Source organism: Phoenix dactylifera, chromosome 15, assembly GCF_051530095.1.
Source record: "Phoenix dactylifera cultivar Ajwa chromosome 15, Ajwa_hap1_PhDact_Kaust_v1.1, whole genome shotgun sequence".
Lineage (NCBI taxonomy): Eukaryota > Viridiplantae > Streptophyta > Magnoliopsida > Arecales > Arecaceae > Phoenix > Phoenix dactylifera.
The window spans coordinates 23,949,641-24,059,046 of NC_143204.1; the positions used below are offsets into that span (position 1 = coordinate 23,949,641).

General features: G+C 37.8%; 5 protein-coding genes, 1 long non-coding RNA gene and 1 pseudogene across 15 annotated transcripts in view; 4 read left to right on the plus strand and 3 right to left on the minus strand.

The window, feature by feature from the left end:
* Window positions 1–17,632: 17,632 nt before the first annotated feature.
* Window positions 17,633–30,615, minus strand: LOC103705837 (paired amphipathic helix protein Sin3-like 4). 4 transcript variants are annotated; one of them, XM_088711715.1, is made up of 24 exons: window positions 30,257–30,394; window positions 30,057–30,150; window positions 29,603–29,767; window positions 29,321–29,489; window positions 29,006–29,104; window positions 28,759–28,926; window positions 28,151–28,472; window positions 26,821–26,954; window positions 24,660–24,735; window positions 24,512–24,541; window positions 24,065–24,333; window positions 23,827–23,981; window positions 23,418–23,545; window positions 23,049–23,303; window positions 22,117–22,797; window positions 21,935–22,026; window positions 19,879–20,553; window positions 19,695–19,795; window positions 19,466–19,604; window positions 19,234–19,386; window positions 18,786–18,949; window positions 18,574–18,706; window positions 18,281–18,456; window positions 17,633–17,972 (listed from the first exon to the last, which is right to left on the minus strand). In XM_088711715.1, exons 3-23 carry the CDS (start codon window positions 29,749–29,751, stop codon window positions 18,304–18,306), a joined length of 4,245 nt encoding a protein of 1,414 aa, XP_088567841.1. In that variant the 5' UTR covers window positions 29,752–29,767; window positions 30,057–30,150; window positions 30,257–30,394; the 3' UTR covers window positions 17,633–17,972; window positions 18,281–18,303. The 4 variants fall into 4 exon arrangements, with proteins under 4 accessions (XP_088567841.1, XP_008787939.3, XP_008787938.3 ...); XM_008789717.6 differs by lacking the exon at window positions 30,057–30,150 and having other exon boundaries at window positions 18,595–18,706; window positions 30,257–30,615; XM_008789716.6 differs by lacking the exon at window positions 30,057–30,150 and having other exon boundaries at window positions 30,257–30,615.
* Window positions 30,616–35,220: 4,605 nt separating this feature from the next.
* LOC103705836 (uncharacterized) lies at window positions 35,221–41,389 on the plus strand. Of its 5 annotated transcripts, none has more exons than XR_015973552.1 (5): window positions 35,221–35,466; window positions 35,554–35,668; window positions 35,803–37,138; window positions 39,873–40,056; window positions 41,017–41,389. It is a non-coding gene; the product is annotated as an uncharacterized LOC103705836 (long non-coding RNA). The 5 variants fall into 5 exon arrangements; XR_015973553.1 differs by having other exon boundaries at window positions 35,244–35,466; window positions 39,856–40,056; XR_015973554.1 differs by lacking the exon at window positions 39,873–40,056 and having other exon boundaries at window positions 35,244–35,466.
* Window positions 41,390–51,971: 10,582 nt separating this feature from the next.
* On the minus strand, window positions 51,972–60,597 carry LOC103705839 (putative apyrase 7). The gene is made up of 4 exons (XM_008789719.5): window positions 60,370–60,597; window positions 55,178–57,219; window positions 52,494–52,813; window positions 51,972–52,234 (listed from the first exon to the last, which is right to left on the minus strand). Exons 2-3 carry the CDS (start codon window positions 57,021–57,023, stop codon window positions 52,518–52,520), a joined length of 2,142 nt encoding a protein of 713 aa, XP_008787941.3. The 5' UTR covers window positions 57,024–57,219; window positions 60,370–60,597; the 3' UTR covers window positions 51,972–52,234; window positions 52,494–52,517.
* A 3,113-nt stretch (window positions 60,598–63,710) lies between these two features.
* On the plus strand, window positions 63,711–67,849 carry LOC103705840 (ribosomal RNA small subunit methyltransferase NEP1-like; annotated as a pseudogene). Its single transcript, XR_015973612.1, has 5 exons — window positions 63,711–64,011; window positions 65,725–65,869; window positions 65,985–66,095; window positions 66,175–66,397; window positions 66,968–67,849. The product of XR_015973612.1 is annotated as a ribosomal RNA small subunit methyltransferase NEP1-like (transcript).
* Window positions 67,850–81,525: 13,676 nt separating this feature from the next.
* On the plus strand, window positions 81,526–89,571 carry LOC103705841 (putative phospholipid-transporting ATPase 9). The gene is made up of 11 exons (XM_008789721.6): window positions 81,526–82,849; window positions 83,707–85,055; window positions 85,159–85,269; window positions 85,425–85,701; window positions 85,793–85,881; window positions 85,990–86,098; window positions 87,582–87,785; window positions 87,888–88,013; window positions 88,197–88,295; window positions 88,381–88,572; window positions 88,777–89,571. Exons 1-11 carry the CDS (start codon window positions 82,457–82,459, stop codon window positions 89,416–89,418), a joined length of 3,591 nt encoding a protein of 1,196 aa, XP_008787943.2. The 5' UTR covers window positions 81,526–82,456; the 3' UTR covers window positions 89,419–89,571.
* Window positions 89,572–94,400: 4,829 nt separating this feature from the next.
* Window positions 94,401–103,446, plus strand: ATP5 (delta subunit of Mt ATP synthase). Its single transcript, XM_008789722.6, has 6 exons — window positions 94,401–94,621; window positions 95,007–95,057; window positions 96,410–96,653; window positions 97,930–98,042; window positions 102,228–102,314; window positions 102,976–103,446. Exons 1-6 carry the CDS (start codon window positions 94,493–94,495, stop codon window positions 103,105–103,107), a joined length of 756 nt encoding a protein of 251 aa, XP_008787944.4. The 5' UTR covers window positions 94,401–94,492; the 3' UTR covers window positions 103,108–103,446.
* Window positions 103,447–103,993: 547 nt separating this feature from the next.
* Window positions 103,994–109,406, minus strand: part of LOC103705843 (uncharacterized) — a 5,773-nt gene continuing 360 nt past the window's right edge. The window contains exons 2-4 of one of the 2 annotated variants that reach the window (XM_008789724.5): window positions 105,560–105,712; window positions 105,035–105,099; window positions 103,994–104,368 (exon numbers count right to left, since the gene is read on the minus strand). In XM_008789724.5, coding sequence (XP_008787946.4) covers window positions 104,279–104,368; window positions 105,035–105,099; window positions 105,560–105,704 — 300 coding nt within the window. In that variant the 5' untranslated portion in view covers window positions 105,705–105,712 and the 3' untranslated portion in view covers window positions 103,994–104,278. The remainder of the gene's footprint in view (window positions 104,369–105,034; window positions 105,100–105,559; window positions 105,713–109,406) is intronic. The other variant, XM_017842441.5, reaches the window with a different exon arrangement.

Below are 109,406 nucleotides of genomic sequence, written 5' to 3' on the forward strand. Positions count from 1 at the left end.
AGGACCTGTTTGCAGTCTAAAGTTGGCAATCAACGCCCAACCTCTCCTCCATGTGTGCTATGATTTAATATAAAAGTATCAAGAATCTGAATCCACCTTAAAGATTCCACAAATCCATGGCATTCCATTCCCACAATTTTACAATGACAAACAAATAAAATTTGTTCTTTGGATCTGATTCCATGTTACATGTAGCACGACTTAAGTACTGCACCCTGGGCTACCAAGCCAACACAACTACAGCTTATTTTAGTCTCTATATGCAGCTTGAGAGTAGAGAAAAAGGAGTGATGAAGACATTCTTTGTTGTGAAGGCTGAGAGATAAGTTGGCGCTCAGATACTGCAGGAACAGACCATGAAGGAGCCCGCCAAAGCCAGCAATAACACCACCAATTCTCAAGCCTGAAGCCAACCATGGGAAAGGCCGAGCTGATTGTATCAAACAGTCTCAAGCATGTGTTTTTTATATCTGCATCAGTCCATCTTCCTCGAGACTCTGGTTGAGCATTACGGGCTCGTTTGGTTCGCGGGAAAAGAAGGAAGGAAAGTGTGGTCAACGGAAAAGTAATGAGATGCCTCTTATTTTGTTGGAGTTTTCAAAGAAGAAAGATAGGAAAGTTGTATTTCCATGGGAATATGATTCCCACATTTCATGGAAAAAAATTTTCCATGAGAAAAATGGAAAAGTTACTTTCCCATGAGGTGAGAATCACTCAATTTTTATTTTTTCCCAAAGAGGTCCTTCAGCATTAAAGAAGCATTAAAGAGGCATTAAAGATCTAATTTTTATTAAGGGCATAATAGGAATTATACATAACTTTCCCAAGAAAGTGGATGGCCAACCAAACATAAGCACTTTGAAAATTTGTCACTTTCCCATGCTCAACCAAACATGCTAAAAGTACTTTCCTAGGCATCCTCTTCCTAGAAATTTGTTTCCCAGGAATCATATTCCTAAGAGGGAAAACGCTTCCCGCGAACCAAACGAGCCCTATGAGTCTACAAAGCTTTCGAAAGTACTCAATTCCAGTGCATTTACAGCCAATGGTGCTCTTGACCTGTCTTAGATGACACGATCATCATGCCTCCTATATAAATAATTTAATGGAATCCTCATGGAAACATCAAACATATGAGCTTCAATTTAGGAGACCAGTGCCTTCCTAAATTAAATCAGGACCTGTTTGCAGTCTAAAGTTGGCAATCAACGCCCAACCTCTCCTCCATGTGTGCTATGATTTAATATAAAAGTATCAAGAATCTGAATCCACCTTAAAGATTCCACAAATCCATGGCATTCCATTCCCACAATTTTACAATGACAAACAAATAAAATTTGTTCTTTGGATCTGATTCCATGTTACATGTAGCACGACTTAAGTACTGCACCATGGGCTACCAAGCCAACACAACTACAGCTTATTTTAGTCTCTATATGCAGCTTGAGAGTAGAGAAAAAGGAGTGATGAAGACATTCTTTGTTGTGAAGGCTGAGAGATAAGTTGGCGCTCAGATACTGCAGGAACAGACCATGAAGGAGCCCGCCAAAGCCAGCAATAACACCACCAATTCTCAAGCCTGAAGCCAACCATGGGAAAGGCCGAGCTGATTGTATCAAACAATCTCAAGCATGTGTTTTTTATATCTGCATCAGTCCATCTTCCTCGAGACTCTGGTTGAGCATTACGGGCTCGTTTGGTTCGCGGGAAAAGAAGGAAGGAAAGTGTGGTCAACGGAAAAGTAATGAGATACCTCTTATTTTGTTAGAGTTTTCAAAGAAGAAAGATAGGAAAGTTGTATTTCCATGGGAATATGATTCCCACATTTCATGGAAAAAAATTTTCCAAGAGAAAAATGGAAAAGTTACTTTCCCATGAGGTGAGAATCACTCAATTTTTATTTTTTCCCAAAGAGGTCCTTCAGCATTAAAGAAGCATTAAAGAGGCATTAAAGATCTAATTTTTATTAAGGGCATAATAGGAATTATACATAACTTTCCCAAGAAAGTGGATGGCCAACCAAACATAAGCACTTTGAAAATTTGTCACTTTCCCATGATCAACCAAACATGCTAAAAGTACTTTCCTAGGCATCCTCTTCCTAGAAATTTGTTTCCCAGGAATCATATTCCTAAGAGGGAAAACGCTTCCCGCGAACCAAACGAGCCCTATGAGTCTACAAAGCTTTCGAAAGTACTCAATTCCAGTGCATTTACAGCCAATGGTGCTCTTGACCTGTCTTAGATGACACGATCATCATGCCTCCTATATAAATAATTTCATGGAATCCTCATGGAAACATCAAACATATGAGCTTCAATTTAGGAGACCAGTGCCTTCCTAAATTAAATCAGGACCTGTTTGCAGTCTAAAGTTGGCAATCAACGCCCAACCTCTCCTCCATGTGTGCTATGATTTAATATAAAAGTATCAAGAATCTGAATCCACCTTAAAGATTCCACAAATCCATGGCATTCCATTCCCACAATTTTACAATGACAAACAAATAAAATTTGTTCTTTGGATCTGATTCCATGTTACATGTAGCACGACTTAAGTACTGCACCCTGGGCTACCAAGCCAACACAACTACAGCTTATTTTAGTCTCTATATGCAGCTTGAGAGTAGAGAAAAAGGAGTGATGAAGACATTCTTTGTTGTGAAGGCTGAGAGATAAGTTGGCGCTCAGATACTGCAGGAACAGACCATGAAGGAGCCCGCCAAAGCCAGCAATAACACCACCAATTCTCAAGCCTGAAGCCAACCATGGGAAAGGCCGAGCTGATTGTATCAAACAGTCTCAAGCATGTGTTTTTTATATCTGCATCAGTCCATCTTCCTCGAGACTCTGGTTGAGCATTACGGGCTCGTTTGGTTCGCGGGAAAAGAAGGAAGGAAAGTGTGGTCAACGGAAAAGTAATGAGATGCCTCTTATTTTGTTGGAGTTTTCAAAGAAGAAAGATAGGAAAGTTGTATTTCCATGGGAATATGATTCCCACATTTCATGGAAAAAAATTTTCCATGAGAAAAATGGAAAAGTTACTTTCCCATGAGGTGAGAATCACTCAATTTTTATTTTTTCCCAAAGAGGTCCTTCAGCATTAAAGAAGCATTAAAGAGGCATTAAAGATCTAATTTTTATTAAGGGCATAATAGGAATTATACATAACTTTCCCAAGAAAGTGGATGGCCAACCAAACATAAGCACTTTGAAAATTTGTCACTTTCCCATGCTCAACCAAACATGCTAAAAGTACTTTCCTAGGCATCCTCTTCCTAGAAATTTGTTTCCCAGGAATCATATTCCTAAGAGGGAAAACGCTTCCCGCGAACCAAACGAGCCCTATGAGTCTACAAAGCTTTCGAAAGTACTCAATTCCAGTGCATTTACAGCCAATGGTGCTCTTGACCTGTCTTAGATGACACGATCATCATGCCTCCTATATAAATAATTTCATGGAATCCTCATGGAAACATCAAACATATGAGCTTCAATTTAGGAGACCAGTGGCTTCCTAAATTAAATCAGGACCTGTTTGCAGTCTAAAGTTGGCAATCAACGCCCAACCTCTCCTCCATGTGTGCTATGATTTAATATAAAAGTATCAAGAATCTGAATCCACCTTAAAGATTCCACAAATCCATGGCATTCCATTCCCACAATTTTACAATGACAAACAAATAAAATTTGTTCTTTGGATCTGATTCCATGTTACATGTAGCACGACTTAAGTACTGCACCCTGGGCTACCAAGCCAACACAACTACAGCTTATTTTAGTCTCTATATGCAGCTTGAGAGTAGAGAAAAAGGAGTGATGAAGACATTCTTTGTTGTGAAGGCTGAGAGATAAGTTGGCGCTCAGATACTGCAGGAACAGACCATGAAGGAGCCCGCCAAAGCCAGCAATAACACCACCAATTCTCAAGCCTGAAGCCAACCATGGGAAAGGCCGAGCTGATTGTATCAAACAGTCTCAAGCATGTGTTTTTTATATCTGCATCAGTCCATCTTCCTCGAGACTCTGGTTGAGCATTACGGGCTCGTTTGGTTCGCGGGAAAAGAAGGAAGGAAAGTGTGGTCAACGGAAAAGTAATGAGATGCCTCTTATTTTGTTGGAGTTTTCAAAGAAGAAAGATAGGAAAGTTGTATTTCCATGGAAATATGATTCCCACATTTCATGGAAAAAAATTTTTCATGAGAAAAATGGAAAAGTTACTTTCCCATGAGGTGAGAATCACTCAATTTTTATTTTTTCCCAAAGAGGTCCTTCAGCATTAAAGAAGCATTAAAGAGGCATTAAAGATCTAATTTTTATTAAGGGCATAATAGGAATTATACATAACTTTCCCAAGAAAGTGGATGGCCAACCAAACATAAGCACTTTGAAAATTTGTCACTTTCCCATGATCAACCAAACATGCTAAAAGTACTTTCCTAGGCATCCTCTTCCTAGAAATTTGTTTCCCAGGAATTATATTCCTAAGAGGGAAAACGCTTCCCGCGAACCAAACGAGCCCTATGAGTCTACAAAGCTTTCGAAAGTACTCAATTCCAGTGCATTTACAGCCAATGGTGCTCTTGACCTGTCTTAGATGACACGATCATCATGCCTCCTATATAAATAATTTCATGGAATCCTCATGGAAACATCAAACATATGAGCTTCAATTTAGGAGACCAGTGCCTTCCTAAATTAAATCAGGACCTGTTTGCAGTCTAAAGTTGGCAATCAACGCCCAACCTCTCCTCCATGTGTGCTATGATTTAATATAAAAGTATCAAGAATCTGAATCCACCTTAAAGATTCCACAAATCCATGGCATTCCATTCCCACAATTTTACAATGACAAACAAATAAAATTTGTTCTTTGGATCTGATTCCATGTTACATGTAGCACGACTTAAGTACTGCACCCTGGGCTACCAAGCCAACACAACTACAGCTTATTTTAGTCTCTATATGCAGCTTGAGAGTAGAGAAAAAGGAGTGATGAAGACATTCTTTGTTGTGAAGGCTGAGAGATAAGTTGGCGCTCAGATACTGCAGGAACAGACCATGAAGGAGCCCGCCAAAGCCAGCAATAACACCACCAATTCTCAAGCCTGAAGCCAACCATGGGAAAGGCCGAGCTGAAACCTTTGGAAGTCTAAGAAGGTGAGCACCTATCCTCTTTGCATTCTTGAATGAGCACTAGGAATCCTAGGACAAACGTAATAGATTTGCAACATCAACCATTACAATATTTCCCTTGCAAGACTCATTTAGGGGTACTGAGCATCCAATAGCCATTTCACAATATCCCATATTTTTGCCTGAGTCTTGTCACTAGCTAATGTTTCAAAACCATAGCAACACAGTAGTTATTGGATTTCTATAAAACAGATAAAGATTAACAATGATTTAAATATTAATTAACTATAAGAATTGCAAAAATTATAAAATAGAGTGAAGAGAGTATGTGAACAATATTACATATAACGTCAACATCATCCTTAAAATACATATGATTAATAATACAACTACTAAACCATGAAAACTATGTATCATAACCAAGACAGTATCATATAATTCTGGGAAAAACAGAGGTTGCATAATATTGGGACAGGTTTGATATATACAAGCAATTCATCTTGAATACCTCTCATCCATTTTTTATGTTCGTAAGGATCAGGGATTTGTGGAAGAAAACTAATAAATTGCCACTAAAAATATAAGCACGAGGTTCTGCAATCCGAAGACGACAATCCTGCAGAAAAAGGTCAGTGCAGACAAAGAGAAGCAGCAGAACAGCTAGCATCAAATTATGTGAAGGCTTGCATCTTTTTTTTTTTCTCAGATAAATATACTCATCTCTTCCGTCTCATTCTTTCCATTCTCCCCTCTTTTCTTTTCTTTCCAATCTTTCATGCGGAAAAAAAAATCCGCGACGCTCTTTAGATATTTCTTTTTTTGTATACATTGATACCCATCTTTTGCTATTGCCAAAGCTCTCGTTTGTCAAGATCCTCTGCTTGAATTCTTTTACAATTTCATTTTTTCTGTCATCGATTGAATCTTTTTGTTTCTCTTTGGCTTTATTACCGGTTTTCAGCTTTCTTTGCATATCTCGTGGTTTTCTTCCCCTTTCCTTCATTCCAATTTTAGCCTTTCTTCTTGTTGAATCTTGTTACAAGGAATGCTTTTTTCTTGCTTTGCGTATCTTGGTTTCTCGATGTATTTTTCTTTAGACTTTCTGGTTCCTTTGTCTTTTGTCTTCATCTTTTTCTTTTTCTTTCGCTCTTGCTTCTACTAAAGGTTTCATTTTTCTTGATGCCCCATTTTGTTTTGCGGTGCTATTTAGACAAACCGCTTTTTTTGTTTCTTGATATATCTATCAAGTGGTACGCTATTTCATCTTCTATACTGTTCATTAGCTTCTTTTGCATAGTTTGTTTTTTGTAAAATCTTGATGCCTGTTGCATTACAATCATGGTCTACTGTACCGATCAATATGGGTCAGTATGGGTCGATACGGGCCGGTACAGACCGGTACCGGACAGAATCGGTACGGTACAGCTACATTTTTCGGTTCCGACCATTCGCGACCGGTATCAGCCTGTACCGACCCGTACCGAACCGGCCCGTACCGGTTCCAAATTTTTTTGGCTTTTGGCCCGAACCAGCCAAACTAGTACGGTACCGGTACCGACACCCACCAATACGTCGGTACGGTCGGTACGACGGACCTTGATTTACAATGTTCTTTGGCTAACCAGGTTCATATTTTTCCGATTTTGGGCTTTTTTTCTATATTCTTGATATTTGTCCTCCCGGGGTGCTCGTTTTTTTCTTTACTGTTATATTTCACCTTTTGTCATGCTTTTTTTTTCCCCTTCTTGATTCCTATTTTCTATCACAAGATTCTTTTGGTAAACTCTGTTACCATTTTCCGTATACATTGATACCCATTTTTTGTTATTGCCAAAGCTCTCGTTTCTCAAGATCCTCTAATTGAATTCTTTTACAATTTCAATTTTTGTCATGCTTTTTTTCCCCTTCTTGATTCCTATTTTCTATCACAGGATTCTTTTGCTAAACTCTATTACCATTTTCCGTATACATTGATACCCATTTTTTGTTATTGCTAAAGCTCCCGTTTCTCAAGATCCTCTATTTGAATTCTTTTACAATTTCATTTTTTCTGTTGTTAATTGAATCTTTTTGTTTCTCTTTTGCTTTATTACCGGTTTTCAGCTTTCTCTTTTAATCTTACCTCTCGTGTTGATGGTGTTTTTTCTTTGCATATCTCGTGGTTTTCTTCCCTCTTCCTTCATTCCAATTTTGGCCTTTTTTTCTGTTGGATCTTGTTACGAGGAAAGAGCTTTGCGTATCTTGGTTTCTCAATGTATTTTTCTCTATCTTTCCAGCTTCTTTGTCTTTTGTCTTCATCTTTTTCTTTTTCTTTCGCTCTTGCTTATGCTAAAGGTTTCATTTGTCTTGATGCCCCATTTTGTTCTATGGTGCTATTTAGACAAATTGCTTTTTTTTTTTGTTTCTTGATATATCTATCAAGTGGTACGTTGTTTTATCGTCTATATTGTTCATTGGCTTTTCTTTATAGTTTGTTTTGGTGAAATCTCCATGCATGTTGCATTTTCATATTTTTCCGATTTGGGGCCTGACCTTTTCTATATTCTTGATATTTGTCCTTTCGGGGTGCTCATTTTTTCTTTACTGCAAATATTTCATCTTTTGTCGCGCTTTTTTTTTCCTTCTTGCTTCCTATTTTCTATCATGGGATTCTTTTGCTAAACTCTATTACCATTTCCCGTATCTGGTCTTTTTAGTTTCTTGATATTTCTCACTCTTTTTTTATCTTCTTAAAGCTTTTTTGCACCTTCTCTTTTACGGCAGAAGATTTCATTTTTCTCAATGCCTATCTCAGGTGGTATAACTTACTTTTTGTTCCTTTGATAAGATTTCCTTTTCGTCTTTGGTTTCTTCATATATCCGACTCGAGGGATCAACTTTTCTTCTTTTTAATTTGCTGCCTTTTAACTTTTCTTTACTTGTTTCTGTAAATGCTTTCATTCCTCTCAGTGCATGTTCTGTATTTGGTGTTATTCAGAGATTTTTTATTCAAATTTCTTTGGTTTCAATGTTTTTAACTTCTTGTTTTTACATATTTCTATATTGGCCACTCATTTATTGGCACTGCTTGAGAAGTTACAGTTTGTCTAAAAGAAGAAAGTAGAAGTAAGCATCCAAAATCCTCACAAGACAATTAATAAGCAGCAAACCAAAGAGGATGAAAAAAAACTCTGCTCCTTAGACCTGCGAGACAACATTCAGGCCTCAATCTCCAAGCAGCATGATACTTTCTATAAGCCACAAACAAAGAATATCCCATTTCCATGTACAAGCTTTGGTTTAATATGGAAAACACTCAACTGTCTACAGAATAAGATAACTTAGCAATTTGAACCAAATAAAATCAAAACATAGGAACAAATGTTTTTCTAACCTCCAGAAATCAACAACCTTAGTCAACTCTATTTTTTTCTCTTAGCTATTCATCCCCAAAATTTTTAACCTGATAGTCACTTCTAATAAAGGCTTGGCTTTTGTCTGGTAATGAGATTCTCCTTTCTCCTTTTACATGATATCCTTCCAAAATTGAGCGATCTAACATAATGGTTAACATGGTGGTAAGCATGCTTAAAATTATGTTTTCCTATTTATTTCCTCATTATGGAATTTCCTCCACTATAAAGGATGGCAAGCTCTCTTCCTTTCATTATGCACATACCAGAAATCAGGTGAGTGGGCCGGCCACCATCCAAAAAATTGCATCTTACTTGTAGCTGCAGAACCATAAACAAATTGCTTGCTGGATCCTACAGGATATTCTCATGCAATCACGTGGCAAATTAGTACCCATTACCAAGCATGTTGCGTTTCTGACTAAGCTTGAACTCATGAAAGATTTGCCGCATCATCTTCTTCTTCATGTTTATTTTCCTAACATTTATTTCTTTGCTTTTTTCTGGTGAGAGCTTTGTTTGAGGTCTTGGTTGTATATTGTGGTTTTCTTGTTACAATTGTCTTCTCGTTCCGTGGTTTTGAATACTTGTTTCCACATGACCTTTAATTTGAGTTCTTCTGGCAACACTTCATTCTAAGGCAATCGCTCAAAGCTACTTAGTTCACCAGTTCTCATGGTTCAGGCTTGAGTTATGCTTAGTATTTGGTGTAATGAGTAGCACATGGAATTTGCTGAAGTTAGATTAAGGATTTTCTTTTCTGGTAGATTAAAATTATAAGATAGTTTCATTCTGAGCTTATGTCAGTTCCACCATTCGCACAATTTATGTTCATGAACAAAAGCATAGATAAATGAAAGGGGATGTGGATTAGGACTTAAGGAGAAATCAATGACCAAATTTTGAGCATTTGTAAGAGCGAAGGTATTTTGGATGGCAAATAAGCCACATTAGACCAATACTCGATCTTAGCATGTGTGTTGCATGTGATTTGCTCAAGAAGAAAAGCATTTGATGCGTGGCTATGATCCCTTCATCAAGACTGCATATAGAAAAATTGATGATAATACTTCTATTCTAGAAACATTCTGTCTACATGGTACTCTTGGAGAAGTTCGACCCACACATGGGCCTCTAGTGGAAGAAGATTAACTCTAACTGAAAGGAGTTTGGACTGGCCAAAATTCTAATTAAAGAAGGAAAGCCAGAAATTGTATTCTGACAAAAGTCTTTGATGGACAACTCAGGCAAGAGGCTGTGATTAAGATCTACTTTTTTTTGGTTAAATGCACGGAAAGACATTAAAGGAAATAAATACGAAGCTAGATATGCATGGAGATAAACTGAACGAAATAAATATGTCCCTTCTTCCCTCAATGCAGATACTATGTTTTTTTTCTAAAAAACAAATAAAAAATGGAGGTTGCCCTCCCCAAAAAAAACAAACACACGCACACAAAAAAGGATATAGGTTATGGGTCATTTTAGGACTATTTTATAGATTAACAAATGGTTTAGCAAAGTGGGCAAATAATGACCTATCAGAACTTGTTTCTGCTATAAGTTCACATCTTCTTAAAGTTGGGTGTATTTTCCACACTATTGTGCTGGCTTGCTAGAATGTTTTTAACTTTGCACCTTACCTTACCTCTAACCAAATCATCCACGTAGTGCTTTTAATTATGTTTAAAAATGACTTGGATGGATGCTTGGAACAAATATCTAATCTGGTTGTAAGTTTTAATTTTTGGTCTCTGAGGTCCAATGTATTTTTTATGTTTTTTTTTGTACCAATAAATGCTCTCTCCTTCTCCAGATTCTCCAATTGACTGACTGATCAAGAGAGCACAAGCAGCAATATGTGCACCTGTTGACTGTTGACTGTTGAATTAGATAGTCCTATAAAAACATATATGAAAAGACAGGAAATATTTTAGGAGTAAATTCTTGCTACCAAGAGGGCTAAATTCTTTATCTTTCGGTTCTTTTGCCTTTTGTCTTCACTTTTTTTCTTTTTCTTTCGCTCTTGCTTCTGCTAAAGGTTTCATTTTTCTTGATTTCCCATTTTGTTCTGCGGGGCTATTTAGACAAACCGCTTTTTTTTGTTTCTTGATATATCTATGAACTGGTACACTGTTTTATCTTCTATACTGTTCACTGGCTTCTTCTTTATAGTTTGTTTTGGTAAAATCTTGATGCCTGTTGCATTACAATGTTCATATTTTTCTGATTTGGGGCTTGTCCTTTTCTATATTCTTGATATTTGTCCTCCCAAGGTGCTCGTTTTTTCTTTACTATTATATTTCAACTTTTGTCGTGCTTTTTCCCCCTTCTTGATTCATGTTTTCTATCACAGGATTCTTTTGCTAAACTATATTACCATTTTCCGTATATGGTCCTTTTAGTTTCTTGATATTTCTAAATTTTTTTTTTCTTTTCTTAAAGCTTTTTTTGCACCTTTTATTTTATGGTAGAAGATTTCATTTTTCTCAATGCCTATCCCAGGTGGTATTTTGTAAGATAACTTACTTTTTGTTCCTTTGATAAGGTTTTCTTTTCGTCTTTGGTTTCTTCATATATCTGACTCAAGGGATCAACTTTTCTGCTTTTTTGCTGCTTTTTAACTTTTCTTTACTTGTTTCTGTAAATGTTTTCATTCTTCTCAATGCCTGTTCTATATTTTGGTGTTATTCAGAGATTTTGATTCAAATTTCTTTGGTTTCACTGCGTTTCACTTCTAGTTTTTACATATTTCTATATTGGCCACTCATTTATTGGCATTGCTTGAGAAGTTACAATTTGTCTAAAAGAAGAAAGTAGAAGTAAGCATCCAAATCCCTCACAAGACAATTAATAAGCAGTAAACCGAGGATGAAAAATTAAAAATGAGCACCCTCTTGGAGATAGCTTCCAATTTTTGGTCTTCCAAGATAGCCTTTATTTTTTAGAACACAACTAGCATGATGAATTGTTAAGGGTTTGTCAACAAATTTAGCCCTCTTGGTAGCAAGGATTTACTCTTAAAATATTTCCTGTCTTTTCATATATGTTTTTATGGGATCTATCTAATTCAACAGTCAACAGGTGCACATATTGCTGCTTGTGCTCTCTTGATCAGTCCGTCAATTGGAGAATCTGGAGGAGAAAGCATTTATTGGAACAAAAAAAAACATAAAAAATACATTGGACCTCAGAGACCAAAAATTAAAACTTACAACCAGATTAGATATTTGTTCCAAGCAACCATCCAAGTCATTTATAAACATAACCAAAAACACCATGTGGATGATTTGGTTAGAGGTAAGGTAAGGTGCAAAGTTAAAAACATTCTAGCAAGCTAGCACAATAGTGTGGAAAATACACCCAACTTTAAGAAGATGTGAACTTATAGCGGAAACCAGTTCTGATAGGTCATTATTTGCCCACTTTGCTAAACCATTTGTTAATCGGTAAAATGGTCCTAAAATGACCCATAACCTATATCCTTTTTTGTGTGCGCGTGTTTGTTTTTTTTTGGGGAGGGCAGCCTCCATTTTTTATTTGTTTTTTAGAGAAAAAAACACAGTATCTGCATTGAGGGAAACAGGGAACATATTTATTTTGTTCAGTATATCGCCATGCATATCTAGCTTCGTATTTATTTCCTTTAATGTCTTCCGTGCATTTAACAAAACAAAATTTAGATCTTAAGCCCAGCCTCTTGCCTGAGTTGTCCACCGAAGACTTTTGTCTAAATACAATTTCCAGCTTTCCTTCTTTAATTATAATTTTAGCCAGTCCAAACTCCTTTCAGTTAGAGTTAATATTCTTCCATTAGAGGCCCATGGGTGGGTCGAATTTCTCCAAGAATACCATGTAAACACAATGTTTCTAAAATAGAAGTATTGTCATCGATTTTTCTATGTGCAATCTTGATGAAGGGATCATAGCCACCCATCAAATGCTTTTCTTCTTGAGCAAATCACATGCAACACATGTGCTAAGATCGAGTATTGGTCTAATGTGCCTTATTTTCCATCCAAAATACCCTCGCCCTTACATATGCTCAAAATTTGATCATTGATTTCTCCTTAAGTCCTAATCCACATCCCCTTCATATATCTCTGCTTTTGTTCATGAACATAAATTGTGCCAACAGCGGAACAAGACCTAAAACAAAGCTCTCAATAGAAAAAGCAAATAAATAAATGTTAGGAAAATAAACATGAAGAAGAAGATGATGTGACAAATCTTTCATGAGTTCAAGCTTAGTCAGAAATGCAACATGCATGGTAATGGGTACTAATTTGCCACCTGATTGTAAGAGAATATCCTGCAGGATTCAGCAAGCAATTTGTTTATGTTTCTGCAGCTACAAGTAAGATGCAATTATATGGATGGTGGCCCACTCACTCACCCGATTTCTGGTATGTGCATAATGAAAGGAAGAGAGCTTGCCATCCTCTATAGTGGAGGAAATTCCATAATGAGGAAATAAACAGGAAAACATAATTTTAAGCATGCTTACCACCATGTTAACCATTATATTAGATCGCTCAATTTTGGAAGGATAACATGTGAAAGGAGAAAGGAGAATCTCAGTACCAGACAAAAGCCAAGCCTTTATTTGAAGTGACTATCAGGTTAAAATTTTTGGCAATGTATAGCTAAGAAAAAAAAAGAGTTGACAAAGGTTGTTGATTTCTGGAGGTTAGAAAAACATTTGTTCCTATGTTTTGATTTTATTTGGTTCAAATTGGTAAGTTATCTTATTTTGTAGATAGTTAAGTGTTTTCCATATTCAACAAAAGCTTGTACATGCAAATGGGATATTCCTTGTTTGTGGCTTATGGAAAGCATCATGCTGCTTGGAGATTGAGGCCTGAATATTGTCTCGCAGGTCTAAGGAGCAGAGTTTTTAGTTTTTCATCCTGCTTATTAATTGTCTTGTGAGGGTTTTTGATGCTTACTTCTACTTTCTTCTTTTAGACAAATTGTAACTTCTCAAGCAGTGCCAATAAATGAGTGGCCAATATAGAAATATGTAAAAACAAAAAGTTAAAAACATTGAAACCAAAGAAATTTGAATCAAAATCTCTGAATAACACCAAAATACAACAGAACAGGCACTGAGAGGAATGAAACCATTTACAGAAACAAGTAAAGAAAAGTTAAAAAGCAGCAAATTAAAAAGAAGAAAAGTTGATCCCTTGGTTCAGATATATGAAGAAACCAAAGATGAAAAGGAAACCTTATCAAAAGAACAAAAAGTAAGTTATACCACCTGAGATAGGCATTGAGAAAAATAAAATCTTCCGCCATAAAAGAAAAGGTGCAAAAAAGCTTTAAGAAAAGAAAAAAAGAGTGAAAAATATCAAGAAACTAAAAAGACCAGATACGGGAAATGAAAACAGAGTTTAGCAAAAGAATCCCGTGATAGAAAACAGGAATCAAGAAGGGGGGAAAAAAAAGCACGACAAAAGGTGAAATATTGCAGTAAAGAAAAATCGAGTACCCCAGGAGGACAAATATCAAGAATATAGAAAAGGACAACAATATGAACATTGTAATGCAACAGGCATCAAGATTTCACCAAAACAAACTATAAAGAAGAAGCCAATGAACAGTGTAGAAGATAAACCAGCGCACCACTTGATAGGTAATATCAAGAAACAAAAAAAGTGGGTTGTCTACATAGCACCACAGAACAAAATGGGGGATCAAGAAAAATGAAACCTTTAGCAGAAGCAAGAGCGAAAGAAATAGAAAAACAAAAGACAGAGGAATCGGAAAGATAAAGAAAAATCCATTGAGAAACCAAGATAAGCAAAGCGCTTTCCTCGTAACAAGATCCAACAACAAAGAAAAGGCTAAAATTGGAATGAAGGAAGAGGGAAGAAAACCACGAGATATGCAAAGAAAGAACACCATCAACACGAAAGGTAAGAGTAAAAGAGAAACCTGAAAACCGGTAATAAAGCAAAAGAGAAACAAAAAGATTCAGTCAACGGCAGAAAAATGAAATTGTACAAGAATTCAAACAGAGGATCTCGAGAAAGGAGAGCTTTGTCAATAGCAAAAAATGGGGATCAAGAAATATCTCAAGAGCATCACGGGCATCGAGATTTTTTTCCACATGAAAGATTTGATATAAAGATAAGGGGAAGAACGGAAAGAATGAGACGGAAGAGATGAGTACCCTAGGTATCGGAGGAGGGTGAGGGCGAGGCGGGAGATGAACGGCTGCCGCGTGTTCGACTTCCCGGCGGAAGGAGGGGCTGCGCGAGAGGGATCTCTCGCCGCCCTCCGCCTCCTGCCGCCGCCGCCGCAGCTGTGGTAAGAGTAAGAGAGAAACCTGAAAACCGGTAATAAAGCAAAAGAGAAACAAAAAGATTCAATCAACGGCAGAAAAATGAAATTGTACAAGAATTCAAACAGAGGATCTCGAGAAAGGAGAGCTTTGTCAATAGCAAAAAATGGGTATCAAGAAATATCTCAAGAGCACCACGGGCATCGAGATTTTTTTCCCACATGAAAGATTTGATATAAAGATAAGGGGAAGAATGGAAAGAATGAGACGGAAGAGATGAATACCCTAGGTACCGGAGGAGGGTGAGGGCGAGGCGGGTGATGAACGGCCGCCGCGTGTTCGACTTCCCGGCGGAAGGAGGGGCTGCGCGAGGCGGGGGAGGGATCTCACGCCGCCCTCCGCCTCCTGCCGCCGCCGCCGCAGCTGTCTCGCCGTCCTCCCACGCCCCTCTCGGCGGCGGCGAGGGAGAAACGGGGAGCCTGGCTGGACTCCGTCACCGAAGAGAAAGGAGAGAGACGAGGGAGGGGAAGTGGGTTGGGCTCCCACGTAGACCTGGTGGAATTGGCCTGGGGGAAGGGTTCGGTTTATATATCTTTCGCGCGACGGAATAACCGATCTTCCTTCGCGATGTGACCGTTGGATCGCGCTCCGTACAGATCTGAAAGCAATCTGAATCCTTTTGTTGATCTGGTTGCACTCATCCTATGGCGAATTAACGCGAACGATCCACGTGTTGTGGAGAGACACGTGTCCTCCAATGGCGAATCCTTTGTCCCTTGGCGAGTTTTGGTGGAGAGACACGTGTTGTGCGAGTGGGTAGGCGCAAAACAGTGGTGATGCCGGTCGTGATCACGGCCGTGGGGCGTCAACAGATGAGCCATGAATCCAGGGAATAACGGCCATGGAATAACCGGAGAGTCAGAAAGCTAGTTGTTTGTGAATAAAAATAGTATAAGTGCTTGTAATAAAATAATTATGTTGCTCGACGAGATCATTGTTTATGAATTGCCTCATTCTTCTTACAAACGTTCAACGGCCCAAAACCAGCAATCTGAATCAGTGGGTAAGAAGCTTGACAGATGAATTGCTGTCTTTTTCTATTAGTTTAGCTGAGAACAAACATTTACATGAGATTAGTTGAGTAGGCTTGAATTAGTTGTTTGACGTAAGATAGCTAAGTATGCAGCTTTCGAGAGAAAAGGCTGTAGGTTTCGTTTGAATTGATCAAACTCTATATGGCACTTTTTGGGCAAGCATATGGAGTCTCGTAGATTTTTTTTAAAAAAAACTCTGTGATATTAACTTGACCCATAATTAATAAACCCATCCAAATTTACTTATCATGTATGATATTCTTATCGATCTGTCTCATTTTTCTTAAAAAAATAACCTAGGTGATGGATTGTGATATCATAGTAATCTTTTGACTTGGTAATTCTTGACACCTGGGACGGTGAGTCCTTGCCTGCAGCTCTGCTCCTAGTTATTTATGAAGTCCCCAATAGAGTTGATCACAAATAGAGCTTGAACAAAAAAAATATCAAATTCCAAAGTCTGATTAAAAATAAATATAGTTTAGATCCGAGTCTCCGCATATAGTCAACTGTAGTCCCGAGTCTAAAGATCGGTCAAGTGGTGATAGTCTCATAAATAATGATTTTCTTTGTGGGTACAAGTCTCACAAATAAACTTTCAACCTCAACCCTATATGTTCTCTATTAACTTACCATATTGTATCAATTTTCTTAATTCATTTGAGTATTTAAATCTAACAAAATCAAAAACTTAGACCACGTTTGGCATTATTACCATTTTTCTTTCTAAAAAATAAAAACAAAAATTTATTTCTTTCAGATTTCTGATAACAGTAAAGCTGATCATGAACTAGGCCTCAAGCCTAAACTATATTTTTACTCAGACTTTGGGCCGAACTTAATTGAAATTTAACATTTTCTATACCCAAGCCTAACCCATAATCGGCTCTAAATCACACCATTTGGTTCCCTTGAGCCGATAGAAAAATGGAGGATCAGACTAGCGATATGGTCAAAAACAAAAAAGAGCTCATCATTGTGAAAGCAGTAGAAAAAAAAAATATGACAAAAAATTAACTTGACAAGGCCCGAAAAACCGGTGTGGATAGGTAGAGATTGAGGGTGAGATGGAAGAGGTTAAAACTTATTTTTTTCAAAAATTAAAAATAATATTTTATTTAAAAAAATAAAAGTTGTTAAAAAATAAAAATAAAATAAACAAACATATTTTCTACATTGGCTTCATATTTCTATTTCAAAAAATATATACATGCTAAAAAAAAGACAATACCAAACATGCCCTTAAATAACAGTTTTATTGCAGTACTAGAAAAAAGCGCCCGTTTTGAATTTCAACATGACAGCAACACAAATTAGTAAAAAAGTAATTCTCAAGTTCCAGCCCTACTATAGCCAAATAATGTCATTATATAAAGCTATAGCAGTTGTGCCATAACCATCAAGGATTCTCCATAGCTTCTACAAATTACACAGCCACATCACACATGATCCTACTCATCCAGCATGCTACGCACGGAGATTGGTCGCTTTGAGCAAATCCATATGCCGCAAGAAAGTGTTAATTTAATGCCTATTAAAATCTAGACTCAGAAACTCTTCACAGGACCTAGACCAGCCAATACATTTTGAATGTAGCCCACTGGGAGCTGTTCCCTCTTTTGGAGCTATCTTAGAATGACTTACACGAGCCTCACATTTACAAATGAACACCAGATGACCTACAAGACTACCCAAAACCACTTTTCTCCAGAACAGTGCTCAGATTACAAAAAACATTTCATTTAATCGGCCATGGCAGAAGGATGGCTGCCACCCTGAAAAGCAAGTGCCTCAGAGATACAAAGGGCGACTAGCAGTATCTGAATCTAACAAACAAATTCGCAGGTCATAGATATATACACATTTGTGGCTCCAGGAACCAAATAGAACCAGGTTACAAGCTTTGTTGGCATGTGGACTAGAAATTTTCCCAGCTGTTATTTCAAAGAGAGCAAAACAGGGAGTGAGAGGAAGCCAGCTGCACTCCGACATCCATTGCTTAGCTGCAGCCAAGCGCCCTGCTATATTAGTGCCCGCTCTCTCAGCCAGTGACATAAAGGTACTGCAGAAGGAAGAACTTGAGGTGAGCTAGAATATCTCAATTTAGGGTAATGAGCAGGAAGTGAGGGGAAGTCACCAAGAATGAGAAAGAAAATCGTCAAAATTTACTCCATTTCCTTAGCAGTTCTCTTTGTAATAAAAAAAAAGGGCCTTTTTGAAAGGCTTCTCATCAAAAACTAACCCCAAACAAATTTAAAGAGGCTCTTATGAGATGCTTGATATAAGATCAGGTAAATGAATACAGGAATGATTTCATCACTCACTTCAACAGAAAATGCAAAGATACATATAATTTACAGGGATCATTACCACTTTCTTATGAGAATGTCATGTTAAGATTTGGACAGGAACTGTTGAAATCGCTGTCTTTTTACATCATACGCTCTAGTGAATAGGTCTTGGATAGATGCAGTGCCTCCCTTGGAACATCTCCTCTTCTTTCTCACACGAAATAAGAAATCTTCTGTATCTAGAACATAAGAAACCTGTGGCATACACAGATTAGCCAAATGCTTAGATGACCAGGAAAAAATGCATAATATGAAACACAAAAAAGCATATTGATATAATTGGCAGGTCTCAGGAACAGACTAGAAGTTCACATGAATATATAGACTGAACACCTTAGAGGAATTGCATGATATCTTGCATTCCAAGCCATTGACAACTTGAATCCCATCCATCACCTTGCAAGTGGTAGGATACTCATCATCGCTTCCAAATTTGCGTTTATTCCTGAATAATATTTATCCATTGTCAAAGGTAATTAAAGTTACAAGAGTTTAAACTTTTATAGTCAGCAAATTGTTCATGCCTTTTCAGGAAGACATCATGTGTACCCTTTCGATCTGAAGCATTTGACAAAAAATCATTATACAGATAAGCTGAAAAATTAGGATCTATAGAAACAGCGGTCACTTCAGGCTTTTCATGTCCGTATTCCATTAGTTGGATAGATAATTGAGTCGGATTTGAAGTCTGCAAAATATGACAGCAATGTCAAAATTAAGAAACTGGTGCAATTAGTCATATTCATATTCAACAATTAAAAATAGGACACTTGTATTTCCGCCAACCTTTTTAGGCTAAACTATCTTCAGTTGTTAAAGCAAGAAATCTATTCAAATGTTCAACAGTGGTTTTAGATGCGGTACTTTCACAACCAGGGTTCAGAAGGGAGAACTTGTAGTAGGTCAAAGAAACTATTATGAAATCAAGAAGTCAAAGTCTCAATATAAAAGGAAAGAAGGCATGAAACTTACACGCTCAAAACGATATATACTTTCATCATGAAGGAGGACACGAGCATTTTCATGATAAACTAGATCCGAAAAATTTCCGGGTTTCCTTGACTTTTCATATAAATAGAGGTGAAGAAGCTTGTTGTCCATTTCATCTGAGGCAATTGCTTGAAGCTGAAAGAGAACTGCAGGTTAGCTCATTTAAAGAGTATCTCAATCCTTGCTTTAAGTTAAATACATCTGGAAAATATACCTGCTTAACAACTTTATATATCAACTTATCCAATGTGAAAAGTACATATGATTGTGTCCCAATGATAGAACGGCAATCATCTTCAAACTTGGTATTGTCAGCAGAACCATCGAGTAGGTTGTAAAGTGCACTCATAAATCTGCAAACTCAGAATAAACAAATGTTATTTTTTGTTTTCAGTTGTCACATAATCTACATAGATAAAGGCATAGATATGAACAGAAATTACTTGGCGTATAAGTCTGGAGGGCTTGTATCCTTCGAAGTCCTCCATTTCTTTTCAGCAGCTGATGAATTTGTCTTTGCTGAGAGTATTCTCTCATACAAAGTCTGCAAGACAAGAGTATTATCACAACAAACCTCAAATTCACAAGTGGTTTCCAAAAACGAATGTAATTTAAAAAAAATCTGACCTGATGAAGCCTAAACAGCACATAAACTGAATCATTTCCATAAAAGATCCGCGAGCATTTATCTTCCTTATCACGTAAGGCAGCAGGTACATGTTTTGCAAGAGGCTTAACTGTATGTAGAAAACGTTCTGAAAATGGCATTGACGTTATTTCTCCCTCAGCATCGTTTGCATCAGCCATTCCTTCAGCTTCACCCTCGCTTTCAGCCTTAGCATCCTGATCATCACGATCTGCATCTTCCTCTTCTTCCTCATGATCTTCACGAGAACACTCCTCCCCATCACCAGATTCACTGCCTGAAACATCCTCACCAGCCTCTGACGCATTTTCACTGTCCTCTGTAGACCTTTGAGCACTTTCCTCGCCCTCATCATCAGCATCTGCATCATTTTCTCCCGCTGCCTCGCCGCAACAGGCCTCCACTTCTCCAGGTCTGACTTGGTACTGTCTGCTAGCAGAACTGTCCTTTGGTTTCGGTGATGCACCCATAGCAGCATCTTCAAAAGCTACAAAATTATCCTCTTCAAAATCTCCATTAGGTGATAATTCACCCTCTTCCCTCTCAACTTTAAAGTTATTATGGACAGCAGAACCTTCACCAAGTCCATGCAATTTGTTACTTTCAGCGGGGCAACCACCATTTGCAGGTCTATTTGGCCTCCCACCGTCCCCTCCCTAACACAAGAACAAGCATACCAAGAATTAAAAGGAAAATGTAATAAATTTTAAAACAGAAGAACCACAAATTTGTTTCATTAAGAATACACATACAGAACACTAACATTTAAATATCTGTGATAACAAGAACAATAACAGGAGTCAGGACTAATAATAAAAGCCAGTATTTGCAAATAAGGCAGCTTTGTTCATGATTGTATGATCACAGCTTTTCCATATATGAACACAGCAGAATAAACAGAAGGTAAAATCCTATATCACACTAGCAAGTTTGTGATAGGCAAGTAGTGATTAAATAAGGAAGCTTTTCCCTGATCGTATGATTACAGTAATTTCAAGACATGAATGAAATGCCTAAAATTTCACAACCAAATAAAGATTGGGTCCGCACACTAAATACGAAGATTTACAAATCAAAAATCCAGGAGTCATAATGTATATCTGTTTCCGCACAATAACAGGTAATAGAGAGTAAACATACAGATGCAGGCAACTAGAAGATGCTCTTGCCAGTTATGCACTAGATTCTTCATCTTCCGTCACTTCATAGAGCAATAAAGATCAAGCCCTTGATGAGCCTGGAATGTTTTCATAAAGAACACATCAATGTTGGACCCAATATTTTTCGTTTTAGAGCATGTACAATGATGTTAAATTACTTTTTGAGATTTAATTTATTTTTAAGTTAAATAAAATTTCATTTTCTATGCCTAAGAACTAAAAGAACTCCCTTGAATTATGATCCAAATTTAACTGATTATATCCTTAACACCAATGAACTTTATTATACAATCTGAAAACTTCATATTTCTTTTTTTGAGAGGGCAATCAAACCTTCATAATTCTACAATTTTCTCAGCTGTCAGTTTTCTTAAATCGACCAGACAAACGCTGCATTAAGAAACAGTTGACTACATTTCGTGTTCTCATAGTAGTTGATTATTATAAACGTCATTATAATGCATAAATACCTAAATATCATCCTCCAGTGTATTGTATGAATATGTTCTATATTTCAATGCTAATCCTTTTAGACCTTTCAGCCTTCAAACAAACAGCTTACTGTATCCAACAGCCTCAGAAACAACATCAGGGAAGGAAGTGATTTTTTGGACATTCAACTACAAGCTATCTGAATTGCGAAGGAGAACCAACTCATGGATTCGATTATTTAAAAATGGATATTTTTCCGCAAACAACCAAATGATAACCTCCTGAAGCCAAATATTCAGATAAAACTATGGATAAGACCAAACATTGGAAGTATTCAAAAGTAAAAACCAAGCAGGTTAATAACTATAAGGATATGCTAGATAGTAAGCCAAATGTAATAAACCAGAAAAACAGCTCCACAATGACCTAAATTGTAAATTCATACCTTTGAAGAAGGTAAAACTTCATTACTAGATCGGAGCTCAACTGCCGTCTCATTTCCAGACTGAGCAGCTTTTGAAGTTGGAGCACTAACACCTTACAAGGAGAACCATAAGAATCTTTATTTTAAAATCTAAAAGCAGAAAAGAAAAAAATTAAAAGGAAAAAAAGTTCCGCCCCTCGAACCTGAGGTAATTTCTAGGTTGCTTCTAGTATGACCTGGTTCAGCTCTACCAGCAGGAGAAACATTATCTGTCAACTTCTCAGTAGAAGCAGTTTGCACAGTTGCCCCAGACACTTCATCAGCTGTGTGAGCATTGCCCTGCACCCTTCCATGAAGTGGAGCACCAGAGAGATTATCACCTCGGCGAGCAGTGCGATCAACATCATGAAAACCATTATCAGTAACTGCTGCATCCCCATTTGCCAACCTCACCCTGCATGAAACTGCTTGTTCTGGTGGAACGCTTTCATCACCATTACTTTGCTTGGCAGCGGCAGCACCATCGGTGCCAGGGCTGCTATTGCTTTCCCCAACATTCGCCATACTATTTTTGACAGCACGAGTCTTAGGTTTCACCACATCCCCAGTATCCTCTGCACCTTGAGGCCGAGGTTGAACACCCAACATTGGCTCCAAAAAGCTTGTCCATATTCTCATTACTTTGTCCAATTGGTCTGAGGATGCACAAACTTCTCCACATGAATACTTAATGATCTGATACAGGTCTTCATGAATATCTGAATCCACATACTCAAATTCCATATTGGGGACTATAGGCCGCCGATTTCCAGCGGCAATAGCAAGAAGCACATCATCCTCTTTCCGTTTCTTCTCATTAATTTCTTTGATCTCAGACAACAAAGCTGTGCAATGAATAACATTGCAGATACATTACCAAAATATACAGCAGATAAAATGTAATATTAGCCTATGCACATAAATCTATATTTCTAAACTTATCAATGTTAACATTCTTCATTACAGACGCACTACATTTTATTTACAGAAGTTGATCTCATGGAGAATTCAATGAACAATTAAACATAAAGAACTTACTACTAGAACAGGAATTTGTGATACTTAAATGCGATACAATATTAAAAAATTTATATACCTTTCGTGCTCAAGCTCTTTGTGTCCTGTTGCTTGAAATAGAAACTACGATGATCAAGCGATTTGTGATAGTTCTTGGCATAAATTTCAGCCCAAACTTTATTGAAATCAGCCCGACATCTTGACCATTCCTCTTGCTTTTGCTTCAGACGAGTTAATATGACAGGCAATCCAAGACTCGCATTTTTGCGTAGAACATCCATCACATCCAAGCCATGATCACCATATAATCTTTCGATGCATCTCAAGTTTAGCGCTATTCAAGGAGGTGGGAAAGAATTAACAGACAAATAAATACACTACATTCAAGCAAAATGAAAAGAAAGGAAAAAAAAACAATTTGTTTCTGTTACTAGACATGAATACTGACAAGTAAAATGGTCTTCAATGCGAATTGGACTCTCCGGTTTGATTGTATTGTCCTGAATCTTTTCTAGCAATTCCTCAACATGCTTAGTAGTCACATTCACTGACTCCAATAACATATCCAGCTCAAATCTGAAAGCATCTCACAATGAAAAAGGGCACATAAACAAACACTTTATAGCAAAGAGTTCTGCACCTTTATATGCAACGGTTATCAAAACATGAATACAAGACATAAAGAAAAAAAATGTCCAATGGTTAATAGAAAAATATGCAGAAAAACACCTGACAAAGGAAAACAATTCTTTGATTTATTAAGATGAAATGGATGTTAAATTAAAGAATATGTATTTCAGCTACAGATTAAGATCTCTCAATATGATATTTTCAACTGAAGGGAACTGAGTGAGCACCTATCATCTTCACATCTAAATAAGCTTTCTTCATATTGGTTTTTGCGCATGTGCTTAAAAGAATAATCCTCACTTCCAGATGTCACCGATACCCAGACATCATTCAGTATTGATGCACCAAGGTCAGTCCTGTGGCTCGAAGGAGGAATTGGATGCTACAAGCAACAGAGCAAAAAATAAGACAGGCGAAGAGAGCTGTTTTGACAAGAAAAGGCATAAGGGTGGAAATAACATTTACATTTTTTGGCAGAAGACGGTAACTGGGGGTACATCGCTGACAGTTTGAGAGGTCAAGCTCTGAAATTGGCTTGCATAAATTATATTTTTCCTTGTTTGAGTAGAAAGGAGTCTTCTGAGATGCCATGTCTTTAGAATTATAGGCAGCACCTTTGTCAACTCTTTCCCTTTCATGGTCTCTCTCCCTCTCATCCCTTTCATGCTCCCTGTCTCTGTCTGTATCCTCTAGCTTAACTGGTCTAGCCACATGTCCTTCATTCCGCAATGATGCTGTTAGTATAAAACAAAACAATTATGTTATAAATTTAAAGTACAAAAATATCAGATAAAACACCCTAGCATCATCAATCATCTACAGTCGCAGACAAATTATGGTCAAGGAAGAAAAGTAACTGCTTTCATCCAAAGGTACAAGAAATTGAAAAATAAGAATAAGATTTTCACATACTTTTATTGAACACGCCTGCAAGAAATCCATCTGCAGAAAAGGTCACTCTTAGAAACTACATCCACAGACTTAAAACTTCTCTGCAGATATATATATATATATAAACACAATTTATGGATCCCAAAACTGTGAAAAAATATAACCTTACCTATGTTCTCACAATGGGCCAAAAATTCATTGAAACCATCCATAAGATCTGGATACTTTTCAAGGATATCACTCACCTAAAAATGACAGCAGATACAGGCTTTTAGAATGCATTAAGTAGCAATGAGAAAGTGTAAAAGAAAAAGCATATTCTTATGAGCAAAACTCATGGTGTGTTGGTATTCATGATGATATGATAAGCTAGAAGAAAATGAGACAATAACTAGATATAGGTCAAGCAGCCAAACAAAACAGACATATACAGTTTCTTGAAGGCACAAGTTGATGACTAAATGACAAATTACAATACATGAATAGATTGATTTTTAATCAAAAAGTTACAGTTTCATGGGTAAAAGCTTCCTTGAAGCCTTCTAAACTCACGATTTTGCTCCACAGCCAACTTCATTTAAAGAAGAAAAGCTTGGATGATGATGATTTTAAAATCTTCCAATTTCTGACTCCTGTTAATATGTTCTCATTCTATTCTTTAAAAGTGCTAGTACTTACCATGCACGTTGCCAAACCAAGTGGGAGAGTTGAAAGCTGTAATTCCATCAACTGAGAGGTACATGTGATTGAATCAAGACATGGACATGCTTCAATATTTTATAAATGGCAACCAAGTGCAAATGCATGTAATATCCAAAGGGATGGAGTAACTGATGACTGGTTGTGGTTCCACTGTAACTGCAACTTTACCTAGAGTGCGATCCATTTATCAGACAGCAATTACAGACCTTTCCTCTTTTAAAACTCCAAAGGTTAATTACAAGCAGTCCAGTTTGGGTTAAAGTCAGTCACCTTCAATTAAATAGACTTCTATACAAACTTCACCATTTATCAAGATGTCAATCCAGCTGATTCAAAAGTTTGCTTGGCTATCCACACTATCAAGGGTAACATCATATGTTAGACTTCGATAGCAAAAACTTTGATACATTCATTTTCATCATCACATGGAACCTTTATATCTATGATTCATAAACATACACTGCACAACTCTTGGTATTTTCTTAGGCAGCTAAACCAAGACAGCACCAATGATACAAGTGAAGTAATTCCTAATAGTATAAGGCTTCCAGTGCTTATAAATAATGATGTTGATGATGACAGAAAGGTGGAGTTGAAAGTAGTAATTGCTAGAAATGACAAAGAATATAAACATCAGGATCATGCAATATCAGCAAATTAGAAAGGTGAACATGATGATGAGTCTGTCAATAGCCATAAGTTGGGGTAAGGGTGGCCCAGTTTTGCAATGACTAATGGAATTAGAAATAGCCTGATGAGAATAGCAAAGGTAAGGATCCTAGTGGAAAAACATTGCAGAGGATTGTAAGAATGAAATAATGAGAAAGTGATAGAAGCAAAATTGGTGATACAATCATAGACGCGTAAATCAGATTTAAGCAACAGATCAGACACTCAATCAAATTATTTATTCAGTATAATACCAAATCGAGGCAAACAGACCAAATATAGGGAACGAGTCTTTTTAGACACGGAGAATGTCAAGCTGGTGCATTGCCTGTTTGACTGTAGAAAGATCTTTGACCATTCACATCAAGTGAAGCAAGTATTATTGACCACAAATCCAGCACACAAACTCTAAAAATAAGAAGAACAGTCTTTTAGTCTAATGGAATATATCATTTGGGCGTGGCAATCATGTGGACTTCTTATGTTGTCACATTACCTTTTAAGCAGTAGTGTTACCACCTGAACTAATCATTTAAGCGGGTCAGGTGAAACCTGTGGTTTGCGAGATATTATGAATCAGCATCAATCGTCTATAAGGGTCATAGATTGACAACATTTAATATTAGGTATAGTTAAATTCCACTAAATTGGATTTCAAGAGTTGGTTTTAAGCTTTTTCCCCTAAACAACTAATAATCCTCTTAATAAGCCAACATAACTAATCTGTCTTACTTTAGAAGCCTTAAACATACTGTTTTCTGGAAATTACCCAAAAGCACCAACTAAAGAAATATAGGATATTAAAGCTTTAAAAAATAAAAAAAATAGAATAATAAAACTTTAAAAAATAGGCTGCAAGTAATGCAAGAGAATTAGCATGGTAAAATTCCACCAGTTTATTAATAGTTGTTCTTAAAAAAACCACTGTTTATATAGAAATTTAATAATCAGAACTTTACCAAATTCTTCAGTTCAGTTCTGGTAATAATTTCCTTGCTGTATATGTGAAGGCATTTCAAGAACTCCTGGTATGTTTCAGGATGCAACTTCTCCTTTACTCTTTCACAGAAATTAAATTCTTGAGTGTACATACCTGCCAAAATATTATAGATTCAATATATGCACCATTTTCACTCGAAAAAAGGAAGAAAAGAATAATTCTTTTAGTAAACAAAACAAGGAAATCAGATGCAGACATGTTCTGATATACCTACACAACCAGAATACCAATCTAGACTCGCACTACAGAACTTTTGTACAAGAACCGAATCATATTTTCAACAATCAACACTAATTTCTCAAAAAGGTGTAGCAGAGGCACATCCACAAAACACACAAGACTAATGCCAAAAAACTAATGATTACAATCATATTTAACAATATAAATGCATGTCGAATATGTCAGAAGTTGAGCAATTCATGGATGTCTCCAGTGCTGACTGTTTGGTCAGAAGAAAATAAAGCCTCCCAGGGACAATCACAAAGTAGAATCCACTAGAAAGGGCCAACATAAATGGAACAAGGCTTCTTATGTACACCTAACATAGCTATAACAACAAGCAACCAAGTAGATAAGATAAACCATAATAGGAATATGTCATCCTTCCACTAAAAGTGCTTTCAGCATTCAAAATGACAACGCATCAGGCTCTGCAGGGATTTGAATGATACCATTTTGGAGATTAACACATTCTGAGATGATCAATATTTTTAAAATGCATGACGCATGCACAACATCATTGACAACAGCGACGATCACTATCCTTAACAACCTTTTAGGTATTTTGACCAGCTAGAATGCATACAGAAAAAATAGAATTATGCTCCCAATACAAACATAACCTCAAAGCATTTTTAGAATATAATGATTCAGAAGATTTCATGAAAATCAACAGCTTGTGTCTGGGGTCAGCTCTTCTAGAGATTCATCTCATATCAGAGATAGGAAAGCTATTAAAAATGAAAACAGTCGTGATCTCAGTTGTATCTACTAGTCACAAGGATCCCAGACACCTAGAAAGCAGGGCTCCTAAAGCTGCAGTGCACTGCCAAGTCTAACCAATGAAGATATTAAACAATGGATTAGCCAGGAGTTAGAATCTCAAAATGTTGGAAGATGTAAGAACATAAACAAGCAGAAGAAAATGGTGGGACCAGATACCAAGGAACAAGGGCAGATAGGACACAGGAAAAGCATATTAAATAATAATTCTACATCTACCAGAGATACAGTTTATTCAAAAACAAAGATATCTCTGAGTACCAGAAAACAAATGCTGCTGGACTTACTCTTCAAAGCATTCTTATCATCAAAAGATGAAGCTGAAATGCTATATGTTCCAAAGTTTTCAGCAGGTTCCCCACCATGATGCAAGTGCTCGCCAACAGAGTCATCTACCCTTCTACTAGAAAGTTTACGTCTGCGCTGTGTGTTGTCCAAATCTCTGCTATCATGTTCTAAATCCTTCTCATCCCGCTCACGATCTCTTTTGTCTCTATCTTCTTTCCTATCTTTTTCCTTTTCAGAACGTCTCCTTTGCCTGTCGTGCTCTGGATCAGGACAGTCGACACTAAGGTCGCGATCAGCATGTGAGTTATAAGTTCTTTCCCTCTGCAAACTCATTATATGGGAACAAGTTAGCTACCTAAAGGTTGATCGAGACAGGTTTTTAACCACATATACAGAGCAGCTCATATATCAAAAATTTTAGCTTGGAGAGGCTTCATAAATGCAGGATATATTATCTTCCTTGAATGATTTACTATTCACAGAGACGATTTGGCAGTTCAAAAGTATGAGATTTTTTCATATTAAAAGCAATTTATTCCTAATTATAATTAACTGGAACAATTTATTGTAAACATAGAACTCTAAAAATAAAATTGCTAAGTTATACCTTATCCCCATGAGCATGCCTCATTGTAGGCATCACAGAGCTCCTTTCAGGACGAATAAAGGGTCTAGCAGGTGCTCCATGTTGTGAAGCCACTGTTGCTGAGGCATCAGGCAGAAAGTGTGTGAATTCCTCCAATAGATCATGATGATTCTGAAAGAGAGCCGCTACCTACAAAAAACAAAAGAATCTAGGCCGTTCACAGAGCTTCGTCACTGTAAAGAGTAGCATGGGAGGAAAAGGAAAATACCTCCTGATAGACTTCCTGGATAGATTTGTTCTCCCTCCTATACATATTCAGAATATCCAAGAATGACTTGTAAACATGTTCATCGTTCTGGAAACGATTCTGCAGGGAGAAGTGATGTATTAAGAGAAAACCATAGAAATAAATATTGGCAAGAAATTATATATACACACACACACACACATAAATATAAATATATAGAAATATACATGCACACACATATATATATATATACACGTGTGTGTGTGTGTGTGTGTCTATATATGCATATATACATACAAACATACACACACATGTATATATATGTCAGATTTATACCTTTATTTTGTTTACAAAATTAATGGCCTCTTCGAATTCGACAGGCCTCTTTTCCTCGGGAAGCTTGATCTCATACCCCTTGGGCAAGAAGGTGTTAAAGCCTAGGATCAGATCTCGATGCCCCTTAAACAGTTCCTTCACCCTCACAATAACCCCGTTCGTATCAATTCTGCCACGATTGCATCAGGAGGAGAGCACAGGCCAAAAAACATTAAACGTAAAGAACCGTCAACTGACAAAACGACAAATTAAAAAAGTAACAGAAGGCTACAGAAGTTGAACCTTTGGCTCTTGAAGTCCTTCATGACTTCAAGAAATTCATCGTATTTTTCCCTTTTGTCCTGAAATATATCCTTCACAGCTTTCAAATAGGCAAGGGCATCGCTTGTCGTCAGCTTCGGAGCACTACCGGCCGCCGGTGCCGGCGCCATGTGGGTTTGCCCAGAGCTTCAACAAGACCACCAAAATTAATTGAATCACGGCAGATCGAAACCCATATTGTAAAACTTCCATGTAATGAACAAAAATCAACCCCAAGAAAAAAAAAACATTATTTCAGAAAGACATGAATCCTTTCCCCGCATCTAATTCTGGTTACCAAAAACGATACCCTAACAAAATTTAAATTTTCAAAAATCATTCATCAGGAAAAAGAACCTAACTCGACTGTATATTATTCGACGCTCAGAATATCACATATATATGCGAACAAAATTGAATCTTTCTCCATGCCTACCTCTTGTTCAAGGCAAAGAATGATTTAGAGCCGAAAACTCTCACAAAATCGAATAAACCGGGGAAAATTCGGATTTACAGACCATCTATCCCTCCTGGAAGCGATTAAAAAGCCCGTATAAAGCACAACTAAGACAGAGCTCGAAAATGAAGGAGAGTCCGGCCAGAAGAAGGAAAGCTCAAGGAGAAGAGAAAACTCACGGATCCGCTCGAGATATGTTGGGCCGCTTGAGCTGGGAACTCATGAACGCCTCCTCCCGGGCCGTTTTCACAAACGAAGCCGAGAAGAACACAAAGATTTACACCAAAGCCCCTCTCCCCGCCTTCCCCCTTCGATCGCCCGGCGGCAGACGGATCTGGCGGCAAGAATTCGCCTGAATCAAGCGCTCCGAGGTGGCGATAGCTTCCGAGCGAAGCCAACAACGCGAGAGAGAGAGAGAGAGAGAGAGAGAGAGAGAGAAATCGGCTCTTCCCTCTCCGCCTATATGTTACCTATCTGTAGAAGACGCGAGCGGGGGGGCAGCGAAGACAGAGAGCCAAAGGCTTCATTAAAAGGGACCGAAGGGACGGTGGGAGGTGCGCTATATAAACCAGGGAAGTTACTGAAACCACCCCGGGCATTCGTCCACCAATCACAGCCGTTGGATCGGTGGCCTCCGCCGCTCTGATCCGGTCAATGGTGATTTCCTCCCTTCTCCGCCAGACGGCTCCTGATGAACCCGATTGGGTGCCGGTATCTGAATCGAACGGCGGAGATTTTTTTTTTTTGTTTCCAAGGTGAGAAGGGATTCCGAATACGAACAGGATCAGGAGCGGTGACGTTACCGCCGACTTGCTCGTTTATGGCGTGACCCGGTTACCTCTCGTCGGCTCGACTAAGGTGGTCCATCTAGTTCAAATGGCATGGCCAGGGTTACGGCCCTATTCCGAGCTTTCATCCTAGGTTGCTACCAAGAGTAAGAAGTGAATTATTAGATTAGATTTTAAGGCATTTTTTTGCTTTGAATTCATTGGATTTTATTTTTCTTTATATTTAATATATTTCTATTTATAATTTTAGCGATGCATGGATGGTTGTGGAGTTCATGTGTACGTCGATGATTTAGAATCAGAGTTTGCTGAATCACCTAGTTCAGATAGTACCAAGCCGATCCGGTGCGAAACCGAGTCGATTCAGTATTTCAATTCGGTTCCGGCCCTATTGGCCATAATCCTTATTGGATCAGCTGTAACTGATCCTTTACCAGCAAGAATTGGTTGGAACCGGCTTATTCGATGTCGACTCGGTACAAACCGACCAATTGATTGTGGCTTCAGCGAGAGATCCCAGAGTGCTTATACCCCGATGTGCACTTTTTATATGATGAACATATAAGGCTACAGCGTCGTTTGGTTAGAGGAGTGAGTTGACGCGCCTTCTGATTATACTGATAATTCGGATAGCTATAAGAGCCATCACTACTCGACCTGATTTTAGATATGGGTATATATGGTGTACTTTAAATGTATTTAAGTGATTGTACTATTTTATAATTTTTATGTCATTATTTAATTTGAGGATATTTTATGTTGTTCCTTATAGCATACAATATCTCACTAATCATTATATAAATTATATCATTTTAAAATAAAAAAATGCATTATTTAGATTAAACCGGGATCATAAAAACATCAAAAAAAAATCAAAAAATATTAAATTAGACTTAAAATTATTGAAAAACTTCAAAAAAAATAATTATCAGTTAAATATTCTTAAAAAGTTAAAAAAAAAATTGGACAATCCGGTACAAAACTGGAACACCCTACACGTGCCGGTTTTGATTTGATACCAAATCAGTACCGAACCATACGGGCTTCCTACTAGTGCGAGTCCCAATACCATTTCAGCGGTCCTTGTTTGGAATGGTTCTAGAATTTTGCTGTGCGAGATTTATCAAAGATCCATTTTATCACCCGCATTTACTAAAGCTAACAATCCGATGGATGAACAAAAACAAAATGATTTTCATTGCTTGCCCCGTGTAATTCTGCCTTTAGTTGCATCGGTCTTTATTATGTACGCTAAAACGGCAAGTAATAATATGTGCCTATGGTTAAAAGCGCACCTGGTGTTATTCATTGAAAATGCATTATTTAGTAAAACAAGACTATATTTTAACTAAATTCTCAGTATACTTGTCTCTTTCGGTGAATCAGAGCAAAAAATTCTGATGGAGCTTTTATGTCGACGCCAGTGCTTAAAGCGCAGCATCGTGTGTTATTTATTTGAAAAATGCATCATTCAATAAATTGAGTAGAGTTTGACCGAATTTTGAATAATTTTATTTCTTTCAATAAATCAAAGTGAAAGATCATGATGGAACTCCTGGATACAGGCATCCTAAATGGCTCAATAGTTAATGGAACATGAAGTAGGAGAAGATGCTGTTGCATAAAATAACTAGCTTAACTAGTGATTGCATATATGTGTATAGGAAAAGAAATGTAATTAGATGAACACATTCTTATTTGGTAATTATCAGTATAAATCAATTAACTTATTAAAGAAATTTCTTTCATTATGCAAAATGGAGAAGAAACCTTCAAATCGAAGCATTTCCAAGATTTTCTCAATGACATCTAAAATTCATGCAAGACTTTATTCTTCTCCAACTATTTTGTACCAATATATATATCTAGCAAGATGACCAAAGATAACTAAAAAGATAGTCATCCATGATTGTCCATCCTTCATGAAGTTACCATTAATTAGATGACAATACAAATTCCATATAGCTAAAAATAGATCTTGATAGCAATTATTTATTTTTAGGACTTTATAGTAGTAGTTATTCGATAGATTGAAAGGTTAGGTTCTATATCTACTACTTAAAATACATGACTTCTATTTTCACATAAAATTTTATCTAACTAAAGAGGTTAGTACTAATAATTTTTAGGATTTTGCTATCGTATATGTGATTTTAATAAATAAGAGTATCTATCATAGTAATTGATTTATAGAGGGCATTCTAGGAATTTAATAGGTAATTGGTTGCAACCCTTTCTTCCATCGTCTTTCCCATGCTAGCATTTACTCCATGTTAGTGGCCTTGATGGTGCTAAAGACATTGACGATGACATCTTCAATAATGTTAGATTAGCGAGGGAGGTTATCATCATAGATGTTCAAGAAGGTGGTCAGGCTCCAAGTAGAGTTGATGGATATGATAGTTGTGAGCTTTTTGATCTCTAAGGTGCCAACGGTAACCTAGTCTATTCAATTCCACGGTGAGTCCAATGAGAATGAGGAGGCTCTCAAAAAGTTTTTGGAAAGAAGGATGAGGACTTCAAAATCATGGATACCGAGTGCATAAAGACAATGTTGTTGCGACAATGACAACGACCATAACGACGATGGTGACCATAGCTCTACCTTTAACGATAACAATGACTCTGACTCCTGCTTCTTGGCACCCCATTCTCGACTCTCCTCTCCTTCATCTATACCCATATGATCCTTGTAAGATCCTATATAACTCTTCAATGTCCGAGCCATTATTTCAGCTGCCTCCACGAGCAATCCTATCATCATAGACTCCACCGTCTTCCAAAATTGAGATTGATGCCTCTACCAACCATCTGCTCGACTAGTCTGCCCTTGCTTCGTCACCAATCTTATCAGAGTCGCCGAAGTCCTTCCTCCACCCCCACTTCCAAAGAGGAACTATCCAAGTTAGAGTAATATCGGACACATGGCAAATTAGGAGAGAAGAGACCCACAGACCTACCCCTTTTTTTTATTTCAATCACGACAGTTGCATTGTACTTTCCCTTTACACTAGCTATTGCTTGTTTTGACATCAATCATCTTGATGGTCCACTAATAAATAAATGGTTCAGTAAATGATATCAAGGATTTCGAGAAAACACCATGGCAAGAGCATAACTTCTTCCTGAATTTGAGCTAGCCCTCACATATTGTAGGCAGAGATTGGTTCCCACAATGTTTAAAATTCATTTGAAATATTTACTCATAGATAGGGTGGCTATTGTAATAATGCTCATGAAAGATTATCATCAAAGCTAACGAGAATTTAACGCAATGTTTATGTTAGACAAGGACACAAGGGCACATTTGTACTAGGAACTAGTTACAGCATGCCGCCGGGACTGACTTCAAATTGTAAACTTAAAATAAATATTTTTCATAGGACGCCTTACGCTAGTCTCGGCATCAATAGTGCCGATTCCAATTCAAATCTGATGCAAAGGAATTTCACACGGGTGGTTCTATATACACCCCCCCTATTGCTCAGGACACCCCCCAAAAATTAAAAAAAAATTAAATACTCTCTACACCCCCCCCCCCCCCCCCCCCCCCCCCCATTTGCTAAGGACACCCCTAAAAAATTAAAAATTCCTAAATTACCCCCCACCCTCCCCACCCCCTCACCTAAATTGCTCTCTACACCCCCAAAACCCCCCCACCCCACTCTTCCCCTCCAAAACACCTCGCCAACGCCCATAACCCCCCGTTCCCCCTTCTCCCTCTCGTCGCCGGCATTCTCCCGATCTCCGACCACCTCGCCGGCTTCTCCCGGAACCACCTCGCCGGCTTCTCCCGAAATTTTTTTTTTCACGGTTCGTGCTCCGTTCGGCACTGGATCGCCGAACAAAAGGCTTCTGTTCGGCTGAACAGTGCCGGACAGAAGCCTTCTGTTCGGCACTGTGCAGCCGAACAGATCTGTTCGGTTGAGGGTTGCCGAACAGAAGGCTTCTGTTTGGCACTGTTCAGCCGAACAGAAGCCTTTTGTTCGGCGATCCAGTGCCGAACGGAGCACGAACCGTGAAAAAAAAAAATTTCGGGAGAAGCCGGCGAGGTGGTTCCGGGAGAAGCCGGCGAGGTGGTCGGAGATCGAGAGAATGCCGGCGACGAGAGGGAGAAGGGGGAACGGGGGAGGAGGGGTTTAAGGGGGGTTTGAGGGGTGTTTTTTTTTTTTCTTTTCAAAATGAAACGGAGGAGGAGGAGGGGGGGGGGGGGGGGGTTGTATGAGAAAATTTCAAGGGCAATATGGTAATTACACTAAAGGTTAGTTTGGGTTTTTTTTTTTTGGTTTTTGGGGGGTGTCCTGAGCAATAGGGGGGGGTGTATATAGAACTACCCATTTCACACATAAGTCCCTAGCAAATACGATATCATCAAGAAATTAAATTACGAGTTTTTAACCTCTCCGCCCGCAAGGCCGAGCGCCCGACCGACCGCTTCCGAGAGGGTCATCCCTCGCTTTCCGATGCGAGGTCCCCCCATCGCCGGCAAGGCCCCTCCGGCGGCGTAGAAAGCCGGAGAATCACTCGTACCGGCGCCCTAAGAGGCAGCACTCCGTCTCTCACGCCTCCGTGTGTCCCCACCATCCTTCTCTTCGGCCATGGTTCGTCTCGATAAACGTCTTCTAATTTGCGTAATTTGAGTTTTATAGTAAATTCCGTGGTCTCAAAATCTCTCCTTTTTGTTTTAGTTAAACTTTGTCGAGTTTGAGACTGGCTTTGGCGATTCCGCGAGATGGATTCTGGATTAAAGAATTGACCTGGATTCGAGATTTTGGGCCAAATTTCGTTCTTGGGTCTTGAATGGTGAGTGGTGTTCGTGTGGTATTTTTTTGGTGCGAGTTTGGTGTTGGTTTAGTGCCTCATTGAAATGGTGAGGTTATCTTATGTCCACATCAGCCCTTTTGGTCCAAAAGTTTTCAGGTTGTGTTTGGTTTCAGGGAACAAACTCAGCAAAGAGATGGATTTCAACTGCAAACGCTTGCACAGAAGATTCTACGTGGGTCTTTGCAATTAATATTAATTATTATAAGAAACAATCTCGATTGACCATGTGCTGCAAAACACAGTGAAGAATTCCTATTAACAAACCTGACTACAAGCAAGCCATAGGCAGTGTTTGCATGTTTTTTCAAAGACTTATCTCACCTGAAATTTTCCCCTCAAAAGTGTCTTTCTTTTCTTGCAAGAGGACTGTTAATACAACATATATTTGTAGATGAAAGTATGTGCTATTCGCACCTACCATGCACCCCTTGTTGCGCGAGTCTGACCTTGTAGGCGATCTAAAAGGCTAGAACTTGACATGGTCCTCACACTAAGGCATGAACATGTGGGGTGCATGTCTGTAGATGTATTGCATTTACTAGCAAAGTTAACACTTGATGTCCCATTGATGCATTCTCTAAGAAATAGATATTTATATCTTTGAAACTCAAATCAATATGTACCCATTGATTCATTTTGAATCACTGTTTGAATGAGTTAAACTGTGATCTATTGGTATATTATTATAGATTACCAGTACATCATATATAGAGAAGTATGAATGGAAAATGATAATGAAAGCACCGATTTTCTTAGCTTTCGCTATGGCTACCGACAATCCATAGAAGGAGGGAGGGCGAACATCTCGTCACTTGCCGCTAGACCAAGTATGTAATTGAATGGGTTAAATCTTTAAAGTTTAAATCATCAAGACTAGAAATAAGGATACCTCTGGGAACTTGACTAAGTCGGATCCATAATTTTTGAGACTTTTGCTGAATTTTAAAAGTAACTTGGCAAGTTTCTATCATCAGAAAAAAAAAACTTGGGCAAGTTTCCAAGTTAGATCTTCAAGTGGAGGCAAGCGATTCACTCGTCTGCCTGACTTTGAATATGGCCAATTCATTCTTATTTTAAATCTCCTAGTCTGATCCATGCCTTTTAGACAGCAAAACATCAGAAGAAAGAAAAGTCTGAAATGGACTTAGAAACCCTAACAACAAAGAGAAGAAGAACCAAGATGGATCATCAATTAAGGGGAGCTAGTGGTAATTTAATTGAACTAGAAGATACAAATCCAGAAACAAGAAAAGATTGTAAAGGAGACCAAGGCAAAAGTGAGCATGGCTATTGGGAGCGTCAGCAAGCTGAAGCAGAGGCCAAATAGATAGAAAAGATTCTTAAGACTGTTGAGGAAGAAACTGATGCATTTACTGCCATGCAGTGACAAGAGCCACAGCCTTTAACAAACATTATCTTTCACTTTGAGCTTCCTCGATACTCTCCAAGGTCTTCTTAATTTTATATTTATGCATTTTGCCTTTTATTTTGTGACTGTGATGGTTGATGCTCTTTATTTTGGATATGAATGGCATCCATCTTTTGAGTCTATTATACAACACTTATTTTCATTACAACACTCAAGGCTTCAAATTAGATACCTTAATTTCTATTAAATTCTTAACATTTTTACCGTTGTTTCAGCAAATTAGATTTGGTAAATGAAAGTTTACGTGCACAGAACAAAGATCCATAACTTCAAATGAATAATAATGTGAAACCAACAAATGAAGTGGTGCAGTATGCCCAGAATGCTTCGTCCATGCTATACAATTCAGCAGCCGCAACCATCTCATGGCATTTTGTATTGATGTTATATTCATCTTAGAAAACTTTAAATAGGTTTATAATTGAGTAGATTAATTTCTTAATAGATCTGAGGATGTAACTCATGAGCCTTTAGTAAACTTTCCTGTTTTGGTAGGATTTTTGGTTAGCAAAATCTTTACCCTTCATATGTGACAGCTTAAAGCTGTATGCGAATATATATCGGCTTTTATTGTGAGAAGGCCGACCACCCCTCAGTCGTTTATCAGGGGATTTGATGCTATATAGTCCCTCTTCTTAAATTTTCGCCCCCAGAGTTATTTATAGATATGAAATTCCTTTATGTTATACTTCTAGCCATCATAGAAGGATAGTAGACAAAAGAAATTCTTGATGAACTTTTCAGCTAATGACATGAAACGTTGGCATCATTTTAGAATCTTTTAGTTGTTTTTATAAAGGTTGGTCAACAAGATTTTGGTATAGGACAATTTCATATTTACTCCCAAACTATGAATAAGTTGACCACATATCAAAATTTCCTCTATTGTCCTTCTATAACAGTAATTTTAGCAAAATCTGAAACTTGATTCTAGCACTTGACCTTTAATTAGGAAAATATTAATTTATGAGCAACGCTGGTTGCAATTCTATATGTGATGAAATGGGCTTCTGGCACTGAAAAAATGCAATAACATTTCTTCTCTTCGCATTTTAAGCTATAGATTCCCACTTTAACTTCATTTTTCATCACATTGAGATGAAATTGATGCCAGTAAGAGAGAGAGAGAGAGAGAGAGAGAGAGAGAGAGAGAGAGAGAGAGAGATGTATGTAGGAATTTCTCAATTAAGCAAAGAATCGACCTCTTAGAAATTTTGAGTGCAATTTTATGATTGAATTAGTCCACCAAGATTGTAAAATGGTTATTGATTTCCATAGAAGTTCTCCTTACATGAGTTATTACTTCCCTTTTCTAGACAATCAACTATACTTTTGATGCTACACTTATTGCAATACCTTTTCGTAAGATTACATAGAACTTCCTTAGTTCCCATAATATTTACTATTACTGTTACCAATTGAGATCTCCGTGGAACCTCAACTCACGAGACACCTAGGACACTCTAATATACAGCTTTAGAGGATCCAAGACTCCCTTACCCAAGGTAAAACTTAAACAAGACTGTGGCTGCAGTAGTCCTAATCCGAATAGGATCCTAATACATTATCAGAACATTCTTGTAAGTAAAGAAGCCCCAAGGTTTCTAAAGTAGGATTCTGGTGTCAGTAAAGTGCCTGTAAAAGCATTTATAAAAAATCAATATGAAGAAGGATTCCTATGTGTTGGAGTTCTGAAGGTGGTTGGCTATTCACGTGCTGTGATATCTGGCCCTATCAGATCTACTTCTGGATCAAGGTTCAACCATTGCGACAATGACTCTCATATCTGATCATGGAGTCCTTTAAATAGGAATAGGAGGATTGAGTTCCTATAGTTTGAGGGTGATGATCCAGCTAGTTGGATATATAAGGAAGCACCAATCCCTTCACACACAACATCAGCAGGCTATAATGTTTCATTCATATTAAATCAATCAGTGGATGTGCAGGCTGTAAATGTACAATAGCTTACAACTTTCATTATCATTGTGCTTGGGATCTACATCAGTTCAGGTCAAGGATTTCATAAAGAAAATACCAGTCCGAGTTGTTACGTTGCTATGTTCTTGAGACGAGACATCTCAGTATTGTTCAAAGTTCAAACCATACTGGTGACTGCTCTTACCTAATATGCTTGCTGGGTAAGATCACAAAAAGTGGCAGGGAAGGAATGAGCACTGTTGGCATCACGACTTCAATGAAGTGGGCTAATGTTTGTTGGAGTAAAACACGTGGACAATATCTTATGATGCTACTGTTATTCTTTGTTACAAATGCTTGGATGAAACTCAGCATGATAATACTTAATGCCCTCGACCAAACTTATGCCGAACACGAGAGAACAAGTTTACTTATTTAATCATTTGGATGGGAAATTGATGAATATTATTTTTTAAATGAAGATTTATTGGAAGATTTGTGTTGTCTCTGATATACTGGTTATGTTTGGGTTTAGTTTATCTGAATAAAGTTGTGGATTAACAAATAACTGATTTTGTAATTGATGAATTGTTACTCGTTCCTTGTTTAAATTGGTGTCTAATTTGTGTTTTTATTTTTTTGATTTTTTGAAAATTAATGATGTTGCTATTTCTTTCTGTACGGTAGTCATATTTTCTTTGAAGGTGGCTAATCATCTTCAGAGTGATAATGAAGAGGTCATTATCCCTTAGAGTGATTTAGCTTCTTTTGTTTCATATGATATTTTTACTGTTAATATGATTAAAGTGAAAACTAGGTTAATATCCATTCAAGGTATTCCATCACATCAAGAAATCAACTTCAGAAACATAATGCTCAAAAAGAAGTTTTTGCTGTTGTTGGTTCTCCTCCAAAGATGAGAAGAAAATGAAGCAGAAAAAACACATTTTTAAGAAGCAGAAGAGAAGCTTGCATTTGTTGAATTTTCCCATCCATTAGTTTACCTCATGGATTGAAGGTGTGGATGTTGCTCTCTCTCTCTCTCTCTCTCTCTCTCTCTCGTTTTACTCTCTCTCAGTCTATCAATAGAAAATCATACTATGTCTTTCTTCATGATAATGTCAACCTGAGATTACTGACATTGACAACCAGAACCAAGAAATAACCCACTCATTCCCAGCCAGTACCCTTAGCCAGTAGACCAATGCAATTCATCGATCTTTTCATTTCCCCTCCTTGTTGATGAAGGGCTTTGAGATGTCTTGCAGGTATCCTTTTCACATTTTTTCAAGGTAAACTGGAAGAGGATATTGAGACAGATGGCACTGCCTCGAACAGAGAGCCATAAGAAGGAAAGAAATGTGTTCGCATCTCTTTGTTCATTTGCCTCATTTTGATGAGTTGGTCGGTTAATATTGTATATAGATACATGTTTCCGTTTCCTCCTCATTTGTGAGGGAAGGAATTTTTTGTTAGGTTGGATGACAAGGTGGTGGTTGTTTATTTATCAGAAGTGGCCTATTGAACAAGTTTATCTTAAGCTCTTACTTCTAAAAAGAGGTATAGTTGGGTGTGTAAGGTAGGATGTCCTTCGTGACAGGGACTATTTATTGGTGGAAGATGTGTTTATTGGGGTAAATATATTTCATGCTTTTCTTGCTGGGCATTAGGTAAGCATGCTATTCTGCTGCAAATGAATGAAATTCGTGGTAGAACATACAAATGATGAAGTTCTTTATTAACTGAACACAAAACACATTAAGATAAATTAATTATTCACAAATCATCTTCATGCATGAATTTTTAGTTTACTCAATACACGTATGCTTTGTTATTCCCCTACAAATTTCTTATTTCTTAACAAAGAACTAGTGCAGGCCTGATACCTCTTGCTGATCTCTATACTTGCATTTATGGACAATCGGTAAGAATGCCTAATTCTCACCAGCTGATTGAGATACATTCACATGTACTGCAGGAAATGGACGAAAAGTCTCCTAATGCCCAACGTATGTAATCATTGACGCAAGAGACAATGCCATTACGATTAGTGCTATCGTGCGAGGGACATTACAGTGGTGCTTGAACCCCAGAAGCTAGATGATTGGCCTGGTACAGCTGCCTGTAAATGAAGTCAAATGCAGCAGGTAAAAGGCTTACTTGTTAAAGAAGTCAAACATTTGCCAATTGTTAGGTGAAATGAGCATACTCATGCTTACCTAAAGTTGGATGATCAAATGAGGTATTAGCTCCTTTGCTTTCTTTGCATTCCATTTGTGATAAATGTATCTATGGACATATGCTCTTGCAGTAATGAATGCGAAAAAGACTGTGTTCTGTTTGCTCTGACATTTGTATTTTGTGAAGGATGAGTGCATGAATTGATGTTGCTAATTTTATTCCATTGCATTAGTTGCCTCGCTACCATCGTCTTGAGAAAAGTCATCCCAGTTACGTTTATATTATCGAATCAGCTTAAAGTTAAACTATTGATAATACTATTATATGTGTGAGTAGCGATATGCAACTCTGGCGCTCCTCCATTATTTTTTTTACTTGGATATTGATGATTATCTGGAGATGCAAATGTTCTTCCAGTCCTTTGCCAATTGTGAGTTTTGAAACTGGTTTCGGGTGGTGCTACCCAAATTTTGTTAGAAAAATGAGAGATGTACTTAAAATCATTTGATCACTTGCAAACTTTGATCTTGCTAATTGCAAATTCAGCATGTTTTGCTATTAATATTTGATATTAGCGGAACTGCAATTTCGAGCTTAGCATTTGACTGGATCTGGCTTGATTAATTTGAATCTTTCTCGATAAACCTTGATTACAATTTCTAGCTCTGGACTTATATATTTGCGTCTGGAATTCGAATTGGAGAAAGATTCCAGCTTTTTTTAAGGACTCCTCAGTGTTTGCTTTTGTCGAAAGTTAACCGCTGACCGGTTCCCACCAAAACAAGGCGGAATAAAGGCCATCAAGGGGAGCATCCTTTTGGAATTCCAGAATAGCTGTGGATACTTGTTATTCCTCGAGCTTATTCGGGTTAATTATGCCCAAAGCAAGCATGGCCCAAGTTTGTTTAGTTTCATCCTGGAGGGAAACATCGATGATCATGATTGTACTGGTCTTAGGCATGCACACCTTGATGGCTCCACAATCTCAAGTGGCTTCCTTCCAAGAATATTTGTGTCATAAGCTTAGACCCTTGGTCGAGATCGGCATGCACGACGACAAGTTTAGACTCCTTTTCGATCAGTGCTTTGTTGCTGATGTTCTATTGGTCCTCCAACTTGAATAGCCATGAATTAGCCAACCTTGATGATGTTGTGCAATAATTTTATCTCCATATCTACTGTACATAACAAAAGCTTGTGGGCTATCCTAAGTGCTGGCCCCTTTCTGTGCCATCTGGTTAGGAACAGGGTCACTTGACGTCATCCTCACCTTCCTCTAGCTTATTATTGGTATTCAAGGTGCCAAACTCAACAGTGGCAGCTAACACTAGGATTGTACCCAGTCGGTCACGGGATTTAACCCAACACCTCACAAGCTGACGACAGCCATGCACCATCTGTGTCCGCGTTCCTGAAGGCATTCATCTCTTTCAAAAGGATTCACGGCAGGTCAAGCCCCGGTGAGAATCTTCGTTTTGCATCGAATTAAACCACATGTTCAACCGCTCATGCAGGCCTCCGTCAATTTTTCTGAGTTTCATTAGCTATAGCACTGCACGAGTTAATACGCATAACATCTAGTATCCATCAATCGTATTTGCTCTTCTAGCTTTCATCTCTTGGTGTCGGTGTCGGTCCAGCGGAGTTTGCGTGCAAAAGGAGGAAGCCAAAGAAGCATGGCTGGAGGATTCCATCCCACCAACCCGCATGCATCAAACGTGCAGGAATCTAGTATTTTTCGCTAACAAGCATTCACAAATAACATTTTTTTTATTTACAGTCCGCGTGTGCCAACGTGTTGGATCGTCTTTAGTTTACCTACAAGACTGGAAGTCATGAGGCTTCCTGAGCAATGGAGAACATAATACCAAGTGTGGAAGGAGGGAGAAGGTTAAAAGAAGGCTGATTGGTTCATATATTTATTGTGGTTGGAAAATCGTTTACTGGAGTTTAAAATTTATCGTAGAAATCATCCCCATAAGTTACTTGTAGAGCCTTGTACTAAAAATAATTCTCAATTCAGAGATTTGGAAAGGAGCCGCCTCCTTTTGTTTGATAAAACAAAAGGGAGAAAAAAAAGGAAAAAAACAAGTGCATGGAGCATGGCACTCCTGTCATATAATCTTGCCCTAATCTTAAACTAAATCCTAACACCATATAGGAGTGACCATGTTTCCCAACTTTTCATTCTCATAATAAAATCCTATTTAGAATTTCCTAAAAAATCTAAATCATGTTGAAATTTTATTTTAAAAAAGAGATTCCAATGTTGCTGGACAATTGGAAAGAAACTCTTCTAGAAGTTCGGATTTCTAGAATTTTGTGTATGATAAGGGTCTTACATCCTTCAAAGTTCAAGGTCAGAGTGATTTTTTAATTATAATAATTTGCTGGACATAACAAGAAATAAGAATGTAATATAACAAATAAGCTCTAAACAATTTTTTTGAAAAAGAAAACATCTGTTTTAGTATTCATGCGCATTATGTTATAATTAGTAGCTAAAAAATTGCCATAAGATTTAGTATATTTCGGATGAGAAACCAGTTCCAATGAAGAAAACCAACACACCAGCAAAGGGACTTCATCAAGCTGGATTTCCTGAGTTACCAAAGCAAAGAAGAAGCACCAGCTGAATTACTTCTCAGGTTGAGATTTCATAGTTCTGCCAGAATCGCTCCTCATGCTCATTTAAAAAATTATTTATAATTCTTACCAAAAGAATTACTTCATATGATAGGTTAAAAGGTGAGTAGAAACTATGAGTACAAGCGACTTGCTTCATTAGAAGTTCAAACCTCATCAGCACCAAGAACTTTGGAATTGAGTGTCTTAGCTCAGACAACTTCATCTGGGGTGACCCAAGGCCAAGTCTTTTTTTTTTTTTTTTTTTTTTGTGAGGGATAAATCAGATAGATTAAACCAAATCTGAGTATAAGTACATACACGAGTATTAGCAAACAAAATACCTAACAATTGAATGAAAGATGTATCGTGATTCTTACAATCTTGATTTTATATGATTGGCTATATAAGACGCACGCCACGCCATCCAATCAGCTGCATCGTTGGCTTCTGCACATAAGATGTCTCTTCTTCCTTCATACATGCACCAACAGATCATGGTCTGCATATTATACCTCCACAGACATTTTTTTCATTTGAAGTAACTTACCACACAAACAACTGGAGCAAAGTATGTCTAATGTATTAAAGAGTGCACACAATATTACACATTAATATCTAAATAAAGCAATGGTGAATAGATGATATGCAACCACACTTCTCTAGGCCATGCCTCCTTGTCCTGTACAGCGAGAGCGCTACAACTATGTCATTGCAAGTAAGACGGGAAGACAGCAACCAAAAAAATGCAGCAAATGAGAAGAAGATGCAATTCAAGAAAATATAGTTGAGGAAGAGTAGGAGCTCAGCCTTCTTTGCTGCATAATATGAACGTTCACTACCATCAATCATTGTGGTAATACAACTGCAAAGTATGAAAAATCTTTTTTTTTTTAATAGAAAAGATAAAAAGATATACAAAGTCATTGGCCCAAACTGTCAACATTAAAGCACATTACATTGGAGAACTAGAAAGCAGTCACATCATTCTCCAGCATCAGCTTTGCAGTATTAACGAAGTCCAACAAGCTCAATGAAGCATCATGAGGATTTCTCAACATTAGAATTAGACAGGTCACCATAAATTACAGTTAGATATCTCCCAAATTTACTCTGTCCACATAGTGCGCAGCTACTTCCTCAGCAGGGATAGTGATATGATGTTCTATGGGCAAGAAGAAGTTAAAACCCAGAATTAACTCCGGGTGGCCAGAAAACAAATTTTTGATCCTTGTTGTCACAGTGCTGGTGTCTATCCTGCAACGATAGGATCACAAGGGAATTCAAATGAGTTAGAGAAAATTAGAAAAGATCAGATAATTTGGCAATAATAGGAAACTAAGATGTAGACCTGTGGCTTTTAAAATCTTTCATTGTCTCAAGGAATATGTCATATTTTCTGGGTTCATTTTGGAAGGCAACCTTGACAAGCTTCAAATAATTCAGCGCATCGGCTGTGGTTGCGTGGATGTTGATATTATTAGCAGCTGAACTATTGCTTGCTGAACATGCATTTTCCAACCTTCATCCTCAAACAATGAATCATTAAAAAGAATTAAGGAGAACATAATTCCACATATTTTACGAAAAATACTTGAACCAGGAAAAATTATTCTACGACTTTACATTGATTTCCTAATGTATCTATTTTAACTAACGAAGAATTGCTTAAACTCCCAACGTCCTATTAAAAGATTCATACCAAATAAAATCCTCATTAGCATTTTGTAGCAGCCACATTTTTATGTATCTTGGAATCCAGCCACATCAGGCTGACCTAGGTCTTTCACAGGAGGATGATTTCTTTCAATAAGATAAGATTAGTGACCTTTGCTATCTTTAATTTTGGGAGGGAGGGGGCGAATAATGCGCCCTACCTTTCAGCGGTACGATATTTTTATAATATATATTTGAAGGCATTTGAAGGTTTTTGACTGTGCCAAATTCTAGCAGGAAGAATGCATTGCTTTACTAAGTTATCCATGCACTCTTGAGTAGGATCACACCAAAAGGGAAGTGACCTTTCCATGGATGGGCTTCTATAACAATTTTTAGGAGGCATCAATCGACATAGCATTGGAGCTCACTAGCATAAACTTTAAAGCAAGCTTGTGCATGATTTAATGGGCTTTCCCATCTTCTCAGGATCAAAAAAATTCCTTCCAAAGAAGCTTAGAACTTCAATTTTGTTATTATCATTGACCTTACCCTTTTTGTTTTCATCTTTGCACCAAATGTAAGGTGACAACTCGAGTTTGCCTACTCCAAACAAACTTGTAATTTGCATCCAATTATTCCAATATGTTTCTCTCTTTAGCTGTGCTAAGGCCGTTGCATTTTAAACCCTAAACCAAGTTGGTCAAGACTAGGCTGACAGCTTGGATGACCCAACCCAATGTATGTGAAACCTAATTTTTTTAAACAAAGTTGCTAGCTTGACCTAACTTGAACTAACACCTATTAGGTGCTCCTATTAAACCTAATCCAAATATCTACAAATAGAACCTTGTTCAGTTTGCATGATGCAGCAATTATCTCATGATGAAAAGTGAACCACTTCCTTCTTGAATAGAGCTTTCAGCCGATAGTAAATTGGATCTTGCTAAAATCAACCCAAACCAACCCCATCCACTAGAATCCAAGCAAGACTCTGATGTTGGCAAAGACATTGCACTCTGCAAGATATATAAATCTCGGCCTTCTTTTCTCTAAAGAATATAAATCGATACATATCGAGGTGTCAATCAATGTGATATGGAAGGTAGCAACCAAGTTTCCCTAATCTTTTTTCTCCTAAATCTTAACTGAGATTTTTAATTATCAAAAATTAAAATTATTGATTTGAAATAATCTATGGTGGTTTCTTAATTATTTGTCTATTATATGTATAAATCTTAAGTAATTAAGAATTGATATTTGATCCTCAGAAATCAAAATCATATTTGTTCTTTTTCCACAAGCATTTCCTAGCATCAACTTTTTAGATATTCTATCTTCTGTTTCCACGACCTTTGAGGTCTTTCACACCCCACACCTCTTTAATAAGAGCGACAGAATGAAGCCCTCGACCCCAGCAACATGAAATTTCTTTATGAAGGCTTCTACTAAATGCATTTCCGCAATTTACGATTACATCAAGGTTAATCGGCCTCCCGAGAATTTATACCCGACACCGCATGCGCCACGTGTCATTGTGCATCTTGCCATATGAGCTCATCTCGATAATTGATCCAGAGGAAGAAGACGAGCTGATTGGCATGGTGCACACGGCGTAGAGTATCATTTGTTGGGAAACTACAGCTATCTATACTTATTTCCATGTGCATTGCAGATCCCAAATTCTAGGAGGAGCAGTCCCTTTCTTTCGGTCTTTTTTCATCTTCTTCTTTTTAGATGCATGTTCTGATGTTCATATGCAAGCTGAAGATGCTGTTAGCATTGTTCTGCTAAATTTGTTGCTGGAAGGAAAAAAAAAAGTATCGTTCTACTAGATTCGCTCTATGCACGATTTGATGGCATCAGAACCGAGGGCGAATGATTGCTTTACTACATGGGCAGATTTGAGGACCATGCTAAGGCATCACAATGGAGGGACACCAATGATTGCCATGCATGGGGGCATCGATTGTTGGCATACTTGGACTTCTCATAGGAATGTTATGCCACTATGCCTGTCACCCAAAAGTGTCCTTTTAAAGCTCATATGTTATTACCGAGCTCTGCATCAATCATAGGAACGCAACCAGAGTCGACTTAACCAAACCTAGCTTTCGTTTTTAACTCCTTTTTATTCTTTGTTTTGAGAAGGAAGGGAGGCAGAAGCATCCAGAGAATGAAAACCAGTTATAATCAAAACAACCACAGCAACCTTCTAACTAGAGAAGGCCCAAACAAAATAATTGAGCTGAGCGAGGGGGAAAAAAAAAAGAAGAAAAAACAAGTTAAGCACAAGATGAAAACTTAAGAAAAAAAAGAAAAAAATCTAATTTGTAAACCCCCAAAAACCAATATAAATTTTTTGACTACGGTCAGGCTTGGGTTGTAAACCTAATGCAAGTAGGGTCATGTCTAGGCCGAGAATTCGAACATCCAATTTGAACCATCCTAAATTTCCATGACAGAGCTCCTAGAAGCAGCTCATGCCAAGCGTTTCTCCTGAACCCAGAGTATAATTCTATAATGGAGCCATGCAAACTAAACCCTTCTCTTGTCCTTTAGGGTTTTCGACCTAATACCAACTTTTAGATCTTGCTCAAATCAACCCAACCGGAGCTTTTCTGTGGAATCCAAGCAAGGTTTTGCTCTGCTGCCAGATGTATATAAAATCTCAAACGTAATATTCAATCTTAACGAGGATTTTTGACCTAAAAATAGTAAACAATCCAGGTTTTACTATGTCGGCTACTATTTCGGCATCTTGGTCCCTACACTTGGATCGCATAAAATCTAATAGAATTTTAAACAATCCAAAAGGACTTATCATCTTAACATCTCCGCCAAAAATCTAGTAGATCGAACGGCTAAGTTTAAAAGAAAATCTCAACGACAACAAAAAGATACCATAAAAAGGAGAACAACGACTCATAAGGAGAAAGCGGGGAAGAGAACGTACGTTTTGGCAGAGGGCATGGCTGCTCGATCAATGGATCACCAGCCGCTTGATGAAAATCGGAGGGTGGAGGAGCGATCTAGGATTTACGGAGGAGAAGGCTGCCTGTTTCTCTCTCTCTCTCTCTCTCTCTCGGATTTATATAGGGCTCGTTTGGTTCGCGGGAAAAGAAGGGGGGAAAGTGTGGTCAACGGGAAAGTAATGAGATGCCTCTTGTTTGGTTGGAGTTTTCAAAGGAGAGAGAAGGGAAAGTTGTATTCCCATGGGAATGTGATTCCCACATTTCATGGGAAAGTCTTTCCCATGAGAAACATGGGAAAGTTACTTTCCCATGAGGCGGGAATCACTCCATTTTTACTTTTTCCCAAAAAGTCCCTTCAGCATTAAAGAAGCATTAAAGAGGTATTAAAAACCTAATTTTTATTAAGGGCATAATAGGAATTATATATAACTTTCCTAGGAAAGTGGATGGCCAACCAAATATAAGCACCTTGGAAATTTGTCACTTTTCCATAGTCAACCAAACATGCCAAAAGTACTTTTCTAGGCATCCTCTTCCTAGGAATTTGTTTCCCAGAAATCATATTCCTAGGAAGGAAAATGCTTCCCGCGAACCAAACGAGCCCATAGAAGAAGAAGGAAGAAGGGAGTCCAGGCCTCAGAGTTCACCCAAATAAAAGCTTCGAAAGGTTTCCTTGCATGGGAAATTAACTTGCAATTACACTGGATGCTCGACACGTACGAGGCGATTCGTTGCCGGATTAATTTTGGAACAAAAATATCTCCTACTTCGCCGCCGCCGCTGGCTGAAAAATCTATTTTTGTTGGGCTCTGCGGGGCCCACAGGCTCGCTCTAATGATCTCGAATTTCTCGAACATTTATCATATGTTGTTACAAAGGAAACAGAAGTTACTTAGCAAAATAATCCAAGTTCTTGCATGAAGGTTTATTCAATTAATATCTAAATTTATCATGCATTCACTAACCTTCCTCTCAGAATTGTTTCAACCCCTCGACTAACAGAGCTGAAGAGAAGGGATTTTCTTATCCTAACTCATTATGATCTTACCTGGGAGAAACAACCAGCCATGGATGCTAGTACGTCACTAATACTCTATAAGTAATGTACCAACCTTAAGCCCTAATTGAATATTTCAAGATACAACCAGAAGCATTGTGCTTAGTATTACCACAAATGCTCGATCAGTAATATCCTAGAATATCATGAATCACATTCCGTATACATCCAGCAATCCAATAATGTTTAACCATGCATATAAACAGTATGATCTGTGAGCAAGCTATCCTTGGATACAGTGGAAATGTGGCATTCGAGCATTTTAGAAAAGATTGACTGCGTACATTCAGGAGTTTGAAAGGCATAATTACTTTGTTTAACGACAGAACTAAATATGCCATCATGAAGATGATGGGCTGATGGTCGGTTGACATGGGGTGGCTCAATCATGGGGACTGATTCAGATGTCGCAGTTGGGGTCCCAGAGGGTGATGGGTTAGGTAGGGGGTTCTCAGCTCAGGCGAATTTTGGACTTGGTAATGAAGATGATCTGAACCAATTGCCTCCCATACACAAACATCTGCCATTTGATGCATCTAGTATTCACATAATCTATATATAATTTTCATAATTTTAGAATTTATACGCATAAAACTACAAGATCATTGTTTTTTTTTTTTTGCTAGACAAAAAGAAAATGGGGAGGAAGGGACAAGCCCACCCTTGCTTCGCAGCCCCCAATTGGCCGGCCCCCACCCCGCCAGAAGAATGTTCGATGCGGGCAGAAATGACCGTATGTTGGGCACGCCAGCTGGTTTTACTTATACCTCCCCATCCGTGGGCCCGGTTCGGTTACCCCTCTGGGCTCCGGCACGAATACCATGTGTGAATACGTCACACCTGGCACCACTGAGACTACTAGCAGAGCAATACGCCCTTCCAGACTCCGTGTCCGAGCAGGGAGCATCCAGTGTTCACAATTTAATCGATGCCCGTGCGTTTCGAACTCGAAACTACTTATTTGGAAGTAAAGGCACGCTCTCACTAGGCTACCACCTCAGTGGCTCAAGATCATTGTTTCAGCCACCATATATGTTACTAAAATGTTAGCCAACAATTATCATTATAATGCTGCAATTACGAAAGATTAAAAAAAAAATTAACCAATCACGATCAATTATAACATCGTCGCAATAAAGCATCTGAGTTTGCTTCAGACAATTTGATACATGAAACTGCAACGGTTAACAATGCCTATACTGATGTTTGGTCGATGAATTAGGAAGGCCAAACAGAAATTTTAGACTAACAAAAATAACACAGAGCCAAACACATCTAGATGAGCTGAGAGATAATTTCTACTCCATTCTACTCGAAAAGGCAAAGGCAACCATACAATGCAAAAGAATCTAGCATAGCCCAATGACATGTTTCCTCTTGGGGCCAGTGAAACAGTATCAGCATAACCTTATTAAATAACATCTCTTCAAGCATATTGGCAATACGTATACCGGAAGTTCGATGGCATCAAAGAAAGAAGACAGATCCACAGCATCATCGAACTTACAATAGCCACACAAACATTCTTAAAGCCAAATAATTGCTGAAACTAGTTTTTTTTTTCAATTGCCTGGTTACACAGAGGACACACCGGTCAACAATAAAAAAATGATGATATAATTAGGATTCAATGTATCAACCATCCCTATACCTCCCTTGGAATATAACAATTTAGACTTTAAATGCTCTATCGATTGCTTCGCTTTCGCTATTGTTGCTACTACTGCTGTTATCCGAAAAGAACTCTCGCATCAAATAAGAATATAAGATTGGCTAGGGAGAGAAAACAAAGTAGATTCGAGCATAGCACGTTCATGATAAGATTAAAAAGTGATTAAATAAACAGATGATAGCCATCCAAAATTAAGGAAGAAGTAAAATCCTCCTTTTGAATTAAAAGCAAAAGATACATCAGCTCAGCATTTGATTCCTGTGGGAACTGTCATCTGTTGTAATGCTGTTCTTGGAAATTCAGTAGCAGCATTTATTACAGTAATAATTATAACAAGATTAAAAAGTGATGAAATAAACAAATAATAGCCTTCTGAGATTAAGGAAGAATTAAAATCCTCCTTTCAGATTAAAAGCAAAATATCAGCTCAGCATTTGATTTCACTGGGAACTGTCAGTCTGCTGGGATGCTGTTCTTGGAAATTTTATAGCATCATTCATTATAATAATAAATAAGCTGCTGTGCAATTTACCGTCCACACACAAAAGGGTAATTTGAACGGAAGGTACTATCTTCTTGAAGCTAGCTACCTAGCTCGCTTGCTTAGGTGTTTATGCAGCTGAAACACATTTTTTCTGGTCTAATGCGAAGGAAATGGATCCTTGCAATTTGTCAATAGAAATCAAAAAAGTACATAAACCCTTCATGCTTGGGATCAAATTGGCAGTGATGTGTGAAGGCATTCACCACTGTTAGTAAAATACTAATGAATGGATGATAAAGAATAACTACTAGTAATATTAAAAGAAAAAATAATAATTTTCAGTTAGCAATTATGATAAACAAGCAATTTACTGTGTTGTAAAAATAAAAAAGGAATACGAGGCATCCTGCTGAAGCTCCTTCACATCAGAAAACAAAATTGAAGGGGACCAAGAGCGCCTGGGGCTTAAGGTGAATCAAAGAACATGCTGCAGTGACGCAGGTGGGCACATTGTCTTGCAGATTCTGATTTGTCACAATCTCATACCTGCTTCAACAGAATTGCTTAAAAAATATATACAACCTATGAGGATCTTGAGTTCTGAAAACGAATCAAAACTTCTACTTGTCATGGTATTCTTAATGTACTATCAAAAGATAATGGCTGTAACTAATGTTATAGAAGCCTTGAATTCCAAGGAAGCTCTCATTCAGAAAGATACAGTACAAAATGATTTTTATCAGGTAAGACATCTCATACTTTTATGCTATTATATACATGGTTGTTAAAAATTAAGGGTTCATACCAGCTTGTCAACAGCACAGATATGCTAAACCTTCGCCATATGAGCTTCTGCCAATGAAGCATTGAGGTCTTCTCTAGATTGTGATCTGCGGCTTGAAAGAGTTGTCTGACCCCTGTGAGGTGGCCAGAAGGATCCCATTCCATTGCTAATCTGCATTTGGCCTAAGCTACCTGAGGAATAACTATGAGAAACACCTAATGGGTGCCAAGAAGATTCCATAAGCTGAATGCTGCTGCCTCCAAATCCATATCCCATGCCAAAAGGATGCTGCTCAGAGCCAGAAACAGTAGGACTAAGTGGTGTCTTTACCCTTCCATCACCTGAAAGGGAAAATTCAAAAAAATTTCATCAAAACATTGTTTTGGTCATAGCAATTGCAAGTACAAACTACATTACGTAACTCATGCTTATTGCAAAATGAAAATAAAAGGACATGTCAACGGGGCAGAGCATTTGGGAAGACAGAAAAATTGTTTGTAAAGAAAAGAAGAACATACCAACAGACGATTCACACAGACGCGGTCAGTATCTTTGCATGCACAAACTTGACAAATGAGCTAAATTTCTGATACTTCAAAGCAATTGTTACAGGCAGAAATGGATGCCTAGCTGGACTCGGTCTTGCCACCCTGGCAATCCACTGCCTACGTGTGCCACCTGCTTACAGGGATCCCAGGCTTGAAGGCCACCAAGGGGCCTAGATGGGTAGCTGGGAACCCGACAATCACCTAGCGCTCATATTGACAACTTTACATACATGCCGCTACTTATAGCTTAATTATAAATTGTCCTACAGCCCTAATTAGGTGGAGTCCAGACTGTTTTAGATCTGAATCTTCCAACCAGTGTAAAAGGAACAACCTAACAGAAACAGTATTCAGGACAGATTCATTAAAATAATTGAATTTATGTTTGAGGATCTAAGAAGGACAAAGAGAGAGGAACAATGATCAGGTTGCTCCTCTTCGAGGGAAGCTGCCGCCACAACAGAACTGATGTCCAAACACCCCTTCTTCCCTTCACGCTAGATTATGTCAATGCATAAGAAATGCCTAGAATGAATCTCAGCCACACATCACAGATCTGACTTGAAACACTCTCGACTTGACTTGAGACACCAGATTGACTCACAAGACTTCTATTGACTTGACTCCAGCATAATAACTTAACTGGACCTAACATGACTCCAGACTCCCACTTGACTCAAACGGACCCTCTCATAAATTAAGTTAATCTATGCCTTTATGTAAAAAAACATTATGATGTTCACTTGATAAACTAAGTCATGCTATAGATACACTGTTCTTCTTTGATAAATGCTACCACATAATGGGAGTTTTAGTGAAGGGGACGAATACATGTTTGTTGGTATATTAGATGCTTGTCTCACTGCCTCTTCAGCCGAGTAAAATGGGTGCAGATTTTATATTCTTTAACTGAAACTCAAGCAACCAACATAAAGATTCCACAAATATGGTTCACATAAATAATTAATATGGTAAATAATATACACTTATTTATAACCATATTTTAGCTCTACCATGTCCTGTACTTTTAATATTTGCCATATTGTATGTTCATGAGTACATTCTCACATGCATTCCATGCACCCATGTCCATGCTTTCCCTGCAGAGATGCTGATGAAGCTATGAAGCTTGTACAGTTATTTGCCGATCAGTAGAAGTCATGAAATCTGCTCTGAATTAATGATCTTTCCTTTTGATCTGAGAGCAAGGATAAAGTTTTTGGAACATAAATGCCTAACATATTCTAAACTTTATATAATCCTCTCACTTTCTAAATATACATTTTATCCCTCTAAAATTTTAAAACAGTATATAAACATCTGGCATTCAACATCTAATTTTGGAAATTATAAACACATTTTTTTAAAAGAAACCCAGTCATTTGTATAATAACCAGTTATCCTCATTAACATCATCATCATCATCCAAGCATTTCCACATTAAAATGAGGACTTCTTTAGCATAAATGTAAGTTAGGAAGATCCATACAAGGACAGAATGAAGTTCCATGACAAGTCATCCAAATGACGTCAACCATCAAGAATCAGAGCCTAATTGTTAGTTAAGGTAACCTTGGGCAAGGAAAGGCTTTGCCAGGAGATATGAAGACTGGACATATATGTTTCAATCATTATATGTGAACCAAAAATGGTGAATATATCGGGACAACTCACTTGGTGCATCAGAAAACAGTCCAGCAGTTTCAGAGAAGACTTACTCATAGATGGATAAATCAGACTTCCTTAATACAAGTGGACCTGATTTTAAAAAACCTTATTGCTGACTTTTATCCCATTCCTATGACAGAAAATATGATTTTGCTCATATAACAGAGCAGAAGAAAGCCCTTCAACATGAAAGGGTTAATGAATTTGTTTCATCTACCAACCCAGCTCCTACTTGACTCATACCACTGCTCATATTTAGATAGTGCAATCAACATTGGCCACGGCCACGGCTCTTAATTAGCATTTTTTTTAAAAAAAGATGGATAATAAAACTCAAAATTGATCACTTTTTTTCGGGGAAAAATTCTGTCATGACAGGAGATGCAAAGAAAACTTAGTGCTTCAATGCATGCAGCAAATTTAGATGATGTTGGAGGAACCGAGCAGTTATCACAAAATGGAAGGTGAAATGCCACAAGAAAAGCATACCTGAATTTATGGGACTCCATCGCTGGAAAAGGAAAGGAGATGATTTGTTGAGAACTGAGTTGGTTGCACTGTTATGCCTAAAAAGTGGGAGATATGATCTCCGGAGAAATCTTGGGGTCCATTTGCCAACACATGATAGTGCACAAAGCAAGAGTATGATTGACACCAAAAGTAGGAGAAGAAGATAAGTTGGATTTATATCTGTGTGCAATATTCTATAGCTCTGAAGATCAATTCTGCTAGACAATGCCTGTCCGGCCTCAGACAATGCAACTCCCAGAGTCCAAGTAATACTACCAGAACCAATGACCACTTGGTTATCTCTGACCTGCAATCCCTCTCTTAATAGCGAGGCAATGTATGGTGCCCTAAAGCAATATTGTTCTATGAAAGGTTGTGGAGCAACACTGTTCTTTGCAACTTCCCATGTTTTTCCACAAAATTTCTTACCCAATTTTAGTACATCACCAAGAGTGGCCTTAGAAGTCAAGTTAAAAAACCGAAAGACCACAAAGAAACCAGACATGGCATAGAATTGTCCACGTGGACGAGGCAAATTGTCACTGAGAGCACATGGTTTGAGTTTACAATCAACTCCAGAGCTTGTACTAGACCATTCAGATAGATTGACTGCTATTCTTGCAAGTGCACTACATTCTTCCCAATTAGGAGCACCAAGGAGTTGAATAACCATTCCAGGATGCCCCGAACTGGTTTTCCCTCCAATCAAAGGACTTCCTTCTTGGTTAATTGTCGCACAATGGGAACAGGTATACTCCTCTTTGTACCCAGTCTGCAAGCATGGATGCCTAAGCTCAATTTTTCCATTATTTAAGCCAGCAGCAGCAGTTCCTGAGAACCTTTTGAGAAGATAGCTTACAGATTTGTCAAATGCATCATTTAATCCATAGCCAGATAAAGAATATGCACTTAAATAATGGCTAACAGCTCCAATTCTCAAAATAATGCCAGTCTCGTCGTGCGTTGGCTTCTCAGTCTCGAAAGTAACTTGCAATGATGAACCACCTAAATCAAGTGCACCAAATGTCTCTTTAGTTGGTGAGGAACCTAGCATACCCATATGATGATTAAGAGCTATCCATCCATAATAAGCTTCCTCCATGCCAGTTATGATCTTAACCCAATCTCTCTTACAATAAAATGATGAATTTTTCAAAATATTCCATGCCTTGTCCAGAAGCCATGCTGAATCAGAACTTGGTAGCCTACGAACCCCAGCAGTAGCATAAAGAAAGAGAGAGGCATTTTTGTGAGCACGCTTGGGTATCTGTTTCTCAGCCCACTGAAGAAGTGGCATTACTGCATCCCTCAACCCGCTTTCATTGCGGACAAGTTTATGAAAACCAGGCTCTGTTTCCATACGCTGATAAGCACGGCCACTCCCTGCACTGAATTTTCTTTGAGAAGCTTCAGGTAATGATCTCAAGGCAATAGGTAAATTTGAGTGGCCTTTATTTCGATTAATAGACCACTCATAGACATAAACGCGAGTGCCAGTACTTCCACAGTCAAGTATGACATAATACTCCGACGTTTCACGCGATAAATAAGTACTAAAATATCTTGAACATATGTAAATGAATAAAAATAATAAGAGAATGGCAATAGCACCTAGAACTGCCCATATCCATTTCCTTCGTTTAGTTGGGGTTGCTGGAGAGGATTTCTCCTTTGAAAAGCTAGATCCAGCAGCACCCTCTCTTTGTAGAGCACGGAGAGGTTTTGCATGGGCATAACTTCTATCGGTTTCAAGGCCAAGGTCACCCTCTACGGGATTTAGTTTAGAGAATGTTGGCAATTCATGGAGAGATGAGGAAAGTCGCATGCTGGTTTTCTCTTGAGGCTGACTGAAGCCAAGCCTATGATATTAGCATGCTCGGACAAGAAATCACTTTGTTCGACCACGAAATGAGGCAAAATAGCAGACATAAAAGAATTGCTGCAGTCCTGTTAAATTGCACTTGTCTGCAGCTTATTTTCTTCGCTAAAATTTTGAAGTCCAGAACCTTGAATCTATATGTCTGAAAAATAATGAATCAGGAAACTTGCATGAGGGAAACTATCAACATCTCCTCTATCATAATCAGTAAATCCTACCAGCAATGACAAAAAAATGACAAATGGCAAGAATAAAATTCAAATTTCTACTAGCGTTCTAAACAGTAAATAAATGCCCTGTCAAACATTCAAAAGATTGTCGCTACTTTCCGTTGTGGTTCAATAGTACTGTACTAAAAAAGTTATTGCTCAGTACATAATAATGCAATCTGAACAGTTAAAATTATTATATTAAGAATGCACCTGCAACTACCAATTAACAAAACAAGCATGGAACAACAGAATGCATAAATCAAGTAACATCAATTTCACATGAAAATGTAATGCCCATATTAAGTATTCAAGCAATAATTTGAAAACTAACTGTACCAATAAAAGTTAGATGCCTCAAAGGTAATGCTATCTTACCGGAAATGGATGGGACACCAAGGAGCATCAGGTGGTAGCTGGCTAATCCATGAACTCAATAGAGATTTATTTTCAACACAGAACAGGATAGTGGAAATGAGTTTCCATTATCTTTGGGTGCAAAGGCTAATTAAAAACATTGTCAATACGCAAATTCATCAACATAGCATACAGAGCCTCCAATTTGCAATTCAAAACTCAACAAAAGGCTGCTGGAACAAATCCAAAAAAGTTCCTATGGGTAGCCTATGAACAAATATTATCAACTGCCTTCTGTCACCTTCATCGATCCTATCACCCTAACCTGCCCGCATCAGCACTGTCAACAACCTAAATTTATGTAGCCATCATAGTTTGAGGCATATATATTATCTCCCAGACAAAACAAAAGATTCTCATTGCTTATTGAAGGGGTTAAATTGCCTAACTTGACACTGCCCTTGCCTATTGGAGAATTGATGCCGCATTGGCAGTTGGGAATAAGAGAAGTCATGAAGTTGGTATTTCTAAAAGACAGCCAGATTAGTAGAGAACTTTACTTATGCACATCCTCTTCATCCAAAAACCCTAATCCTAGATCTCATAAGCCTTCTGGAGTCAGAAACCTGAAATCTACACCTTTTCTACTCCAGATAGAGCATGCCACTCTAAGTCCATCAAATATATGTATCTTGATCTACAGCATTTATGACCCCACAACCTGTTATCCCGTACCATGGCCAAATAGTGTCAACTCCAACCTTTGTCTTAGAAAAGGCAGCAAGCTATCAGTTATTAAGTATTCAGTCCCTTTCATCTATTTATTCTCTTTCTTTATTTCTTCAGTTTACTACTTTGTGGAAGACCCTGATTCAGCCCCTTTCATCTATTTATTCTCTTTCTAAATTATTTCTTCAGTTTACTACTTTGTGGAAGACCCTCTTAAGGGTATCTACCACCATTACCTCCCTTCAATATAATCAAGCCCCTCCTCATCAGCACATATATGTGGAATCACATAATTATGTAGAGTTAGCCCCATTCATTTATTTTATTCTCTTTCTAATTAATCTTCAGTATATTTCTTCATTCACAACCCTCTTAAGGGTTTCTACCACCACTACCTCCCTCCAACAAGCCCCTCTCTCATCAGCATACATATGTGGAATTGAACAACTAGGAGATTTAGGTGCCATGTACATGTATGTATGTCAAATTATGGCCAGTCTAAGAGTATGCCATTTCACTATCTTTGTTAATCACATCAATAAGCATCTATACTGCAGCAAGAGGGTTCGTTTGGTCCAAAAATCACCCACCACCCATGTGATATGGTGCATGTCATTCAAAAAGACATTCTTTAGTTCAACACAATATGATGTTATGACATGGACCAGCTGATAGCAACTGGCATAATAAGAGTCAAATGCTGTCATGGGATACAGCATCTTAAAGGTCTGCACTCCCACTCCTGAATGATCTAACACTAAGTGCAGCATAACCCATTTGCCACAAATTTCAACTCAACCATTTTTGTATCTCTCGACGCTCGCAAAACCATTCACTCGATCGATCCCTTAGAAAATATTCACTACAAAGCCTGGCCAGCTTTTGAATTATTAGTTTAACAGCTTTAGGCAGTATCTTTGCCATTGGATATCCACCAATACCACATAAGAAGCCAACGATGCTTGCTCGGTCTATCCACCCAATGATATACATGTACTCTTTGATCTCTTTTCTCATAGACCTTCAATTGATCCATCGTATCCCAGAACCGCTAAGGACACAGATCCTAGGGTAGTCTTTTTTCCCAAGCTAAGGATTACAGTCACAGAAATAAGCAAGAAGAAGAAGAAGAAAAATCCGATGATATACATATACTATTTAATCTCTTTTCTCATAGACCTTCAACTGATCTAATGTATCCCAGAACTGCTAATGACACAGATCCTAAGGTATTCCTTTTTTTGGTCTATCCATCCAACGAGTTACATGTACTCTTTGATCTCTTTTCTTATAAACCTTCAATTGATCCAATGTATCCCAGAAATGCTAATGACACAAATCCTAGCGTATTCCTTTTCCCAAGCTAAGGATTACACTCGCAAAGATCAGCATAAAGAATTACATCCGCAAAGATCAGCAACAAGAAATTTGGTCTATCCATCCAATGATATTCATGAACTCTTTGATCTCTTTTCTCATAGACCTTCAATTGATCCAATGTATCCCAGAATTGCTAATGACACAAATCCTATGGTATTCCTTTTCCCGAGTTATGGATTACAATTGCAAAGATCAGCAAGTGTGCCTTCTGACAGAAACCCAATTCACATCCAAAATTTGATACTTAAAAGGCTAGCTAATACTGTGTCCCAACCCACTGACCCCTAAATCCAAGAAACTTATTAAAAGACCTCATCTTTAGGTCTCTCAACCCTCCTATCAACGAAAAGGCTCATCTAAGTACCCTTATTATACTGAAAAAAACGAATAATCTCAGCATTACCCAAAGAAATAACAAGATCAAGCACCACCCTTCATTACCCATGACACATCTCAACCAAACAAAACGAGCGGCGCTTTCGATCAAATCTTGCATCCAAACAAAAAATTCAAGGGAAAACAAGAGGAAACAAACAGTTTTTTTTATATCAATTCTCGAAAAAATTTATCGATCTTTCACGAAAAGAACTCCAAGATAATCAAGATCGATGACTGACCTGTGGCTTTGGCTCAAACCGGCGGCAGTGGAGGAGATGACCGCCCGTGACGGTGGTTTAGGGGGCGGTGGCGGCGGAGGGACGGGCGGCGACCGACCGTGCCACTGGTCTAGAGAGAGGAAGAGAGAGAAAGGTTGGCCGGGGATTGATCTGGGGAGGGGGGGAGTAGGAGAACCACCTTCCGAGTTGATTTAGATCAAGAGTTGCTTTTATAGCCACCTGGAAGTAAACCTAAAAGAGAACCAACCTTCCGTTGCTGACTCCATATTGTAAGGTTTTTTTTTTCTTGTTATTTAATTCTATACTAATTATTTTAACTTTTCTATAATCATTATTGTATTTTTTTTAAGTATTTTCTAGAGTATGTATTACATGTCCTAGTTTACTAATAAATTTAAAAAAATATAGATCCCAAGTAATGATAAAAGGCCGAATCAAGCCTAGATGAAGATCGGCAGTGATGAATTAAAATTCAAATTTATATCTAACCTTTTATTTGATGGGTACTGAATTTAACTTCAATTTTTTTTGAGTTAATTTTTGTTGAATGAAATCAAGTATTTTTGCATTTGATCAACTAATTTTAATTTTTTATTAGAGATTAGCACTTGATTTCTAATCCACCTTCTTGAACCAAATGTTATGGTTGAAAAAAAAGATAAAAGTACCTTCTAAAAGTAGAAAGAGGAAGAGAAATATAGTTCTTACTTTTTAAAATATTTTTAACTTTATAGCATATCTAAAAGGCACATAGTTAACCATACTTTTTATCTCCATGAGGTGTACATTATACTTCATTTTCAATATATGTTAAGTAAGGCAAATAGAGGTAAAATAGATTCAAAAGAGCAAAAGTAATATAGGATTCTATTTTATAAAATCATTGATGTTGCAACTAGAAATAACCTTTTTTTTGGAATTATAATAAGAGAAAGTTCGGTTGAAACTTTTGTGAAGGTGGAATTAAATTTAGCCAGATATCTAGTGTCCAACAATTAGTGACTCTACCAAGTTGGCACCTTTAAAACACAGATACTTCAAATATTTAAATCATATTTTATGATACATTACTCCTCCTTATGTTGAATCATACTTGTTTAAGAATCCTTTTATTTATTCTTATAGTAAAATAATATAATTACAAAGCATACTACTCTCAGCAAGAAAAGTAGCATCCACAAAGTGGTTCCCTCTCATCTATATTATCTATACTTCGACATTAATTAAAATATGAACCTTCCCATATATCCATTGGAAGCTTCGCTCAAATGTTTAACCATGCTATCATGTGATGATACAAATTATACAGTAAATTAAAGCTTTCTGAAATAAGGGTCTAGAGGTGTACATCTTTATGCCGGAAAATACTTAAGAGAAACTCATTGCATTTTCCTTGTCTAGATAGAAACCCTATCTTTTCCATGTTCTTTTAGAGACCATGATATTTCTTTTGTCTTCCAAATATTGAGCAACTGCCACATTTTTCTTCTACCTTGATGGTAGGAGAATATGTCACAATACACATGTAAGGCTCCCAATAAGTTGCATCATATTATCTTTCCGAGCAAGATGATGCATCATACTATCACTTAAAATCCTATTGGAGTGGAATCCCTTGATTGAATTTACTTTGCGCATAAGCCTTTCTTTAAATTGAATAAGTGAATGAAAGATTAGGTGCCTTCCTTTTTCTTGTCTACTTTTGTCCCATCAAATTATTGGGTCATCTGCTTCTAGGTGAGAATGTGGGAACTGGAAAGGGATCTAAAGTATTTATATAACATATAATACTAATACAATGACAACATTTTTTATATTTTACATATATATATTTTGTGGAGTGAAGCAACGATTATCGCAATTGTGATTGAAAAATGATTAGCTGCTGCTTAAATCCTATATTGAATTTATTAGTAGACTTTGAGTTAAATATTTATTTATGGCATTATAAGCAGGACAGATGAAATCATATGCAGACAACAGTGACAAAGGCCATACCACTATCATGTATTTTTAGGATTATTACTTCTCCCTGTAGCAATGTCCCTATTCTCTTACTTTACAAGATATATTAGAAATTTAATGGGGGATTCCTTAGTTGTTGCATGACGAGGATATTTGAAATCTTAATGTCAGAAAAAGACTTGAAGTTTGTTCCCCACTTAGATCATTCTCATTTCAAGTGCAAATCTCAATCAACCCTGACGGCACAACTAATTATTCTTTATTAATATATTTTTCTTCTTCTTGAAATCCTCGTTTTGTCCTTAAAATTGGCAGTGACAAGAACAGTCATGGTCATTGACCATGGTTGAGACTTTGGAAAAGAATCACTCCACTGGAATGTTTAAATTTCAAGAATAAATTGATAATTTTTTCTTGACATGCGAACTAGAGAGAATATTTTGATTACCCCCTCTCTTGTCAGTTAATTTCACATGCAAACAGATGATTTTAGATGCCATCTCACAGTTCATAGTATTCCACATTAAAATGTACAAGGGGGAATGGTATGACTGCTAGCTTAATTAGCATACAACAGAGAGTCCATTCTTTAGGTTTATGTTCATACCATCAGATTAATATAGGCTAATTCATGCTTGCTCATGATCAAGTAGCATTAGCTACTTGATCGACAACATACTAATGAGTCTCCAACATGTATTCTAGACAACAACGCAAATCATAAACACGTATATATTTTCAAGATGCTACACCACCTCAACATCTCAAATATCATAATTCAAAATTCTAGAACAGATGATTGACTCCATATTATCTGATTGATTGTTAAATTCAACAAACCATTGTAATGCCTTTCTAGAACCGAATGATATTTTTGATATGTTCTTGGTTTTTAAATATCTTTTCTTTCTGCGATCATATTTTGGATAGATAAATTGCTCTTAGAAGCATGCTTTTCTTAATAATAAGAATAGCAGTAATTAACTATGTTCACCATCTATGATAAGAGTGCAGTTAATAAGTTGCATAAATAATAAAAGGATAAAAAAGTATAATAGATACAAATATATTATATAGCGGCATATAAAATATTTTATACTTTTTTTATAATTTAAATAAAAATCATATATAGCTGCTAATGTTTTTTTTTTTTTTTTTTTGGGTCCAGTTGCCCAGCGCTTGCCGGGATGATATTACCTTTTTGTCATTTCCAATAAAATTTCCATTCTAGTTGAAATGAGATGGGTATCGAATGGAAGGTTGAGATTAATCCCTTTTAATTTTTTTTAAAAAAGAAAATCGTGAGCGTGATCGACCGGTGGCTCGACCTGATGATCAACAACGGTCATATTGCGCGTCCAATCTTAATGGACGGCTGATGATTTAATGATCCCTTTCCGGGCTCACCTGAGTTGCGCGTGCGGAGGAGAGCAAGGAGGAGAGAAGGCGAGGAGAGACGCCGTGATGGGGCGAAAACACAATAAAACAGAAGTGGAAGAAGTGGTAGAAGAGGAGAAAGATGAGGTCTCGGAAGCGGAGGAGGAGGAGGAGGAGGAGGGAGTGAAGGAAGAGGGCGCGGGGAATGGAGAGGTGGCGGCGGAGGCTGAGGACGAGAGGAGGAATGAGGAGGCTGTGGAGCTGATGGCGGGAATGTTCGTCGTCGGCAAAGTCGGAAAGGTAAACGGAAATGGCTCTTGGACTGGTTTATAGGGTTAAAGATTGGATTTTGGGGTGAGGGTTTTGCTCTAGGCGTTAATTATGGTTCTGGGATTGATTGGAACTGCGGTTCTTGGTCACCGAAGGAGGGAAGGTGCGTGGGAATGGCTATTTGGGTGATTCTCGAGGTTCAAGTTGGATTTTCTTGGGATCGGGGTATGGACTGCGGTTCCATTAGAGTTCTGGGTCTGATTAGAACTGTGGTTTCTGGATATAAGAGTTGGAAAGGCAAGTCCGGGCTACCCTGTGCATTCTTGATCTCTATGATGTAGTGAAGAGGTGATAGGGGGACAAGTCGGGCAAGGTTGTTGCCTACCCCTGATAGGCAAGTCTAGTGAGCATTTGCGGGGCAATATCTCGCAGGGATCCACAGAAGCCGGTCCACCATGGAGCACGAGTGTAGTTTGTGGAATGACCGTTAGCTCTAGGGCAATATCTCGAGGGTTAAAGTAGGGTTTTCCAGATTGGGGTTTTGCTCTAGGGCTTGATTGGGTTAGGGGTTTGATTAAATTCATGGTTTATAATTGCCAAATTTTCAGGGAAGTAAGTGAAAATGACCGTTAGCGTTGGAAAGACAGGTGAAAATAGCTCCTAGGACGGGATATTTGGATTAGGATTTTACTCCAGTGCTTAATTAAGGCTTTATTAGTATTAGCCTCGTGGTTCCTTGGGAAAGCATCTATGGAGGTTGCCAGGTGAGCAGAAGTTGCTTTTTAGGTTGTTCTTAGTTAGTGCAGGTTTTTTTCCCGGTTTAGAAACAATTTAGTCATGTAAATAAGAAGTCAAAAAGACCAATGTGCCCAAAAACTATAGTTGTTTGCTATGCATCAACTAGTTGGATGCTTATAAATGGGTTTAAAGGTAGATAATCTTTTATCCTTTTTTGCTTGGAAGATGTTACAGCCATGTGCTTAGAATGTGTATTATTGAATGGCCTTCTTATCATTTATTTTTATTTTTTAGGTGACCTAGCTAATTTTCTTTTCTTCAGAAATTCCACATTCCGAACTCGGATGAGCATGCCAGCTATCTAAGAAAGCAGAATCCTAATCCTGCTGATTATAGGCCAGATATCATTCACCAGCTTTTCCGATTTCTTGATTCTGTTCTCCTTTTCATTTTTCATTTTTAATATCTTTAAAGTTATGCTTCCATGTGTATGTATATTATGTCACTTCAACAGTCCATATCTTATGCTTGCTACAGTTTTCTCTTAGTGGACATGCCTGTCAATTTTGACAATACAATTATCATGCACCATGAAAATCCCTTCAAAGTAATGGCTTAATAGTGTGGCTTCATACTCTCATGCAATGAACAGGTATGGAGGTTCCGCTGATAGCCCAATTATTAACAAGAAACTATTGCTGAGAATTATTACTTGAGATGATTAGAATCTTTGCATTTTCAAGTGCAATTAGTCAAGACGTGGACAGGTAATTTTTGTGTTTAGGTGGTTGAGCATTTATTGTTCGAAGGAAGTAGTACCTACAAAAGCAGTTTTTCTATGAAAAGAAAAATCAATTGCATACATGCTGTAACATGTAGTTTCTCACAGTAAGTTGTCTTGCTTTCTTCTAAAGTTTACACATTTTTGAATCTGAATTGGCACTCCTATTACATGACTTTAATTTACTTTGGGCCATAACTTTTGTCAACTTATGACTGTGTCAGGCACTTCTTGCAATTTTTGATAGCCCAATAACTAAGGCTGGGAGGCTGCATGCTGTTTACGTAAAAACTGATAAAGGAGTCCTTTTCGAAATTAAACCATATGTACGCATCCCACGGACATTGAAGTGGTTGTTTGGTCTCATGTGTAAGTTACAAGAAAGCTAATTTTTGTTCTTCTGAAACCTGATAAATGTCTAGATCTAATTAATTGTTTTCCAAATCCATAAATGTTGATGTACACTTTCTTTTTGTTTTTGCAGTGCAGTTAGTTTAAAAATTGAGTATAACTGCTGTTGGTAAGCGTGTGAAACTTCTTAATGTAATAAAAAATCGTGTTACATGCCACTTGCCTGCCAATTCCGGGAAAATAGGTCAGATTTGTTCTGTCAATTTTTTTTTACGATTGATTGTTGTTGTAAATGAACACTAACCATTCTACTGCATTTATAGGCCTCTCATATAGTTCAGAAAAGTTGGTTGATTTGAACAATTATGCTGCCGCTGCAAGTGACGATGTCAGCCTTGTTTGTCTGGTGTGTGCGGCCGATGATAAAACTTTGAAATGAATAGGCTTATTATCATCGTATATATGTACATATGGGACCATATGTTCAGGTCGGTGCCATGGCACATGGAGTGATCGATAGGGAATATACAGATGATTTTATATCAAGTAAGTTTTCATCTCACTTAATGGGTTAATATACAATCTAAGTGTAAAGAATCAATGAATACTGTAATATGCTACATGATGCCCTACCAAGTCCTCATTGGTATGATACACAGTCTCTATGTCCTAGTATGTATCTGTTGACCTAACATCAGTTGTTGTGACTTGTATTTTTGTATGTCAATTAGTACACTAGGACTCACCATAATATACATCAATATGGCCTGGCCCATGCTTTTAAAAAAAATATAATCTGTTATACAGTTTAATATTATTTTGACTATCAATTATGGATCTGCATGCCGGCCGATGCGAGTCTGTGTCATACATCATCTATCGTGCCAGCGCTGGTGCATGCTTATCTACATAGGCCTATGTCAGATTGGTCTAAGCTATCTTCCTTTGAAATCCCAGGAACAGCTGTACCATGTTTTTGTGATTCTTTCTTTCTTTCTAATCATAGAAATTGTTCCTGTTTGATAGGAACTGCGTGATAGTAATCTTCTATCTAAAGCTTGCCTTGTCCTCTGCAATTTCTGAATACCCGCTTAGCACAGCATGCTGTTTAAACAGGATATGCGGTGCACTTGAGCGAAAATAGAGGATCAGATGAATGAAAGTCTACCATGAGCTTTTCTTCAGTTTTTCCTTGGTTTATCTAATATCCCAAGCTTTCTTCTTCCTGCAAGCTGGCCCTTCCCAAAGAGTCAGATTTACTTATTGATGAGCCCATGATTTCTCCATTCCATCAACATCTTGCTGCAAGATATGGGAAGGTCGAGGTTAGCTCAAAACTGTATAAATTGAAACATTTTTATTTCTTTTTGCACGTATATTTGTCTCTTATCAGGCTTGATAATTTGAATTATATAGTGATGTTATGGTGAGTAGGTTGAGCTAAAAGGCTGAAGTTTTTTAAGCAAAAAATCTTGCATAAATTTTTCAATAACAGTTGGCTACAAATATGTTCGGTGATGGGGAGTTTGTTCAAGTGATTCGTTCTCGCTGTGTTTCTTCAAGAGTCATCCTGTTCTAAAGGGATGGTTGAGGTTGATAACATGCTTTAAAATATGCCACGTGGAGTGTTGATTTACACATGCGATTTCTCGTAATGATGTATGTGCTGTTTCGGAGTACTTTGTAGCATTTGGTAGATCTTCTTGACCACTACAGTAGTCATAGCGAAAAGGATGGATGATGGTGTCATGAAATTTAGTCCTTTTTGTGTTTCAGTAGGATTGGGTATTGTCTCTCAGTTTAGGTTTGAAAATATTTCTTCAGACATCAGTCAATATCCAATGTTAAGGCTGGTTTTTCTTGCTATCATTTAAGAGAGCCTTGTAGGGCTGCTATAAAGTTGCATAATTTTGGAGTTGCAGCTGTACAGGTCTCACTGCAATTAGGTCTTATGCAGATAATGAGAACTCTTGGCAATAATCATTTCTTGGTCTTCAATTGTATGATGCACCGAAGGGACCAGTGTTTGTTTAATATTCTTGGTGCTCTTCGTTGTTTCATGGCTGCACAATCAAAAGATATATCAGAAGATATTTCCTTGATGTGTACTGGGAGCACAACTTAAAATGATGCACTGAGTGTATTGTGCGCTAATTTAGTTTGTCTGCTATGGGGATTGTCTTTAGATGCTTGGCTGCAGAGGTTAGTGGGTTTAGATGCAAGGTTTTTAATTTTTGACATAAGAGATGTGGATTCAAATATGCCATCCAGTTCAATCAATAAAAGCTCCCTCATGCAAAACTCAGATTTGGTGAGTCTTTAGAGGGGGTAAAAGACTAAAAGGTGAGCCATCTTATGGAGCTCGACCTCATTTTCACCTATCACTTCTTGTCCCTGGATCCTGTGGTCGTTTATTTCTCAACTCAAGAGGGTATGAGCCATGTGTGAGAAGCTCTTGAAAAAAAGGATACAGTATCATGGTGGATCAGAGAGAGAAAAATGGCTTTATCTGCTCAAGTTGTGTCTGTGTCTTGACCCATTGATGAAATTCTTTTATGTTGACCAAACCTCAAAGTTGATAGCTTTACTACTAACCTAATGGCAAAGTCAATGGTCTGATTGAACGACCATTTTGGTTGCTATGAGGAAACCTGCACACTTTTCAGATAAGGTGGAATGACATCATATAAAAATAAAGCGAATAAGCCGATGTGAGGTTAAAGTAAAACAACCACTAGAAGCGGACCAAAGTGATTGAATCAATTCCACTGCATAGTTCAAAAACAAAACTTTCTCTATTACACGCCCAAACAGATGTGATGATAAATATGAAGATGGCATTGGTAACTGGAAAACAATGAAGACAATAATCCTCTGTAATATGAGCAAAACTGGAAGATTGTTCTACCGAGCCGCAAGCAGTGCTAACTTCAGACAATTAACAGCATAAAAATAGCCAATATGGTTCCCACCCAGTTTCGGAGCATCCCTCCCTTCTCAAACATCGCAATGCTTCCATTCTATAATCAAAATGAAGAGCAGAAGTCGTTAGGATTAAGCAAAGTCATGCATGAGCCATAGTTCTTAAATTCTTTGAACTCTAGAAACTTAACTAGCATTATTTTGCAATTTAAAATATTTTAAAGCTCCTCCAAGCAATAAAGATTAGGCATTTGCCTTAACAATGTTTGTCTTCTGAGTTAACTCTGGATATTTGCTGGCACATAGCACATGTGGCCATGCCAGTGACCATAAAGAATGCATGTCCTTGTTCAATATATTTTGTATTGATATAAATGGTTTTTGTTTTAAAACAATTGGTTGCATATCTAAATTCCACTAAGTTATTTAGTTGTTGGGTTTAATTAACATAGGTTTGTAGAAAACCTGAAAAAGATTGAGTTTGACAACAACAAAAAAACTTTTGTTTGAATATTTCTATAAAACTGGTTTTGTAAAACTTTGAAAAAATGAGTTTTGTGAGAAACAGATCTATCCCATAATGTGTGAGACTTGTTTTATAGATGATGAGATTCTACAATTATCTTTTTAGAAAACTCACAAACAACAAAACAACCCTGAGATCGATGTTATTTTGAAAATAAATGTGCACCTGATCTTATAAAACTAGAAGTAAAGCATGATTATTGAAGCACTGATGCATTATAGCTTTTTTCTTTATTTTGATTGCTTGCATGATTGAGGATTGTTACTTGCTCTAAAGCTGCAGCATTGTAAACGGTCCACCGCTCAATTGTTTTGACAAACACTAGTTTTCTTCTCTCTCTCTCTCCCTCTCTCTCTTTTGTCAAATTTATTTTTTTATATTTTTTAAATCAAATTTATACATTTTATTATATTATTGAGTTTCTTTTTAAAAAAAAGAAAAATAAAAATCTGGCAGTTATACATGCACTATCACTGCTGTAAAGTTTAATGTATACTACTGGTAGAGTGTCTGATAAAACATATATAAGTTTTTTTTTTGTCCCAATGCAAGTACTTTTCTTATGCCAATCATATATCCATATCTTGATAATATATTATGTAACTGTTGGAAAATAATCTAATTTGAAATTTTGCATGATCACCAGATCAATTGGCTGAGGTGCCGGACTCGTTACATCCAACTCATCAGGTGGCGTGGGCGCAATCGGCGCCGGCGGGCTTGGCACGGTCGGTGCAGGTGCTGGTGCATGCTTCTTTCTGTGCCTTCTTTTCTTGTGCTTCCCCTTGCGCTTTGCCGGAGCAGGTGCCGGCACAGATATTGACGGTGCTGGTACCGGCCCAGGCATCACTGGAGGTGTAGCTGGCGGTGTCACTGGCGGCGATGGTACTGGTGGCGGCACCGGTGCTGGCACTGGCGGTGGTGGCACTGGTGGTGGTGGCACTGGCGGTGGCACCACCGGAGTTATAGCTGGTGGCGAAGCTGTTGGTGGTGGTAATGTCGGTGGCGGCGGCAATACTGGTGGTGGTGGTAATGCAGGCGCTAATGGAACAGGAGGCGATGCCGGTGGCACTGATGGTGGTGGTGTAGAGACCGGAGGTGGCGAGTTTGTCGGGCTTGAAGAGGGTGGTGGTGTCACAGCTGTTGGAGGTGTGGGGGCGACCGGTGGTGGTAGGATGGTGGGTGCAACCGCCGGTGCTTGTGCTCCGGCGGTGCAAAGTTGGACGAGAAGAAGAGAGGCTGAGAAGCAAAGCCACCAAAGGGATTCCATGTCGAATGACTCGTGGGGTGGAATGGATATGTGTCGATTGGTGGATGTTTGAGCTTATGAAGACGAAAGAAGGCTGCTAAGGATTGGAGATGAAGGAAGGTGGTTAGATCGGGAAATGGTTTAAAAGGACACAGGAACGACCATGGTCCATATAAGAATGTCCTGGCTTGTCTCTCTCGTCTCTATATAAGCCTATCTACTGAGAGCTATTTGTGTTAGCTTGAGGAGATTGGAACTTTATGGTTCAGATATAGTTCTCATATATATATATATATATATATATATTGTTAGCAGGGCTCCATGCCTCTATGGGCAATTTTTGTGGTTAATTTTGGAGAGAGATTGAAAGGACTTGAGAACAACCATATGGAGTGCCTTTGCTTGGATGTAATCACCATTCTCAAGCTGTAACTGATGAATGGAGGCTATTATGAAGCTATCCATGTTGGTTCACAAATAGTTTCATATCTGAGCAGTATGGCCCATGACTTTGGTTTAAATAACTTTATGACATGAAGCAATTAATGCACCTTTCTATGGAAGATGAAACGTCGACTTTGAAGTAAAGGAAGGTGGCGAGCTTTAGTAGAGTAGCTCTAGTTTGCCATTATCTTACTCCATAGCGGTGTTTTGAAGGAACTGCCACCTGAGGGAAGGAGAGGTGAAAGCGTGCATCTTTAGGCTTCTTTTTGATATCGTCTCGCTATCTTCATGCCCTGGAGTAGAAGAGCCTCGAAGAGGGATTTAGAGCCACAGGCCAGGTCCAGGTCTAGCTTGACTCAATCCCATATGCACACAGGAACGATTGTGGGTTCGATTGGGCCGGGTAGCAGTCAACATTAAGAATGGCAACTTTTTGTTCTTTTGGTATATCGGCAGCTCACCCATGCCAGGTGTGAGCACAACTCAAAGAGTCACACAATAGAACAGAATGCAAAGGAGGCGAAACAGAGTCATGGGTTTCTCAAATAAAATCTCTAAAATGATGAGCCGCATAGGATGCCACCTAATTTACAGTGCTATTGGCCTCTCTGAAGACATAGGTAGCCTGAAAGACAACATATTCGCCTAACAGTCGGTGGATTCGCCTAACAGAACCCAGCGTGCTCGGTTCTTACTTCTTTTCTGCATTATTTATTTCCTAACCTGAAATTTCCAACTTGATTCTGTGTAATGGTTGAGGGAATACTAGAAACCTCATCGTATCTTTGGCAAGAAATCCTCTCTTTTAATGTTTATTGTTGATGAAAACAACGTTTGCAATTTAGAGGATTTTATCCTTGCATATTTAACGTATTGACAATTAGAGTTTCTTGTAAGCTTGCAACTCTTATTAACCTTTCCATTGTTCATTGAGTTTTTTTGCTATGTTTGCATATAGACACATGTATAGCTCAATGCAAGTATGATGGCCCGAAGAAATGCTTCATTCTCACCATTGAAGGTGCCGCCAAGTTGGGTTCGCTTCCTATTCTTCATCCTCAAAGCCAACATTGATGCTCAGTTCAATACCACGTTGTATAGTTTAATTCTTTACATAGGTAACTATGCATATGAATATTGATGCGGCTAAAATATGCCAACCAATTAAAAGGTGGCATGTGGTGTAGAGGGGTTGATCTAGATACGAAAAGCCTGATCTCTTCCTATTAAATCAAAAACTCTAGAGAACAAATCCATTGGAAGAAGGACTCTTCGTCAATAAAAGAAGACCCAACACCCAAAGAAGGTAGTCGAACTCTCTTTCAATTGTTTTTATATTCTCTAGTCATTTAGTTTGTCCCTCTGCTCTTCCTCCAAAGCCCTATCTGACTTAAAAGCATTGGAGAGTCCGATCAAAGCCGATCCTCCAAGCCTAGCTTTTTTTTATCTTTGATCTGCTGCAGGCCAGCAACGTGTTATGAGCCATCGGAGCGCTGATTGTTTTGGAGCTCTCTGATCAGCAAATCAGGCTTTGGACGGCTACAGATATTATAATTTATATATCACCTCTCTTTAGTGCATTATTGTATCTGGGATGCGTTCTATGTTTAAGGTTTTTTTTGGTCTTCCAAGGGGGCGATCATTCTCAATTTGGCAAGCGGAAGCCTTCTTAGAAAGCCCAGTGGTTTCTGATCCGTTCAGAAGGAGTAATTTTCAAAAGCACCAGAAATGTCAAATGCGGCCGCACAATGTACGTTCAACGTTTCTAAAGTTGACCGGGTGCGTTCCTCACACGCTACATCAAGGGGAGTACTTGGATCTAAGTTTATTAAGATTTCGGACTTCTTCAAGATTGCGCGTTCGCACCTTCGTGGGCTACCAAAACAATGCCAAAAAAAAAAAAAAACATTAAAAGTCGTGCAGAAAGTTGGTGTGCACCTTTCATGTGATCACAGCCACTGATCTTGTTTTTGCTCATATCGTGGAGCACAGATTGGATGTACGTTGGCTTTTGTGCATGTGAGCTGCATGTAATTCTACATGCAGATTATATGGATATGATCGGCCGTAATAACCAATATTAGTCATCATCAATCATTTAAGGGGTTAATTATTATATGATTTTTTTTTAAAGTCATTGTTCAATGATTTGATACAGTCTTCTGAGATTGAGATATACGCGGTGATCTAATTCATACGCTGAACTTTTTGGGTCCAACATCGAGAACAAGTAGGTTCCTAGCATGCATTCAATATTCCAAATTAATCTTGGCCTACTTACATGGTGGTGAAGTTGGTTCCAGTTTGAAATTTTCTTTCATGATTATGACGAACAAGCAGACGGGCTGTCATGGTCTTGTTAGATAGAGAAGGGGCCCTTAGGAAACAAAGTATGACCATCACCAAACAAGCCTAATCTCAATATGGCTGCACCTGCTCCAAGAGTTTGATTTGCCATTTATTGTTACAAAGGTTTAAACAAAGTGTTTGGTGCTTGATGGGATCATTATGTGGATAGCTTGGGATCTTACATTTGGGCATGGGTGTTTGGCCCGACAAAATAAAGAGAAATTATACCCTAGTAGCATGCATGAACCAAATGTCTGTGCATGCAGATATTCATAACCACTCGTTTCTATGGCAGTACACTGGATAAGCACTCTACGAATGATGTCCACAAGAACGAGCGGTTGTCATTGTCTGCGTGCATGACCACGTGGTGCATGCAATGTAGGAATTAATGTGCCGGCCAAAGTATACCTTTCATCATAACAAGGTGGTATTTTAGTGTTGGTGACAGTGGCTTGGTAATTTTAATACGTGGACCTTTCTTTCCCACGTTAATTAGGGCCCATGAAAACAGTATGGTAATCTACAAGTTGCTGTTAAATTGTTTAATCCTATGTTGTAGAAGGCGAGTATTTTTTCTCGAGAAGGGTAGTAACGGTTGGCACCAACAGATTTAAGTGGATGTTTGGTCCACCTTGCTTTGCTGAAAGTTGCTATGATAAGGTCAAAAAAATTAGGAAACCTTCCTTTTGACAGATGGCCCCCCACCCACTCTACGCTTAAAAAAACGTACCCTTTCGAAGTGAACATAACATTCAGCCGTTTCTTTCCTTTTTTTTTTTTATCTTTTCTTTTTTGGGGTAAAGTGGAAGGCCAACGGCAAAAATCAGCTTGAAGAAGAAGTTTTTTTTTTTGTTAGGTTGGCGATCCACATATCTGACGAGCATGGATATATCCAATAAGATCAAAAAATAGAATATCTCGGAGCGCCCGAAGCAGCCCTCCATTCACAGTCCACAAGGTACTACCAGTATGGTTAGCCATATAGATGGTCATTCAATTCGCAGCTTCATTAGCTTTATAGAAAATATGCTTGGTCTGAAAAATCTCTCCATCTCTCATCATGTTTGGCCTTTTTTTCTTTTCTTTTTGAAGTAATGAAAGTAGAAAGAATGCCTGCAAACGAATATCTGATCAGATGCATCAGACAGTGGGGGTGAGCCATGGTTTCCCCTCATTTTTTCACCCGCTATTCAATTTTTCCATCAAACAAACTACATTCTCACGCATTTTGCATCAGTTTTTTTAGTTAACCGTACATGAATAGTGGTAAACAAATAGAGATAATGCCGTTTTTATTCAACAAAACTTTCTGTTCAATTGTTAAATATTTTATTTTTAAATTTTTACAAATATTGTTATCATCGTATCCATACCGAGGTGCGAGCGCAGCTGGGTAGCCTGTAAAAAATTCACTATCAGAGATTTTTGATGTTTAAGTCAGAACAACGAGGCAACAGTATGGAAGGAAGAAATTTCGGAAGAATGAAGGCTCCGTAAGAATAGTAGCGTATTGTGTGTTTTAGGTTTCTGGGCTGTTCCGCTTGTATAAGAGAATCAATCTTGTCATACGATGCGGGGTCAGTCCGTAGCTGGTCTATGGGTGCCAATTATTTTCCGTAGCTGGTGGCTCCGGCCTCGGTTTACATCTGAAGATAGAAAGAACGGTAAGGTTCGAGGTTGAGATGTCCACATATACTCAAATCGTTTAATTTATCCGTTTACCAAAAAAAAAAAAGAAGGAAAGATGGAGCTAAGTCGCCTCCCTTAAAGATATCAAGTTGTGGAACCGTTCCCACAAAGGCAAAGTCTGTTTCCCAGGGACGTCTTAGTACTCCGAGGTAAAACAACGATCACAAGCCTACGGTGGGATCTGAGTCAACTCTCGATTAGAAGGCAAAAACAATGCCAACTTAAATTTTGTTTTATTGAGTCTAAGACTCAATATAACTAACACAAATCAGCATTAAAATTAAATTTTAAATAAAATAAAAATTTAGCAACGAATCTAAACACATTCTTGGACAGGAAAAGTCAGCTGAGGTTCCACAAGACCAGGATCTGAGCGCCGCTCTCCACCTCGACCCGCCCACTCCCCGAAATTTCCGCAGGATTCGCCGCACCTGGAGGACTCTCTTGCCGTCGAACCCCAACTACATCCCCACATCCCTCTCCCTCTCCTTTGTTCCAAGATCGATAGAGATATCCCTCTCTTTTCCTCCGAACTGTGCCCTTATGACAAAGAACATCTCGCCACATCGGCAAAGTATCCGGTGGATTGTCGATGCTTTTTAATGTATATATCGATGCAAAAAAAAATATTGGTAATTTTATTTCTGATATTTTCTAAAATATCATAAAAGCGTCGAATGTGCTACCAGCGATGTTTTTTGTTCGCATCGTGAATTATAAAATGTGCCAACGCTTATAAGTGTCGCTAATAGCCGAAGATTTTTAAAAACGCCAGCGATGAAGCATTTTATATTAGCGATGCATGCTGTTGATGGAAACCGTGTTCGAATTAGGTCCCACGATAACTTCATCTTCTGGAGCAGCCAAAAAATATAAGTCTATGGAAACACTTGAAAAGGTTTAAAAATAGGCGTCAATAATCCAAAATAAATAGCTCAAGGAATTCCATAAGTACGCATATGAAATGTAATTAGAGGCACGAGAGAAAAGCAAGGGGGAGGGAAATGTCTGCAATTCATCTGCCTTTTTTTTTTCTATGTTGATTGTTATTACTTGTTTGCATGCAAATAATAATTTAAAGAAGCAAAACAGATGGTAGATTGTGCCCACCCATCTGTACTCCGTCCGTAAAGTAGAATTTGTTCTACGTTCCATACCCTGGCAAAAAAGCAAACGCCAATCCGTAGCTGGCAAAGAGACTCCGAGGGACCCAAAAAAGATGGAGGGGAGAGAGTTAAATGAATGCCATTTGGCATTAATGAGCTGTTCCTCCTTAAAACTACAGGTAACTTGGGATGCGGCTGCCTTTGCCATTTAATTCTTCGGACATATGAAAAAAAAAAAAAAAAGAAGAAGTTACCCATGTGATGATGTGACTTACCAAGTGAAGGATGATGGTATTCTGTTCTAAAAGAAAATGATTGATGAATTTGATGTAGGTACCCAAAGTTCCAAAACATCTCGCATTGAATCATTTGCTTCCGAAGGTCTCATTAGAACAAAGAGACGCAGAAGAGATCTGTGGCATGTGGGAATGGTGAGGTTTCAAATGGCAGTTTTTTTTGACAGACAAAGCACATGCATACTTCTTGCATAGACTAAACTAAAACCACACGGAATCACAACTTACACCCATAAAGATTTTCGAATCTAGGATATGAAGATGAGGAAGGCCAGGGGAAAGGTGTTTAAGTTGCAAGCGATCGGCTCAGCATTGTAAGGAAGGGCATCTTGATAAAACTAGGACTCTTTTGGTTCGTAGGAAAAAAAAAAAAAAGTACGATCAACAAAAAAATAAAAAAAAATAGTTCATATTCAGTTAGAATTTTTAAAAAAAGAGATAGAAAAGTAACCTAATAAAACTTTTATATTTTATATAAAAAAGTTTATATAGGATATCAAAAGGTTCAATTCCTATCTGAAAATTGGTATATATTTTTTAAAAAAATATTCTTAAGCTTTTAGATAAAATGAAATAAGATCTTTCTCTTTATAAGAGCAAAACAAATATTTTATATAATTTTTTCAGAAAAATAGATGCTCGATTAAACATAAGCTACTCTAAAATATGGTACTTTTTTATGGTTAACCAAAAATGAAAAACTACTTTTTCAGGCATCATATACCTAGATATTAGCTTCCTAGAAAAAAATATTTTATCAAGGAAATTTTTTTTTGTAAACTAAACAAGTCTCTAGCATCATGCATGAGTTGTGCACATAATTTGTGCAAGAGAATGGAAATATTTTGGATAGATGGCTATGAATCCAAATAAAACTGTTCTAGATAAATTTGCTATGCAAATACTTTTTTGGATACTTTACTTTTTCATAGCCATTATCAGTGAAGAAGAGAATATATAATGTGTTCAGCGAGGGCTCATGATATTTTGCATTGCTACAAAAGAGACATGCGAAGATACATGTATAACCTGGCAGGGTGTATAAAAAATAGTAGTCCAAGGACAATCTCTATGGACACATCCATAAAATTATATAGACTTACTTTTTGTTACCCCACTGTCTTATATTACTAAATTAATTGGCTAATATTATTATATATAATTATTTTTATTTATTTGTGTTTACTATGAGTACTAATATAAGAGAATAATAGATAAAGTTAATTTCTCGGATTAGGTTTGCCAATCAAAGCTCTCGCTACCCCCTACTCAAACACAACACAAACAAAGAATTGAAAATTTATTCTATTTGGAATGTTCATTCTTGTGATGCAAGCCATGAAAATCTAGACAACTAATGTCTATATCTCAACATAGATTTTGTTTGGATGTTGCAAAGATATTCAACTTAATGTAATTTTGACTCCTGGAAATTTACCTCCTTCTAGAATATTGCATTTATGTGTTTGGATGTGAACACCCATCAAGCATCTAATTAAATGTAGCAGATAAAATCCAATAACATTAGTATTATAGTAACTATGACCAACCTATCCTAGGATCTTTAGGATGGAATAATTATTGATTGGATCAAGTCCATCGCTTAGTTGGTGGACTAGTCCAACCGTAGAGCAACGCGTTCATAGATGGACAAAATAGAAAAGAGTGAATACACACGCATGAAACGTGTTGCTTCATGATTGAACTGGTCCATCATCTCCGTGGATATGATCCAACTAATAGTTATACTTCTAGATGAGCCCCACTTTGATGTTAAATTTTCCACGCTCGCACCAAAAAATCCTTGACCTCAATGCCCTCACTTTCGAGACATCATGTACCATATATAAAATGTTGTGGGCCCAGGACACCTCCACCTTTTGGTTTTTAGCTGACTATATATTAATAGAAGGGTTTTTTTCAAAGAAAAAAGAGGCACTGTCAATGTTTGAATCGAAAAGCCCTGAGGCATTGGCTTTTTCTATAGTATGAGGCTTTGAGGTATAAATAGTTGCGCAAAAAGAATAATTGATATTTTTTTGTGATGTTCACTGTTGGATCATATTCTGCACGTATCTTAAAATATTTTGGATGTTTTTATCCATCTATCTGTATATATCACAAAGCTAACTTTGTGCGGTCTAATAATGGATTCAGGCGAAGCATGATGAATTATTTTTTTCCACAAAAGATACAATCCCCTTACATAAATAGACCTTTTCCCATTTGACACCTCATCAAGACATCTCATTTCCCTTCAGCCACCTCTTTTTCAATCTTTCTTCCCCTCAGTGGTGGGGTATAGGATGGTGATTGAGGGAAGGATATTCCTCTCCTAAGTCTAAAGGGAACGGTATTAGAATTTTTCAGAAAATGAAGCCCTGGAAAGTTGAAGTTGCCTCCCAAGAAAGCTACGGTTCTCTTAGATGTCCTCTCACGTAGCATAACCACATCGCCGGGCCTTATCAGCCATGAACTTTCCCTGCTCTGTTTTGTTTGTTTTTACATGACCCAATAACATATTGATAAAAATACATTACCTCTTGACAATCAGGGGAACTTCCACCAGAAGAAAAAGGACTGTCAGAAGTAAAAAAATCATTTATAAATAGACTATTGATGACAACTTTGATAGGTTGCATCTGAACAGATGTGAAACTAGATGAATAAGAAAGATGCAAACATGAAACTTCGTATTGAAGAAGGCGACTATGCTGCTTTAATTTGAGGTGGTAATTGATTTATGAGTGGTAACCGAAATATTCCAAGATTATGACTGACCTTGTAATGTTTCCAAGACGTCACGGTAGAGACTATGCTACGTAATCAGGTAACAAATGAAATAATAATTGCATGTACGTAATATTTTAAGCTTTATTTATGCATTTGTTCTCCATGTCAAATTTATACCAGCAACACAGGCTTTATGTTGCAAGCACCATTTCAAAACAATATCTTCAATGGCCTCAAAAATACAAAGAGAGAGAGAGAAAAAAAAAAGAAGAAGATCACCGGTCTTCTATCCCTGGTGTTTAGTAGCGTCAGCCAAATCTTTTGGATCAAATTTATTTTTCTAGAAGTAAACATTTTGTCATATCAATTAGTTTTAAAATACAATTAGACTCAGAAACAAGTGCAGGTGTACAGGGTAGAAATGATTGAGAACAGAGTGCCTGAAGTGTCCTAGCTAGCCTTAAGGTTTCAATGGCGGGCTCGATACATAAAAGTTTGCTCTTTTATTCAAAATTAAAGTTAAAAAATATCACTTTATTATTCAAATTTAAATTTCAAATTGTTACTTCACCATTTAAAACATTATCTACAAAAACAACAAGTATATCGATTTCTATTACAAAGGCTGCTACACCGTGATAAATAATATTTTGCGTTATGTGGCGGTGCACCATGCCAATTATTTGATGTCGTTTCTATAAATTTTAATTTGAGATGAATAAGATCTCTAAAAGTTAGATAAGATGATTGACGTGATGTATTATCCTATATAATATATATATATATATATATGCATATGTATATGTATATATATGGTGTAAAATATAAATTTTTTGCTATATTGAGTTGTCATGTTATTAATTTGTTTTAGGAAAAAAAATGTTACTATTCTAATTCTAGCAGTTTGATTTCTAGGCCGGCAAAGAATCCGAAGAGGGCGGGAGAAAAACTAAAAATCAAAGCACCTCCCGCTTCCAACCCCTAGAAGAAGCCGACAAAGTTCCCACCTTACTATTCCCGTTCTGACCCTCCCCAAACAACCCTAACCGCAATCGTATTTCCACGCGGTCCTTTAGGCTGCACATCGAGAAGACCCGTACTATTCCCGTTCTGCCCCCATAATATTCATGGAATAACGAGTAAAAGGTGGATAAAGAGGGCATTTTGGGAACAGTACTTGGGGTCTTTTCGTCCCCAAAGACCCAGAGACACGTGGGTCACATGAAGTACATTTATGGTGGATAAAAATTAGGGACCCACTTTAAGAGAATTCCATGCATAAAAGTAGGTACAGTCTTTTGCTTTGATTTGGTATGGAGTTTTCTACATAATGGAGAGGAAATTGGATATGGACTTGATAATTAAGTGTATGCCCATATTTAATCAAACCAGAAGCCATGCTCCTCCCCCTTCCCACTTCCATATTCCAGTTCTATAATCTGAATAGGGCTGTTAGTCTCAACATTTAAAAGAAAAAATTGTTTAAGGATTCTAGAGATAAATCAAAGCTTTTAAAATTAAATAGTGCAATCTTTACTGAACATGTATTTTTTTTCTTTTTGATGAAATGGCGGTACGAGACATGTATTTATTGATTCATTAATTTATCATTTCTATATAGTTGATTGGTGAAATTGTCCCCCATTGCCTTCTAGAAAAGAAGACTTAAGGTAACTTGGTATAGTTGATTATGCATGGGAAAATTAATTATGGGTATTATGTTATCTAAGAAGATTGTTAAATTATATATTCATGTAGTAAGGTGTATGTTGCAAAAAGTTAATAATGGTAAATAAATATTATAAAACTGGAGATGTACTAAAAATTAAATGCATCTTCAAAGTATCTTCAATTAAATCGCCCATCTACATGCCGGTTCTCTTTTTACTTCCTTCACCCTTTATACATCAAATTGCAAATAAAATATCATAGGAAATTAATTTGTTATAGATTTCCTGAGCAAAGCACGTTCTTTGCAGATAATCTTGTTGAAGGAACAGGAAGCTTGTTTTGAGTAGGAGTCAACAACTTAATCCCTCAACTAGCGAAAAAATAAGTAATCGCTATAATTAGTATTTTTTTCCCAAAAAAAAAGGGAGTCGAAAAGGTTAAGAAAATCAACATATGCTTCCTTCCAAACTTAGTATGAGCTTTAAATTGTTACCAGGCATAATGCACAATGTAGTAGTTGACGTGCATTAATACGAAACTGCAACTTAAATGATTTGCATTAATACCAACCTGCAATTTAAATTAAGTTGATAAACTCGGGAGATCTTATAATTAATATCTTTGCTTTTTCTTTCTTTTTTTTTGGCTCCACCAAAATCTATTGGCTCGGCTCGTATTCTCATGTCCCCCCGGCGCCATGCTCTGCCGAGAAGAACCTTCGAGGGAGGGAGGGAGGAAAGGAGGCAGAGATTTCGGGCACCACCCGCGGGAAGTCGTCAGATTCGCCGTCAAAAGCCGGCTTCTGACTATTACCATGTTGGTGAAGTTGACCTTCTAGAACGGCGACAATTTTCTTCGCCTAAAATTTCGATTTTTATTTCTTTCTTGGGCTTCCACGTGAGATTTCCGCGGGATTTCTCCTGTCTCTTCTCGCTTGTGCTCGAGTCATGGGGGAGACTTGGAGCACGGCACGGTTTGAAGGTTCAACGCGATGCCGCCCGCCACGGCGAAGGCTTCAAAGAAGATGGTCTGCTGTTCCCAACTCTTTGCCTTTTATTGCCCGGAGCCTCTTATAGCTCTTCGCAGAGTCTGACCTCCGGCATTCTGTGTTCGAAAGATAGAGAAAGCTTGGGGTTTTTTTTTTTTTGGTGATTTATTGTCGAATTTCATCTATTTGTGGGATTTTGTATTTGAACTTGCGGTAAAGGTGGGATCTTTTGTTTCCTTTGGGCATTTTTTTTGGTTTGTTCTGGGCTCCGTTGTTCTTTCTTTTCTTCTTTATTCTCGGACACGGAAGCTCTGTTCTTTTGTTATTCCTGCTGATTGGGGATTATTAAGCCTGGGAGTGATTTAAAAGAAGAAGCTTTAGGAATTTTAAACTCCAGATTCTGCTGTTCGTTTGAGTATTTTGGGAGCTTCAGTTTCTGAAGAGATTGTGATTTGGGATTTTCCTCTCCCCCTTCTCCCTGAATTTTTTGATTCCAGGTCCCTGATTCATTTGCTTTCTTTGGATATTAGATTTTTTTTAAAAAAAATTTCTCTATCACTCCACTTGGCTGCAAACTGGTAGTGATTGCATTTTGGGTGGCTTCATCCCTTGGGACTTGACTATAAGAGATGGCTAGAGGGAGAAGAAGCAAGTTCCATGTTAGTAAATTATACAGCTTTGCATGCGGTAGGTCGGGGTTCAAAGAAGACCACTCCCAGATCGGACGCCCGGGCTTCTCCCGAGTAGTCTATGCCAATGACCCGGATCGCGAACATGCCATCAACCTAAACTATGGATCCAACTATGTCTCCACCACCAAGTATACATTGGCCACCTTCATTCCTAAGTCCTTGTTTGAGCAGTTCAGGAGGGTTGCCAACATCTACTTCCTGGTCTCCGGATGTCTCTCTTTCACCCCCTTGGCTCCTTACAGTGCTGTGAGTGCAATTCTCCCGCTAATTATCGTGATTGGAGCAACCATGGCGAAGGAGGCCGTCGAAGATTGGAGGCGCAACCAGCAGGTAAATTTTATCACTCTTGTTTGGGAAAATTTTGAATCCAGTATGATGATTTTTGAAATATATTATCTTAATAACCGTGCTGTTGGATCGGATCGCATCTCTGTCTGAACTTGTTCCTGAATCATTTTGGGTTTCTTGATGAGCTTAATAATTGGCAAGCAATAAAAGAAAGGACTTCGAGTATGGCTGTTTCTGTTATAGTAGCATTGGTAGTAGTCATATTGAATAATTTCATCGATCAGAACATGTTAACCTTCTTAAAGTTTGAGAGGGGAAGAGAGGAAGATGTTTTTAGATGAGATACTTGACAGAATAGATTGTTTACAATCTAGAAAATTTCCAGGATTTAGTGAGTAGGAAGTTCCCTGTACTAGAAAAAAAAAAGAATTTTCCTTTCTCGGGATGGTGCAAATGCTAAACATAATCATGTATGCTGATGTCTCAACGGTGTCAATTAGGTTACATAATTAACTCTGGCCTTTCTGAAGGATATGGAAGTGAAAGCAAGAGCTTTATAATTGTCTGACTGGGTTTTTCTAATGATTGAGTGAGAATCTTCTATCAGTTGATATAGACAAAGGAATGCTGATTTCGCTATTACTTCTGAAAGAAAAAGGGGATTTGTGCACTTCTTTTGCTGATATTTAACCAAACATTATCATTTATGTTGCTCAATTTTGTTTTAGTGTTATGTTTTTTAAAAGATTCATCTTCCAAATACCAGTTCCTTCCAAATTTTATCCAAATGTGCTATTATAATTGGGCTGCCAAAGAAGTGTCTTCCCAAATCTTCTCATGTTGACTTGCTTGTATGTAATAACTTAATGTGCGCTTCTGCGAACAATACCTTTTTCCAGGATTCTGAGGTGAACAACCGAAAAGTTAAAGTGCATCGTCAGGATGGTAACTTTGACTATACAGAATGGAAGAAGCTGAGAGTTGGGGATATAGTGAAGGTGGAGAAGGATGAATTTTTCCCTGCCGACCTCATTTTGCTTTCATCCAGTTATGCAGATGCAGTATGTTATGTCGAGACCATGAACCTTGATGGAGAAACAAATTTGAAATTGAAGCAGTCATTTGAGGCAACCTCAGATTTACAAGCTGATTCTAGCTTCCAAGATTTTCAAGCAATAATCAGATGCGAGGATCCAAATGCGAACCTCTACACTTTTGTTGGAAGCATGGAACTGAAGGACCAGCAGTACCCTCTCTCACCTCAGCAACTTCTTCTTAGGGACTCTAAGCTGCGCAACACCGATTACATATATGGGGCTGTTATTTTCACAGGCCATGACACAAAAGTCATGCAAAATGCCACAGATCCACCATCCAAAAGGAGCAAAATTGAAAGGAAAATGGATAAAATCATTTACCTCCTCCTATCTGCTCTGGTCTTGATCTCAACTATCGGCTCGATTTTCTTTGGCATCGCAACCCGTGAAGACTTAGAAGATGGCAAGATGAAGAGATGGTACCTTAGACCAGATGACACTACAATCTTCTATGATCCTAACAAAGCACCTATTGCAGCAATATTGCACTTTTTGACAGCAATGATGCTGTATAGTTACTTCATCCCCATCTCTCTGTATGTATCCATCGAGATCGTCAAGGTGTTGCAGGCTTTTTTCATCAACCAAGATATTCAAATGTATCACGAGGAATCAGACACGCCTGCTCGTGCTCGTACATCAAACCTGACCGAGGAACTTGGCCAAGTTGACACAATTCTCTCGGACAAGACTGGAACCCTGACTTGCAATTCAATGGAGTTTATTAAATGCTCCATTGCTGGAACTGCTTATGGACGCGGAGTCACAGAGATCGAGAGAGCAATGGCTAGAAGAAAAGGATCCCCAATGGTTAATGAGCTTGATAACGAAGAACACGAAGAAAATCATGTGGATGCAAAATCTGCAATTAAAGGTTTTAATTTTAAGGACGGACGTCTCATGAATGGGAATTGGGTTCATGAGCCTCGTGCTGATGCTATTCAGGATTTTTTTCGGCTGTTGGCAATCTGCCATACTTGTATACCTGAAGAAGATGAAGACTCTGGGAAGATATCATATGAAGCCGAGTCACCCGATGAGGCTGCCTTTGTTATTGCGGCAAGGGAGCTGGGATTTGAATTTTACCAGAGGACACAGACAAGCATCTCTGTGAATGAACTGGATCCCATGTCAGGCAAGACAGTTGAAAGGTGAGAAATAAATATACTCAAGGCTGATGGAACAGTTTCATGACTTGCTGGTAAATTCTAATCAAATTGCAACTTACAATCTATTTTTTTCTTTTTCTCGTAGGTCATACAAGCTTCTAAATATCTTGGAGTTCAATAGTTCTCGGAAGCGGATGTCTGTGATAGTTCGAGATGAGGAGGGGAAATTGCTATTACTCAGCAAAGGTGCTGACAGGTTTGTAAGCTACTACACCAATCTGTCTAAGAAGTCTAACTAAATCTTAAAAGGGAGCCAAGTTTCTCATTTCTCATCGTCTATTTTGAAAAAAAGATATGCATCCAAAATCTCCAACATTTTGTCCTGACCTTTGTTTCCTTGGATATAAACAGTGTTATGTTTGAAAGGCTTGCAAAGGATGGAAGGGATTTTGAGGAAAAAACCAAGGAACATATGAATGAGTATGCTGATGCAGGTTTAAGGACCTTGGTTCTTGCATGTCGTGAACTCGATGAAGAAGAATACATGACTTTCAATGAAAGCTTCACGGCGGCCAAGAATTCAGTTAGTGCTGATAGAGATGAAAAAATCGAGGAAGCTGCCGATATGATCGAGAGAGATTTGATTCTTCTTGGCGCCACCGCTGTTGAGGACAAACTACAGCTCGGGGTGTGTAGAAGGTTTTCAAGGAATTGTACATGTGAATCTTATAACCATGCTGTATGTGCTAATGCTTATTTCTTCTAAAATGGGTCAACAGGTACCTGAGTGCATTGACAAACTTGCACAAGCTGGAATCAAGATATGGGTACTGACTGGTGACAAGATGGAGACAGCCGTCAATATAGGGTATGCCTTTGAAATACATATTTCCAGTTTCAAATGCTTGTTGTATGGGGGTGTTCTCAATCTTCTTGTACATTATTCTTACCCAGTCACCTTCATTAATTTTTGCAGCTTTGCCTGTAGTCTACTAAGACAAGGAATGAAGCAGATAATCATCACTTTGGAAACGCCAGAACTTAAAGAGTTGGAGAAAGCTGGAAACAAGGATGCTATTGCTAAGGTAAAATTTACTGTTTATTATTCTATTATTATGTTCGTGAAAATATTTCTATTCAATAATTCGTTTGCCTTTTTATTAACCGAAGATCATCCTCATATCAGGGTATTTGAATCAGGATAATTTTAAGTGGTCAAGATACTATTTGTGTACCTGACCTGGCAGCTCAAATTTCTAAATAGTGAAGGCTATCCTAATAATTGATAAAGATATAGAAGGAAGATAAACAGTTTAAAGCTTAATTGGCAGAATCAAGAGCAGGTGTGACTGAATTCTGATGTGGGTTCAGTGAAATAGGTCTCTCAACAGAGATTAGAATGAGGAAACATTAAGGAATCGGGAGTATGGATGAGTTTACAAGTGGGTATGCCAACCTTAGCATAAGTTTCTAGCTACTAAGGCTTTAAGCTTATCTTTCGTGGCTGAAAATAAGAGTCAGCAGTTGCTAGGTTGTTTATTAAAAAATCTCCATTTCCTCTGCTTATAAAAAATCTTAAAACAAAGTGATTGAAGATGTAACTCAAACACAGGGAAGTTGCACTGCAATAAAACATCATGGATGACTCCTTTATGGCCACCTAGTTATGCCCAAACTTGTTTTATGCGTTTGGTTCACATTCTGATGATATTCATTTCCTTGTGCACTGGGCAGATTTATGCTACATTTGTCATCATGATAAGATTCCCGAAGTCCATGTTTGAATTACAAGCACTCAGATCAACCGTCACAGTCTTAAGCTATCATTCCTTGTGTTAATATAGTATGACTTCTCTTGTAGGATGAACCAGAGTTGGGATGAAATGTATATTTAATCTGGATGTTAACAAAATATCTCGGGCAGATACTTGATTATTGACTGTATAAACAAACTGTTATTTCAGCTGTTTCTATGTACTAATTACTCTTACATGTAATGGGGGGGTTCATAAAATTGGAGCCTCCCTATCGGTTGGGCAGTTTATTATATTTCCTTTCACTGCATCTTAATTGACTGTTATATGAAAGAGAAGATTAAAGATGAATTTAACTGCCATAGCATTTTGTCTGATCTGCTGACTAATTTTAGAAATAATATTATTTGGAACTACATCCTATAAGGTTGGTCAGTTTATTATATTTCCTTTCACTGCATCTTAATTGACTGTTATATGAAAGAGAAGATTAAAGATGAATTTAACTACCATAGCATTTTGTCTGATCTGCTGACTAATTTTAGAAATAATATTATTTGGAACTACATCCTATAAGGTTGGTCAGTTTATTATATTTCCTTTCACTGCATCTTAATTGACTGTTATATGAAAGAGAAGATTAAAGATGAATTTAACTACTTTTGCATTTTGTCTAATCTGCTGATTAAATTTAGAAATATTATTATTTGGGACTGCATTCTATAAGGTTTCTGTATTCTGAATTGTCACCTGATTATCGAACTTTCAATTTGGTCCTTCTCAACATATTTACAGTTTGTTGTTGATACTTCAGGCATCAAAGGAGAGTGTCGTCCATCAGATAAGTGAGGGGAGGAAACTTATTAGTCCATCAAGTACTGAATCATTAGCTTTGATCATTGATGGGAAGTCACTTACATATGCTTTGGAAGATGACGTCAAGGACATGTTCTTACTACTGGCAGTTGGCTGTGCATCAGTTATATGCTGCCGTTCATCTCCCAAACAGAAAGCCCTCGTGAGTTCTGGCAAAGTTTTGAATAATATCGCTGCCCTTGTTTTCTGTTTCAGTTAATCCTCCTTGTATTGAATTGAATGAAGGCATCATTGAATTTTCCAGGTCACACGACTTGTAAAAACTGGCACTCGTAAAGTCACATTAGCAATTGGTGATGGAGCCAATGATGTGGGCATGCTTCAAGAAGCAGACATTGGGGTTGGTATCAGTGGTGCTGAAGGAATGCAGGTCAGTAACGTCAATCCAGAGAAAATATTTACAAGGATGCACAAGAATGTGATGCCAGACTGGACTTTTCTATCTGAATCCCTTTTATCCTTTCTTTTTTTATCCGCTCCCTTAGATTGCATGAATTTCTGGTCTTCTAAGTATTAAAATTTAATTTTTTTCTGGAACAATGCTCAATTTCAGGCTGTCATGTCGAGTGATGTTGCCATCGCTCAGTTTAGATTTCTAGAGCGACTGCTACTTGTGCATGGGCATTGGTGTTATAGGAGGATCTCATCAATGGTATAACCTCTCGACTTGTACATTTTAAACTTGAATCACTTCTTTGCAGCCTGGTGCTTGACATGTTCCTCTAACTTCTCTGCAGATATGCTATTTCTTCTACAAGAACATCGCATTTGGTCTCACTCTCTTCTTGTTTGAGGCCTATACGACATTCTCTGGGCAAGCTGCATATAATGATTGGTTCTTGTCATGCTATAACGTCTTTTTCACATCACTCCCTGTGATTGCTTTGGGGGTATTCGACCAGGACGTTTCTCCTCGATTTTGCCTCAAGGTATGCCCTTCACCCCCCATCATTGATAAACACGTTTGTTTTTCGATCACATATAAATACATTTATTTTCATCAAATCATGAACTTTTGCCCCTGAAGAATATAAACCTCATTCGAAGCAATCTAAACTTCCGTAATTTCCTCATCGGGCATTGCATGCTTGCTTTATGAACTAATCCCGAATTTGATCTCTTTCTCAATGCAGTTTCCCATGCTCTACCAAGAAGGTGTACAAAATGTTCTCTTCAGCTGGACCCGACTTCTTGGTTGGATGTTCAACGGCATCCTGAATGCCATCACAATCTTCTACTTCTGCACCTATGCCTTCCAGCACCAGGCCTTCCGCAAAGGTGGCGAGGTTGTGGGCTTCGAAGTTCTTGGGGCCACCATGTACACCTGCGTGGTCTGGGTCGTGAACTGCCAAATGGCGCTCTCAGTCAGCTACTTCACTTTGATACAGCACATTTTCATCTGGGGTGGAATTGCTCTTTGGTACCTGTTCCTCCTGGCCTATGGAGCCATCACCCCTACCATATCAACCACTGCCTTCATGGTGTTCGTTGAGGCGCTGGCTCCGGCACCTTCATATTGGATTTTGACACTCTTTGTGGTGCCTGCCACCCTCATCCCCTACTTCACTTATTTTGCAATTCAGATGCGCTTCTTCCCAATGTACCATAACATGATCCAGTGGATACGCTCGGAGGGGCGAGCAGATGATCCCGAGTACTGCCAAGTGGTGCGCCAGAGGTCAGTGAGGCCAACCACAGTTGGGGTCTCTGCCCGCCTCGATCGGCCTAGTCAGTTCATAGCAAGGAAAGTCCACAATGCAGCTCAGTCACCATAACAGCTCTCTCGCCTTAGTCCATTGCTCATTGTACAGTTATACTGTCGACCCGCTGCTTCTCTTTCATCTTCGGATGCAGGGTACTGATGTTGTATAATTTGTTCCACACACGATCAAAAGCGAATTCCACAGAAGAGTTGTATATTTTGATTACCGGCCCTTTTTTGGTCTCATTGATTTATTTATTTTCTATGTCTATAGTCCCATAGTGAAAATTATAGAAAGTTTCTCTTCCATCGAATTCCTCTCTTTCGCCTCCTTGCATTTCCAATATCAGGAAACATGCCTGTTTGTGAATTTGTATCGTAATAACTTGATCGAGGTTGCTGTCTTTTGTGCAAAATAACCCGGGGTAGATAGACAGCAGAGTATGTTTGTATCATCTATAAGATATTTTGGCACTTCTTGAAAAGGAAGCATAGCTCCTCGTTGTTGCGACAAGGAATACATTTGCTTCGCAATCTGAACGCTTGCTAGAGGTTTCCTGTTAACATCCACTATTTGGACTCATGAATCTTGAATGGCTAATTAGCACCAGAGAACTTAATTTGCTTCCATCTATTCTGTTTTCCCTCAAGTAGGAACTTGATGAAATTAGAAAGAATTGGAAGCAATCTCTTGTCAATCGGTAAATTTTTGTTCGCTAGTTTCATTTTGAATGGATCTTTCAGCTCAAAATTAACCTTCTTAATGTGCTCCCTTTAACTTCTGAATTCTGATAGAAACAAATACTTATCCTTCTCTGAAATTGAAACAATAAGCTCCTATAAAATGGATATTTTAATGATGATAATGTAATTGGGGCAATGGATTTTAATGTCAGAAACACTGATATGTTCCTTATTGATACCTGTGAGGCTATTAATTTTGGATGTTCCGAAAATAAACGTGTCATCTGAACACTGGGATCTATTACTCTGCTGATCAAGATTTTCTTTTTCGATTTTTTAAAAGGACTGGATTTGGGTTCTCTATGACCTTTAAATGTATTTAACTGGACTGTTATAGCTATCATTTAGACTTGCATGCTAAACTTCATAGTTGAGCCCTTACATATCCAAGCCTTCGTACCACAAGCAGCTTTGTTTAGAAAGTTCCATGGGAGACGCGGCCATTGGTAACCAGCTTCTCTTCAACAAATTAAAAGAAAAGGCAAAAAAAAAAAATGAAGAAGAAGAAAAAACCGGGAAACTAGCCAAGCTGGTTGCTTCCTACGAGGACAGTGATGGTTACTCGGAGAACTTCCTCCAACCCCACATCCAACTCTCCACAGCCATTGGATGCTTCAGCTGCAAAGCCATGCAAACCAGCACAGTTGCTAAGACTGAAGGCAAATTCAGACGAAACTTGATTCATGATGTGAGGACGATCTAAAAGAACATGGTTCCTTTGAGCCAAAGATAGCTCAGATGATCAATCTAATGAGCCCAAACACTGCAATCTTATTCTAAATTGCAAAAGGCCAGTCCATCCATCCCCAGAAACACTACTTTTCAAGCGTATAAAAGCCTCAAACGTTCAAGCCACTTTACAAAGCCTCTCTTATAACTCTCTTGCAAACATCGACATCCAAACCAAGAAGGATCAAAGAATGAACCCGTGACCGAGACGACCTCATGGCTATGGCAGCGGCGGTGACGAACCGTTGTTCTCCTTCGGCTTTGCTTCCAAGTCCGCCGCCACCGCCGCGTTGGCTTCTCTTACAGTGTTGCGGCGCAAGGTGCATCGCCGCCGCCACCACCCCATGCAATCGTACCATGCGTCGGGGCCGGCAGCACGTGCTGCGCACGCCCGGCCAAAGATGCAGGCTAGCACTGTGAGGACTAGTATCACTGACATGGCTGCGAAGAATGGTGCAATCGATCCTGAGCCGTGTTGAGGCCCTGCAGGCATGGACTCCTCAGAGTCCGGCAATGGTGGCGTCGGTGTCGTCGTCGTCGTCGTCGAAGCCATTGTTAAGTTGTCAAAAAATGGAGCAAGAGAGGGGGGGGGGGAGGCTTAGATGGGGAGAGGGGAACAATTGTAGTGTCAAGAGGCTTGGAGGATGGGTTTTGTAAAGCAAAAGGTTAAGGAGCCAGCTTTTGTGACTGAGTGGAGAACAACATGGAAAGGAAAAAAGAAATGCATGCTGATAAGGGGTTGCGTTTGTGTACCCAGAAAGAGGTGGAACGGTCTGTCGGATACTAAGCTTTTCCTCCCCAGAGGAAGATTCTTCTTAGATGCTAAGGAAGTAAAAAGGAAGGGGGAACTGGAAAATTGATGGGTGTCTTCCCTTTTCTTTTTCCTATTTGAATCACTCTCTAGAGAGATGGAAGCATGAAAGAACACTAACCACATTCAAGTCCTGCAAGAATTGTTAGAGAGGAAGAGTTTGGAAAAGCTGAGAGTTATGCTGATTATGAAATATTGGTAAATAAAGATTCATAAAAGCATTTATAAAAAAAAAGATTCATAAAAGCCAATATAAATAAATAATTTAGGCAAAGCTTGTTGGTAAAGAATGGTTGTGGTCAGATTGAGGATAACCATTGCTAGTTAAAGTACACTGGCCGTCAAAATCATCATTGCTTCATGAGCTCGTGGGAATAGCTAAATAAACTATAATAAAGTATACAACCATTAAAAAAGATTCAAAATGGTGTGCTAAAACAATGTGTGCAGGCCCCACCAGGCAACAATCTGCTTTAAGACTTCTTCAGGTAATTTATGGGAGGTCACTCTTGTGCCATCTAATGAGAAAAAGGCAATTGATTGATGGCCCCTCCATTTGGATCAACAAAAGGAGGAGCTATGTGTCACCTAGGGCTAGTTTTGGAATTTTCTTTTCAATTTGGAGCCCCGGGAGACTGACAAATTTTACTTAGGGTTTAAGCTAAAGGTCTCCAGTTGTTGGATAAAGTCCTGTCTTTAGAAAATTTGAAGGCTAATCTAGGGGCAAGTTACTCTTTATATGCCAAACTTGGCCATCCATCATCCATATACTAGGATTGACAAAGCATCATAGCTCATAAGAACTTGATTACTAGGATTAATTTTGTGAATTTTGATGGTTCAAGCTGATGTAGTGTTCTGAATTGTTTTTGAATTCTAAATCTTTACCATTAATTAAATTCTTGGCCGATATTAAATTTGTGATTAGGGCAAGTAATATGCTAGCACCAAAACTTAATTCTATACTATTTTAAATATTAAATTTTAAAAATGCAATAAATAGTAATAGATAATTTTTCCAATAGGCTATGATTTTTTTGTCGCTATTAGATATTAAGCAAATATTAGTTCAAGTATTTTGTTTTAGAGGGAGTTCCTATTTGCTATTTAATAACACTGAAGACAAATATTCATTTATTTGCAGCTTTAGATCTTTGGAGCATAATATGCTTCCTTGCTTGATGGTTGAAAGAGGTAATTAAAAAAAAAAAAAAAGGACAAAGATTGTGCTACACTCCTACACTTCCACTATTATTATACAAATATCATTTTGAAGAGCAGTTCTTTTGCCTTGAAACTTTTTTAGATTATGCCTCAATAATAAGTTTATAGATATAAAATACATATAAGAATTAGACGTTAAGCTAAGAGTGTGGTTTAGATCCTCTTTTCAGGTTGGCTTTCCATCTAATAGATTTTGAGATTCAAAAATACTTCCATCATAGGTTTGTGTTGTACTAACTGCTTAATACATGATGGGCTAAAAGTGGAAATAAAATTTCCACTTTTACAATTGACATAAAATGCATACATAGTTGAAATTTGGAATAGTAATTATTATTTAACGGTTATTTTTTTTGCCATGTACACAATTTGAAATAATAGATGGTATTAATATTTCCTCTATTATCCAAATAAAATATTTTTTATCTCAATTCTTTCCGTCATCTAGAAATTTGATATTTATTGAGTCAATGATTAAAAAAAATTCAAATCATTAGGTGGTGATTTGGCCAAATAGTGATAGTAATGCTTTATTATGATCCTTAATCTTTATTATGGATATTGTATTGTAGAAGGGGAGATGAGTATGCAAAATAGATTCTATTTGTTGAAGTTTTTAACTTAAATGCGATTAGATATAGCTAACAAAATTTATTATTTGTATAATTTATTATTTTTTTAAAACAAGTGTTGCACATGTCTAATTGCTAGTAGAAATAAAAAATGATAATTATTTTTACTCTATGCTATATTAAAAATATGAGTTTTTAAATCTGAAATATTTTTTTTAAAAATTCTATCTATCATTTTTGATACTAAAAATACTCTTTTATTTTTTTTCAGATTATCCGTACAACCTTGACTTATACAAATAAAGAAAAAAATTAAAATCTCGATATTAAAAATAAAGATATGCTATCTAATTACAATTAGCAACAATAAATAAAAATCAACTATTAACAAATAAGAAAATTTGAAACACTAGCCGAAAACATACAAAGAAAGAGTCATGCCAAAAAAATTATGGTATAAAATAAAATAAAAGTATCAAAAGGATGAACTATAAATGAATAAATAAATAAACAAAAAGTATTTTTTAGCAAGATCCTACCAAAAAAATCCTTTCTCTTTGTTATTATTTTAGTTTTTATAATTTATATGTTATATTTAAAATTTTATGTTATTTATTCTCAAGTGTGTATTTCACGTGCTTGAATGCTAATAATTATGAATATCCAAACATTTTATAGAACAACATGGCATGACACAAACCGGTTTATGATTTGGTCTGGTTGAGAGTCGTCTGCCAGCTCGGTGAAATGAAGACACCGGACTCGAAATTTTGACTTCAAATAGAACCGAACAAATGTGGCACTCCGTAAATCGCCACGTGTTATACGTCATATAAACATGTCATATGTTGAGTCCGTCTATCGAATAATTTTCTCCGAGGAACGGATCAGCCGTGGCATTTAATTCACAGAAGAGGATAGGGGTCCATTAGAACGTTGCCACGTGCCAATTCTGTACCTATATAAAATACCACCATCGTTCCGCCTCTTCCCGATCCCCGGCGCTCGCTTTCTCTCCTCATTTCTTATCCCCTCGCCGCCCGCTGCGACAGACCTAGGGTCTCCGAATGGCGATTTCGGGGCGGTTCAGATCCAGCTTCTCTGTCTTCCAGCAGATCCTCAGGGCCGAATCCGCCCGCCCCCTTCGGGCCGCCGCCGATCGAGGCTTCGGAAACCCAACCATCGCCACCTCCCAGGTGAATCGAGCCGCGAGGGTTTTGATCGCAGATCCTGTTTCGCTCTTCCATTTCCTCCTTTCCATTGTTTGCTTTCATCCGATTCTTTTCTTTTCTTTTTTTTCTCGTCTGTTTGGGAATCATTATCATCTGATCAAAAATGTTTTTCTAGGTTTTAGGTCCGTTTAGAATTTATTTTTATCATGTATTCTTGATGTTCTGGAATCCTGGAAGAAATCTATGCCTTTGATTTACTTTTGGTTTTGAGATTAATACGCATCATTTGATTGCTTCTTTTGTTCTGAAATTTGAAGGTTTATAAGTTCGATTTGTATTTTGGGTTCTGAGATACCTTCATTCTGTTATGTGTGGTGGAATTTGACTGTATGACATTCCCCTGTTGCAGTGTTTGAGGAATTTTGCGACTCAGCCAAAATCAAGCGAAGCTAACGTTAAGGTAAAGGAGATTCTTTAGGACATCCCTTATATTCTGAGATTGAAGAGTATGAAATACTTCTGTTCAGCTTTCTAATCAAATTTTCTGTTATGTGTGTATTTACTTTACAAAAGAACATGTATAAAACATGTTTCGTGGATTGAATTGTTTTTTCTGATTTAGTATGTAGAATTATTCGGCACTTTGTATTGTGTGTGTATGTATGTATGTAAAGTAACCAAGGAGGTATGAAGGAGTATCATCAGGGTAGGCTAGATATGGTTAATCTGTTCTCAGATTCTTTCAGATGAATAAGAAGCAGCTGATCAGGCATTTCTCTTAGGATGGGATTCAGAGGTCATAATGTTTTTGAAGAGTGAAAAGGTCCATGAAGTAGACCGGTTGCTTTCTTGTCAAATCAACTCGGACAGAGAGAATATTATTGCTGATGTTTCATGGCTTTCCATCTCAGACCTGCATAGTAAAGCATTTGACTTGCTTTCCTCATGCGTTTTAAAAGAAAGCAGTGCTGTCAAATACATTTCCCCAATTATCAGAAACTTTCAAATTGGCTATTTATGATTTTACTCTTTGACTACAGTATATGGTTGCTTGACATTATTGTGAGCAATAACCAATTTGCTATCCTCCAAGTATTATATATCATAGATGAATTCTTGACTACACATTAAGGCATCAGTATTCAAGGGTATATCTGAATTTTGGAGAATATGTGATATGGTGGATTAAGAAGGGTTCCTTAAGGGTACAGTCTACCACTTCAGTCATGTGCTCAAAACAAGGGTGAGTGCGAAAGTGGACTTTGGTGCAGGAGCTGACAGATGTAGCTTTCATAGAGTTGGGATGTGGAAGTTCCTAGATTGTCCTTTTAGCAGAGAACAAAAGTCACCAAAAGTTAATCTTTTAACCTTTTCCTTTTTCAACAATATATGATAGTAACTTGGAATTGCTGATGTGAGTATGAAGGCATCACACTTTGCTCATGCTAGTGCTTTGAGTTATTTAGTTTCAAGTGAACTCATAAGACTCATGCCTTGTTTCTGAGAAGTTGAGGCAATTTTAAATTGTTCCTGCTTGGAGCAACAATGCTGCTTTAATTTGCTGAATGACAAAGAAATAGAGTCAATCATTAATAGAACTGCAAAATGCAATAACAAGAATTAATCAGCCACATTTCGTGATTACAGACTGACAATAATTGATCAACCAAATTACAATAATATATCAAAGGAATTGCAATATGTGAATTTGTATTATAGTCTCTGAATTTTTAAGTCTAATGATTTTGGATAGTTTTGAGCAGTTTCCTTTTCTTTTATATTTCAGTTCTTGATTTTCTCATGCAATTACAGGTGCCATTATCATTGTTTGGTGGTTCAGGAAACTATGCATCTGCTCTGTTTCTTGCAGCCTCCAAAGCAAATGTGCTTGACAAGGTTGAATCCGAGATTCTTGACATTGTTGAGGCTTCCAAGAAGAGCCCTCTGTTTTCACAGTTCATCAAGGATTTGTCAGTACCTAGGGGGACTAGGGTAAAGGCTGTAAAAGAAGTATTTTCTGAAGCTGGTTTTTCAGATGTCACTAATAATTTCTTGGGTATGTTTTAAATAAATGTGCTTTTTTCGAAATTGCTTTTTCTGTAGACTATTTAGGTTGTTGGATGCAAATGTCTTTTATATTTGTGTGTCATCAGAAAGAAACCTATAGTGTGAGATATGCTCATTTAACTGGTGTTATGCTACAAAGATGCTTTAATTTTGCACGCTTGGATGACATTACCTGCACAGCTGTAAATTATGTGTTGCTACCAGTCTAGCATCTGACATTTTGTGTACAGCATTTAGGCATCACTGTTGGATGTGTATTTTTCATCTGGGAAAAATATTTGGATGAGTTTTTATATATTTTTGATATTTTTTTTATCTGTGTCTACTTATCTTGAGCATGGCACACACCCAGTGCATGTGTTTAGATCTTGTATCGTATTATATTGATGTGTCTTATAGTGTTTCATAAATTATGTCTGCCTGAAGCAAAGAAAAGCTTAACCTATTTCCGAAGACCATGATAGACTGCTAACTGTTGACTATAATTTTTTTTCCCAAATGCATGGAAGTGTCAATTGATTGCTTGCAGTAGTTGCGAATTTATCTGCTTGATCAATTTATTCTGGCTTGATAAGTGTTCCTTTTAAACAATTGGGTAGATGAAGGGGTTCATGTTATTAGAGCATGGCCCATATGAAGAGTATACAGTATACCATTATCCGTTGCAACTGTTGGATACTATTTTCTAAAATTTGTACTTTTTGAAACCGGATGCTCAAAAGAATCTTATCGTATATCAATAGCTTACCTTTTGCAATGGACTACCCATGGTCATGTAACATTCTGTTTCCCTTTTTTTAAATGCCTCATTATAGGTTACATGTATCAGCTTTTTATTACCTGCTTCATTTTGTTATGTATCATTTCTAGAATACTCTACAAATACAAAATGCTTTTCTCCATCATGAGTATCTCTATGCTGTTATCATTCTATTGATTTATATTTCTTTCATGCATAGGTAGGTGATATATATACATGTTCTGATTTATTTTACATTCGTATTCTACATATCCTCATGAGTAATGTCAGCATCTCATTATGCTTATATGATCTTTGGGGTATTTACTTTATCATGTAGAACATCGTATCTCTCAGCTGGATATACCCCTAAAATTCATGAGCATCCAAGCATATTAGTTTTACTTTGTTGCCTTTTGGCTGATCACCACAAGCTGTATTCTTACTGCCCAATTGCATTGACTCCTCTGTTACATCATTATTTTGACATTCTATTTTTTGATTTCATTGTTTTGATATTTGCTAGCTGTCTTGGCTGATAATGGGAGACTTAGAAACATAGAACGTATATCTAAGAGATTTGCTGAATTGGCAATGGCACACAGGGGCGAAGTGAAAGTTATCGTTACAACTGTTATTGTAAGTTCACCTTCTTAGTTTATGCACTGTTTATATGTATGATAGCTAATGTGGAGTTCACTTATCTTGGTAAAACAGAAATGCTCAGACTCTATCTGAAAATGAGTCAATGAATAAAGTATTTCCGTCACCCTTTATTTAGCAAGCCATTGTTGGTTTGAATAACATACTCTCTGACTGACAATCGTATTGTGGTGAAATATGCGATTATATGTCTAGAGATTATGGGTATGGGTATGGTAGTTGTTGCTTATAAGCAAAATTAGGAAAAGCAAGAAATCACATGCATTTTGACTTAAAATGTCCTTTCATATTGTCTTTTTTCACCACTGGTACAGCTGCTTATTGCTACAAGGTATCCAACAAAATGTGTGCTTCTAAGCTATTTTTTATGAATCTTCTAAGGTATTTCTTTTGAATATACACACATACATATGGATGTACATGAGGATTTTCACGCCAGCTGTACTATTAAATTGTCTGTAATTATCAGTTGTTTTTCTTTTCGGAAGGTATCTTCAAGTGTTCTCATATGGCTTGGGCTGCTGCTCACATGAATATATTTGTTAAAACTTAGCTTGTAAACATGGTACCAAACAATTATGCATGTGTAGGATGCACTTGGGTGTCAGAACTCGACATGATTCATAGAATCAAAATCAAAAGGAAAAAGCTAGGGAGCCATGCTTACTTTCCCATGCCCCACATCCATACTAAACTGAACGATCTACCTGGATTATGTTTCCAAGGAGTCTCAACTTCCAGACATACGCTTGTGCCCTCTCTCCTTTTCTTCTTCCTCGCCATTTTTCTCTTCCTGTTCTTTCTCATCTAGCCATGATAAACAGATCCCCATCACTCATTCCTCCCACTCACTCGAACCACTGCTATAATCCCATCTTGTCTTGCTAGCTGAGTTGGACATGGTGAACCCTTCATCTTTTCCTATTTATAGTTCTATTGCTTCATTTTTTGTGTTTATTAGTAATCAACTGATATTCTTTTACATGCTTCGAAGGTCTCCAAGGAAGATCAATTAGAAGCCGAGGACCCTTTTTTCTAAATGTTTTGAGCTACTTTTTTATGTAATTTTTTGGTCTATGGAAGTTTTATATAAGGCATCATTTGTTTGGGAGCACTGCAAGAATGATTTTTTTTTTTAATTTGATAAATTAATCTTGAGTAATATATATTCAAATCGAAAGGTTTTTTTGAAGTATGATTGAATGAGTAATTAAAGCATGGAAAAAATAGAGCTTAAATGAGAAGCCAAAAGTGAATGCAACAAAGGATTCAGAATATGAAAGATGGTGCAAATATGATTGAAGTTTCGTTAGGTAGAAGTCTCCGGTGAATCTTGGAATGATGAGGGCCTGAATCACTTGAATACATTTGCCTCCCAATCCATCCATCCACCCTTCTTTTTGAGAGAGAAGAAACCACCCATCATGGTTTATCAGTTTTTCTCTTTTTAATATTTTGACTGGTTGGAGCTGCATATAACTTGAAGCATGGATTATGAGTCAAGAATTTGAGAGGATTTAGAGGTTTGGAAGGGAGGGAGAGAAAGGAGAAGATCAAATAGAAAGGAGAAGAGGAAGGGTGATCCTTGGGGCAGGTAGAACTGTAGTAGGGAGGGCTAGAGGGAGTATAGTTGTAAACTTGTAATATATCAAAATTTTAGATGAGAAATTGGATGAGCTAAGGTCCTTCTCTTCCCTCGATTTTTTTGGCCCTAGTTACCAATGGCAGGGCATGGGAAGCCTAGCACGGCCACCCAGCTTCTCTCAAATCAAAAGTTGGATGGTTATATCATGTTGGATTTGTACATAGATTTGATTTAGTTTTATCAATTTCTTTCTAGCAAATTAGGTTTCGTTCTTGCTGGTTAGAGTTGGGCCTGTCGGCCAAATTCCATCTTTACTTATTGAATTTGGTAGGGTCAATCAAAGTCTCGTGATCTGGTCTTGGTAACTTTGTGAATCAAGATTTACCATACTAGTTGGTACCAAGTTGTACCGGATATACCGTACCATACCGGTATCGAACCAATAATCCTATATCATACTGTACTGGCACTCAGTACGCCAAGTTGTATCGTATCAAACTGCATACTGATACTATAATAGGATGGTACAGGTACGGGGTCCGATATCGAGATGGCAAACCTTGCTGTGAATGATTCAATGCTTGTTTCCTCCTAATTGTGCTAACCTATTGTCATCTTTTGATCATCACAATTTTCATCTTCTAACGGAAGAAGTTGTGGGGTAATCTCCAACTCAGCATGCAAAATGGCATTTGTTCTTAACAAAGGGAAGGATCTTGCTCCTATGAGTCTAGAAAGGGAGATATGATTTGCCCTTAAAGCAAAGGGTAATGTTTCATGCCATTCTTGATGGTCTTCATCATTTTTTTGAGAATAATCGAATTAAAGTTAGCTGCATCTATTGCTCCATTTGTCTGAAGTCGACTTTTTTATGGTAAAAAAAGTTGTAGTGAAGTTTTTAACCTTCTTATTCACTAAAGGCTAGTCAGGACGACGTTCATTGTGGAGTCATTGTGTGGGGAAGAGGAGGTTATGGGCAAGCAGCAGGTGAGGTTGAGGAAGGGAAGTGAGACCAAGAAGCCAAGCCCTTCGAAAAGCCTCTTGTGATCAAGTAGAGGCATTGCTACTCCTAGAACGCTCCTCACAGAGAATCTATTACTTGCTAAACCTCCAACCAAGAGAATTGAGCTGAGCTTGAACCAATAGAGTATATTCTAGATGGACTAGAGGCCTTTTGCTCTCGAATCATAGTTGCAATTTTCCATTGGATTCGGCCAGATCACCTGGATCATTTTCTACCTACCAGCACTGACTCACTCAGGGGCGACTTCACTCTACCATAGGTTGAGAAAGGGCTTTTGACTCCATCAAAACATGGGAAAGGACACTCCAAAACTCTTCTTAAGATGGGAACCAAAAAATTCTGGTAGAACACGAGCTTTGACCCCTGACTATAGGTGTACATGTTAGCTCGTCCTAGGTATCGCTGCGTAGCCTAACGCTAGGGGCACAACCAATGACTCCATAGTCAATTGCAAGCCTGTCAGGAACTTTTAACCAAGGAGCCTGGGGTATTTATTTTTTATGAGATCGTTGCTCATGCGGGTATAGTTTTGCATTACCCAGTTCCTAAATTAATTGGACAGCTGTATCCTGGCTTGAGGCCCATACCAGAACCTATCAGTTAGATATCAGGATTAGGTTGAATTTATGTCTAATTTTGGGTCTATCTGACCAGCTTGCACCCCTAGCAGTTTGACTTTCTCAGAGACATGTACCTTTTTTCAAGAGCAGTATTGACATGGACGGTATAAGCAGACTGGCACTTTTGTGTGTTCAGACCAATTTAGCCAAATCATGATAGACATATGTAACATCAACCATTTCATGAATGTGACAAATTAGCATATTTTGTGCCAATTATTTATTATACCTATTTTTCCTTCATTCTATGCTGATTGATTTCACTTTACTGTTATGTTGTCTGGACTGGGCCCAACTTCTGTTGAAGTTCAGTTAAAATATTTGGTGCATTAAATTCTCTCATTGTGAGTGGTCAGTGACATGCGCCGGCATAATGCAGTTTGGAACAGTTTATGAGATGAGATAGACTGTGCTATGGGTAAACCGAACTCATTTCTCTGTTTTCTGAATTTTGGAGATTGGATGGTGTGATATTACTTCTTTTTATCAATCTTTTGTGTAAAATTTGTTGGGGCTAATTTGGTTTCTTCTCATTCAGCATCTTCATCTTTCTGTCTTTTGTATATCATGAAGTTGTTTTTGTTTCTTGATACCTTTTTCATCTTCTTCTTCTCTCCTCCAAGGATTTATGCTTTCCTTTGATGCCACATGGCACCCCATTCATAGTTGTTACAGGCATCCTCCTAGGTGCCTGGCCAGCCTGTATCGCCTAGGCAAGACCTGCCTGGATGGTTAAGATGGACAGTTATAATATTACTAAACAAAAAGAAGTGGAAAAAAATTCTCTCCACTGATTCTTCAAGTCAATCATTTATTAAATTGTGAATCTGACTGCATAGTTGCCATTGGTTCAAGTGCTTTGGTAGTCTCTTCAGTTATACCTTTTAGCAGTTCAAAAGCTAAGTTAATTGTTTTTTACATCTTGCTGCCAGCCACTTCCTGCTGAAGAGGAAAAGGAACTGAAGCAAACATTGCAAGACATTCTTGGACAAGGCAAAACTGTTAAAGTTGAGCAAAAGGTATTCTCATTCGCTTGACTGAATTTTTGAACAAGTTGGCCTTTTTCAGTTTCAAAGACTGGTTATTGGACTTTTGTTTGAAAAGTAAACACAACATTTTTTCCCTTCAAGCGTTGCTAGCCTCGTTGCTTGCAACTCTCTTTTTTTTTAAAAAAAAGAAAAAAAATATTATTTAAGTATTCCTTTTTTTATTGTTTTTCCTGTATTGCATGCTCTGCTGTTATTTGTGCATGTTTTAGCATGACTGTGTTTCAAAATTGTCCCATATAATGACATATCATATTTACTCAAGGAAAATTGTGGCACATTATTTTAGGAAATTACCGTCTATTTATTTTAAGAGAAAAATTAAAGGTTTAAAAGCATGTGCCTTGGACATTGAAATTGTTCCCTTAAAGACCTAAACAGAGCAACCACTTCAAAAAGAAAAGGGGCAGCCATTACCCCATTGACATTGGATGATGAATGACCTTGGTGGCTGTTGAGCTCGTCATTTCTATGGCTTTCCCATGAATCAGTTGTCTCTATCTTTTGATGTGATTTGATTTTTGTTGTTTCTGTATTGTTACTAGCTATAGCCAGGTGACTTTGAGGTCCACATGATTGAGAGTTAGATGGCGTAACAAAACTTATTTTTCTTTATTTATTGGCTTTTTGGCAGATTAATCCTAGCATTCTTGGAGGACTGGTGATTGAATTTGGGCAGAAAGTATTTGACATGTCGATCAAGACAAGGGCAAAACAAATGGAGAAGTTCTTGAGGGAACCAATAGATTTTAGCAGCTTAAAGTAACCTAGAGATTGGCAGCAACTAGCAAGACCACTTACTAGCAGACCATTTGCTGCAATTACTTCTTTGTCTCTCTGGTTGGAATAAAATTTTGAGAGAAGGGCACTCTTATCGTCTTCTAGGGCTTGGCCCTATATAAATCTTTCCTTTTTTTTTATTGCTCGGGTCTTCAATGTTAAGCTTTGTCAATTAGTTTGTGGTATTACGATGGTGTCCTAGCAGGAGTCTAGATGACAGGCATGGATGTCTCTGTTAATTTGGTGTTATTTGATGCATCGAAATTACATTTCTGCAGAGCTCTTGGATGGTTAAGTAATTCAGGTCTTCAACTGTTACTGCTTATCAGACTGTGAAGATGGCTTCTTAAATATTGAGATGATCATGGGGAATAGGGATGATGATAATGGCGGCTCTCATAGAGGGCTGTGTTTCATAATGCTCGGACATATTTGCTGTGGATGGCTCTCATGTGTTTTCCGTGATCGTTGCAGCATTTGAGTGCTCTTGCATTAGCTATTCTGAATAGTACACTCGTACTAGTCCCACCGTTGTGTGAGTTCCACGAAGGTATGAGTGGGGGTTGGGACACGAAGCACCATTGCCTTTTTCTTAAATGCTAGTGGTTATCTCGTTGCATTTTTCTTGGACATTAGTGGCCTTCGACAAAATCAAAGACTGTGTGTCGGTCTCATACTACTTTCGAGTTTCACATGGTCATCTTATCACAATTTGTTAACACCAATGTGTATACTTTCAACTTTCACCAAGTCATCCTATCACAATTTGTTGATACCAATGTGGGGCATTAGATTGTCACAATGCAGGAAGCACCAAGAATCCAGGCGAAACACTAATAAGAAGGTTGCTCGGGTGGAACGTCCAGCTAAAATTGACGATTAAATCAATCAATGTCATTGTTATTGGGGCTTAAAAATAAGCAATCATGTGGCCATTTGAAGTATATCAATTTAACATTCTACAAGAAAAATTTCTTCAAGCCTAATCCAACATGCTGAAGAGCTTCATTAGTTCTACAGAGAAAAGCAAGCCTTCAAACTTTAGTTCCACCCATTCAAGAATTTCTGCCATTACCATGCAATATTCCAGTGGGGACAGGATTTCATACAACCGACCCCAGAACCTGCAGCGGCAAGCAGCAGACATGGCGTGCCTCTTACTCGGCTGTCTTAGCAGACCCTGCCGAGTCTGCTGAGTTGGAAGTTGCAGATGCATCCCGCGAGCACTGCGATACATAAGGCCTCAGCTGCACCGATGCATATACCAAAATTAGAAAAATTGGAAAAAAGAAGAATGGTAATCCAAATTTCGTCACAAGTTGAACTAATTGAGATCGGTGCGTGTGCAAGATGACGATGCTTTTACAAATGATAAAAACTTTTGCATGTACAATCTTGTCATAAATAACCAGCAGGAAACCTTCCATTTCAGCCAAAATCTTAGAAACTTGGTCGAAAATTCTAGCCGAAACTAATATCATAACTCAAGCAAGTTTGGGCTGCTGCTGTTTCAGATAAAGCTTCAAACCTGGATATTAAATTAGTGTTACCGAACACTATGTGATTGTGCTGTAAAGTAATATGCTATTTTGTTGGTGCACCACAATGTATATTGATATAATATACTGGTGTTGCATGCAATGCTTTAGCTGTATGCCATATCAAGTATGTACAGTTACAACACCGTGGCATTCAATGTACTGCATGACACAAGATAATAGTATTATACTACAACACAAAAACAATATGTTACGTTAAAAAGCCACAACAGGATACCATAACATACAAAGTAGCTTTTATATAATAACTAACAAGTAATTTTTCCCTTTCCCAAAATGATCGCTTGATCAGATTACAGGCTTTAAAAATGATAATGCCATTATAAGTTATGATGCTAGCAACGTAGAAATTACCTTAAAGTCAGTCAAATCTGGTACCACATAACGAGGCAACTTTTCATCCATCACAACGTACCCACCTGTCCAATATGATTGACAGCAAACAATCAAAATCATATTTTGCCAAATTTCACTCCAAATCAGACTTCATGTCACAAACTAAGCTACTGACTACAACAAGGAAAACAATTTTAAAAAAGGTTTCTGCTAAAAAAAATTATGACACCAGTTAAACCTAGCCAACGAGGCCAATTCCACCAAGTGCGTTTGGTATTGTTCATCTATTTTTAACCAACGACTTGACCTTTTAACAGTCTATAGAACTGGAGCAAAATTACTTGGTCAAGGCAATTTTTGGAAAGAGGGGAATGCAATGAATCCTAGAAGACCAGTCATTAAGCGTACTGCAAGTTTTCTTTAAGACCTTTTTTTTTTTTGCATTCTTGTTTGTTTGCATGCAAATTATATGGCATAATTCTTCAATTTCCACACAAGTTCGAGTAAATAAAGTGTGGAATGAAGTAAGATGATAGTGGTAACCTTTACGAGTGTGGAAACCAGTGGGCTTGCAGTTCTTTCCCTTGTAATAGTCTCGAGGCCCTCTTTTTGAAGATAATATATTTAGTGATGAAGTTCGTTTCCTCCGCATTGCCCTCCCTAACCCCGTAATCAATCCCAATGGCATTTTCTGATCTTTCCACCACACAAAAGAAAACATAGGACAAAGTTTGAGAAAAAAGAAAACAAGATTATTTAGTGAAAATAAATAGCACAAATGTGAATTTCTGTTTATATGCAACAAACTTAGAAGTCAATCCATGTAGGTAATAATGAATATCAAATAGAAAAAGATTTCAATGATAAACAGAAAGAAAGACTTGGGAACCAAGATGAACACAGATAGCGGATAACCAACAAGAATGAAGAACATGAAAAATGAAATGACACATTGCTACTAAAATGTTTCATAAAGTTATGCTAAAGCAAAGTGCTTTTCTAGCGAAAACAAACACTTGATTCTTTTTGTGTATGGATGTGTCAAATCTTGGGGGCAAAAGGTAAGAGTGTGGACAACTCTTTTTTCCCCTGATGCAAAAGATGGTAAGATCATCAAAATTCAATATGATCGAGAACAGTCAACAGATTACACCCGAAGGGCAGCCTAGTAAGGCCAAGAATAAATAAATTCAGAAGAAAACAGGAACAAAGGTAGAGAGGGAAAGAATACATAACTAATTCCTCCCTCATCAGACACCCATGGGGTAGCTCACAGAATGAGGGAAGGAAAACAAAAGTAGGCTGCAACAATGTTACGTTGGACCAACAACATGAATTCCTCAAAACCTTAATTATCTTGCACTGCCCTTTTCCTTTAAGAATCGATATCCACAAGGTGCAGGCCATCTTGTTAAAATTGACTTGAATAAGGCCTATAATTATGCGGAATTGGACTTTCTTATCTGTTGCAGACAAACTTGGCTCTGGAGTCACTTCAGATTAGCTCATAGTTTCCTGTTAATTAATGGAATTCCCCTAGTTTTTTTCAGATTGCATGAAGATTGTGACAAGAGGGTCCATTGTCTTCTTAGTATTTTAATTCTGGGGGCCATGGTACAAATAGCCATATAACTGTTTCGCTAGTAGGTTATTCTAGCTAGGTACAACATGGAGATGATGTGATCATTTTTTCTGTTCATATGTTGATGAAGGAATTTTTACATATTTACCTGAAGCTACATAGGGCCAAAAGGACAAAAAAGTTGCACAAACTACTTAACTGGATTTAGTTCAGGATGATGTGGTTCGCCAGTCACCAAAGTGGCTACACTAAGACTGAAAGAACTTATCATTGGCTTCTTCATGATGCAGAAAAATCCAAAAGAACAGGATTTATAAATTCATAATTTTGCAATTAAGAAGTACACAGAGAACTTGGTTTTGTATAAGAAAGGCTGTCCATATGAGGAACTCATGTCCTGATTATGACTACCCTATTCCCACATGCTACCCCTTTCTAATTGATATACCGGTGTCAAGGTTCGTGACTACATGAATTAAATAAATAAAAAACACTTTATTTGACATCCTATGTGATATGTGCATTATCAATGTAGTTTTGGTGGAAGTTATAAGTAGATGACACATCCCTGGATATAATGTCATTGGCTAAACATGTGGCCAACATGAGAGGAATAGGAATTGATATACGTCAATGACAAATTGGATTCTGGTGCAATGAAAGGAATCATGTAAAAGAGAAGGTGACATGAAGGAGGCTAGACTAAGAAAAAAAATTTATCCATGAAAAACCCTTCTAACAATAAGCATATAAGTTTAAAAAGGAAGCAAGCATGTTGCAAAATGCAAACCTAGGCATTCAATGACCACGATATGGTAGCATATAAAGCATTTTATAAGGATGAAACTATTTTGGAGATGAAAGTTCTACCGCGAATGATGGGAGAAACCACCCACTGCATCGGAATGAAACATTTCTTCCTAATGTTTTCGGTAGGATCAGTATCATCATTGGTGCTATACTCAAAAGCATGAAATTTGCAACATTTTCTTATTCGTCTAATCCTCACATATTTCTTGGATTAATTCAGCCAAATCACTAAAGATCAAGATAAACATTTTCAAACAGTCACATCTCACCACAAAAATGGGCAACTTTTCAGATTCAAATAATATTCTACCAACTTAGTATAAAAATTAAAAATTTCAGAGCACAAACAGCACATAATGGTCTATGACTGATCTTGGAAACTCAAGATCAAATCAAGAAAACAATAATATCACACAAGATTCAAAAATACTAAGACTACATTAGAAATAATTACATCGAAAGGGTAGAGAAAATGAGAAAACAAGAAAACAATTCATCGAATGACACTAGTACCATGATAAGGACAAAATCATATTTTAGAACTAAGAAAAGCATTAGAAGATGAAGATAATAAGAAGTGAAGTGAAGATATAACTGTGATAGAAACCCTATTGGTTTGATTTACCTCGGAAGCTGTGAGATTAGGGTTTCGAAAACTTTTGTTCCTCGGTGTCTCATGGAACAGTGGAAGGTAGAGAGTAGGGATGTGCATAGTTCGGGGCAGGACGGTTTAGAATTACTCTTGAAACCGAACCGATTTAAATCAATTTCCTATAATTGAAACCAGACCAACCATCTATAAAAATTGATTCAAACCGACACGAGAAATTCACTTCAGTTCAGGTTATCGGGTTGAATAGGGCTAGGCCAAATGGACTTCTGTCAAATGTCCTAGGCTAAATGGACTTCTATCAAATTACCAAGCCTGCATATTTTAAGTTGTTTCTGTAATATCTAAAACTAAATATGATTTATAAGAAGGTCATAACATCTAACTCCAACAAACAGGCTCTCATCAGAAGGTAAAATTTTACCGAGTACAGCCAACAATTTTTTGTAGGGTCATGGCGGAAAAACACAATGCCCAGAAGAAACCCTGCCCAGGTCCAACCCAAGACAGTAAATGCACATGAAAAAAACACCAGTAGCACATTTCTAATCCACAAAAACAACATCATAATTCTAAACCACCCATTCTTATCCAAACCAGTAAGGAAAACATCTGGTGAGTTATTTGAATTGCTTTCCCAATTGCTGGTTGTGTTACTATGCTCAGCTGGAGAAAAGAGAAAGCATGACAAGATTTCTTTTTTCTTAAAAAAAACCAGAAACTAGAAAAGCAGAGAAGAGGAAGAGGAGGCTCAGATTGAAACGGCTGCAAACTGTTGTCTTCACAAGAACAAGAAACGACCGTCCAAGATTGCCTCACCGTTTAGAAAAGCCATTTTCCCACGCAACAATGTAGCAAAATCCTCACCACAGCCTCCTCATATAGGACCAGACACCAAGAAGAGGAGCAAAATCCAGTGAGAAGAAAAAAGAAAAGAAGAATGAGAGAAGGAAGCACAACTTCACGGCCATCACCCTCCAAGAAGAAGAAGAAGACCACCAGCCAACCGTGAAGAAAGAAAAAAAAAACACCAGCCGGAGACCTAAGGTTCTAAGGCTCAGAGGGGATTCTTGATTCAATGAGATGGAAAGATCATTGCTTCTCTTATTCTTCTTCGTCTTCTTCTTCTCCGATGACCCGCCCAGCTAGCAATGTCTGCAGGTCGGTTGTCTCTGGAACGGCAGACATTCCAGAGCTGCCTCGCCTATTGCTAGAAAAGAATACACGCACAGCAAAAAATAGGAGGAGGAGAACAAGAAGAACCCTTAACTCGTCACCCATCATCATCGCCTCAATTCTAGACATACATCCACGAAGAAGAAGAAAAGGAGAAGGAGAAGACTAAGAAGAAGAAGAAGAAGAAAAGAAAAAGCAGTGCTAGAAGAGAA

Coding starts and splice junctions, on each gene's coding strand:
- LOC103705837 (XM_008789716.6), bottom strand. CDS start 30,300: ATGAGTTCCCAGCTCAAGCGGCCCAACATATCTCGAGCGGATCC. Junction 18,707..18,785: donor CATGATGTCTTCCTGAAAAG/GCATGAACAATT, acceptor AATATTATTCAG/GAATAAACGCAAATTTGGAA. Junction 18,457..18,573: donor TGTTCAGTCTATATATTCAT/GTGAACTTCTAG, acceptor TGTATGCCACAG/GTTTCTTATGTTCTAGATAC.
- LOC103705839 (XM_008789719.5), bottom strand. CDS start 57,023: ATGCGACTTTCCTCATCTCTCCATGAATTGCCAACATTCTCTAAACTA. Junction 52,814..55,177: donor ATGGAGTCCCATAAATTCAG/GTATGCTTTTCT, acceptor TTTCCCTTTCAG/GTGATGGAAGGGTAAAGACA.
- LOC103705841 (XM_008789721.6), top strand. CDS start 82,457: ATGGCTAGAGGGAGAAGAAGCAAGTTCCATGTTAGTAAATTATACAGC. Junction 85,882..85,989: donor GAGACAGCCGTCAATATAGG/GTATGCCTTTGA, acceptor TAATTTTTGCAG/CTTTGCCTGTAGTCTACTAA. Junction 86,099..87,581: donor ACAAGGATGCTATTGCTAAG/GTAAAATTTACT, acceptor TTGATACTTCAG/GCATCAAAGGAGAGTGTCGT.
- ATP5 (XM_008789722.6), top strand. CDS start 94,493: ATGGCGATTTCGGGGCGGTTCAGATCCAGCTTCTCTGTCTTCCAGCAG. Junction 94,622..95,006: donor CAACCATCGCCACCTCCCAG/GTGAATCGAGCC, acceptor CCCCTGTTGCAG/TGTTTGAGGAATTTTGCGAC. Junction 95,058..96,409: donor CAAGCGAAGCTAACGTTAAG/GTAAAGGAGATT, acceptor ATGCAATTACAG/GTGCCATTATCATTGTTTGG.